Here is a 138,635-nt window from a genome sequence, read left to right as displayed (position 1 = left end):
TATATTTTTATTTGTTTTAATTTTAGTTAATTTTATTTATTTTGAGAGAGAGAGAAGGAGAGACAGAATCCCAAGCAGGCTCCACGCTGTCAGCACAGAGCCCGACGCGGGGCTCGAACCCACGAACCGTGAGATCGTGACCTGAGCCAAAGTCGGACGCTCAGCTGACTGAGCCACCCAGGCACCCCGGGTGAGGGTAAAATTTAAAGCGGGGTTCTGCAAGAATGTTCTTCACGGCTTTCCTTAGAAGACCCTCAGCCTAGAAATGCTCATCAACAGGGGAAGGGGAAACAAATGGGGCTGTATCACGACAGAATATTCCAGATCTCTGAGAACAGGCGAGGCACCCAGCCACACATACTTGGTGTCACGAGAAGGAAGCCAGACCTCGAGAGCCTACTATCCGCTCCCACACATGAATCTCGAAAGCAGGAAAGTCAATGTATGGGGTTGCAAATAAGGACAGTGGTTACCTTTGGGTGGGGCGTGGGGCCGGAGGGGCCCAGGGGAGCACCCGGGGTCACCTGCTGTCTCTAGATCTGGCCGCTGGTGACCCCGTGTGTGTACTTCATGAAGTCTCATGCACCCGGTCAGTTAAGATTTGCGCCCTTTTCTGTATGTATATTTCGTGTCTCAATAACAAGTTTACACGAAATAATAAAGGAGGGAAGGGAGGAGAGGAGGGGAGGGTGGTTGGAAATTGCGAGACCAACTAGTGGGACTGTGCCCTGCCCCCTCCATCCCATCGCGTGGCCGAAGGATGGAGGTTTGCCAACAGCACGTCTAGTCCCCAGATGGGCCGCCTGGGGTGCTGCCCAAGCCGTGGACCGCAGAGCTTCGGGAACCCCCAGGGCAGCCGGGCTCTGCGCAGAGACCTGGAACTTGGGGGCAGGGAGTGGAAAACCCCAGCCCGCGGTCGCCCCAGGGGACCTGGCTGCCCCTCCCAAGTTAAACATAAGATGGGGATGACAGAACGATGTCCTTGGAGCCTGATGGATAACGTCCCCGTGTATGTCCTGAATGCTCCACAACAGTTAAGTGCCTCTGTTGTGATCAGCAGCATTTATTAGACGCCTACTGGGTGCCGGCACACGCCGATGTGATTCCAACGCTTACCCAGAGGAGATGCTTTGTAAAACGTCAGTCGACTGAATGGTCTGTTGATTTGTAACAGTAACCCTTGCGGGGACTGTCACAGCCTCCATCTACCACTCGGGGGCCGGCTTCGGAACCCTCCCCTCTTGAAGCCTCGGTTTCCTTCCCTGCGAGACAGATCATGAGCTCCTTGGGCGGGGCGATTCTCTGCTGTGGGGACCGTCCCGCCTCGGAGGGGGCATAACAGCCGCCCCGGCCTCCATTCCCACAAGGTGCCAGCAACACGCCCCTCCTGGCTGTGACAACCAAAATCTCTCCAGACATCGGCAAGTGTCCCGGGGGACGGAATGCTGGTTGAGGGCCTCTGGGTTGTGGAGGTGAACGCCATAGGAAGGTGGGGTGCAAAGGACACAGCAGAACCCCCAACAATTAGTAATCACCGTCAAAAGAGCAGGCAAAATGCCGGGGCGAGGATTTGAGCTCAGGGCCATCTGACCTCACACCAGGGCTTGCTTCTGACCTTCGCGTTGCGCTTGGACGCCCAAGGCCTTGTCGGGGTGCGGGTCCTGGTGTGGCGGGTCTGGGGCGGTGACCCTTGCGCCTGGCGGCCCCCTCCCCTGCCCGAGCCCTTGAAGCGTTGATGGCCCAGAGGGGGGGATCCAAAGGGGCATCTGCGGGGGCGCCTGGTGGCTCAGTCGGTGAAGCGTCTGACTCTTGATTTCTGCTCGGGTCGTGATCTCGGGGTTTGTGAGATCGAAACCTGCGCTGGGGGCGCTCTCTCTCTCTCTCTCTCTCTCTCTCTGTTTCTCTCTCTCAAAAACAAACAAACAAAAAAAAAAAAAAAAAGAGGCATGTGCCACAGGTCTCCACTGCACTGAATTCTTTTTTTTTTTTTTTTAGTTTGTTCATTTTAACGCGGGGGGTGGAGAGAGAATCTGAAGCCGACTCCACGCTGTCAGTGCAGAGCCCGACTTGGGGCTTGAACACACAAACCGCGAGATCGTGATCTGAGCCCACCCCCCCGCCTGAACCCCAAGAGCGCCTGGGGGAGGGGTGCGGCCGCAGGGAAGTCAGGCTGCCGGGGGTTCGTGTGGTGATGAGGTGTGATTTCAGCAAGGAAATTGGCCAAGTCAGTGCAGGATGTCAGAGAAGGTTCCTCAAACTGAGGCAGCAAGGGAGGTGGAGAGGAGGGTCTGACTCACCTCCCAGCGCTTTGGGTCGATACGGATATACCAACATCTCCACGCAGCGCTGCCGATTTTTCCAGAATCGCTTCAAAGTAAGAAACCGTGCCAGGCGGAGATCATGCTACCCCGGGAGGATGGGACAAGACCACGTGACCTCTACGGTCTTCTTGCGAACACCCAGAGCCCTGGCCCAACCACGAGAAGAACGGCAGGCCGGCCCCGCCTGGAGGACATCTCACCAAACCTCTGAGCCGAGCTCCCCAAAATGGCCAGATCGGTAAATCCAAGGAATGATGGAAAAAGCGTCACGACCCCGAGGAGTGAGGAAGCACGGCACGTGTCCCGGACAGGACCCTGGAGCAGGAAAGGGACGGAAAACCTGGTGAAGTCCACATAAAGTCTAGAATTTAGTGAATAATAAAGTGCCGGTGTCAGGTTCTTAGTTTGGACAAATGTAACCTGGTCGTGGAGAAGGGTAACGTTCCGGGAAATTCAGGAAATTCAAACTGAGGGAGGGATAATCCGGGAACTCTGTACGGTCCTTGCAACTTTTCTTCAGAGTTCAAGGGCACCCTTGAAGTGCACAGGGAGCCCAGGGAGCTTGTATGCACAGAAATGTGCAAAGCAAAAAATTCAAACCTGCTTTTCAGCCCTTCTCTCCCAAGTCCACAGCCCAGGAGCTAAAATGTGATGTGTGGCTTTTCCTTACCTTCGAGAGTCCTTCTCTTTTCTTCTCTTTTTTCCTTCCCTTTTCTTTTTTCTTTTCCTTTTCTTTTCTTTCCTTTTCCCTTTTTTCTTTTCTCTTTTTTTTCCTTTTCTTTCTTTTTCCTTTCCTTTTCTTATTTCTTTTCCTTCCCTTTCCCTTTCTTTTCTTTTCTTTTTTCTTTTCTTTCCTTTCCTTTGCTTTTTCCTTTGCTTTCCTTTTCCTTTGCCTTCTTTTTCTTTTCCTTTTCTTTTTCTTTTCTTTCCTTTTCCCTTTCTTTTCTTTTTTCTTTCCTTTTCCTTTGCTTTTCTTTTTTCTTTTTTTCTTTCCTTTTCCCTTTCTTTTCTTTTTTTTCATTTCTTTTCTTTCCTTTTCCTTTTCTCTTTTCTTTTCCTTTTCTTTCCTTTTCCCTTTCTTTTGTTTTTTCTTTCCTTTTCCTTTCCTTTTTTCTTTTTCTTTTCTTTCCTTTTCCCTTTCTTTTCTTTTTTTTCATTTCTTTTCTTTCCTTTTCCTTTTCCTTTTCTTTTTTCTTTTCCTTTCCTTTTCCCTTTCTTTTCTTTTTTTCATTTATTTTCTTTCATTTCTTTTCTTTCCTTTTCCTTTTCCTTTTCTTTTTTCTTTTCCTTTTCTTTTCCCTTTGTTTTCTTTTTTCTTTCCTTTTCTTTTTTCTTTTTCTTTTCTTTCCTTTTCCCTTTTTTCTTTTTTTTCATTTCTTTTCTTTCCTTTTCCTTTTCTCTTTTCTTTTCCTTTTCTTTCCTTTTCCCTTTCTTTTGTTTTTTCTTTCCTTTTCCTTTCCTTTTTTCTTTTTCTTTTCTTTCCTTTTCCCTTTCTTTTCTTTTTTTTCATTTTTCTTTCCTTTTCCTTTTCTTTTTTTTTTCCTTTTCTTTCCTTTTCCCTTTCTTTTCTCTCTCCTTTTCCTTTCCTTTTTTTTCCTTTTCTTCTCTTTTCTAAGTTCATTTATTAATGTCGAGAGAGAGAGAGAGAGCTCACATACGAGCGGGGGAGGGGCAGAAGGAAATGGAGAGAGAATCCCAAGCAGGCTCTGCGCTGTCAGTGTGGAGCCCGACGTGGGGCTCGATCTCACAACCGCGAGATCGGGACCTGGGGCAAAATCAAGAGGCAGATACTTAACCAAAGGAGCCACTCGGGTGCCCGAGACTTCTTTTGAAAGAATCTTCCAATGCCACGTGACCCGTCCTTGTGGAGGAGTCCTAAATCGGGGTGGGGAGGGTCTCTGGAAGAATCCACACTTGGTCACAGCTCGGAGACCCACACGGTCTGAGCTTCCTCCCTGCGCGAGGCCCTCTTCCTCCTCACGCCAGGAACTGTCACTGGTCCCATTTTCAGGAGGAGGAGACTAAGGCCCTGAGTCACAGCCAGCAGTGAGGAAGGGAGGATGTGGGCATAGGACCCCAATGGCAAAACCCACGCGGGTCACACGACGTAGCAGCGCCTCCCGGGGCTTCTTTCCCGCCAGGGGACGCACCCCCCCACCCCCCGCCCTCCCTCTCCCCACGGACCTGGGAGCTGCTAGAAATGCCCCGGGTGCTGCCCCTGCTGGCTGGGTCAGGATGGGCCTTGTAGGGAGCTTTTGGAGCCCACGGGCACAGACACTCTGAGAAGCCTGCTCGGACCCTCTCCCCTTGAAAGGGACTCCAGTGGGAGGCCCGGGCCCATCGTGACTCCAGAGGACACACTGAGAGCCGGGACAGCAGTGCCAGGAGGCCCCGGGCCTGGGCTCAAGGACGTTCGGGTCTCACGCTTCAGCCGGGCACTTAATTAGCATCTTCCTCTTTCCAGCCCAGGAAATGGCTTTAAAAAGCTCCCTTAGAACCCAGCCCTGGGAACCCCGGCACGCCAGTCCCTCGAGTCCCCGGGGAGGCCGCCGTGCCAGGCCGGACAAGGCCAGGAGAAGACGCATGTGTGCAGACGCCCGGGCTGGCTCCTGGTCCTGAGCACAGGTGGCTCCCGCTGCGGGTCCCGTGGGCGGCCGCCCCCCTGCCCCAGTGATGCAGGCACGGACCCCAGCACTACGGAGACTTATACCAACCCCAGCACAGAGGGGGCCGGGAGACGGCTGGGGAGGCCGGTGTGGACGCAGGACATGCTCTTCTCTCCTCCGACCTCTGATCTTTGTGGACAGGGAAGCTTCTGGTAAGGGTCTGGGCTCCGGGGCCTGGATGCAGGACTGCCTCGGCCACCCACAGCCCGTGTGGCCTTGGCAAGCTACCGCACACACATCCCAGCCTCGACTTCCCCGTCTGCAAAATGGAACTCACAGGGGTGCCCTGAGGACTAAGACACTCAGTGAGAGAGACCGACAAGCACCTGACTCACACCCGATGACTGCTAGAAAGGTCGACAACTGACGGAAAAGCGGGAGGAGCCAAATGGGGTGAGGCGGAACACCCGGACGGTTTGAAGGCAGCTCTCGGAGGACCCTGAACCAGAGTGGACGAGCCACGTCAAGGGGGCACCGCACAGGAGGACACAGTCATTCCTGAACGTGGAGGATAAGTGTTCTTCCCAGTTCAAAGTCCAAGGGCAGGGCCCGGTGAGAAATGAAAATTCAGGGCGCTTGTTTGAAAAGTATGGGGAATTTTTTTTTAAAATAATTTGTTTTTTAATGTTTATTTATTTTGGAGAGAGAAAGAGAGACAGAGCGTGAGCAAGGGAGGGGCAGAGAGAGAGGGAGACAGAATCCAAAGCAGGCTCCGGGCTCTGAGCTGTAGGCACAGAGCCTGACGCGGGGCTCGAACTCACAAACCGCGAGATCATGACCTGAGCCGAGGTCAGATGCTCAACCGACAGAGCCACCCAGGCGCCCCAAAGGAAGGGGGAATTTCAAGACAGTGACAGCAGAGCAGGAAACCGAGTGTGGGGGCCCTCGGAGTACGGGCCCCGGGCAGCTGACCGGGTCACATGCCCATGAAGCTGGCCTTGCCCAGGGGCCTGGCTGCCTTAAAAGTGAAATCTGGAGACCGCTGTTGGCAGATGCCTTTACCCCACCAGCCAGACCCTTCCAGCCCACCCCCCTCACCGCCCCTGCCAGCGGCTCCCCATTAGTCAAAATGCAAATCGGTCTGGCGGTCAGCATGGCCCGTATCATTATCAAGAGGGGCAGAGCGAGGAGGGGAGGGGGCTCTGGGAAAAGTCAAATCGTCAGCGGGCAGCTACGGGAGATAAGCCAGGCAGCGGCTGTCAGCCCCCAAGCTGCCAGACTTTTGCCATGATGCCAGAAAAGGCACTTCCCTGGTTCCCGTGGTCCTGGAAGAAAAGCAGCTCAGACACAGGGACATCCACTGTCCCAGGCAGTGGCAGCCCCTCTGGGTCTTCTACACGTCCCCTGGGCACCGTGCAGGTGGAGCCCGGCATTGGGTAGAACCCTGCAGCACGGGGGGGCCCTTCCCAGGACATCCCTGGAGTGCCTCTGGCCCATGGCAGCCAGGAGGACAGGCCTTGAGCCTGCAGACCGCGGGGTCCACACTGGGGAAGGCTCCTGCCTGAGGCCCCGGGAGCTTCTGGAAGCGTTCAGATGGGGGCACACAGGGGAAGGGAAGGAAACAAAGCAAAAGAATTCTGGGGGCGCCCGGCTGGCTCAGTCCGTGGCACGTGCGACTCTTGAACTTGGGGTTGTAGTTTCGAGCCCCGAACCTCTGGGTGTAGAGATTACTTTTAAAAAGATAAGATCTTAAAACAAAACAGAAAAAGGATTCTGGCAGGGGGGGGGTCACTGCCACAGCCATCAGGGGCCAGTTTGGGTGGGCGGGGGGGGGGGCGGGGAGGGGGGAGCCAGGTGACAGGAGGAACTTGGGAAGGCAGGGCAGGGGATTAACCCGTAACCTCACACCAAGAGAAACACCAAGAGAGGTGGCCGCAGAGCCCAGGCCCCATTCCCAGGGTGTCCACCCTCCGGGGCCGTTACAGACAGCACCCCCCGCCAAGCATGCTCCCCGCCACGCCAAAGCCCCCCCAACAGTCCTGGTGACCAACCACAGAGCCCAGGCATGCGGCCGCCCCGTGGGCTCCACTTATCCGGCAACAGTTCCGTGACGTGCCCCGGTCAAACTACGTCCTCTAGAAGAGGAGCCCGAGGGTCCGGGAGGAACCTTCTCTCTGGGCTCGCACAGCTGATCAGTGACAAAAGCAGCACAGATGCAAGTCACATTCAGGTCCTTTCGTCTCTCCCCTCCCGGCATCCGATGCTCTGTCTCTTCCTGCTGCAACGCAGAGAAGGCCAGGGTCCCCGGGGGGGAGTGCCGGGGGCGACAGGGACACAGCGGTGGGGGCAGGAGGCCTCACTTGGCTCAGTGCTTCTGAGTCACATGACATTCAACGTTTGGAGGGCAGTCTGGGGTCCATCCCGTGCTTCGAGGGTGGGCTGTCGGAGGTGGGGGGGGTCACACCCCCCCGGCGTGTGTGCTCAGAAGGGCCTGTGCTTGGTCTCATGCTCTGGGGTCAGCATCCTGAGATTTTTTTTTTTTTTTTAATTTTTTTTTTTTTTCAACGTTTTTTATTTATTTTTGGGACAGAGAGAGACAGAGCATGAACGGGGGAGGGGCAGAGAGAGAGAGGGAGACACAGAATCGGAAACAGGCTCCAGGCTCCGAGCCATCAGCCCAGAGCCTGACGCGGGGCTCGAACTCACGGACCGCGAGATCGTGACCTGGCTGAAGTCGGACGCTTAACCGACTGCGCCACCCAGGCGCCCCGAGATTTTTTTTTTTTTTTTAATGAAGTCTGTTTCATTTTCTTTTTCTTAATGTTTATTCGTTCTTGAAAGAGAACGAGCGTGAGTGGGGGAGGGGCAGAGAGCGAGGGAGACGGAGAATCCCAAGCAGGCTCCGCACTGACAGAGCTGAGCCCGATCCGAGGCTCGATCCCACGAACTGTGACACCATGACCTGAGCCCAAATCACGAGTGGGACGCTGAACCGACTGAGCCACCCGGGCGCCCCAGCATCTTGAAATTCTCAACAGTGTTTGAACGCGGGCCCGGATTTTCGTTTCGCACTGGGCGCCACAAATTCCCCTGCCCATCCTGCCCCACTGTCCCGGGGATCGGGCAAAGGCAGGGTCCCGCCCGAGGTGGAACATTCCAGGTGCTGGCTGCTCAGGCCACCCTCACCTTGATGTGCTCGTGTCCGGGGCAGGTCCGCAGCCTCTGGCTGGGCGGGAGCTGGGGAACTTGGCTGCAGCCGGACCCTCCCGAAGATGGGTCGGGCCTTACCTGGAGTCCCAGGAAGAGGGTCCCCCCGCCCCCCTGCCCAGGACCTGCTGTCTACTCCCAGCTCCCACATGGAGAAGTTTCCAGCCCCCTCTCCTTCCCAGTCTTGGGCAGTCTCGTGCTCCCAGGGACGGCTGCGCCTCCTTCACCCCGCCCGGCTTCTTCCCTCCCTCCACCCACCTCGGGGAGGGCCCGCTGCTCTCCCCCCGCACACGGCACACACATGCACAGGCTGTAGAAATTCCCTGCGTTGGCTTCTTGTCCCTGAGCGGGGTGGGATGCGGAGGCATTTATGCCACTCCTTTGTGTCTCACCAAATGCAGAGACAGCTGTCATTCTTGCCACCACTCTGCCCTGCCGCGTGCCCGCCAGTGTGCACGCCCACATCTGGAAAGAGCACTTAGAACGTTCTACGTTGCATCCCTGTGGTTTGGGCGGGGAAAGCCCCGCTCCCAGAATCCAAGGGTGCCTGTGCGGCGCTCGCCTGGCCAACCAGCTTATTGCATAGGCCTCAGCCTCTGGTTCAGGGAGAACATTACCCAAGTTGGCATGATCTGAGTTAACGCTGCGAAGAAAGAATCTGACTTTCTCCTGGGAGGCCAGGTGGGGAGATGTAAACCTTGAGCTATCGGGGGCCAATTGGAGAGGAAGACAGAGCCAGAGATGGAATAAAATCGAGTCCTGATGACAGCATTTGAGCTCCCGGATCCAGCCGTGCCTGAAGCCCATTTCAGTTTGCATAAACTTTGTTTTTCTTAAGTCGGTTCCGTCGAGTTTTGTGTCACTCGTGGCCGAAAGAGCCCTGAGCAACGTACTGTCTCCCTCTGCCGTGAAGGATACAGCTGCATATGAACAGAACTCACACTTGGCTCTCACAGTTGCTCAGGACTTGGAGAAATTCCTAAAGTTAGCCAAAGGAAGGCTTTGGAAAGCAGCCTGTGCCTCACATCGATTTTTTCTCTCTAAGGCAGTTTGGCCGGGAGTCCTTCCAAAGAGTGCTCTTGTGTTTTCTGGCAGCACGGAAGAGGCTGTCTGCCTGTGGCCGGGAGAATCCTGGCCCCGGGTACGGGCGCCCTGCAGAATTCCCTTCCCTTGAACGTGGGCCGGGCCGTGAATATGACGGGAGATCACTCCCATGATTCACCAACAGGGAGATGATCCTGGATGGGCCTGACCAAATCAGGTGAGCTCTTGAAAGGAACCAGGACCCTTCTGAGATCCGGGAGTGAAAGTGGGAGGGGGCCTAAGGAGGGCGGTCCCATGGTGAAGACTTATGGGTAGCTTCCAGAAGCTGAGAGCCGTCCCCGGCCAGCAGTGCGTGGGACAATGGGGTCTCGTTCCTGAGCTGGTCAACAACTCGAAGGAGCTTGGAGGTGGGTTTTTCTGCAGTTGAGGCCCCAGATGAGAACACGGGCCGGCCAACCTCTCGTGTGCAGCCTCACCAGACCCTTGACAGAGAACCCAGCTAAAATGTGCTGACTCCTGACCCACGGACACCCTGAGAGAATAAATGGGTGTCGTCTCAGCCACGGAGTTGGTGGTCATTTGTTATGCACTGAAAATTAACACACTTCTCTGCCTGGCTCTCTCTCTCTCTCTCTCTCTCATTTCACTCAGGCCTCTACCCCAATGTCACCTCCCCGGAGGCTTTCCCCGACCCGTGTCAGGTGGGCCCCTGTCTCATCACCCACCACCCCCTTACCCGCATCAGCGCTCTTCACAGCCCATCCGCCTGCCACGGTGTCTACACCGCACGCCTGCTGGCTTGTTCCTGGAAGTCCAGGAAAGAGGCCTTGTCCTGTCCGTGCCGCTGGGCCCAGACACTGGCACGTGAGGAGGCTTCCATAAGCCCGGACCGAACAAGTGAACGAGTGAGTGAATGAATGAATAAATGAACAAGGAAGTGAATGAAAACCACCAGCTTAATTGGCCACGGGTACTGCCACGCTGCAGCTCTTGTGGGGAGCTGATAAGACCGTGGTTTCCTGTTCCTCTCGAGCAGCTGAGGCAACTCCCCGTGACCCCTGTGGCCAGGGCCGTGACACCCCCTCTCACGGTGCGTGCAGACAGAAGGCTGGGGGACCTCGTCCCCAGCCGCCCCTGGGGACCCAGGCCTGCATTTCAGTGCCCGTGCTGCCCATCCCTCCCTCATCTGTGCCGTGTGGCCTCCACTTGTTTACTGACCTCCCCAGACCTTGGTCTTCTCATCTACAAAATGGGGACAGGAAGGGGCACCTGGGGGGCTCAGTCGGTGAAGCGTCTGACTTCGGCTCAGGTCATGATCTCACGGTCCGTGAGTTCGAGCCCCGCATCGGGCTCTGTGCTGACAGCTTGGAGCCTGCAGCCTGCTTTGGATTCTGTGCCTCCCTCTCTCTCTGACCCTCCCCCGCTCATGCTCTGTCTCTCTCTCTCTCTCTCTCTCTCTCTCTCTCTCCCTCTTACAAAATGAATAAAACATTAAAAAAAAAATAAAAACAAAATGGGTACAGCAAGAGTTTACCTGGCTTCCAAGGTGGCTTGAGGATTAAATGAACTCATACATGTCCAGGCTGAGAATGGCCCCAGCAGGTGCCCGGTAAGCGGGTGCCACCACAGAAACAAATCTGCAGTGCTATGGAGAAGGGTGGTGTTCCATCAACCCTGCCCCCACTCCTCCCTTCTTGGGGCGAGCCGAGGTCCGTGTTTGGTCTGGTCTGGGGCACGGCCAAGCCAGAGCCGGGAACAGGACAGACCGTGAGTACGACGGTGTCCCAAGGCCACGGGCAGAGGGGCGGGTAGTAAGAGAGGGATTTGGGTCACCATGCGACTGCCTCACCTTTGGGGGGAAGTTGCCCGGCAGAAGCCCCAGGATCCCCCTTTCCTGCCCCGAGCAGACCCCGAGTCCGTCCCCACCACCAGCCTCACTCAGGAAGACACAGGAAGAGACCGAATGCCCAGCCCCCGGCCAAGAGGCGAGGGAAACGCAGCTCTTCGGGGAGGGCAGATCGATATCTGCCAGCGGAAGGGGGCACAGGCCTGGGCCTGGGGCTGCGGTGGATGGGCCTCCGGGCACACTGGCTGGGCGACCCTGGTAAGTGCGAACGCCTGCCAGTCCCATCCCCGGGCTCGTGTCCCAGCGGGGACCACACCGTCCAGGGCTCGGGCTCGGGGAGGGCGGAGCTTGCGTATTTCTCACAGGTGGTGAAATACACCAGCCACGTTGCCATCTCTCGCTGGCTTCCGCCCCAGGCTCGTCCGTGCCACTCCTTCCTTCCTCCCTCGAGCTGGGTCCCCAAGTGCGGGGCACAGCAGAAGTGTCCTGGAAATGCGGTGTCGACAGCGTGTTGCCTCAGACGGCCTCCGTTGCCTTATCTCAGCCCGGCTCCCAGGCCCGGCTGCCACTGCATTTCATCACCTGCCCCCATAAGTGAGCCGCCGGGACCACGGAAACTGCGCTCGGCACTCTCAGAGGAAAAGAATGCCCAGTCGGTGTGCCAGCAAATCGGCCGCGGCCAAGTACAACTTGGGATCCGGCAGCCTGCAGGGGACTCCCGAGTATGGGCTCGTTCTCCCTCTGCCGGGCCCCCAAGCCGTCCCCTGCCTCTGTCGGCAGCCAGCGCGTCACCCAGGAGGGACACGCACATCCTCAGGGGAGCAGGGCCGATGGACAAGAGAGGCCCAGGTTCACGGACAGCCGATGTCGGCTGGTCATAAATCAGCCCTACGGCCTCCAGGGCAGCTGCCCGGTGCAGGCCAGCTTATCGGCCGCAGGAAACGTGAGCCCGGTCGCAGCCACACGGAGTGAGGAAACGGGGGCCCGTGGAAGGGGAAGGCACGTGTGTCACAGCCCCCGCTGGGCCTCGGTTACGCAGTTAGGCCTGGCGGGCTCCCCTCCCTCCGTGTTACATAACTCTCTCTCTGACCCTCCCAGAGGGAGCTCCCACCTCAGCCCAAACTTGGAGTCACCTGGCGAGCCTAAAAAACCGCAGGTGCCTGAGCCCGCTCCAGAGATTGTAAGGCAACGGGTCTGGGGTACGGCCTGGGCATCAGGATGTTAGAAGCCCTCCGGATGACTCCAAGGGCAGCCAAGGTTGAGAACACAAGCTCCAGGTTCAGGAGCATAGTCCACAGGCTTGACGGCTGGATCCCACCCCACGGCAAGGCTCACGCAATCTGAGGTGTGAGCAGAGTCCTGCGGTTGTGCAGTACCCAACACGTGCAACCGGACGCAGCAGTCCTGACGGGAGCGCGGGAGAAACTGAGCATCCGAAACCTTGGCTGAGAAATAACTGGGCAAAGGGGCGTGTTCCAATCCCGGTTCTGTTTGTTCGGAGAATCTGTGCTCCGTTCCTCCAACCACCAGCCATGGAGCTGATGGTCTTGGGAAGGAGACAGACAGAAAACAAAGAACGTCACAAATGAATATATAATAACAAATTTGGGACACGCACGTGGTAGGAAATGTCAATAAGGTAAGTGCGGAAGGCAGAATAATCGTCCCCCAAATTCGTCCACGGCCCAGTCCCCAGAACCCAGAACACTTGGTTCAGAACCCAGAACACTTGGTTCAGAACCCAGAACACTAGGTTCAATGGCATAAAGGAATTAGGGCTGCAGACACAAGGGAAGGAATTAAGGTCACCGAACAGCTGACTTTTTTTTTTTTTTTCACGTATCAACCAAATTCTTTTTTCTTAACTTTAACCGTAACGTACGTTTGATATACGTGACAATTTCATAGGCGTAGATTGGAAGGTCTTAAAGCTGTGGGGCCGCTGAGGCCGCAAACAGGAGAAAGAAAGGCACGGAGCGAGTAGGGGACATCTAGGCAAGTTAAAACAACCCACTGCCAAGGGAACAAGGTAAAAACTGTGTTTCTCTCTGTTTTTTGTTTTTTTTTTAATTCCTACTCCTTGTTTTATTTTCCATTTCAGTTTACGTTGAGGAAATCTTGGTTTATTGTTTTAAATTCATTCATTTACTCAGCTATTTACTGAAGTATAATTAACACGTAACGTGACGTTGGCTTGCGGCGTGCGACAATCACAAGAGTCTAGTTAATACCCATCGCTACACATCATTACAGAAACTTCTTTCTTTATTTTCTTGGGGTGGCGAGGGCTTTAAGGCTTTTAGCAACTTTGCACTATGCAATGTGGTGTTATTAACGATGGTCACCATGCTGGACGTGACATCCCGTGGCTTATTTATCTAAACAGCTGAGCTGCGGGCTCTGTGCTGACAGCTCGGCGCCTGGAGCCGGCCTCAGGTTCTGTGTCTCCCTCCCTCTCTCCGCCCCTCCCCTACTTGCACTCTATCTCCCTCTCAAAAATAAATAAACATTAAAAAAAAATCGTTTTAATAAAACAACATAAACAGCTGACCTTGAGGGGAAGGTATTTATCCTCGATGATCCAGGAGGGTCCGATGGAACCTTCAAAGTTGAAGATAACGCGTATCTAATGTTATATGTCAATTAGGCCTCGAGGAAGAAGAAATAGAAGGGAAAACCAAAAGAGAGACGCAGACAGACAGCAGAGGGAGGATGTCCCCGATGCTGCTGGCCCGAGGCTGGAGGAAGGGGCCGCGAGCCATGGCATCACATCCCGCCAACAACCCAAATGAGCAGGACACAGGTGCTCCCCAAAGCCTCCCGAGGCGAGTTCAGCCGGCCAGGACCTTGCATTTGGCCTTGTGAGACCCTGTGCAGAGCTGGGTGAACCCGCTGCACTTCGGACACAGGTAAACGATGGCAATGTGTTATGATGACAAGCAGAAAACGTGCATGGTGTAGTCTGGCTTCGGGGTCAGAGAAGGAGGCTTCCCAAAGAAGTGGAGTTTGAGCTGAGACCCACAGGACGCAAAGCATCAACTCGAAAAGGGAGGAGGCGGAGGTGCAAGGGCCCTGAGGTCAGGGGGACTGGTATGAGGAAAGGAGGGAGGGAACGAAGCCCGATGTGGCTACAGGGCAGAGCACTCGGGGTGTCACTGTGCTCTCGGAGCCTCGGTTTCCTCACCTGTGAAATGGGATTATAACAGCATTCCCTTACTGTGGGGATGGAGTGGGCCTGGGAGCCGTGTAGCAAGCAGCTGGAAGGACGGGCTCTGCAGCGAGACCAGACCTGGGTTCAAACCCCAAGTATTCTGGTTATAGCCTGGGTAACTTTGGCAGGCCGTTCGTCTCTCTGAGCCTCAGTTTCCCCATCTGTCAGGCCGCTGCGAGTTTTAGATAACAACGCGTCAGGCACGCTCCACAAATGCTGGCTGTCACTGTTAGCGACTGGGGGGCCAGAGATGGAAAGGAACGTGTTCAAGGTCACACAGCCTGGGGGCTGAGCAGGGTGGAAATGAGTCTCCTGACCCCGGCCTTGGCCCGGCACAGCTTCTCGGTCTACAGGACCACAGCCGACTGAGGCAGTGAGACTCAAATGAGGAGAGCTGTGTGTGAATGTGCACATGTGAGTGTGCACAGCATGTGTGTTGCAGGAGCACGTGGGTGTGCTACACAATGCATGCAGGCACACACGAGAGTGTGCATGTGGGTGTGAGTGTACAAGGGGTGTATATGTGCAAATGTGTGAAATGCCAGCTGTGTCTGCATGTAAACAGGCACGTGTGTCTGTGGATGTGTGTGGGTGCACATGCGGATGTTCGGGTATGTATGTGAATGCACATACATGAATGGGATCGTGCGTGCCTGCGTGAACGTGCTTGGTGCTGTTGAATGGAAGAATGAAGACACCTACGTGGCTTGGGGGACAGACAGTCTGAGTCCTTATGCCTGATACACTTCAGTCCAGATGAACTGGGAGCGTGGAAGAAATATTTTTAAAAAAGGCTCCTGGCCCCGGTGGGTTTCTTGCAACTATATATTCTTCCAGAACGTTCCTCCAGAAAGCAGCTGAGCCTCCAGACATGTTTCACAGACACTTGTCAGGGAGGGGCAGGGAGTCATCCTTCCCTTCAAGGGATCGTGACAGCTCCAGCTGTGGGCACACACTCTGTCGGGCACCACGCAATGACTTCACACGCATTGTCTAATTTAGTTCACACAACAGCCATGTTGTTCACTTTACAAACAACAAGACTGAGGCTCAAAGAGCCATGTGAGTACTCAGTGTGGTACACTGAGTTTTGAAAAGAAGACCTCAACCCGCCATCCCTCTCTCTATTCAAAACACTTTGCAAGCGACTTTGCAGCTGCAGCCGTCAAAAGGTGGTTTATTTCCTCACTCCTTGAATCTGGGTTGGTCTTGTGACTTGCTCTGGATACCAGAATTGCTGGAAGCGATGTTATCCACGCCTCAGCTTGGGCCTCAAACAGCCTCGCATGCTTCTGCTCTCTCTTTCTAGGACTCCTGTCTCCATCAGGCGAAGAAGCCCGCCAGAGAAGGAGACACACAGCACCCGGTTGTCGCCATCGCCCTAGATGATACTCAGCTGCCTCCCGCAAAGCGTCTAAAGCTGACCCAGCAGCTGACCACAGATGCATGAGGGATCCCAGCTCAGACCAGAAGAACCATCCAGGCGATGGTTCAAGCCGAATTGTTGACTGGCTGAATCGTGTTGTCTTAAGCAACTAAGTTTGGGGATCATTTGTCACGCAGCAACACTAACTGATACGCTCATGATCACGCAACTGTTAAAGGCAGAGTCAGGACTCAAAGTCAGGCTTTTTTTTAAAGTTTATTTATTTACTTTTGAGAAAGAAAGAGAGAGAGAGAGAGACAGCATGAGTGGGGGAGGGGCGGAGAGAGAGGGAGACCCAGAATCCCAAGCAGGCTCCGGGCTCTGAGCTGCAGAGCCCAGCTCGGGGCTTGAACTCACGAACTGTGAGATCACGACCTGAGCCGAAACCAGGCGTCGGTCACTTAACCACCTGAGCTACCCACGCACCCCTCAAAGCCAGGCTTTTTACTCCCAAATGCATACTCTCATCCCCTATATTCGGCCACCTCCCCACAGGGAAATAAGTAAGAAAGCCCAAAGCTGCTAAAAATCCCACGCCGGCTTCCCAAACGTCAGTCTACACCTTGTTTGGAACGTGCCTCATCCCTGCCGTCACCCGCCTTGAGACCTGCCGGCTGGACCTGGCTCTTTTGCCCCCTCTGTTCCCTGAGCCCAGGTGGGGACGGAGCACTCACTCCAGCCTTGGATCCCCCCCGCCCCTCCCCCCGAGGCCTTCATTCTGTGAGCACCATCCCTCCTCATCTGCAAAGTTTGTTCTGAGTGTCAGCAGAAAGAACCCGGCCTTTCCACACGTACATATCAGCAGCCACGATAAAAACCAGCTGTAAGGTTTAAAAATAACCTCCCCAGCCTTCCAGAGATGCCAGGCTCCTGGTTGGGGAGAAGAATCAGCCCCACGGGGGGAGCACCACCTTCTGGGGAGGCTCCCGGGCCAGGCCCCAAATCCTGCCCGCGGGCCTGGCTGAGCCCGAGTCCCTGGGAGCACAGCCCCTGCAGGAAGCGCGAATGGGGAGCCAGGCCCTCCCTTCGGGGAAGTCAAGGCAGGGCCCGGAGAGTCCTCCAGAGCAGAGACCTCATCTGGCCCCCTTGTCAGGGGTTTCTTTTCCCCTCTGCTTCTCTCTTCTCTTGTCATCCCCTCTATAAGTAAAAGATAGGGCGTCGGGGAGGCACCTGGGCGGCTCAGTCGGTTGGGCGTCGACTCTTGATTTCGGCTCAGGTCACGATCGAACGGTTCGTGAGTTCGAGCCCTGTGTCGGGGTCTGTGCTGACAGCGCAGGGCCTGCTTGGGATTCTCTCTCTCTCCATCTCTCTCTGCCCCTCCCCTGCTCTCTCTCTCTCAAAATAAATGTACAAACTTAAAAGAAAGTTCGAGCTGTGGAGGGGCGCAACCCAGGTTCCGTCCTCATGGATGACTTGTCCCCATGAGCCTCAGCTTCCTTGGTCACACGGGGCCCATGCCTCACTGGGTGGGCCTGAGGACCCACAGGACACCCCAGGGGCAGAGCCGAGCACGGCGGGCAGCCAGTGAGCCGGTGCCTGGCAAGTGTCGTTCCTCCTCCAGGGAAGGGGGGCGACCGTGGTGACCCCTCCTCTCTTCCTCTCCCTGATCCTTGCCCTCCTTCGGGCCCCCGGTCCTCCCCCTGCTCCCCTCGGGCCCCAGACCTGGCCCCCGGCAGGCTCAGAGCTGGAGCCCGTCTTGCCGAATTCCACCCGCAGCCCGGCCCCGTTGCTGAGACTGTCCCCATCTGGCTCTCAGAGGGCTCCTGGGCAGGCACGCTGCCGCCTTCCCACCCTCGTCACCTCTCACCACAACCCCTGGGGGCTGTACGGGTGACGGCTGTATCCCAGCATCCAGAGTGGTGCATGGCACACAGTAGGTGCTCAATAAGGAATAAGCAGTATTCCCATCGTTCCCATTTTACAGATGAGCAACTGAGGCTCCAAGAGGTCGGCTGGCATGTAGCAAAGTACAGCCCTCAGAGGTTGAGGCAACCCAGGCTTGGGCGGGTGGAAGACACCGCCCGAGGTCCCCGAGGCAGGATTTGAACCCAGGTTCACGGGCACCGAAGGCCTGAGTCTTAACCATCGACGACTCCCCATTCACCCACCTCTTCCAGCTGATTTCTCCGACATCCTCGCCATCCAGACACTGTCACGCACGTGCTGTGTGGCCTTAGGTAACTCACACAACCTCTCTGCGCCTTGGACTCTACATCCGCACCGCAGAAAACCGACCTAGCTGCACTGAGGTAGAATTTGCCTCAGCTCATTTTTCATCTGGTTTCTCAGTATCTAGTGCGGGCTGTGGCATGCAGTCGGTGCCAAATAAATGTTTGCTGATTAATTCATTGGAAAGACAAGTTTACTTTAAGAGCACAGAAGTCGGCCCAGAAGCTCTGGGTTGATGGTCTCCGGGAACATATTCCTTCTCTCTCCACTTTAATTTTTTTTTAATGTGTATTTTATTTTTGACAGAGAGAGAGAGAGAGAGAGAGACAGCGTGAGTGGGGGAGGGGCAGAGAGAGGGAGACACGGAATCCGAAGCAGGCTCCAGGCTCCGAGCTGCTGGCACCGAGCCCGACACGGGGCTCGAACCCACAAACCGAGAGATCCTGACCTGAGCCGAAGTCGGACGCTCGACCGACTGAGCCTCCCAGGTGCCCCTCTCTCCACTGTAAAGAAAGAGAAATTCCAAAAGGCAGGAGAGCCATCGGGTGTGCGGTTTACGTGAGAAAGACGGGGGGGGGAGCCCTTGTCAGCAGACCCCACCCCCCCACCCCAGGCCCTTGGGAAAAAAGCTCTTTCTCCTACATCAAAAAATAGGCGAGTGGATGAGCATCACCAGGCTTTCCGTTAAGATGAAGTGTGGACGGTCTGGATCCCACACCGGTTATGATCCCAGACTCAGGGGACGGTTCTGATGAACGACGAACACCAGCTCCCGGGTCTGTGCTGTTTTCTGGGGCAGGTCCTGGTTCCTCTACCCGCGCGGGAAGCTGGTCATTCTTCCCTTCTGTGCCAGTGCCGTGTCAGGCTCAGAGACCCCACCCCCACCCCCCACCGCAGCTGGGGGGCAACCCAGAAGGTTCTGAGCAGAATCCTGAGGCTCTAACAGAAGAGCCATGAGTTCCCAGTGAGCACGTTCAAGCGCCAGGGTGGGTGGTTTCCGGCGATCACAGAGAACTTTCCAGAGGGGGGGGGCGCCTCCAGCAGGCTGTATCCCCCAGAGCCAGCATCAAAGGTGGCGGTCACCAGGGGAGCCCCAAGCCCCTTGCAGGAGCCCCCAGGTGGCAGCCTCCTCTTTCTACGCCAAGGAGAAGCTCTGGGTTCTCAGGACATCTGGGCTCCGCCCGCCCTCCACCTCCAGGGCCCCCCAGCTCTGCCCAGCCTGCCCCACCCAGTGGAGCCAATCCTGGCCACCCGGGACGTGTCGGGCTCACGGGCAGCCTTGCCCACAGCGTCCTCGCCAGCACCTACCAGGCCGGCCAACGGCGGGAGCTGCACAGGCTTCTACAGACCCTTCCTGATGAACCTGCTGGCACTACGGGGCTGAAGGGTCCCTCGGGCCTGGCCCAGGTCACAGGCACAGGGGCCCCTGCCCAGAAGGGCACTCGGCGTCATGCTCAACTGCTGCCTTCTTGAAGGGCCTGCTACTCTTTTAACAGGGGCTGCACATTTTAATTCTGTGGCCGATCCCGGAAGAGGGGTTCTGGGGGCCCATCGGGTGAGCCCCATCCCCCTGAGGTTCCCAGAACTGGGGAAAAGTCTTTGGAAACAGGCAGTGGAGAAAAGGCGGTTCTCCCCGACCGGCTCGTGCCCGTACCGGGGCTCCAGGCACACCCCTCTGCGCGCACCCTTGATCGCAGAGCTGGGCTCAGGGGGGCTCCACATCCACCCACACTCAGCGTGCTCACACACACGTGCAACAGCCGGTCACTCCAAGCCACGGGCTTCCTGCTCAGGAGACCCCCAAGGGCCACTCCAGCCCGCCCAGGCTAACGAGAAAGCGGGGCAGGCAATGCAAAGCTGGGGAGGGGGGCGTCGGGGACAGAGGGAGAGCCCCTGCCTCCCCCAGTCTCCCAGGAAAGGAGGCGAGCCCTCCCTGGCCGAGGATCCCACTTGAGCCCTCCACGCCTCACCCCACTGAATCCCTGCAGCCGCTCCTGGGGTAGGGTTTATATTATACCCATTTTAAGGATGGAAAAACTGAGGCTCCAAGAAGAGAAGTTGCCTGCTGGCACCAAGGCGGACAGTCTCGGGAGTTCTACACTCCATAGCGGCTCCTGAAACATGACAAGCCCCCCCCCCAGCCCCCTCTGCGCCCCCAGCGGGCTTACCCCCTCTTTCGGGCCGCTGCCTGCAGGGTGCTTGTTCCCCAAGGGCTGCTCGAGCTGGTTCACAGGGGTGGAGTCCTCCCTCCAGGGTTCACGGCTCCACCTCAGTATGGGCACGGGGGGGGGGGGGGTGGGGGTCAGTTCCTTCCAGAGTCCCCAGGGCCTCTGCCCCAGGCCCTTGGCTAGCCTCGCCCTTTGACGTCACAGACCAGGGACCAAAAAGGGCTGAAGGGTGTGACCGGGGCCCCACAGAGGACGGGGAAACAGCGGAACATCCCCGGGGTGTGGGGGCAGGTGTGTGCGCACCGCGGGGAGGGGCTCCGGTGGCCGCGGCTGGGAGCCCAGGAATCTTTCTCTCAAGACTCGTTTTTTTAAAGAGTTTTTTAAATGTTTATTTATTTCTGAGAGAGACAGACAGACAGACAGAGACAGAGATGAGCAGGGCAAGGGGCAGAGAGAGAAGGAGACACAGGACCGGAAGCGGGCTCCAGGCTCCGAGCCGTCAGCACAGAGCCCGACGCGGGGCTCGAACCCACGGACCGCGAGGCCGTGACCTGAGCCGCGGTCCCACGCTCAGCCGACGGAGCCCCCCCAGGCGCCCGGTCAAGATTCTAAATGGAGCTTCTGAAGGTTCCAAATAGAACATCCCGAGGGTCCTACACGGAGGCTGCTCTCCCCGGGGCGGGGGGGGGGGGGGGGGGGGGTGTTGGGGCTGCACGGACCACGGGCTCTTCTTACGGGGTGGGGTCTGGGGGGAGCGTTTGCAGGCCGCGCTCGCGGTGGCCGGGACAGGGCGGGAGGGCGAGGGGATGAGCGGACGAGCCCCCTGCCACCCGCAGACCTGCCGCGTCTGAGCCTGTCCAGGCCCCGCCGCCCGGGCCTTATTTGGTAAGAGCCTGCGCTGCCCTCCGCCGGGGCGCGAGCTGCGGGGGCCCCCGGAGGCCCCGAGCCGCCGCCAGGCCCGCAGCTCGCCCCCCCCCCCCCCACCTGGCTCCTCCCCGGGCCCCTGGGCCAGAGGCTGGCACTTCTGGAGGCGCGAGATCCCGCGCGGGTCGGGCCAAGACCGGATCCCAGCCCGGGGACGGGAGAGGGATTCCCCAGCTTTTGCCCTTATATGGCCGAGGAGAGGCCGCGGTGCTCCCACAGGCCCCGCGGGCCCCCGAGGTATTGTCTTAAGAGGGTGTTTGGCACCGGGCAGCGAGGCCTTGGATTCTTGTAAAATCCTGGCAGGGAAATTGTTTGACAGCCTCGACGATGTTCTGGAGCCTCCGGGAGAAGCCCGCCCCCGGGGGCCGAGGGCACGTGGGGCGCCAGCCGCGGGCCGGGAGGGCGAGCTCTGGCAGCGGGCTCGGGGCCGCCCCGCTCGGGGTGACCGGGGCAGGGGCCTCTGTGCCCCGATCGGCGCGCAGGGTGCGCGGGGGGTACCGCCGAGGAAGCAAGGAGGAAAATGGGCGTGGAGGGGGGCACGCGAGGTCACCGCCAGGAGAGCCGCCTGGCTTCGGCCTCCGACCGCGTGTAGCTGCCGTGAAAGGACCCGGCCGTCGTTGCCACCCCATCCGCGCCTCTCAAGCACCAAGGAGGTGGACGCTCCTGTCATCCCCGCTGACGGACGAGGAAACCGAGGCTCGGAGGAGGAAAGGGGTGTAGGACTCGGGGCTCATTCTCCAGCCCTGTGGGGAGCTCTGCAGGCCAGCGTTCATTGTTCACAAACAGGTTCACAGACGTGTCCTGAGCTCAGCTCCGGGCCGGGCATCGTCCTAGGCTCGCGGCAACGATAGCGAACCAGGTAAGAAATGGCTTGTCCGCGAGGGAACAAACATCGTGTCAAGGAAGGGAGACAGAGAAGGTCTCTCTGTGCAGACGGTCTTTAAACTGAGGGTCCAAAGCTGAGAAGGAGCCAGTCCCGGGAAAGACACAGGTGGTGTTGCAGGCAGAGAAAATAGCAGGTGCAAAGGCCCTGAGGCAGGGAGAAGCGTGGTTGGGCCTAGGCCAGCCAGGAGGCCAGCGCGGCTGGGGCAGGACGAATAGAGGGGAGCAGAAGAAGCAGTCACAGGTGGTGATCACGGGAGCTTCAAAGGCTCCCATCAGGACGGGGGTGGGTTTTATTCCAGGAGCGGGGGGCCGGGGGGAGCTCCATTTTTAGTAGAGATCTAACAGAATCACATGTGCTGTCATGTACGAGACGTGTACACTTTCCTAAGTGCTGTATGTTCATCTTCTTACCTGATTCCTCAGCATCCCTGAGGGGAGTGGAATCCTTATCCCCATTTGACAGATGAGGAAACTGAGGCCCTGAGAGCTGAAATGACTTCCTGCGTCATTGATATGGGATCGGACAGGACTTCCTCCCTAAGCTCCGCCTTATGTCAAAACCAGTACCAGTCCAGGGGCGCCTGGGGGGCTCAGTCGGTTGAGCGACCGACTTCAGCTCAGGTCGTGATCTCACACTCTGTGAGTTCGAGCCCCGCGTCGGGCTCTGGGCTGACAGCTCGGAGCCTGGAGCTGCTTCCGATTCTGTGTCTCCCTGTCGCTCTGCCCCTCCCTGCTCATGCTCTGTCTGTCTCAAAAATAAATAAAAACCTGAAAAAAAAATTTTTGTGGCAGGGCCAGAGGGGAGCAAAGCAATGTCCTTGGGGGTGGCCGATCCTGTCCCCTTTCCGCCTGCCATCCCACCCACCGCCCCCAACCCACGGCCGCTTGCAGATGGTGGGACAAAAGTGCCCTCCTGTGCCTGGGACTTTCCCTGTTCGGCACCGCAAGTCCTGTTTCCTGGGAAACGCCTTGGTCCCGGGCGCCTGAGGTCACTTGCCCCGCAGGTGGCCCGCTCAGGGGCTCCGGGCACCCCTGGCAGCTTAGACTGGGGAGCAGACATCCAGGTCTGTGGCACCTGCACACCTGGCCCCACGCCCACCTCCGCCTGGACCAGGAAGGGGCCGTGGGGAGAGGAGCAAATAGCAACCTGTGTGTTGCCCGCCTCAGCCTCCCGCGGTGCCAGGACAATGCCACCTGCTCCCGGACAGCCGGCGACCGCAGAACAAAGGGAGGGTTAGGGCCGCCTGCCAGGGGAGCGGAGCGCGGGAGTCTGCCCGGGAACCGGCCAAGCAGGGACGGCTCGTCCCCCGGCTGCAGACTCAGGGTCAAGGAGGCCTGCCTTCGACTCTATGGGCTCCATGACCTTGGGCACCTCGTGGGCCTCGGCTGGCCCGCTTATTAGACGGGAAAGGGACGAGAGACATCGACAGCCAGAGGACTGCTGAATGCCAGGCTCGCGGCCAACCATCACCTCCTGGAATGTTCCTGGTACCCTTGGAAGAAAGGGCTGTTAGCTCTGCGCAAAGAGCAAAGCCCAGAGAAGCTGAGACAGCCACCCCAGGCCACACAGCTGGTAACTGTAGAGCAAGGATTTGAGCCCGGAATCATTCGCTTCAGCCCCACACACCTCTGCAGAGGTGAAGGGAAGGGTAGAAAAAGCCACTGGAAAGGAACGGCCTCCTCCCCGGGCCCCGGGCCCAGGTCCCGCATTTATAACATCCATCTGGGCGGGCCTGTACCTTAGAGATGGGGAGGCTGGGGCCCCGAGAACAGGAGCCCCAGTTCCCTGGGGGTTCGAGGCACGTCAACACTCACATCAGCCTCGAATGTGCCACCAGGATGTGTCCGCTCCTGTCCCCTGCTCAGGAGGCAGAGGATCCCCAGGCTGTGCCCTGTGCCAAGGACATCTCCAAAATTTCATGACCTGGAAGCCACTCGTGCCTCGACTGTCGCTCTCCTTCCAGCACCTCCAACCACGAGGCCGCTGGCATTTCTGCCCAGGGTTAACGCTGAGAGATTCTAGGCACCTGAGCAGCCGCTCAGCTCCCACGAAGGCAGCGCCGAGGGCACCGGGTCGGTTCCTTGGGCAAACACACAGTGGGCTTGCTGGCCGGGCCTGTGGGCTGGGACTGGCTGCCTCAACGCCAGCCACCAATGGCAGGCCTCCAGGGCGGTGGCTCGCCCACATTCCAGAACCGCAGGCTGGGGCATGCCTGCCAGGCGGCGGGCTCTTATTTACCGCCAGGCCGAAGCAGAAAGAAACGCTTTTCCCCTCAGATGGCATCCTGGTGACAGCACACCCCCAGGGAGCCGCGTGCCATCTTCTCTTCAGTGGACAGTTCTGCCCTCGTGTTACAGGACAGTAGTGACACACGCCCCCCCACCCCCCCCCCAGTTTCAGGCGGGGCGGCCTGAGCTCAAATCTCAGCTCTGCTGCTAAGCACGTGAGCGACCACGGAGACGGGGCCGGGCTCCGGGTCCCCCAGGTCCTCGTCTGTGCCTCAGGGGCTCGTAAAACACACAGCTCTCTGAGGATTAAAGGGTAACACACGCTCAGCATTTCAAATAGTGTGAATACTCCACAGACGTTATCCCGGGGCATCCAGGGTTTTCTGCCTTTGGTTTTCTCATCTCTCGCTTTGAAATAAGGCAACTATAAATGCTTGGGTCCTCAGGGACCAAAAGACAAAATGCTGGGCCACAGGGTATTTTCCACGGCCCTTGTTTCTTGCCCGGAGACTGATCTTGAAACCTGGAATGTGCTTACAGCAAGGCCGATGTGTCACTTTCTCCACATCCCTGCCAGCACTGGGTTTTATCATTTTAGCATTGTGCTTCTAATGTAATCAAAATGGTTTGGTCCGCATTTCTTCCTTTGCCTACAAGTCTGTGCATTCTTCCAGGTAATAGTCAACTGTTAACGGTTTCCGTGGGGATAAATGGCTCGTTGGCCTCCTTTGCATGGTCCTCAAGTGGCTTCTGCCCCTGTGGAGATGCCCCTGTGGAGGGGCATCGTGCCCCTGTGAGGTCCGTGCGGGAAGCAGCTTCTGAGCACGAGGGCGAGACGGGAGAGGTTGCGGCTCGGGAAGGCAGCGAAAGCCTCCGCCGCACCCACCCCTTCCCCCACCTTCCCTTCACCTGGGTGTCTTCAGAGCCTGGCCAGCTGAGGAAATCCTTTCCTGGGACTGGGGTTGCAGCCCCGGAGGCTGGGGGAGGAAGAAACCAGAGGAACTGATTGCATTTCTGGAGCAACGAGCCAGTCGGTGAGGCAGACGGAGATTCCATTCCTGTACCCGCGACCACCGCCCTCCTGCAGCCCCCTGCCCGCTCCCCCAGGGCCCCTGGGCACCAAGGAACGTTCCTTCCAGACTGTGGGATCAGAATAAACCCCTCCACCGAGCTGTGAGAAGGCGATGACTTTCTCTCCTTCTGCCTTAATCACTTAGGCTCGCGGTGCTACATTAGCCAAACACCCAGAACCCCTTCTTGGGTCCTCCCTCAGCTGGAATCATCCAAGAGCCCCCCAAATCTTCTTCAACAGGTGGGGGCGCAGCTGGTTCCCCACCAAACGTCGCTGCTGTTTACAGCGTCCTGCCACCACGCAGGGTCGCTGCTGGAAATGACGCCGGCACATTCCCGCAGATGCTGGTCTGCTCTGCGAGGATCCCTGGGCTGGTTAAGCCCTGGCCGGGGTTCTGGAGGCCACCCACACTTGGGGCCTGAGTTCAGCTCTCAGGGGGGCAGGCACTCCCAGACCCTCAGAGCGGAATGACAGGTCACATCCCCGTCCTACACGCTCCCCGGGGTCCCAACGCCCAGCACCCCGTTGACCCCACCCGGAAGGCCCCTGAGGGGACTAGACAGAGGCGTGGCCCCTACTTTGGCAGAAAGGAAACTGGGGCCCCCAAGGGGTAATGTTCCCAACGTCATCTGGCCGTTGGCCCCAATTCAAGCCGACACCCAGTGTCTGGACTCCCTGTTCAGTGCTCTCACCGCCTTCGCATTTAAGGTCGCCGGTGAAAGTCGTCTTCTGGGCCCAGGAAGCCAGGCAGGATGTGACCCCGCCTGCCTCCCCGGCTTCATCCGACTTCTTCACACAAATTCGAAATGCTTTCCCACCTGCCCGTGCACCTGCCTCCCTCTCCCCACAGGTCTCCAGGGAGGCCTCTGCTGTCACCTGCCACCAGAGGCCTGTCCCCACCTCTCTCCCCCTCCACCAGCCTCCTGCCACCGGCTACTCTGTTTCTGTTTTCCATTCGGTGATGTGTCTCTTTGTGTCTCAGCTCCACGGGGCCGGGGCCCGTGACTCCCGTTCGCCGAGCTCCCGGTGCCCAGAAGGCCCCTCGGGAAACCCCGAGTTCCAAGAACGAATGCACGAGACGGGTGGGCTTCTCTCGGCTCCTAGAAACGGACCTGGTCTGTCCCCGCGGCCGCGAAGGTAGGGGAGAGCCTGCCGGGCAAGCCAGACCGACCCCCCGCCCCTTCCAAAGCTCCGGGCCCTGAGCAAAACCCCCCCCACACACACACCCCTGCCCCCAGGCTTTTGGGGGTTCTTGGGGAACAGCGTGGAAACCCGTCCCCAGGGCCGGAAGCAGCCGGGGCCTGGCCCTACTCAGCCGGGGCCTGGCTCGGGCGCTGGGGCCCAGGGTCTAATTATAGAAGGCAGGTTCTGAGAGGAAGTAGCTACTCTGATTAACACCCTGGGGTTTGTTCACCCCTCACTGAAACAGTCCCCGCCGGGAGAGGAAATGTGCGAGGCGAACTCAGCTGCCAGGCCAGGGGGCCTCCGGCGCCAGGCGCGGGGACGGCCTGGAGGCTGGTCTCCCACGGGCCGTGTCCGGTTGAGCAGGCCTTACCCCCCCGCAGCACCCCGCTTTAAGACAGAGCGACCCGGACCGGATTTGAGTTTCAAAGGGGCTGTGAACCGTGGCGCTTCGAGCAGGGCCACCAGAGCCAGGAGCCCTCTGAACCTCAGTCTCCCCGTCTGCAGAATGGGTTGACGAGAACCGCGCCTTTCACAGAGCCTCTGGGAGGATTCAGTGGTGAGGTTCGTGCCGCCAGCTGGGCAGCGTCTGGCACAGGATGAGGGCCCGGGAGGTGTTCCCTGTGGTCAGACGGGCAGGGCCCAGTCAAAATGAGAACGTGGGGCCCCTTGTTCAGAAGACGCTCAACATTTCAAGATGGAGACAGCACAGCATTAAACGTGGGGCGGGCGCCCTTCTGAGCCCCGCGTGACTGTCCGGGCCGCCCGGCTGTGAAGTGGAGGGCAGGCCCCGGAGGTGGGAGAGGGTGGGGGTGGGGGGCTGCTCCTCACGAGGAGGGATCCCTCCGCACAGCCGTCCTCGGTGGGCCTCAATGCACCGTCGAGTGGAAAACACAAGAGCCCTGCGTGTGGCAGCTTCACACGCAGGTTGTTAGAGCGGCTCGCACGAAACAATGCCGTGAGTGGACAGTCACCCGTCAATATTGGGGAAACACCAGGACAGGAGGCTGAAGCCCCCGCCTTCTCTCCCCGCTGAGGCCGGCTCCGGGTGGGGGTGCGGGAGCCACGGCAGAATTCAGCTGTACCTGTAACACTTTCTTTCTTAAAGACAAAGAGAGGGGCGCCTGGGTGGCTCAGTCGGTTCAGCGCCCGACTTCGGCTCAGGTCATGATCTCACAGTTTGTGAGTTCGAGCCCCTTGTCAGGCTCTGTGCCGACAGCTCAGCGCCTGGAGCCTGCTTGGGATTCTGTGTCTCCCTCTCTCTCTGCCCCTCCCCTGCTCATGCTCAGTCAAAAATGAATAAACCTTAAAAAATGTTAAAAAGAAAAAAAGACAAAGAGATTAGCAACTTGTGACAAAATCATAAGAATGTTCAACTCGGGGGTGGGGGGGGGCCTTTGTTCTTTTCTCAAGTTCTCCTTATCTTTTCAATTGTAAAAGCAGATTTCACCCCTTTGAAAAGTTTGAAGGCCATCGGATTAGAGAATACCTATTCTTGGGGCGCCCGGGTGGCTCAGTCGGTTGAGCGTCCAACTTAATCATGATCTCTCGGTTCGTGGGTTCAAGCCCCGCATCAGGCTCTGTGCAGACAGCTCGGAGCCCGGAGCCTGCTTCCGATTCTGCGTCTCCCTCTCTCTCTGCCCCTCCCCTGCTCACGCTCTCTCTCTCTCTCAAAAATAAATAAACACTAAAAATAATTTTTTTTTAACAAGATATAATTCACATTCCATAAAAGGCACCCTTCTCCAACGTCCAATGCCGTGGCCCTTAGTAGGCACACGCTCGTGCACCTGTCCCCCCTCCGATTCTCCACCAGGGACCTTTCTCTTGTTCCCTCTCTCTCTGCGACTCCGCTCCTGCTCTTCTTTCGGTTTCTGTTCTCGTGTCTGCCTGTGAGTCACTCTGTTGCTTCTCACACACGTTCTGGGTTTCTCTGTTTTGCCATCTCTCTCCCTCTTTCATTCTGAGGGGGGCACAGGCAAACCCAAGAAAGCAAATAGAAAGCAACCCGACAAATAGAAAGGGCACACTGGGTGCTCTGGAGACAGACAGGGTGGGGAGAGAGAACGTCCAGCCAGATGGGGCAGCCAAGGGGACGCCTCTGAGGAGGGGACGGTGAAGCCAATGCTACAGGAAGAAAAGCAGCCACTGCTGAGACGCATCCAGGCAGAAGGGCAGCATGAGCAAAGGCCCCGGGGCAGGAAAGAACCTGGGGACGAGCCAGGCAGAGACGGGGGAGCTGGACAGGGGCCTCCCTAGGCACCAGACTCATAGGCTCCAACGCAGGAGCCCCGGCCACCCCACGGCGAATGAGTCACAGATGAATCTCAGAGAACCTTCCAGCACCCCCACGGGGGCGGCCAGACCACATGCTCAGCACGGGGGGCCCTGAGGTGGGCATGATCCACCTCTGCCTTGGAAAGAGCCTGCAGGGGAAAAGCACAAGCCGGGCTCCAAACAAAGTTCGTGGGTTGATGTCCTCGATTATCCAGTTCAGAAACACTGAGTGTTTGCTGCAGGCCGTAAGCGAGCACGCGCGGCACCCCGGCCTCACGGGGCTCGCGGTCTAGAAGCTCTACCCCTCCTCCTGACCATGCGGGAGAGAAAGGCCGGTGCGGAGACGGTCATTTAGTCACGCAGCATGCAGCTGCTGGGGCTCCCTGCTCGGGTTGCAGCCCCAGGTCTGTGGGGAGTTAGTGGAACAGCCTTGGGCACATCAGTCACCCTCTCTGAGCCTCGGTTTCCTCCTCGGTGTGAGAGCTGAGAGAAAGGGCATCAAGTGCTCAGGGGCCCCCACCCCCCGCCCCTGTGCCGTTCAGAGAGCCCTCCCTGGCTGGCTGGTGGGGGGAGCTGGCAGATGCGGGTGGGGGGGATCCCAGCGGACCGGAGACCCGGCATCCCCCCCGGAGGGTGGGGTTCAGGCAGCTGGGGGAGTCTGGCTCGTGTCCTTAAGTCACCGAGGGCAGCACCAGGCCGGCTGGCTGGAACCCAACAGCCTGAGTCTCATTTGTGATGCAAATAGCTGGCAGTGGCTTGGGGCCAGGGCACATGTCCCCAGCCAGGGCCCCAGCTTTTATTCCGGGCGGAGCAGGGGGGAAGGGAGGAGAGGGATCCCTCTCCAGGCGGCCTCGAGGGATCTTTCCAGGTGGGTTTGGGGTGAGCAGGGACCCCGGGGCCGGGAGACACATTCCCGGAGGCTGTGACGCCCTCTGCTTGGTCAACGGAACGAGTGGGAAAGCGGCGGCTGGCAGAGGCCTCTGTCGGACGCGACGGTCTCTCCGGCTTCTCCCCCGGGATCCCGCAGAAACCAGGGCACCCCCGCTTCCTGGCCAGTCCCCAGTGGCCGTCCAGCCTCTCCTGGATGCCCTGCGAAGCTCTGGCCACACGGCCCTTGTCTCCATCTTGCTCCGCTCTGTCACCCGGGGCCCTCCCACAAGCCGCTCCTTCTACCTGGGACCGACCCCAGTCCTGCTTTGGGTCTCTGGCCCTGCGTCTTGTAGGTACATTCTTCTTAAAGACGGTGCCCCAGATCGTATCGACTTCAGGCTCCACAAAACCTGCCTCTGTCCCCAGTGGTGGGAAAATGTCCCCCGAGCCTCTCTTCCGCAGTCCTGGGTGACCTGAGTAGGTCACATCCCCGGTTACGTCATCCATTCATTCAACAAATATTTACTGAGCAGCTATTATGTGTCAGGCGCTTTTCTGGGCACGGGAAGTAGACCAGGAAACAAGACAGACAAAAACGCCTGCCCTGTGGACGTACAGCCTACCAGGGGTCGTTGACAGACAAGTAAGGAATATTCAAGAAATAATAACTGGTAAATGTAGGCTTAAGGCGTGACAACAGCCACGGGGAAGGGAGAGGGAACGTGGGGTTGTAATTTGTTTTAAGGCTTATTTATTTACTTTGAGAAAGAGAGTGTGTGTGCGAGTGGGGGTGGGCAGGGGAGAGAATCCCAAGCAGGCTCAGTGCTGTCAGCACAGAGCCCAACGCGGGGCTCTATCCCGAGACCATGGGCTCGTGACCTGAGCCGAGATCGAGAGTCAGATGCGTAACTGGCTGAGCCCCCCACCCCCACCCCAGGCACCTGTATGGGCTGTCGCTTCTAATGGGGCAAGGTAAGAGGTGAGCCACGTAGATACCTAGGGATGAGCGGTCCAGGCACAGGGAACAGCGGATGCGAAGGCCCTGGGGCAGGGGCTCACCTGGGAGGACACAACAGTTCTCTGTGGTGTTTATCGGCCTGCAATTAATTATTCCAGTGATGGCTTACCCACTAAGACCTTGTGTGTGGTAGGCGTTCAATAAATAAACGGAGAAGGCATTTCTGTAGGTATTTATTTGAAGGGAGGGCTTGGGGCTGGTGAAGCTATAAGGGAGCCCCACCCGCACCCCGAGGCGGCCCGAAGGTCACAGGCTGGGGCTCAGCGGGAGCCTGCGGGCTGGGATCTGGGCTCTAGGGGACAGCAGACAGCTGTTTTCAGGAGCCTGGGGGCGGCCGGCATGAGCAGCTGAGACCAAAAGCACAAAAAGAACAGGGAAGACCCCACAACGTCCAAGCTTGGTCTGAGGCACCTGTGAGCCCCCTGCAGACACCCCAGAAGGACCCAGGAAACCGTTTCAGGGGGGCCAAGTTCCTGCCAGGTCGCCGAATTTGGGAAATGAATCTTAAAAGTGTGGCCCTCAGGCCCCAAATAGTTATTCCTACCTTGCGTCCCCCTGGCAACGGGGGGTCCCAGCGCGGCTCAGGTGCCCCCCTGGGAAGGCCCAGACGCTCAGCGATGACATCATTGCCTTCTCCCCTTGCCCGAGTTAGCAGAAGACGGGACCTGAGTCCCGAGTCCCGCCTGCACCCCAGGCGACGGGCAGCAGAGATGCCCCACCCACATGGCAGGGCACCTCTGCCTCCGGCTGACGGGGAGGCCAGAGCGGGCTCGGCGGGAACCGAGGGGGGGCCCTTGGAGACGGTGCAGGGCACCCACACCTCGCAGGGCGCATGCACGTGCTTGGTCTGGGCGAGAACAGACAGACGGGCTGCAGAAGGCAGAGGCACCGGATGCGTCCAGGGAGAAGAGTGGGGGTGGGGGGGAGGGGACGGGACGGGCAAGACTTGCCTTCGTGACGCCTGGTCGATGCAATTGGTAAACAGAAGCTGTGCAACTCGGCCCGGTCAGGATGCCACCGCTATTCACAGCTGGGGGCTGGCACACCGCTGCCAGTCTGGGGTGCCAAGGAGGCTCGCCCCTCAGTGGGACCTGTCTGTCCCCTCCCTTTGCACCGAGCCAACCATCCCGGCAAGCCATCCCCATGGGAGAACGGCAGGGCCTCCCCCGTCCTCTGCGGGGAGGCTGGGGGGGGGGGGGGTGGAGACAGCCAGGAGGGGCACGTGGAAGCCTCCGGGTTGTGTCAGACGCTATTCTGGGCGGCCAGGCGGGAGCAAGAGCGGAAGTCATGCTGGCGAAGGTCTCTCTGGCTGCGTCCTCGCAAATGCTGAGGTGCCGGCGGCGGGGGGGGGGGGGCGGGGACAGGGCGCAGGGAAGGGGACAGAACCAAGATGCCAGGGAGTGCTCTGGTCCGATCCCACACTTCCAACACCCAGGGAGCTGCTCCAAAGCCACGGCCAGGTGCCAGTTTTCATTTGGGTCGGGGGCGGGGGGTGTTAATCCTTCATCCCCACCCGGTTGCTCCCCACCGTGCCGACCTCAGCCTCTGCTCCCAGACCACCCTCTCACTTTGCAGGCCTCCCTGCCGTCCATCCTGGCTGGACACATCGAGCCTCAGGGCGTTTGCACATGCCGTGGCCTCCTCTGGCAAGTTCTTCTCACTGTTGCCTCCACATACGACTTCTGCCCAGTGAGCCTTGGGCTGGACCCACCTCTCCTTCTCCACCGACTCACCTGCCGCTTTCCTTCACAAACTTGTAACGCATTGATCTCTTCGCGTGTGCTCCTGATCGGGCGACTTCTCATCTTGGAAGATTATTTAATTTACATTCTTCAGAATCCATATGATCCGTGAGTATTCTGAGTCACCCTGCCGTGTGCGCGGCACGGGCACCGTGGCTGGCTCCGAGACGGGTCTGCCACGCTCCTGAGGCACCTCGGCCCCCAGCCCGAGATGGGGGACAGACATCAGATGAGCCAACAACTAAATGCACTGAGAGGCATAAATCCTGACGGTGCCTCGGAAGAGGCGGGTGAGCGGGGCGCAGAGCGGGGGGCAGGGGGCAGGGAGTCGGCTCGGGACGGGCACAGCACAGGAACTTCTGCGGGAAGGGCACCCCAGGGCAGAGAGAACTGCTCGTGCAAAGGCCCTGTGATCTCTGTCCCAGCTCCTCTCTGGTTCTGCAATTCTGTTGGCTACGTGTTTCCTTGTTGACTGCCCGTCTCGCCCAGCCAACTGGAAGCCCCATGAGGGCAGGAATTTATTTGTCTGCTTTGCTTTCCGCCATATCCGCAGAGCCTAGAACAAAGTCCGTACCCAGCAGGCGCTAACACATATCAGCAAGGTTCACTGAACGCAGAAGCGACAAGTGGGCTGGCTGTGCACCGTGGACGTAAGTGGAAAAGCAAGCTGAGAAGTAGCGAGGTCCCACAGACAAGGTATTTATGGCTGTGTCACCCTGTTCTAGCGGAGAAATCTGGAGGGACAAACACACAAATGTTATCGCCAGGGCGTGGGACCGGAGGGCATTTCTCCCAGTATTTCGCAGACTTCTGCGTCCTTCCAACATCTCGCTGTGAGATGACATTTATTTTTAATCTTTTGGTTTTTATCATTCTCATGCATTCGTGGTACCACATTCAAACAAAGCATAGAGGAAGAAGAAAAGCCCACACTCGCCAGACATCCGCCCCAAATTCCGGGAAGGCTCCGTTCATCAGAGTCCGTCCCCCTGCCCTGCCCCCCGGTTGCACCTGATGGTTGGGGGAGACTTTGTCCCAAGATCCATGCACGTGCCATAGAGCAGGAGGCTCCGGGCTGGGGTGAGTGAGTGTGGGTAGCGGCCTCAGAGAGGGCTGGGTTCCTCCCCAGCCTCGTGAAAATGACCGCCTCCCTCCCTGTGGACCTGGGGACGCAAGCCCCACACAGGAACTCACTCCCTGTTGAGGGCTGTTCCTGCCCTGCTCATGGCCTCCACCCTGTGAGGCCAGCCGGGAGACCTCGGGTACAAACAACGAGAAGGATGAGGTGACCGGCCAACACGTCACATGAAACGGAAATGACACTCCCCCACAAGTCGGTGCAGGGAGGGCCCCCCCAGAATTCTGGGTTCTCCGTGGCGAGCTCTGTTGCTCTCCCCTGGAATATTCTGTCGCGGCCGTTCCTCACTTTTCCAGCATCACTGCCTTGCTGGCTTCCTAAGACTTGCCTGGTGACGTGTGCCTGGTGAGCGGCAGGCGCCCCCAGCCCCCGGCAGCCGTCTGTGTGGACTCGCCTCTCCTGGACACTTCACGCGAACGGACGCGCACAAGACACAGCCCTGCGACGGGCTTCTTCCATTTAGCGCCAGGTTTTCAAGGTTCATCTGCGTGGTCGCATCTGTTAGGGTCTCATTCCTTTTTATGGCCAAATAATATATTTGTTGTGTGGACAGATGTTTGTTCACCAATTTTTCAACTGACGGACATTTAGGCTGTTCCACTTTTTGGCTGTTTGCATAGTGCTTCTGTGCATGAGACTTAGTGTGGACATTCGCTTTACCGTCCAGGTGTCTCAGATAGACACCCGGGAGCGGAATTTCTGGGTCATATGGCAACTCTATGTTTAATCATCTGAAGCCCCTCCAGGCTGTTTTCTGCCGGACATGCCCACCAGTGACTTCCATCTCCTCCACGTTCTCACCCACCAACACCCCCAACCTACCAACACCCCCCAACCTACCAACACCCCCCAACCTACCAACACCCCCAACCTACCAACACTCACCAACCTACCAACACTCACCAACCTACCAACACCCCCCAACCTACCAACACCCACCAACACCCCCCAACCTACCAACACCCCCCAACCTACCAACACCCACCAACACCCCTCAACCTACCAACACCCCCAACCTACCAACACCCCCCAACCTACCAACACTCACCAACCTACCAACACTCACCAACCTACCAACACCCCCCAACCTACCAACACCCACCAACACCCCCCAACCTACCAACACCCACCAACACCCCCCAACCTACTAACACCCCCCAACCTACCAACACCCACCAACCTACCAACACCCACCAACCTACCAACACTCACCAACCTACCAACACCCCCCAACCTACCAACACCCACCAACACCCCCCAACCTACCAACACCCCCCAACCTACCAACACCCACCAACACCCACCAACCTACCAACACCCCCAACCTACCAACACCCCCCAACCTACCAACACTCACCAACCTACCAACACTCACCAACACCCCTCAACCTACCAACACCCCCCAACCTACCAATACCCCCCAACCTACCAACACTCACCAACCTACCAACACTCACCAACCTACCAACACCCCCCAACCTACCAACACCCCCCAACCTACCAACACTCACCAACCTACCAACACCCACCAACCTACCAACACTCACCAACCTACCAACACTCACCCACATACCAACACCCCCCAACCTACCAACACTCACCAACCTACCAACACCCCCCAACCTACCAACACCCCCCAACCTACCAACACCCCCCAACCTACCAACACCCCCCAACCTACCAACACCTACCAACAGCCATCAACCCACCAACCTACCAACACCACCAATACCACCAACACCCACCAGCGTGGTTCTGAGAAGCTCCGTAGAGGCAGGTTGCGAGATGCAGCAGGACTAGAGCCCTGATAGCAGGGATTGCTCTGGGCGGGGGCTGCCTGGGCCCTTCCAGTTCTAGTCTGCTCGGTGCAGGCTGTGCGTCTGGGCGGCTCACGCCTGTCTGGCTGGAGCCAGAGCCAGCAAGCAAGGGTTGCCACCAGCGTTGGTCCAGGGAGACCCCGAGACGCTCAGAACTGGAGGGGTGAGGAGTGCTGAGTCTCCGCAGAGACTGACCTGTTCTCCCAGGACAGGGCAGGGCACGACACAGCAGCACGGGTAGCAACGAAGGACGGGCGCCCCTTGAGCCCCTCCCTCTGGCGTGGCCCTAAGTGCTCTTTCCATGCCGGTCCTGTGAGGCTCGAGGAGGTGTCAGTATCCATTTTGGATTGACGAGGAAGCTGAGGCTCAGAGAGGGTGAGTGGCTTGCCCACGGTCACACAGCTTGTAGGGGGAGGAATTCCAGTTCGAACCCCAGTCTGTCTGATCCCAAACCCTTGAATTACTAACCCTTGCACTAGACCATCTCCTGAGGCAAAGCCGATTTTGCAGGGGGGTGGGGGTGGGGGTTGGCCGTCTATCTGTCCTTCCATCCACCCCTCCATCCATCTGTCTCCATCTCTCCACGCTGCCCTCAATCTCTCCTTCCTTGTCTCTGTCCATGTCTGTCCTTTCTTCCATTCATCCCTCCCTCCCTCCCTCCATGAAGACATAACTACCTGAATGCCCTCCCGCTAGACATCAGGGCGAGACAACATATGTGGCCCCTGCCCTTCTCCCCCACTTGACTCTCTCCCATGGTCCCTCACTGGTGAGAGGCACGGTAAGGCCTGGTGGGGACTGTGGCAAACCGGGTCTAATCGTTGCTGTAGGGGAATGCGGGCCCAGCGTTCCCAGAGAAGCTTCTGTCGGTGGCTGCTCTTTCCTTCCCACGGGGCTCTGTGAAATACGCCCCCACCTCATGGCTCTTCGTGGCCGCACCACACTTCATGTCTCGTTCCCTCCAACGGAGAGCCCAGCAGCAGGTTACGGGACTGGCTTCGGGGTCTGCCAGCTGCTTGCTGTGTGGCCTGGGGCAAGCTCCCTAACTACTTCGAGCCTCAGTTTCTGCGCCTGCAGAATGAGGGTGCATGTTACACAGAGTGGTGCGGATTCCAGAGCCGACACCACTGAGTGGTAGGCCCGGGGCCCGGCCCAAGCGAGGGGCCCAGGAAGTGCAGGGTTCCCGGTCCTGCCCGCCCCAGAGGAGGAGCACGGCTGCCCCACACCCCTCGTGACTCTGGGGGCTCCTGTTAAACCCCGGCTTGAGACTCAGGACTGCGGCCTTTTGCACAAGCCTCAACCTGGGCCCGTGGGAGCCGAGCAGCCTGTGCCTTGGCCCAGGAGAGCTCATGATGCCGACTGGCCAGAGACCGGGTCCTGCCGCAGAGGGGCGGGCCTCTGGCGTGTGCTGACCGCTGGTGAGCAGGGGTAGTGGCAGGCCAAGGGAGGGGCAGGGGCGAGGCCCACCCTCCAGGAGTGGGGGCAACGGGGCACGCAGCCCAGGAGACCCGTTCAGCACCAAGCACAAGCAAGAGGCGTCCCAGACTCACCCTTAGGACGCTCAGAGGCCGGGCCCAGGCCCTTGTCCCTGGGCCATGGCAACAGATAAAGAGACAGTTGCTTTAAAAAAAAAAAAAAAGAAAAAAGGAAGAAAAATGACAGAAACAAGAATGGGGGTGGGGAAGCAGCTTACACAAGGAGACCCAGGAAGGCACCGGGGGGCTAGGAGGCGGGGCCGATGTCTGAGCTGACACCCAGTGGCTTTTGAGCTAGGGCTGTGGATGAAAAGGAGCCAGATCAGGATGTCTGACAGGAGGGAGGCACCTGAGAGCTGGCAGGGCCAGTTCGCACCAGTGGTGTAGGAACTGGGAACTGGGATTTTATTCCAGAGCAATGGGGAGCCACAGAGGCTTCTATGCCAGGAAGCAGCGTGTCCTGAGTTACCTTCTTAGAATATCGAGTGGGTTATGGATAAAGAAAATGTGGTGTGTACACACACACACACACACACACACACACACACACACACACTGGAATATTACTTGGCAATGAAAAAGAATGAAATCTTGCCATTTGCAACAATGCGGATGGAACTAGAGTGTATTACGTGAAGCGAAATCAGTCAGAAACAGATAAATATATGATTTCACTCTTACGTGGAATTTAAGAAACACAACAGGTGAACGCAGGGGAAGAGAAGGAAAGATAAGATAAAAACAGAGATGGAGAAAAACCACGAGAGACTCTTAAATACAGAGAACAAACTGAGGGGTGCCGGCGGGGAGGGGGGAGGGGGATGGACTAGATGGGGGATGGGCATTCAGGAGGGCACGTGTCGGGATGAGCACTGGGCGTCGTATGGAAGGGATGAACCACTAAATTCTACTCCTGAATCCGTTATTACACTATATGTTAGCTAACTTGGATTTAAATATAATTTAGAAAAGAAAAGAAAAGAAAGGAAAAGAAAAGAAAAGAAAAGAAAAAGAAAAGAAAGGAAAAGAAAAGAAAGGAAAAGAAAAGAAAGGAAAGGAAAGGAAAGGAAAGGAAAGGAAAGGAAAAGAAGGCAAAGGAAAAGAAAAGAAAGGAAAAGAAAAGAAAGGAAAGGAAAGGAAAGGAACAGAAAGGAAAAGAAAAGAAGGCAAAGGAAAAGAAAGGAAAAGAAAAGAAAGTAAAGGAAAGGAAAAGAAAAGAAAAGAAGGGAAAGGAAAAGAAAGGAAAGGAAAGGAAAAGAAAAGAAGGCAAAGGAAAAGAAAGAAAAAGAAAAGAAAGGAAAAGAAAAGAAAAGGGAAAAGAGAAAAGAAAAGAAAGGAAAGGAAAGGAAAAGAGAAAAGAAAAGAAAAGAAAGGAAAAGAAAGAAAAGGAAAGGAAAGGAAAAGAGAAAAGAAACGAAAAGAGAAAAGAAAGGAAAGGAAAGGAAAAGAGAAAAGAAACGAAAAGAAAAGAAAGCAAAGAAAAAGAAAGGAAAAGAAAAAGGAAAGGAAAAGAAAAGAAAAGAAAAGAAAAGAAAAGAAAGGAAAGGAAAGGAAAAGGAAAGAAAAGAAAGGAAAGGAAAAGGGAAGAAAAAACTGCGGGGGTTACCATAGACAAGGGGCAGGAGGGGTAAGAGCAGCTGGCTCGGGCTCATCAGGGGCGCCCGGATCGATACAAGCAAGGCGACAGACACCGGAAGAAGCCCTCCCCATTTGCATTTGCAGTGCGCACCCACAAACTTCTTTTCCTGCTTTTCCTTACTCAGCCATAAATGATACAGAACAGTCTTGCCACCGTGGACATCGGGCCCGCTTCCTTCCTCCCACTGTTATACACGTACGCAGATGATCTCACTCAATTTACGCTATTTTAGAATTCTCCCCCCGCCCCCCGACGGTGGTGGTTCTATAATTTAGGAAAAAACACCTCTGTTTTGAGCTTCTCTGAAAATGCCCCCCCGTCGCGGGACCAGGGGAGCCAGCGGGCGGCACCCAGAAGCCAGCAGGAGACGACACGGAGCTGTCTCCGATGCCCCACGCTCCGTGGTCTGGTGGGCCGGGCTTGGGGAGATTCACCCCATCATTCGTGGCCAGGCTGCCGTCACCCCGCTGTGCACACCAGGCTTCGGGGAGAGCGGGGCTGATAAGCAGAGCTGGGCACTTATCGGCCGCAGCAGGAGGCCCAGGAGGTATCTGGCGGGCCAGGTGCCCACTCCAGGCCGTGCCCTGCGCAGACACCCGGCCCCACGGCGCTCTGGGCAGCTGCCCCCGTCATTCTCGCCGTGTCTGGACGGTCCCCAACCCAGGGGCTCCCGGTTTGGTGTTTACGGCTCCGGGACAGGAACCCAAGTGTGACTCAGCAGCCGGGGCAGGGAACGCGGAGGGCCACACGCCCAAGCTGGCTTCCCGGTGAAAGCCAGGGAAGGACGGGGCCGCTCCTCGGGGCAGGACGGCGTGGGGCCCCCAGAGCTGGAAGTCTCGGGTCCAGATCCTGGCTCGGCCACGCACCAGCTCTCCGGCCCTGGGGCAAGGGGCTGAATCTACCCGGCCTTGGTTTTCCCATCTGCAAATGGGGCACGGTCGACCTCCCACGTTGCCGGGAGGGTTTGGGGGAAAGAACAGACACAAAACCATAGGAAGTAGTTCTAATAAATGTCAGTTTAAGTATAAAGTTCTGGGGCTCTGAGGACAACCTCAGTTCCAGGGGGACAGACCAAAACACGCTATTGGGGGGGGTGGCTGTCGCTGGGGGGGTGGCTGTCACTTGGGGGGGTGGCTGTCGCTGGGGGGGTGTGGCTGTCGCTGGGGGGGTGGCTGTCACTTGGGGGTGTGGCTGTCTTACTGGACTGGAAACATGGGGTCCTTCATCCCCAGGCAGGACCCTGAGAGGTGGAGGGTGGGTTTCACAGGAACCGGGGTGGTTTTCTCACCTCCAGCCTCAATTGCTCGCTCAGCTTCCCTGCCGGCCTGGGGGCGGGGGGCTCCACGTGCGACAGCCCGCGCGGCGAGCCTACGCCACCCACACCAGGCCGACAGCCGGCCGGGTCGCTTCCTCCTCGCGGGGAGGGCGGCCGTGCTGATGACCCCACAGGCAGGTGACACAACCACGACCCAGCTACCTGTCGCCCAAGGGCAGGCGGTGACAGGCCAGGGCACCTGGCCCTTTGCACGTCGCCGTGAGGGCCCGCTGGCACAGCCCACAGACCCCGGAACACCGACCCGAGCCTGGATCAGCCGTTGCCGCCCAGGCCACTCTGCCCCTCTGAGCGTCAGTCTCCCCCTCTGTAAAACGGGACCATTAACCCACTCCGCATGGGAGGGTCCTGGCAAGGAGGGAACCAGCCGGCACGAGGGAGGATACCAAACCGCACCCCCGGGCAGCCCTAAGCCCAGAGCCCCGCTCCAGGACCCCCAAGGTGGAAGCCGTGTGGGCCTCGAGTCCCGCCCAAGCGTGACGCGCCCTGCGCGACTCTTCACCAAACTCGAACACATCAATGAGGAACAAGTGCGGCTGTCATCCCAGAACGGCCCCTAAGGTGCCAGGCGACCTCGGGAGAGTTCCGTGAGCGCTCCGAGCCTCGACCGCCCCACGGGTGACGTGGGCACGGTGAGGGACCCAGCTCGGCGGGCTGGTGTGCAGGGGGAGCGAGAGCACAGGCGGGGTCAGGATCAGCCTTCGCGAAGCCCCACGGGACCGTCACTGCCCCGGACGCGCGACATCAGTTTGAGACACAAACTGCGAGTCGTCTATGCAGTGGACGTTCTGCCTCCTTCCGTAGTAACGAAAGGCTCCCTGTATTCCAGACAGCTGTGCACCCAGGGAAACACCTACGTTCCCCGCCCTCCCTCGCGTTTAGGTATGACCAAGTGACTAAGATCCGACCAATGAGACGGAAAAGCAACTTCTGGCAAGCCTCCCCGGGAAGTCGCAGCCCGAGGTTCTCCTTTCACCTTCCCCTCCTTCCTACTGCTGCTTGGAACTTGGACATGACGGCTGGAGCTACCGCAGCCATCTTGTGCCATGCGACGGTCTCGAGAAAGCAAGCTATGGACTAAAATAGCATAATGGGAAGTTACAAGGAGTGTGAATTCCCGATGGCTCTGGACTGCCTGCCTCAGCTATCTTTTACGTGGGGAAAAATTAACTTGTAACTAGCTAAGAACCACTATCATTTTGCGCTCGTCTATTGAATGCCACTCAATCTAATTTTTCTTCTTTTTTTTACGTTAATTTACTTATCTTGAGACAGGGAGGGGGAAGGGGTAGAAAGAGAGGGGGAGAGAGAGAATCCCAAGCAGACTCCACGCTATCAACGCAGAGATCTCATGAACCGTGAGATGGCGACCTGAGCCGAAACCAGGGGTCAGACGCTTAACTGACTGAGCCAACCAGGCACCCCTTGACCTAAGTGGACATTGCGTATGTGGAGGTTGCATACGTCCAGAGTCTTCGTTGCAAGGGACAGAAGAACAAAATTAACATGCAAAAGGGGGAATTTATTAGCTCTTGTAACAGAAAGGCCCAGGAATTAGCTTCAGGCATAGCTGGATCAAGGGGCCCCCAAAGGTGTCACCAACACCCTGTCTCTTCTTCAGTCCTCAGCTCTACTTGTCCTTGGGCTGCTTTCCTTCTCAGGCAGTGTCTCCATAAGGCACAGGTCGTCCCTCCCCATCCCCATCCCCAACAGCTCCAGGCTTATCTGCTCCCAGCCTGGCTTCCCAGCAGAAAGAGCTTCCTTCCCCAAGAGTTCAATCCAGGACTGACTCGCATTGACCCCAGCTGGCTCACATGCCTATCCCTGGGAACCGATCGCTGGGGCCGGGGGACTAGAATACGCCCACCCTGTCGGCACCGTGGAGCTGAGCTGGGGGGTGGCCCCAGGCTGAGGCCGTCCAGCTCCTCAAGGGACAAAAGCAGGTGCTACTCACCCAGGAAGGCAGTGGGTCCTGGTGCCACCCAGCGATCACCTCAGCTGTGCAAGAGACTGGGGGGCAAGCCCCACCTCCACCCCAGGTGTAGGGGGCAGAGTAGCACGGAGGTGACCTCGTCTGGCCCCAAACCCAGCCCGCCCCTTCGTGATTACACCCCCAGAGCGGGAGCAACAACCCAGTGGTCTCAGAGGAGCCCTCTTCTCCTCTTTGGCCCTCGGTTTTACTCATCTGGAAAGTGGGATAACGAGGCTCCCAAGCAGTAAAGGAAGTGCCTCCCTGAGGCCCGCGTGGCTCACACCGAGCCTCTCCCTCACTGGGCACCCTCCCCCGGCCCCGGCCCCACCCCCCCCCCCCAGCTCAGAGGGTAACAGCTGGGAGATCTGCAGGCGAACTGGCTGGGGGAGGCTGTCTGCCCCTGCCTCTGCCGGGTGCCGAGGGGAGAAACAGGTCCCGCCTGAAGGACCCCTGAGGAGCAAGGGGGCCACAGGATTCCCAGCACAGCCCAGTGTGTGCTGATCCCCATGGCGGGGCTTAGGCTCCCCCCCTCCCCCGGCTTGTCTAGGCAGGTGCCCCCCAAGCGGTGGCTTCCTGGGGAACGGGATCCCCGGAAGCGCAGCACAGAGGGGGCACGAGGTGGGAGGGAGGCGTGTGTTATGAGCCAATCATCACGTGGGCAACAGGAGTTCCATCCCACCGGGGAACATGTACCCCAAGTCGTCCCCAACTCCCAGGGGTGAGGGGGCGGGGGTGCTCGCCCAGCCCCACCCGGCCCTGCTCCCATGGGGCCGCTTCCGGGGGCTCATCCCCCCGAGGCTGGAGGAAGTGAGCCGGGCGGCGGGCGGTGGCCCTTGGCAGCCTTCCGGCGTGCCAGGAGAACGTGGGTGCCCGCGACGTCCCGTGTCTGCGGCCACAGCCCTGGGCACGTCCCGCCCTGCCCTTTCTGCCCCCTTCTTCTCTCTGCCCCGCTGGCCAGGGCCCAGCCCCGGGGGCCAGGCGTCCAGGGTCACAGCCCTGCCATCCCTGACCCCTGACCCCAGGCCCCCTGGGGCCTCCCCCTTCCCCAGCCCCCGCCCCGCGCCCTCCGAGCCACCAGGCCCGGCTCAGTGCCTACTTCCCTCTTCCCTGGTGGGTCACAAGCGTGAGCCCTTCAACACACTGGCTGCTGCTGACACGCTTCACATGGACCCCAGACCACGGTGGCGGCTCTGGGCTTGTCACCAGCACGTGTGCGAGTGAACACGTGTGTGCGTGCCTGGGAGTCAACATATTTGTGTGCCCACGTGTGCACCTGTGTGTCTCGTACACGTGTCCGTATGTGTGTGTGTGTGTGTGCATCCGTGAGTGTGTGTGTATGTCTGGGGGGTGGGGAGAAGAGGGGACAGGGTGCTGTGTGTGCATAAACGTACACGTGTGTGTGCCCGGCCCTCTGGGCTTGCGGGACCAGGGACGGCCTTACCGATGGGGACGAGGAAGGAGCCGGGGGGCCCCTGGGCCCCTCCCTGAGCCCGCGCCCCAGGCTGGCTGCGGGGGAGACAGCTAATAAGGGACAGGGAGCCGTGCCCTCGGAGGACGGTCAGAGCCCGTTTCTCAAAGCGTCAGGCCCGCGTCCCTCACCTCCCAGGCAGGTCACCTCCGGGGCCATGGGGACCCTCGGAACGTCCACGAGAAGCGCCTGGCGCTGTGCCCGAGCCGGGTCAGCCCCGCAGACGTCCGCAGCTGTGCCCACCATCACTACTGACGATGACGGTGGCCGAGACTGGCGGCCATGGCCCCGGCCCCCCCAGCGCCACCGCGGTTCGCCCTGCTTCCCGCTTGGGGCGGGAAGTCCACTGGGACTTTGGCAACTCTGCCTGCCCTCCGGTTGCCACCATCCAGAGCCTCAGTCCTGGGACCCAGGAGGGTGTTTTCGGGGCTCCGAGGCCGGTCCCCGAGGCTGCCACCGGCTGATTAGCGACAGGAAATGGGCTGGCAGCGGATGGCCCTCCAGATAAGCCTGGCAGCGCCCGCAACCCCCTCCCGGCCCCCAAGCCCTTATCAGCTGCAGCAAGTGTCTCTGAGCTGGGAGCCCCACGCTGACCTCCCCGACCCCTAGCCAGTGTTGGCAAAGCAAGACCCGGCAGGCCGGGGGAGGGGAAGGCCCGGGTCCCCTAAGAAAAGCCAACACGCCCGGCAGGATCGCACCTGACTCGACCGACCCTGGGAACCCCGACTCTTCCCTGGGCAGAGGCCGGGGTCCCGCACCACAGACAAAGGGAATTTGTAAATCTCCAAGTCAAAGTAGCTGGAAAAGGCCCCAGGAGGCCCCTGGGGGGACCACCAGGGATGGTGCAGAGGGGGTGGCCCTGGCCAAGCCCCCTCTTCCTGTCGGGGTGACCCCATGTCACTTCAAAGCCAAGGGCGACCAGGGGAGCAGTCGGTGGGTTCTGGGGCCAGATCCAGCCTCGAGCAACTTCTCAGCTCACCACGCTTCCTCCTGCCCCACTCCCTGTGAGCACTGCCGTGACTGGTCTCCGTCCCTCCCTCTGTTCCCCTCCTGGTCCGGCCTCTCCTGGCTCAGGACCACCCCAGACACTCCACCCCGAATGGACGGTCCCAAAACTCCTGCCAGAAATCTCTGATGCCCACTCATCACCAGCCGGATCAGGTGATGCTTGCAAGCTTCAGTTTCCCTGAACTTAAACTTTTGGGCTGAGAGCTGAAGGAGGGACTCGGCCGGTAGAAGCTGCAGGACTCAACAGCACGTGCAAAGGGCCCGTGGTACGCTGTGACTGGTGTGTCCGGCGAACAGCGAGGAGGCCAGTATGGGCCTCACAGCACCAGCTTTTACTCCCAGGACAAGGGGAGCCACACAGGGCTCTGAGCTGGGAGACGTGACCTCTCTTTTGGTGACCGGGACCCCTGCGGCTGCATGTGGAACACGGACCGCGGGAAGACGAGGACAGAAGCAGCCAAGGGCCCACGGCGAGGGTCCAGGACAAGAGGGGATGGTGCCTGGGTTGGGGGCAGATTCCTGATAGGCTTTGCTGGTGGAAACGTCGGACCCGGCAACGGGTTAGACGTGAAGGTGAGGGAGAGAGAGGAGTTGACAGCAGCTGGAATCTCTGGCCAGAGGGGGAGGTGACGTCTGGGCCAGATGACAGGATGGGGACGGATTGCACGTTATGGGGCCCGACTCTGCTCTGCGGGATCCGGGGAGGATAAGCCTGGTGCCTGGAGTGCATCCGGCCCAAAGGAGGCCCCACCCGAGACCTCCAAGCCTTAGCTCAAACCGGCCCCCTCACCAGGGTGCCCATTCCCTTCCCACTAGCTCCCCAGGAGCCCCTCCATCCCGCGCAGCCCAGCTGTGGTGTCCACCCCCTCCCAGGCTCAGGGGCCTCTCCGCTGACAGCATCGATCAGACCACACCGTGCTAAGCTTGTCGGGTCACGTGTGCACGCTGCTATTCCCTCCCCAGACGGCAGGCCAGAGCAGGACCGCCCCTGGGTTTCCCCAGTTTCCTCAGTTCCGGTTCCATCACTACCCTAAACTTCGTCTCGTCCAGCCACACTGGCCTTCTTTTCCATACATCCTACCCCAGGGCCTTTGCACTTGCTGCTGTCTGCCTAGAACCCAGCCATTCTCCAGCACCCTGTGACACCTGCTTCACAGGGCTCAGCGGTATCCAAAATTATCCCATTTGTAGGCTTGTTAGGTCACCCTCACTAGATTATAAACCCCAATGGGATAGCATCGTGTCTGCTTTAGGACTCTCTTCAGTGCTTTGCCTCTGACCGGCACAGGTTTCTTGGAGTAAATGACTTCATCCTCTTTCCAGGCGGAATGCTTCCTCCGTGAGTCCCCCGTGATTTCTCCAGCATGGAGCTGTGGCTCCAGCAGAGTTCTGGGAAATGCCAGAACTAGCCCTGGGCTGGGCCCCCTCAGCCCCAGACCAAGACTTCCCTTCCTTGACCTCGCACCCTGCCTGCCTCCCAGCATCCCCTAGGGCAGCTGGCCCACACACCTGCTGTTCTCTCCTCTCAGCAGTCCTCACTCAGGTTCATCTAGAAGCACTTCCCTTCTCCTGGGGACAGGTCCCCCCATCCCACGGGGTTCCGGGGAGCCACCACTCAAACCACCACGCTGGCCCCTGACCCCATTCCCAGGACGCTGCACACAGCTTGTCACCTATGCAGAGCCAGTCAGCCCTCCCCTGGGTTTTAAGCAGACTGCAGGGGAGCAGACACCCAGGGCATTCGGTGGGGGGCATCAGCTCCTTCCCTAGTTCGTGGAAAGGGGGGTGGTAACAGGACCCCGTCTGTCCGGTCACTCTGGATGCCCAGAGGCCAGTGCGAGCAGGTGCTCAGCAAATGCCCAGCTCCCAAGCTGTGACACCAAGTGATCACCGTGGCAGGGAGGGGGGGGGAGGGCGGTGGGGGGAGGGGGGGAGGGCGGTGGGGCAGCGATGCCGGAGGCTCCCGTGCAAGAGAAAAATTACAGACCAAGTTTTTCTTTAAAGAAAACAAGTTTTATTTTTATAATCAGAACGTTCTAATAAAAATATTATTATAATATTAGCTACCTTTATTTTCTGGGCTTTGACTCTGTACCAGGCGCGCCGCAAAGTGCTTGCCCACGTCGGTCAGCCCCCTGAGGCCACCACTTCCCTGAGGTAGGTCCGAAGGAATACCCCCAGCGCCCCCCAACTTGGCGGCCCGCCCTCCCCAAACCCTCCCACGGGTCTCCTCCACGAGGCTGCCCCTCGGCTCACTCCCCCCTTCCTCTGAGTGGGGGCCACCGCACGGCCCATGGTGCTCTGTCGGGGAGCCCCCCTCCCCCCCCCCTGCCTGGGGGCACCTCTCTCGCCCCACCCCCCCACCCCGCCCCCAGACCGAGGCCCCCGCCAGGAGGCGGGACGTGTCTCTGCTCAATCCCAGGGCCCCAGCTGGTACACAGCAGGTGACGCCACGAGGGAGGGGGGCGGGCAAGGCCGGGTGGTCCTGCACTCGGAGCCCCGCCCACTCGCGGGCCGGGAAGGTCGGTTAGCTCCGGCCCCTCGGCCAGCATCACCTCGGGCCACACTCCCTCCTGCCCTTGGTGGCTGCCCGTCGCCCAGAGAGACCTGCCTGGAGACGCCCACCCTCCGAGGGGCTCCCGGGGCCGGCAGATGCTTCGCCGCGCGGAAATACCGCCACCGTCGCCTTGGGCGGAGCCAAAAAGTGAGTCTCTCAAAGTCAAAAATAGGTTCTGGATTCTTGGTGGTGGGAGTTCCCGTTGAAAAAATAGACTACGCTTCTGAAATCATCTTAGTAGCAAAACAAGGACGATAAGAAAAACGTTGCAGCCCGACAGAAGGGGATGTCGGCCGGCTCCCCGTCGCCAGCGTGGGGCGGGCTGTGGTCTAGAAAGTGCGAGTCCGGGGGCCAGACGGGCCCCCCGCACCTTCCACCACGGCTCACCGCCCGCTTCGGCGGGCCTCTCGGGCTTCCCCGGAGTAAGGCATCTCCGAGCGGGGCGAAGGGCAGCCGGTCCGCGGGGAGGGGTGGGGGAGGGGGAGGGGGGGGGAGGGCCCCGGCCAGGTGCGGTGGGGACAGGGCCGTGGGCGCCTGGGGTGCAGGGAGGGGCAGGAGAAGGGGAAGGCGGAAGGCTGGCGGTGTGTGCGAGGTCTGGGTTGTGTCTTCGAAGAGCGCTCGGCCGTCCCTTTTCCCCGAAGTCCTCCCTCAAGACGCGGCTGGTCCTGGATTTCAAGAGAAGCGGTCTCCGGCCCATCGGGGGTCAGGCGGGGCTCCCGCGGGGCCTCCGGAGGTACGTGTGCGGGCGCGCACCCCGAAGCCCGGCCGGCCGCTTGCCCGGCGTGTGGCCGACGGGGCCGTGACGCCAGGGGCGGGAACGGCCCTCACTGCATCCTGTCGGGCTGCAGCTGCGGAGGCTGGTACTGCACGAACGTGGCGCCCGCGGGGGCCGCGGCCGAGAGGGCCTGAGGCACGGCGGCCGGGTAGCCGTAGCCCACGAAGCTGGCGGCCGTGGCGGGCGAGGCGGCGTAAGGGTACTGGTCAAAAGTGGCCGGCGGGTACTGGGCGTAGGCCGGGCTGGCTGGCGTGTATTCGATGTAGGGGGAGGACAGCGACGGGACCGGGGCGGCCGGGATCACCACGCTGGGCTGGACGATGGCTTGTGGATAGATGTAGTGGGGGGTCAGCCTGCGGGGCCAAACACAGAAGGTCTGGGTCAGGGGACGGGGCGGTGGAAAGCTGGCTCCGGAGTGGAGGGGCTGGGTGATGCTGTGTCCCCGCTCCCGAGGACCGCTCGTCGGTCAGATGGGTATGGCAACAACGCATCTTCCTGGAACACACCAGCCGTGCTCCTACCACAGGGCCTTTGCACTGACTGTTTGCCCTGACTGTTCCCACTGCCCGTAACACACGTTCCCCGGCTCTCCAGAGCCCCCCTTCCCAGTGAGCCCTTCCCAGGCACCCCCCCCCCAGCCCAACCCAACGCTCTGCACTCCAGCCATCCCCCCACAAGGCCCCCCACAGGGCCAGTGATTTGGGGGGCCCAGGTTTAAAAAGGATTTAGAAGTTTCAGACGGTGACAGCATAGCATCAAGTCTAGCGTGGGCCTTCTGAGCTCAGGTCCCCGTGTGACTGCCAGGTCACACCCCGGCCCTCTGCCTCCCTGTTCGTCTCCCCAGCAAGCCGCCACCACCGGGGGACACGCTGCGCTGTCCCGTCCTCCTCCCCAGCTCCGGAGCTTTGCCCTGGGCACCGACAGCCCAGAGCCCAGCCCACGGCAGCTCAGCGAGCCTCACCGAGTGAGGACTGCAGGAGTGAGGCACGAAGGACAGCAGTGAAGACAAAGAGGACGAGAAGCCCTGGGAGCAAGGCCACCGACCACACCCGGCACCCACGGAGCCGGTCCGAAACCGAAACACCTTCATGCGGTCTGGTCGGACGCGTGCTCAGGCTGCCCTTCACGTCACCATCTTGTTTCATGACAGAGAATGGAGCCCAGGGGGTCAGTGGCTCGGCCAAGGCCCCACGGCGATAAAGTGAGGGGACCCTCCTGACCCACGCGTCTGTCCCATGCCGCAGGCTAATGTGCAAAGCCGTCACCGCACGCCCGGGATGAGTCCCACGTGTCACGGGTGGGGAGACGGGGGCACAGAAAGGCGGTATCGGTGTGGGCCCGCTCGGCCAACCAGGCGCCGGGCGGCCCCGGGCAAGTGGCTGGGCCTCTCGGGGCCTCGCGGCCTGTCTGCTCCACGTCAGGTACCCGGCAGCCCCATCGGGGCAGGCGGCCCGGCCACGGGCATCAGTCTCTCCTCCGCCTCTTCTCGCACCAGCACGGGGCACGCGGGACCCAACTCCCTCCTGCACCTGTGGGGTGGGGCCCTGCTCCAAAGAGAAGCTGCTCGGAAAGAACAGGGCGCCCCGTTCTCCGACACTCAGCCGGGGTGGGCACCGCGGCAGCACCCACAGGATCGGCGACAAGCCCGAGAACGCCAGAGGGTCACCTGCAGGGGCCGCAGCGGCATGCGATGTCCCTCCAGACGCACCACACGCAGTGGCAGTGAGACCAGGCGAATTGTGCTCGACCCCACGCCACTGCCCTCCACGCTGCCGGGAGGAAACCGAGCAGCGGACCCGAGATGCTGTTTATGCTGGGATATCACTGACGCTAAAGCAGCCAGATGCGTATTTCCACGCGGGCCAAGGTGGCTGAGGATGGGCGAGGCGGGCCGTAGGAAGCTGCCGTTTTTTACGGGTCCGAGAACAGACGTCCTACGCACGACGCCCTGAGCGCACAGGCAGGGGCCGGGGGCCGGCGGAGGGCTCCGCGGGTCGTTACAGGGCAGATGGGTTCCCGCGCATAACCAGGAAGAAGGGGCGATATTCACGGGGGCCGAGCGCCCCCCACGGTGGGACAAACCAAGGAGGTCTCTCCACGCGGCGACGGGGACTGACGCGTGCCACGGCGTGGATGAGCCCCGAGGATGTGCTGGGCAAAGGACGCCAGACCCAGAAGGCCACTCCCCCGACAGGAAACGACGGGCAAGCCCGGAGGAAACCGGGGCGAAGCGCCAGGGGCTCCGGCAGGGGGCGGGGCCGGGCCGGGCGTGAGCGCTTGCGGGGCTCCTCTCGGGCTGATGGACAAGTTCTGGGTCAGGCAGAGCGCGCGTCTGCACACGGCTGTGAACACACTTAAGGTCTGAAAACAGCTGTTCGGTTTCAGATGTTCAGATGTTCGGTGACCCGTCCTTTGCGAGAGACAAATCCCGCTGCGGAGTGAGCCGCCCGCGAGGGCACGGCGCGCAGGGCTGCGACGATCTGGCAGCAAAGCGGGCGGGAGTCTGGGGCACACCTGCCGGGGGGGGGGCCCCCAGCGCCGACCGCGCCGCCCTCCCCGCCGCCCTCCCAGCGGCAGCGCCCCAGTGTTCCCACAGCAACACACGCAGGCCGGCGGCGGCCGTGCCTCCCCACCCCCACCCTCTGCCGCGTGTGCCCGGGCAGCTTCCGCCGGGATCCCCGTGCTCTGACTCCGGGCCACAGCGCCCATCGCCCTCCACCGCCCCCATTCCAGGAGCCTCCGCCGACCACCTCCTTCCTCCCCCCATGCAAACCAGAGCCTTGAACAGAGCCAGGCCTGGGTTCGAATCCTGCTCGGTCTCCTGAAAAGGGCAACAGCGATCTCCCGTCTGCCGGGGCCAGGATACGGCCCCCGCAGCTCAGATTCCAGCGGGGCGGACAGACACACAAACATACCAACCCATGACCCGGAGGCGGGACTGCGGGGAGTGATCAGGGTAGGCTTCTCGGAGGAGAGGGCAGCTGCCCTGAGCCCCGAGGGTAAGACAGAGCTGGCCGTGGGGGACCAGCAAGGCAAAGACTGAGGCTGGAGCCAGCGTGTGCGCGGGAGGAGCCGGGCAAGGGTGCCAGGCTGTTGCTTTGAGACCACATCCCTGGGGGCTGCTGTCCCACCTCAGCTGCTGTCCCGTCCCAGCCGTGCCCTGCAGCACCTCCGACGCTCAAGGCCATCCCCATCCGGGTCTGTACCTGCCAGCGACCCCCTGGAGCCCTCACCTCCCCTGCATCTCCTGTGAGCCATGGGGAGGGCTCTGCCCCGACCCCCAGGGCCTCCCCCGAGGCCTAGCTCTGGAACGAGCCGGGCACACAGCGTGTTGATGGAACAACAGCTCACGGGGAACAGGTTCTCCGCTGAGAAGGTCAAGGGGCTCCCGCAGTCAGGACGCTGCCCGGGAAAGGAGCAAAACGGGGGCACGATGAAGCGTGCCTTGGTGCAGCACCCACCGGGACGTCCCTGGCACCACGAGAGCCCCCACCCGGCTCCTGGAGCCTCGGGAACATCTCTCACTTTGAGGCTCTGGGAGCCTGCAGCCCAGAACTTCTCCAAACATGGGCAGGGACGCCCCTGCCTTAGACACCCCCAAAGCATTTGCCAAAAAGGCAGATCCCCTGCAGACAGAGGGGTCAGAAGGGGTGACAGGCCCCCAGGGATCCTGATACACACCCACACTCAGAGCCACTGCCTAGACCCGGGCCTCACCCTGTCCACACAGCAGAAGGATCCAGGGCCGCAAAAATGACAGGTTTCGGGCGCCTCAGTCGATTGAGCGTCTGACTCTTGACTTCGGCTCAGATCGTGATCTCACGGTTCGTGAGACTGAGACCCCGGGTCAGAGTGCGGAGCCTGCTTGGAATCCTCTCCCTCTCTCTGCCCCTCCCCGCTCTCGAGCGCGTGTCCTCTCTCTCAAAATAAACTTAATAAATACACACGTAAGTAGGTAAGACGGACAAACAGGGCTCTGGCCGTATTTCCCCGAGGTCCAGCCGGACGAGGCAGTGGTCACATCTACCAGGTTCTGCACTCTCCGCTGTCAGGACCAGACCTCTGTCCCAGCCTCCACGGGTGAGGGAGTAACTGTCTCAGGCTGGGGAGGAAGGGAGACACCCGGTCCCTGACACCCCCGGATACCGCCCACCTGCATCCACTCACCTGCTTCCCTTGAGCGCTCTGCCCCGCCCCCACTCTATGCAAAAAGTCCGAGATCACCCACAACGCATTTTAAAGCCACAAGAGGTACTGTGTCACCCACAGTGGCAGAGTCTTGCCTCCTTGTCCATACGCTGCCTGCTACCTGAGCCCACAAGGACTGGCTGCTGGCTGGAGCCTGTGACCGGGGGCCCCCGTTGGGGGCCAGCTTGGGTCTCAAGAGGCCATCCAGGTGGCAGGGCAGTCCCAGTCCAAGGCCCAGCATCCAAGCTGCTCAGTGGATCCACAGAGACTGGACCCCCAACAGGTGTGTGCACCCCAGACTGCGATCAAAAGGAAAAGAAGGAACGGGGGCGGGGGGGGGGGGGGGGGTCCTGCCGCACAGTGGGGCCAAGAGTCAGAGGGAGCCACAAAGCCCCAGGAGGCAGGGCACACGCCCCAGGCAGTTTCCCTCCAGCACGGCCGCCCCTCGGCTCTGCATGTGGATTTGCAGAGGCTGACCTCAGGGCCTGCGGGGAGGACCAGGACCCCCCGCCAGAACGGCGACCTCAGCCAGGGCGACTCTGCCCCTCCGAGGGACACCGGGCCACGCCTGGGACATTTCTGGGTGCCACCCTGGTGGGTGGAGTCCAGGGAGGCCGCCAATCCCCCACAAGGCACGGGACGGCCCACCGTGGAGACTCCTCCAGAGTCACACCCCTCACGTGCGGACCCTGCCGCGGGGCAGACTACAAAGAGAAGGGCACGCGCGCTTGGCTCTTGACCGCCCTCGGGGCCCGATGCCCCGGCCCGGCGGGCGCCGGGAAGGAGGCCGGGTGGGGAAGGAGGGGCAGAGCTGCAGGGGTGTGTGCACATGCGCCCACGGGGACCCCACTGAGCTGCCGGGGGAGAAAGCAAGCCCAGCCAAACCTGCCTGAGCGCAGCCCGGCGCCCCCCTCCCCAGGCCCGCACACACGGCAGGAACAGGAGGCCCTGGCCAGGGGGCAACGGGGGCAGGGCCCGCGTGCCCCGCACGTTCCTTGCCACCCCACCCCCTCCCCAGAAAGGCTGGGGCGCCACCAGCCTCCACGTGCTCGACCTTCAGACCTCTGAAAAGGCCACAGGCCGCACAACACTCTGCGGGCGAAGGCTGGTCTGCCACCAGGGCAGGAGCCCCCGGGAGGACGGTCCTGCCCACTCTCCCTCCGCTGCGGCCCAGGCCCCCCCCGCTCCCCCCCTCCCAGTCCCCCAACTGTGTCTGTTCTCCACACCCCGCCCACCTCCCCCGGTCAGTCAAGCCTCCATCTACCACACCCCATCGAAGCAGGTCCTCTGTGCCTGCTTCTGCCCCCATCCGGTGACCAGAGGGTCATCTTAAAAACATCCAACACGGGGCTCCTTGGCTAAGTGTCTGACTCTTGATCCTGGCTCAGGTCGTGATCTCCTGGTTTCAGAGGTCGAGCCCTGTGTCAGGCTCTGCGCTCTCTCGCTCTCTCTCTCCTTCCCCAAATACGTAAACTTTAAAAAAAAAAAAAAAAAAAGAATCCAAGAGACCAGCCCACCCCCAGGATCAGAACCCTCCAGCGGCCTCCACCCTCCCCAGAACCACACCGCTCCCCCTATGGCTTCCCACACAGCCAAGCCTCAACTCCCCCTGCAACTCCTCTCTACCCACTGTCCCTACTCTCACCACCCTGCTCCCCGGACGCAACGGGCACCTCCAGCAACGGGCCCTTACAGCGGCTATTCCCTCTGCGTGCAGGCTTCTTCCCCATCCTCCAGCCTCACCTCCTCAGAGGCCTTCCCCGACCAACCCCCAGGTCAACGCCACCACATCCCACCCACCCCCGGCTTTATTTCCTTCTTACGACCTGAGACCCGTCATTTACTTTCCGTTCTGTTTTCTCGATGAAAATGTAAGCCCCCCGAGGGCGGGCACTTGGTGCCGACCGCCGGGTCCCGAGCACCTGGCACACCATCTGTCGAGTGCGGAGGGCCTCGGGCAGGCCGCGGGATCGCCGGCACCCGGAGCGCAAAGGAGCCTCCCTTGGGCATGCTGCCTGGGTCCTGGGATAGAAGCTGCAGCCCTTTAGAAGGCAAAGGAAGCAGCCCAGCTGGAAACAGCTATTGCCGGACGGGGCCCTGCTCGCAAGTGGGGGGGGCGGAACCTGGCGGCTCGGTTCAAGGCTGGCTCTGGTCCTCGCCAGGTGCCGGGCTGTGTCAGCGCTGCCTCTGTCGGGTGAGTGAGGTCACCCTCACCGCTAGGGCTGCGTGAGGATTTAACGCTCTGCGCGCCCCAGAGAGCGTGGCAGCACCAATGACCTCCTCGGGCCTGAGGGACGACAAGGGAGAGCCCCCAAGCCGGCCGGGACGCACAGAAGGTCCTCCCGCTCACGGCCACCTGGCCCCAGCCCCAGGGAGAGCAGACCAGGAACCCTGGAGGGAAAACCGGACCAGCCAGCAGGACAGCTGGGCCCACGGTCAGAACCTAAAGGTCAGGTGGCCCGATGCTCACCAGGCTTGCTCCGACCAGGCGTGACCATGACCTGCAGGACCGGGGGCTCGTGGCTTCCTGACGGCACATGGGGGAGCCGCGAAGTCTGCCGGGACCCAAGGCACGGCCAAGGGCACCCCAGCGGACTTGGCCCAGCGGAGGTTCAGGGGCAAGAGCCCTGAGTCTGGACCCTGGCCATGCCTGTCCAAGTCCCTCAGCCCTCTCTGGCCTCAGTTTCCCCATCTGTAAACTAACGGTGCCAGCCACAGAGCCCAACAGGGCCTCTGCTGCGTTCCCAGAGGCCCCTTCAGGAGACAGAGGTCTCGGGAGCCTGAGCGGCCCAGTTGGAGAGGCGGCTGACTGCTGCACACGCTCAGAGCAAAACTCCGCTAAAAGGAATCACTACAGCCTCGGGGGACTCGTTTTCTGAAAGCAAAGCCACCCCCAAAAGTAAGAACAAAAAAGGCAAATGAGCCCGTTTCACTTTTTCTGCTCCCTGGAGGTTTTCGCCAGCCGTGCTGGGGACCCAGGCAGCCACCGGGGGCGCAACTGCAGGCTTCTGGAAGGAAGGGGCGCGGAGTGGGACGCCAGCGCAGGCAGAAAAGCAGGTCCGGGGCTGGGAATCCCCGGAGGGGGGACGTGAATGCTCCCTGGGGCCGCCAGACAGCAGGCAGGAGTGGGGCGGCGGCACAAAGCAGGTAAGACGTGCCTCGGTGGGACGCTGCCAGGCCTCCCCCGAACTTGTCCAAACCTCGACCCACACCTGCGCCCTCTCCTCCAGGCCTATCCGGCCTTCCACGTGCTCAGCCCAAACCTCTGGAATCTTCTCAGGCTCCTCCGTCACACATTCTTTAAAATGTATCGTATTCGGGATCCCACAGCTGCTCACCCTGGCCCGAGCCAGCGGCCACCCCAGCTGCGTGGGGACCACGGCCTCCACCGCATGGGCCACACAGCAGCCAAAAGGATGCTGCAAAGACACCAGTGACCCGGCCCTCAGCCACGCAGGGCCCACCTCAGTCCCGCGTCACTCGGAATACGATCTAAATGCGCCCCTGGGCCCCCCAACTCCCCCACTTCCTCCCCCGGCTCACGCTGGCGTCCCCGGCCCGGCCGCCCCTCCCCCCACAGCGCCTACCGCCACCGGGCCTGCCCATGCTGCCGCCAGGCTGCAGGCCACTCTGCAGCTACGATCCGGGACGGCGTGCGCGGCCTGCCACAGAGCTGGCAAACATCTGCTGAACAAACGGGCCGAACGAATGCCCAGCTTCCTGCTTCCACCCACGTGGGAAGGGTCTGGAGCACGAATGCTCTGCTGAGCCCTCGTCGCGTTCACATGGGAGGTGGGGAAACTGAGGCTCAAGGAGGAGAAGTCACGACAAGGGATCACACACACACAGGCCACGGAAAAGCGCCTCCGGGCTCTCGGCCCAGTGCTCTGGCCACAGCAACGTGAGGGGGCCGGCTGGGCCACCCGGGAGCCCTCCCGCCCCGTTCCCCCTGCTCCTCCCGCCCCAGGGCACACCCTTGGGGGTGGCTCAGACACCCGCAGGCCCGTCTGTGGCCAGGCCTCTGTCCCTCGGCTCCGGGCTTCTGGACGAGGCTCTCCGGCCCTCAGGCTGCCAGGGCAGCGGGCCGGAGCGAGGAGCTCATCCTTGAGAGGAACCCAAGAGCCACCCCGGAGGCTGGTTTCTGTTACGGCAGACGGGGACAAACAACAGGTGTGCACGGGCGGCCCACCGGGAGGGCCACGCGCCGGCCCACGCCTCGCTCCAGTGCCAAACAGGAAGCTACGGTGTGGGGAGCAGGGCCACCCCAGGCACCCTGAAAGTAAAAACAAGCCACGTGACGCCACAGCGGGGAGCAGGCACCAGCTTCCTCCCAGCCCCCACGGCCTCCCGCTCTGACCTCACTTCCTGCTGTGCCCCCCCCAAAGGTGCTGATCCCACGCCCGCCCCCCCCCCCCAGCCCCCGAAGCCAAGCTCTGCGACTCACCACCCCTGCCCCGCCCAGCCTTTAATCTACTTCGTATCAGGAAACAGCGGGAGAATCCCGAGGAGTTGCAAAAACAGCACAGGGAGGGTGACGTCTTACACAACCCAGCGTGCGACCAAAACCAGGCACCTGATGCTGGCACGGTGCTATTAACCAGGCTGGAGGTCCTGGTCAGGTTTCGGCGTTTTTTGGGGGTGTGTCCCAGTGTGTCGTCTGATGGCCTTCCCACGGCTGCGGTCCCCATGGAAACCGCCCCCCCCCCACCCCCACCCCCGACCCTGGTGACCCAGGTACTGGGCTCGGGCCCCTCGGCGTGCACACACCTGGGGCCTGGTGATGGCGGGGACAGCGGGGGCCTGCCCAGAGAGCGTAGGCGTCCCTGGACCCACAAGGCACGTACCGCCCCAAGAGGGTCCCATAGTGGGTGTCAGTCCTGGGGTGTCTGGCTCGGATTTGTTCAAGAGCTGGCCAGAGAGAGGTGTTGGGGCCTCGCGGAAGGAAGGAGAGTACTGGAGCCACCAAATCGGGCCCCCGGCCCCACACTGCGTGAGCTCAGACAAGTTTCTCCTCACCCGGTGCCTGCACGGGCAGCTCGGGCAACAGGCCTTGTCGGAGGGCTGCTAGGAGCTGGGTCCCTGACAAATACAAGTCTCTCTGTGGGCCGGGCCCCCGACCCACCGGCTCTGCACAAAGGCACCCACTCAGTGCTCAAGTCAGCCCCGCATCCTGGTCTCCATCCTGGTCATCTCCGGGGAGATGAGCCCAGGCAGACCCTGGGATCCTGGCTCCAACACAGGATGAAGGATGACCCTGCTGTGTGGGACCTGGGGCCCGGTCTCACCCTGGCCACAGAACAGGACTTGCGGTGAATGGATGTGAAGGCCCCAGCAAGGCCCCCTTAAGAAAAGGGACGGGGGCTGTGCCCAGAGAAGCAGCTGGCCCTTCAAAAATAACCCAAGGAGAGGTTCCAAGTACAGCCAGGCCCAGGACAAACCTCAGACCCTGGCAGGTCTTAGGTCTAGCCCTGGACATATACCCTCTGACACCAGGAGGTCCCTTCCAGACAAGGCTCAAAGCTCTGCCCGGACATGTGCCCTCTCCAGACCACTTGGAACTTTCCTGCCTGCAGGCTGCTGACTGTCCCACCCGGGGGGGTCGGCCAAGAGATGCTCAACTGGATGGTCTATGGCCTTGGTCATGTCCTCTCATGGTTAAGTCACTGGTCACCTGCCAAGGAAGGATTCTCCAAACCTCAGGCCTTGGCCCCACACATAGTTACATGACAGGAATGCACAGCCCAAGTTAGGTCCTGAAAGACCCCATCCCCCTTAAAAAAAAAAAAAAAAACAAACCAAAAAACCCGAGAGCCAGGGAATCCAAGCAAAAAGTGTAACTTGTTAAGAAATTCTTTGGCGAATCTCCCACGCCGATGCCTATGGCCCCACAGGCGAGGATTCCACAGTGGCCTTGCCCAAAGGTGGGGCCGTGCAACCTTTAGACCTGTGCAAGGCATAGGATCGGAGCCAGGAAGTCCAGGGGAAGTTCGGCCAGGCAGGAGAGGGGTTAACTGGTTGAAAAGGCCAAGCTGCCCAGCCCTGGCTCCCACCGTGTGCCCTCGGCCGGCGCAGGCCCAGCCTCACTGCCAGCCCGCAGCACACAACACTGACTGCTGAGTCAGGCCAGCCGCGCTCCCGCCCGATTGTTCTCGTTTGCAGAGACAAAAGACAAAAGGGACGCTGACGGCCCAACTCTCCCAACCGAGGGGCACTGGGGGAAGGCAGCTGACCCGGGGCCAGCCCGGCCCTGCCTCGCTGGGAGAGCACCCCCAGGGGCCCCTCCCGCCACCCCGGACCTCAGCGAGGCCTGGTGGGAGGCGGCGGGACCCTGAGAAGCTTTGGGCCACCGGCCGCTGGCAACGAAGACCTGGACGCTCCCTCTGACCCCTTGTCCCCGCCTGGGTCTCCGCCCCCTGGCAACCAACAAGAAGAGCCCGAGGCCTCTTCGTCGTCACAGGTATTAGATGCCAGCCAGAGATTTAGTTACAAGACACGGTCACCTGAAGTCGGGAACGCACGGCGGTAAGATCTGCGCCGACCCCCAACCACCCTCACGTGGGTGGCGCTCAAGGGACCGTGAGGGGAAAGGCTGGGGCACCCTTCCTACCCGCCCACCCCAGAGAGCGGCGGCTGAGTGTGGGCTCGGAGCCAGTGGCCCGGTTTAAGTCACGTCACTTAGGTCACCCCGACGGACTGTTAACCGCTCTTCGCCTCAGTTTCTTCATCTAGGAAGCGAAGGTAACATCAGCCCCAACCTCTGAAGGCTGCTGCGAGGACAGGAGAGGATGGGGGGCAGGGGCACAGAGCACCCGGTCCCGCGTGCCGGCACCGTATGCGAAGAGGTCACTATTTCCGTCAAGGAAGTCACAGACGAGGAAACCGAACGCTCAGGAAGAAGACGCCACCTGCCATCTGCCAAGCGGACCCGGCTGGAATGTGGCAGAACCAGGGTTTGAACCCAGGTGTGCAGGCTCCAGGGGCCAAGTCCTGACAGTGACTGGAGTCCTGGAGGCAGCTGCGGCGGATCCGAAAAGGGCTCAAACGTGCTCGGGGTAGGAGCTGCTACATGGTAAGCAGGACAGAGCCGCTGATGCCCGCCCCCCTCCACCCCCGGTTCTGTGCAGCTGGCCCCTGCTCCAGGCCCTGCCCCTGGCCGCCTGGGACACACCTGGGGAACAGCGCCAAGGCTACGGAAGATGAGGAATGCCCTCCTCACGTGACCTGGACCCCAAGCAGGAAGGACTTCGGATGACGGCAGATGTCCCCAAATACCTCCCCAGACGGCTCCACACATTTATGAAGCAGATGCCAGGGCGAGAAGGAAACCCAGAAGCACCAGCTCCCGGCCGCCCCCGGGCTCCCTCCCAGGAGAACAGACTGAGAGCTGGGCTCCCACGCATGCCAATCCACGCCAAGGCCACCAAGCAGACACAGACGCCGCGTGTCCGGGCGAACACCCCCAGATCGTGGGCACGCAACAACTCCTCAGCCATCTGTGTGACCTGCCCGGTCCACCCGAGCCCAGCTCCCAGCCCTGCCAGGGAAGCCAGGTGGTTCCTCGAACTGTGCCTCTTTCTAGGGCAGACACATGCACGTGAGACACACACACACACGCACACACGCACACACGCAGCCTGAAGCACAAAATCCAGAGCCTGGGATTTGGTTCTGACAGCTTGAGAAGCACCAACGTTCTAAAAGGGGCTGTCTGTGTTCTCACCGCCCTCGCCACCCCCAGGAGCACACCCCACCCCCGTCGACACGCTGCCGGCACTGGGACGCACAGCCAGCATCGATCACGGGGCTGGGAAGTCACACTGCATGGCAGGCTCCTTTGTGCCCCTGAAGTGTGTGTGTCCTTCCACAAGCAGCTGCCGGGACTTATTAGAACTTTAAAAAAAAAAAAAAAAAAGCCAGGCAAGGGTGGGATGCGCTGAACCACAGCACGTCGGACAAAAGGCCCACAGGCCGGGCCCACTGGGGCTGGACAGCTGGCCCCGGTCCCGTCTCACCTGCTGCAGCTTTCCTAAATACCAGACCCCGGATGGCAGTGGCCTGCTGGCACCATCTGTCAGGCACCAGAGCGGGTCACCCGGCACCCTGAGAAGAACGCAGCCGCCGGGCCCACAGAGCACGGGCAGCACTTCCGGAGCGTTCCCTGCCCTCCCTCCCCACAGGCCCCTCCCGAGGTCTCCGCTCGCAGAGCTCAGAGAGGCCGCTACCATCCCCATTCCACAGAGGGAGCTGGGGAAACTGAGGGACAGACGGCTGTGTAGGCTGCCAGAGGTCACGCAACTGGTCACAGGGAAGCCAAGACTTGAAACCAGGCTCCGGCAGCCTCCGTGGTCTCTGGCAGGACCGGAGGAACGCTCTCTGCCTTCTCTCCGTCCTCCCGGCTGGCCCTGCCTCCCTGCCCTCCGAAGGCAATCAGGTTTATGGAAGATCGGAGAAGGCGACGGTTCGCAGACACAGAAAGGTAGATGCAAAGGGCATCCCGTGGGGCTGGCGGTCCTCGGATGAAAGACTCCCTCGGGCCAAGGGGCGCCCGGGGCCTGCTTGGCCAGGTCTGCTCACCCCCCCGGCCCCCCCAGCCAACAGTGTCCACTCACCCGTAAGTCCGTTGGATCAAAGTGGGGTGCAGCTGCTGTACTCCAATGGCAAAGCCTGAAACGAGAGGCCACGTAGGGGCTCAGCCTCACCCAAGGGAGCAGAAGCACACAGCCGTGCCCTCCCCCATCGGAAGGGATAGATAACTGGCTTCCTCTACACTCCCAGGCCACCTTCCCACAAATCCCGAAGCTCCCTGCCTAAGAAAGCCAACGGAGAAGGGTAACAGCGGCCTCTGGGTGTCTGTCCCCCTGATCGCCAGCCCCGGGGAACAACTTCCTCCTTCCCTGGCGGACGGCTGACAACTGGCTGATGCGCCCTCCTCGCCCTGTCCCGCTGGCACATGCACCTGGACGACGGGGTCCAGCTCCCAGGCTAGGGGATGACTGCCCAGGGACAGCTCTGCAAGCACATGATAGCTGACGGCCACTCCTGGGGCAGGGCTGGGGAAGGGGGGGGCCCTTTCCACCCCACAGATACCAACACTGAATATAGCAATCAAGACGAGCCAGGAAAGGAAAACACAGGCTCTCACCCGTCTGGAGGCTCCTCGGCTTGGCACCCAGATACGCCAGGTTCACGTTGGCCTTGCGGCCATCGATGTTGGGGTTCGGGTCTTTGCAAGCTCTCTCTGCCGCCGCCCGGTCGGCCATGGTCACCTAGAGGAACACAGATGCATCAGGGGTTTCCCTTACCGGTGGGAGGAGCAGAGCCCTCTGCTCCGGCAAGAGGCACTCATTTCCCCCTCCCTGGGGGGCCAGTTATTCAGAACCTCTGACCCAGTCCCCACCCCCCACCCCCACCATGGGGCCCTCCTGCAAAGGTGCCCCTGGATTCCAGTTCCTCCATCCAAGTTCATGTGCTGGGAAACCTAGCTTTACCGACAGAAATGATCCCCAGGGGAGACAAGGAACTTCCCCCTTTCCTCCCCAAGGAAGGCAGGGGCCCCGAGCTTGTCCTGCCTGCCTGCGGGGGTGCGAATTTCCTCGTGGGAGGGGTTGGGGGACACCGGTTAGAAGGAAAGTAGGAGACGTGCCTTCAAACCGTTTTTTTTTCTTTTTTTACTTAAGCCGTTTGTTCTGGGCGTTTAAAGGAACTCTTGTAAAATCCTGGAGAGGAGGGGGTGCTAAAGGCCTCCAAAGCGCCCTGAGGTGAAGCCCCTTCTGCTCGCTTGTTGCTCCAGGAAGTCCTGGGAGTAAGCCGACTGTCCCCAGAATCTCGCCACAAACTCCGAAGCGCTAATTGAACACAGCGGCTCTCCCTTTTAACCAAGGAGTGGGGTGGGGGCAGGGAGCCGCGGCCGAGTAGCGGCGGCGGCGGCGGGACGGGCTGGAGCGTGAACCTCCGCCCCCGAGCCCAGGAGGGGGCAGCAGGTGCCGGGGCAGCTGGGCGTGCGCCCGCCGGTGGAGTCGGCGCCCCCGGCGCGGTAAGTGCGGGGCGGGGTGCGCGCCCGGCCGCGGGGCCACTTACGAAGCCGTAGCCGCGAGACTTGCCCGTCTGGCGGTCGGTGATGACCACGGCCTCCTCGATGTCCCCGAAGCCCTCGAAATACTTCCTGAGCGAGGCGTCGGTGGTGTGGTAGGGCAGGCCGCCCACGAAGATCTTGGTGAACGTGGTGTCCTTCTGCGAGCCGTGCATGGCGCCGGAGGCGGCCGGGGGCCGCGGGAAGCCCGCGCTCGGGGCGCACGGCGCGGGCTGCAGCAGCATGGGGGGGGGCGCCCCGCCGCCTACGGACCCGGGCCGCGCGGCGCCGCGCTCATGGGCGGCGGCGGAGAGCGAGCAGGACAGCAGCGGCACCGGTCCAGCCGCCGGGCCCGTCCACTGGCGGGCCGCTCCCACCGAGTGCGCCTCGCCGCGCTGCGCTGCGCCGCGCTCCGCTCCTGCCGGCGCTGCGGGCACTCTGCGCCCCGGCGCCCGCCCCCGGGCTTTGTAAGCGGCTCCGCCCCTAGTCCGCCGCAGCCACGCCCCAGCCGCGGCCCCGCCCCGCCCCGGGCGCGCGGGGCCTGCCGGGAAGCGTAGTCCCGGCCGCGCCCCGCGGCGCCGGGCGGGCGGGGAAGACTTGGGGCGGGGCGCGCACGCGAGCCTGAGTGAGCAGGGTCGTGTCCCCGCCGGCCCTGCCGGCCCGGGGGGTGGGGGGGAGGCCCTCTGCGTGCCCGCAGGGGTCTAGTGAGTTAGAGTCAGCGACGATCAGCATGTTTATTGAGCCAGGGTGAGATGGGATACAGCAACATGTATTAAAAGCTGAAATGATTCTTGTTTTACATGCACATATGATTCACTCGATGAATATTTTTCAGGGCGTTTCATGCGACACTCCAGGATGGGGGCTGCAGGGACGCACAGAACTTACGCCCTAGCTCCGTGGAGCCTCTACGAATAAGACAAGTCAGCGCTAAAAATACAGTGGACAACCCGGAGGGACATGAGCCAGGGATCTGCAATCCGGGAGGGTCCAGAGTGGTCCCAGAGACCCCCCTGGAGGAGGTGACTGGGCAGAGGAAGTTGTTCTGGCCTCTTCCAGCTGATAGCAGGGATTCCTCCCTGTAGGTGGGCGACCCTGGGGGAAATGCAAGCTGAGGGCAGTCCTGTCTCTCTGTCCTTGTCCCCAGCCATAGAAACAGGCCATCCCGGAGCCTCTGTGTGCTCCACACCAGGCAGGACGGGCTACAAGAACTTGTTCAGAGTTGTGAGGAATTTCAACGAACAGGAGAGCAGTAAACCAAGCGTGGGGCCTTTCTGAGCTTGGGGCCCTGGAAGCTGGCCCTGGCACCAACATCCCCCACTGGTGGGTCACACCTTGGTGCAGAGGCCGACTCTGGGCACCTCAGATCCTCTGCTGTCCCAGCACAGCTGTGGTGACAGCTCCAAGTGAGGTCACTCCTGGCCCTGACCCTATGGCCTCCTCTGGGACAGTGGGATACAGGTGGGGCCTGGGGGGCTGGGAGTGGCACCTGGTGGGCTGGGGGGCGGGGCGAGTCGTGTTCCCTAATTTCACCGGGCGCCTAGGGTGCTTGACTCCAGGCCCAGACAGACTGTCTCAAGTCCCTGGACCCTGACCTCGCCTTCTTCCCTCAAGCCTCTCTGCTCCAGGCCCCTTAAGCTGGGAGGGGAGCCCTCAATTTTCAGCAGGTCTCCCCGAAACACACACTTCTCCGTCCCAACTAATTCCTCCCTTGTCCTTTCGCACACGTTCCTGCAGCACCTGAGACACACTCCTGCCTCCTTTGGGGCCTTTGCCTCATCACTTGCCCTTTATCTTGCCCGTGTGTGTGTGTGTGTGTGTGTGTGTGTGTGTGTGTGTGTGTGTGTGTTGTGTGTGTGTTTTAACGTTTTATTTTCTGAGAGACAGAGCATAAGCAGGGGAGGGGCAGAGAAAGAGGGAGACACAGACTCAAAAGCAGGCTCCAGGCTCTGAGCTGTCAGCACAGAGACCAGCGCGGGTCTGGAACCCACACTTGAGATCATGACCTGAGCCGAAATGGGACCCTCACCCGACTAACTCACGCAAGCACCCCTGTCCTGTTTTTTTTTTTTTAATTCGTTCAATGTACTCCTGTTTCCCGAACCCCTGCCCACCTGCTCATTTACAGCCTCTTTCTCCTGCTAGGTGGGCGGGCCCCTGGATGTTTTGCTCCAGCTGTAAGGCCTGGCAAGCAGAGGGCCCTCGGGAAATGTTTGTTGACTGAATGCACGACGGAATGGAGGTGAGGAGAATTCTCCACCAGACAAGGGGCACTTTTAAGAGAGCCCTTTGGAAACTTTGATTCAAGGGTGGCCTAGATTTTTTCCTGGAGGCCAGGGAAGGCGGCCACTGCCCGGCCACGTGGTCTCGGGCAAGCTGAGTCCCTTCCCCGGGTCTCAGTTTCCCCTTCCGTGACGGACAAGGCCTCTCTGAGGCCGCCCTGGCAGTGGCCACGAGGGGCTCCGGCGGGGTGGGCGGTGCCTTTCCCAGTGGCGCAAGCCGCCCGGGCGTCCCGCCTACAAGTCCCAGAGCCGCCCGCGCGCGGCCCCGCCCCCCCCCCCCCCCCCCCCCGCGCTCGCGGAGCCCCGCCGGACAAAACCGGGAGGACGCAGGACGGGAGCGCAGTTGCACGCGGGGTGGCTGGCGTCTGTCTAGCACGTGCTGGCTCTGCGGGGGCCTGGGGTCCCGAGCCCAGGGCGGGGACACAGGCTCCGAAAAGGGGAAAGCGCGGGGCTCCGGCGGGGCGTTTGTGCACCCCGGGCCAGGCGGGCTGGCTGCGTGCACCTCGCGCTCCTGCCCGGCCCCAGAAGGGGCCGGGGGGCCGGGGGCCATGTGTGTCTTACCGGGCGCTTGCCCGGGTGGGGTTTCGTTCACTCGTTCATCCTGTGCCCCCTTATGCTTCCGCATCCCCGACCTCTCTGCAATGGGGTGGCCGCACTTTCCCACTGCAAATAGGAGACCAACCTAACGACCCACCACCGCCCTAAGAGCTTACATTTCAGGCGGAGTAGAGAGAGGGCGAATGAATGAATGGTGAATATTAGGTTTTATATTCAGGTAAATTTTTCTGGTTAGGCTGTGAGAAGGGAGCAAAGAGCAGGCGAGAGATGGCCAAGAGATAACCGTTCTTTAGAGTCAGGGAAGGCCTGTGGGAATTGGTAAAAGCCAGAGCCACTGGAGGACAGGGAACAGAGAGAACAGAATGAAAAGGCTCAGAGCGACTAACGTTTATCCAATATGTATTTTTTTGTTTAGTTTTTATTTATTTTTGAGGCAGCAAGAGAGAGAGACAGAGGGTGAGCAGGGGAGGGGCCGAGAGAGAGGGAGACACAGAATCCAAAGCAGGCTCCAGGCTCCGAGCTGTCAGCACAGGACAGGACAAGGGGCTTGAACTCACGAATGGTGAGATCATGACCTGAGCTGAAATCGGCCGCTTAACCAACTGAGCCACCAAGGCACCCCCCCCCCCCCATATGTTTTCTAAAAAATGTTTAATGTTTATTTTTGAGACAGAGAGCACAGTGGGGGAGGGGCAAAGAGAGAAGGGACAGAGGATCCAAAGTGGGCTCTGTGCTGACAACCCGATGCAGGGCTTGAACTCATGAACTGTGAGATTCCGATCTGAGCCAAAGTCAGACTCAACCAACTGAGCCACCCAGGTGCCCCATACCTAATGAGTACTGGGCACTTTTATGTGGTCGATCCTCACACACCACGAATGATAAAGATCATTTGTCCTGGCATACCTGTTTGGGGTCAGGTCCTTGGCTAGGTGACTTCCTATTAGATGATTTAACCTTGGGGTGCCTGGGTGGCTCAGTCAGTGAGACGTCTGACTTCGGCTCAGGTCACAATCTCATGGTTCGTGGGTTCAAGCCCCATGTCGGGCTCTGCACTGACAGCTCAGAGCCTAGGGCCTGCTTTGGATTCTGTCTCTCTCTCTCTCTCTCTCTCTCTCTGCCCCTCCCTTGCTCTCACTCTCTCTCTCTCTCTCTCTCTCTCTCTGCCCCTCCCTTGCTCTCACTCTCTCTCTCTCTCTCTCTCTCAAAAATAAATTTTAAAAAATGTAGATGATTTAACCTCAAAACAGCCTTTGTCATATGTAGGTACACCCAGTTTCAAGGCAGTGGGCACTGAGGCTCAGAGTGGCTTCCCCAGGGCCACCAAGTGAACGATGGCCAATCCATGATGCCCTTTTATTCCCCCCACAGCATTTAAGGAAGATTTGTCCCCCCACTTTGAGGGCTGGGCAGGTGAGACCTCAGAGAGGTTAAGGGAAGTGATTATGTGGAAGTCTTAGGGGGAAGGCCCAGACTTTCAGGTCTGGAAACACTGGCCCTTGTCTGAGACCGTGCCTGGGTGTGTGTGCTTGTCACGGGTTGAATTGTGTCTCCCCCAAAATATGTCCAAGTCCTAACCCCTCTTGCCCACGAGTGTGACCTGATTTGGAGGGAAGGTTTTCGCAATCTAATCGATGTAAGAGACAGTCACATCGGATTCGTATGGGGCCTAATACCGTGACTACTGTCCTTACAGGAAGCCCATGTGAAGGCGCAGGGAGAAGGCCGTGTGACAACAGTGGCGGAGAATGAAGAGATACACGCACAGGCTAAGGAGCGCCATGATCCCTGGAAGCACCAGAAGTGACGAGAAAGGCACGTGTGGAACCGATTCTCCCTTCTTCGTGCACTCGGAGGGAGTACAAGTCCTGCCGCCACCTTGAGTCTGGACCTCTGGCTCCAGAACCACGAGAGAATAACCTTCTATTGTCCTCAGCCACCCAGCGTGTGCTCCTTTGCTGCGGCAGCCCTGGGACACTAACGCGATTGGAGAGAGGAGGAGGACAGAGCCCTGAGCAGGTGGAATCACACAGTTTGTCACGCTCGGGTCTCAGAACCGTCTTCAGAGCCACGCGGGGGTCCTGGGACTCCTGGGTGTCATTCCAGGCCCCAGGCCTGAGAAGCCGCCCTGTGCCTCCCTGGGCTTCAGCTGCTCAGCCGGGAAAGGTGGGGATCCAAGAAAGGATTCTTCTGCTTAAAACACCACCGGTTTATGTCCATTCCCGTCCTCACTGCCCAACCCCTACTGGGAACAGAACCGGCAGCCGCCTTCCCTGCGCCCCTCCCAGGTGTCGCCGGAGCCTGGGCTCTTTTCCACAGCGACAGCCAGGCTAGACCTCACCATCCCCACCTGCGTCTCGGAGGCACCATCTGGATGCAGCCCGGGGATCGACTCAGATCTATCTTTAGTTTTCTGTCCATCCCGGAACGCGGTCAGCCCGGCGTTTGGATCAGTGGCCGCTGAGCTGGATGCTCCCAGAGCCTGGGACTCAGGCTGCATCCAGGCCTCTCTTCTAGAATCCCTCAGAAGCCCGTGTCCCTGCCCCACGCCGTCCTACACCTGCATTTGCCTCTCTATGGACTGGCGGTCTCCCCACTAGAGGTCACCTCCAAGAGGCTGCTGGCTGCTTTGTTCACTGCCACGTGCCCAGGGCCCGGCACATGGAAAGCACATGATAAATGTGTGCTGAGGGGGGCGCCTGGCTGGCTCAGTCAGTTGAGCGTCTGACTCCTGATTTCAGATCAGGTCATGATCTCAGGGTTCATGAGTTCGAGCCCCGCGTCAGGCTCCACCCTGAGTGCCCGGAGCCTGCTCATTCGTTCTCTCTCTCTCTCTCTCTCTCTCTCAAAATAAGTTTATTTACTTAAAAAAAAAAATCCTTTAATAAATGTATGCCGACTGAGTGAGCAAACACACGAATGAGTGAGCAAACACACGAATGAATGAACAGAAGACTGGGATTGGAGGTGTTGGGGGGGGAACCCCGAAGCCTGTCTATTCTAATGGAGACCCAAGCAACTCAGGCTTTCTGCGGATCCAAGCCAAGGTTGCCCCTCGTCTCAATGCCAGGCTGCAAGGTAGAAGCGTGCGGGCCACCTGCACCCACCCCACCCCCAACCAGAGGCCTGAGGAACCCTGAAAGAAAACATCAACACAGCAAATCGAAAAGGAAGCGCGGGCGACTTGAGGCCCGCAGACTTTGACGCGTTAGCGGAGCCCCATCTACCTGCCGTTTTCAGGTTTGCAAGGCTCCTTTCTGCTTCTCCTCGTCAGGTGGTAAAAAGCCACCCCGTGTTCTTCGCAAAGGCAGTGGCAGGGCTGTGAGGAGAGAGCAGAGGGCAGGCCAGGAGGAGCCGGCCCTACGTTCGTGAGCGGTGCCCATCGCACCCATCGCAAGCCTGCCGGCAGCCACCTCCCCGGGCCTCAGTTTCCTCGGCTATGAAATGGACGTGATGGTAGCAGCTTCCTCGTGGGGCTCCTGCGGGGCCGGGACACACAGAAAGTGCTGAGGTCAAACTCATACCGAGTAGGCGCTCAGTAAACGCAAACTCCTGCAGTTTTCGGTTTTTTACCAGCACCCCTCAGTTTCCAGCCGACACAGCAGCAGTCTGGGCCAGGTGGGGAGGTGGGGACCTTGTCAGCCCTCCCACACGTGCTCCTTCGGTGACTCCCGTTGCCTGTGGGACAGAGTCCCAAATCCCTTTGTTTGAGATGCCCTCCCGCCCCCCCCCCCCAGTACAGAAAGGCCCCCCTCCCCGCTTCCCCCAGCCGTGTCCCCTCTCAGGGGCCCTCCCTTCTGTGTGGGCCTGGGCCTCCCCCCTCCCCCTGCAGTCTGCCAGGACCTGAGGCCTCTCCTCCGATAGATGGTTCCAAACAACAAAATGGCTAGAAATGTCACGGAAAACAAGCACATTCAAAAAACGCTATTAACGTGTTTACAAATGAGCAGTGATACACGAACGTGTGTGCCCTTCCGTTGATGCGCAAAGTACCAAGAACGAGCGGTGGCTTGGACGATGCCAACGTTGTGGACGACCCGGCAAAATGGCCGGGACACCCGTGCTGTGCGTGTGGCTCAGAGCCGCTCAGGTTCGGGGTCACGGCGGCTGCTGAGGCTGCACGGCCTGTGGCCTGCGTCCACGGCTCGTCCGCGTCGGTCGGACTCTGCCGAGGAGACTTCTTCCCTCGCCAAGTTCACGGGCCCTGAATTCTGTCCACGGGCCGGGTGGGTGTGGGGGCCCCAGGGAAGAGCTGCTCTGCGTCAGTTCCTTCGGTCGTGGGAACGAGTTCCGCACACTTCGTGGCTTCGGGTGACACAGATTTATTCTCGCATTCTGCTTACTCTGGAGGTCGGAGCCCAAGAGGGGTCTCATGGGCCAGAGTCGAGGTGTCGGCAGGTCTGGCTCCTTCCGGAGGCTGTAGGGGATACATCCGTCTCCTTGCCCCTTTTCGGCTTCTGGAGGCTGCCGCCTTCCTTGACCGGTGACCCCTTCCCTCATCTTCCAAGCCGGCTGCCGGGTGGGCTCTCCCTCTGCCCCCGTCTTCCAGCTGCTGAGTGGAAGATGGTCCCCCCCATCACCGGCATAATCGCCCCATCTCAAGGCCCAGAGCCCTGGTCACAGCGGCAAAGCCCCTTTTGCCACGCGCGGTAGCTCGGAAAGCAGCGGCCGTCTGTGGGGCTAGTGAGGGTGTTTCATCAGTAGACAACCTGGGGCACTGCCTCCGTCCACCTTGGAAAAGTGGCCACTGCTGATCTGGAAACGTGGATTATAAGCAGGGCAATTCCCCCGCTGGAGGCTGCACGCTTTTTACTTTTTGGCACTCTGCAGGCGAGCAGGTGTGTGTGCCGGGAATTTGCAGGAAGTCGCGTCCTGTAAATGGAAGCCTCTTTCCCCACCCCCCCACCCCCCACCCTGTGCGGCTAATCCCGGAGCTGCGAGAAACCCGTGAGAGCCAGTGCTCGGGAGAGGGCTGAGCCTCTCTGCAGTGGGAGTGAGGTGCCTGCCCGGGGGCCGGGTTTTCCCGGTGAGCACTGGTCCCGGGACCCTGCCCCAGCAGGTGCAGCCTGGCAGGTGCATCAGAGGCTGGCTCTAGGAGCTGGGGGGTGGGGGGTGGCGGTGAAGGTACAGCACGGACGTGGAGTCTATTCCGGGGCGGTGGTGGGGGCAGGGGGCGCCGTGTCACACAGCTGGAAGGCAAACGGCTCCCTGGGAACACTGTCCTAGTCAGCTCGGGCTGCTGTGACTAAGGACCACAGACTGGGGGGCATGGATGACAGACATATATTTCCTCACAGTTCTGGAGGCCAGAAGTCCAAGATGGAGGTGCTGGGGGGCTGGCAGGGTGATTTTTCGGGGGAGGCCCCTGTCCTTGGCTTGCAGATGACTGTCTCCTCCCTGTGTCCTCACATAGTCTCTCCCGGGTGTCTGTGTCCTAATTTCTTCTTAGAAGGACAGCAGCCATATTGGATTAGGGTCCACCCCGGTGACCTTATTTATTTACTTTTAATTTTTAATGTTTATTTATTGAGAGAGAGGGAGACAGTGCGTGAGCAGGGGAGGGGCAGAGAGAGAGGGAGACACAGAACCCGAAGCAGGCTCCGGGCTCCGAGCTGTCGGCACAGAGCCCGACGCGGGGCTCGAACTCACGGACCACAAGATCATGACCTGAGCCGAAGTTGGACGTTCAACCGACTGAGCCACCCAGGCGGCCCCGTGGTGACCCCATTTAACTTCATCACCTCTGTAAAGACCCGGTCTTCCCGTACAGTCGCCTTTGATGCTCTGGGGGTTGGGACTAAACATAGGAATTTGGTGGTGGTAGGAGGAGGGGACACAGCTCAGGCCATAAGAGGCACCTACTCTGCTTTTGCAGGCAACTCTCAATCGAACAGAATCATGCTTGGGGCCTCCCACGCTGGTCAAGGGGCCCCTGCTAAGTCCCACTGAGGCGGCCAAGAACTGGGGTCCTTGTCACACGAAGTCCCAGGAGATAAAGCGACCCCTGGCACCGCGAAACATGTGACGAATCCGAAGACAAGGGGAAAGCCATGCAAGTTGTTCTCTCAGAAAAGTCCACTTCCATGGCACTTTGGCTCTAAAGGTCACCCCAGAATCAGAGGCGATGGCGGACGGGGGCGCTGGAGGAAGGGGTGGGGCGCAGCCCTGCAGAGACGTGCAGGCGGCAGGGGCAGGCAGGAGCCCTCGGGCACAGTGTCACGGCCAGCCCCTCCGGGCCCCAGAGCAACGGTGACACCAGGGGGCATCTGTGCTGAGACTCCAAAGCCGGGGAGTGTGGCCTCTTGCTTCTGACCCGCGGTGGAGAAGAACCGGGGACGGGACGCAGGAAGCGATGCCCAGATGACCCAGAGGGCAGTGTGGGCTGGGCCCTGGGGCAGTGCAGGTGGATGAGTGTCTTCTAAGCACGTTTGTTCTCTCCCCTCCGCTACCTTCCCCCATCCCTCCCCCCGGGGAGAAACTCAAACTGGTAAAATAGCTACTTTTCTTGAGGGGCTGACTCATGTGTTAAGGAAGTATGCAACCAGTGTTTTATTTGCTTTGGAAACAGCCCTTCCCTTCGAGAGTCTTTGTCCGTATTAGTGACACAAAATTCACGACGACTTACACACGCCAGGCTGTAGAATGGTTCACTCTGCTCATGTGAGCCTCGTGGTGATGAAAAACTCTCAAAAAAACCCAAAAAAACAAAAAAAAAACAAAAAACCCCCCAAAACCCAAAACTCTCAAAACTACAGCTGCCCGGCTCTCCTGCCTCCTCCCACCTTCTGCTGCTTGAGCTGCATGAAATCGGGGTACCCTCGCTTTGCAGGCGATCCCGCTGGCCGGTCTCGGGGGGGGGGGGGGGGGGGGTCAACCCAGCCCCTCTCTAGGGAACAGGGTGCTCTTACTGAAACTGCTCCCGATAGCCTGCCGCCAGGAGGCATTTCCCACCCACTAGCCCAGGTAGGTGGAGAGGGTTCAAAGGCACGAAAGTTCGTCTCCAAATGGCCCTTTTGGCCACCAGGGTCCACCTGGGAAGGAGATTTGCATTTCCTACTCTTTCCTTCCCAAACCAGGGCAGAGGGATGCCAAAGGGTGAGTGGGTTCTCAGGATCGCCCACACCGACAGGCAACAAAACTCCAATGTCCCGTAAGGGAACCACGGCGCGGGGGGTGGGGGTGGGGGAGGCATTGAATTTTAAAGTAGAGGAGTCAGGAATCGGACCTCTGAAAAAACATTGACTCCAGGATTTCCTACGGAGGCCATCACTCTCGGTAAAGATAAAGCGTATAGTTTTAAAGAACATTTTTCTAACGGGGCACATACTCCTTCAACCCCACTGACAAGCTTCACGACACCACCCAGCGGAGAGCCAACCCTCCCTTCCCGGAACAAGTGCGAGGAGAACACAGAACCGCCCCGCCCCCAACACAGGCGCCGGAGTCGCTGGCGCCATCTGCCGGCCGCTTTGAAACCCGCACCGGAGAGCCCAAGACCGCCCGGCGTGTGACTTCCGTCCCTGTAGGGCCCCAGGGGGAAAGGGAAGCGTCCCACGGATGCCATCCCACCTGGAAGTTCCAGCGGGGGCAGCAAGAGTCTGAGCACGTGCCGTGGGCCGGCCGGCCCCGGAAACACTTCGCGGGCCTTCACTCCGAATCCTCAGCGCCGGTCTTTCGCGAGCGCTGCTTTTTTTTTTTTAACGTTTATTTACTTTTGCGACAGAGAGAGACAGAGCATGAACGGGGGAGGGTCAGAGAGAGCGAGACACAGAATCCGAAACAGGCTCCAGGCTCCGAGCTGTCAGCACAGAGCCCGACGCGGGGCTCGAACCCACGGACCGTGAGATCATGACCTGAGCCGAAGTCGGACACTTAACCTACTGAGCCACCCAGGCGCCCCGAGCGCTGCTTTTAACGTGTCCCGTTCCGCAGATGCGGTCGCCGGGGCTCAGGGAAGTAGAGATGACACGCTCGGGGCGCCAGCGCTGGGATTCGTCGCTGGGCAGCCCACGTTCCTCACGACGTACAACGCTGTGCGGACACTTCAAAAGTCCCGTTTTAGTCGCTAGTCCCTCTCCCGTTTCGGGGGCAAAATGCAAGGAAACCATTACGGCTGGTGCTCATGGCGGGTGGTGCTTGGAGTTACTGAGCCCCAAGGACTCGTCCTAAACCGTGTAAGACGCAGCAGGGAGAACAACCCCAGTCCGGGACGCGATGACCGTGCAGAACGTGCCTGTGCGTAGACACGCGCGCACACGTGTGACGGTGGCACAAGTTACGCCGAACGATACTGACCGTCACTGCGAACGACGCAGCGGAAAATAGAAAATAAATATATTTTAATACGGCTCCGCTACACAAACGCCAGTAGCAACGACTCCAGTCACTTCACAACCTGCGCATGGATGTTTCATTTGGAAAATGCTGGCTCACACGTTCCCTAATGTGTTTGGCTCGTTTCTCACAGAACCCCCTCCTTTCAAAGGAAAACCAAACTCCGGGGGCCGCTGGGTGGCTCAGTCGGTTCAGCGTCCGACTTCGGCTCGGGTCACGATCTCCCGGTCCGTGGGTTCGAGCCCCGCGTCGGGCTCCGTGCCGACGGCTCGGAGCCTGGAGCCTGCTTCCGGTTCTGGGTCTCCCTCTGCCTCTTGCTCTCTCTGCCCCGCCCCTGCTTGTGCGCCGTCCCTGAAAAATAAATAAATGTTGGGGCGCCTGGGTGGCTCAGTCGGTTAAGCGTCCGACTTCAGCCAGGTCACGATCTCGCGGTCCGTGAGTTCGAGCCCCGCGTTGGGCTCTGGGCTGATGGCTCGGAGCCTGGAGCCTGTTTCCGATTCTGTGTCTCCCTCTCTCTCTGCCCCTCCCCCGTCCATGCTCTGTCTCTCTCTGTCTCAAAAATAAATAAACGTTAAAAAAAAATTAAAAAAAAATAAAATAAATGTTTAAACAAAATCAAATTTGGGTTGAATGAAAAAAAAAAAAAAAATGGTTTCCCAGGTGACTCCAAAAATGGCAGAGTTCCTACCAAACAGCCTAGAACATACGGAATAACGTCCCCTTGAGAGAATTTTCCAGAGCTGTACCTGGTCCCTTGAAGATGGCTTTGCGCGGTACGTCTTCCCTTCTGTCGTATTAGTTCATGGCTCGTTTTTACTGCTTTGTTTTCGCTGTGTTAATTTTTATGGTTACCTCGGGCAAAAGAGAATCGCTTTCCATGGACTTCCTTTCTTTCTTGCAATTGATGGCGGTGGCTAATTTTTTTGCAAGGCAACCATGTTTTTCAAAAGCGGATCCACTGAAAGAAGCAACAGTGCAAGCGGTGACCAGAGCGGTGTGCGCCTGGGACACCGCGTGACGACCGACCCCTTCCCACACGACCAGGCACTCGAGCAGCTTCTCGCTTGGCAGAACCCCCCTGCTCCAGAAGAGCAGCCGCGACGCGACGTCGTAAGCAGGGGGTTCACCTCGACCTACTGGATCCCACCCACGGCATCCGTTCGTCCAGGCGCATGGCGGACGAAGCCACCCCGAACACGGGCTGGGCAGGCAGGGGTCAGGAGACCCCCCTTGGCCGCAGAGGGCTCTGAGGAGGCTCCCGGACGCGGGACACAAAGCAGGCCACGTTTTGCAGGCCCCTCCCGGCGTCTGTGCCCCCGCAGGACGCGGCGTCAGACCAACCGCCGCAGGAGCAGGGAGGGGTGTGGCCACCCTGTGCCTGCAGGACCCCACCTCGGACCCCCGGCCCCTCTCGTGCAAGGTCTCGCCGCCAGGCCGCGTCCGCGGCTCCCGCCAAGCGCGGGGTCACGCGCAGAGAGGAGAAAAGGCCCAGCGAGAGCAGAGGGGAACATTCGTGAAAGCAACGTGCCACCTTCGGAATCTACGTGGCAGGCCCGCGCTCCCGGGGAAGCTCTCACCTCCGTTTGGGACTTTGTGACGATCCAATGCCGGAAAACGTTAGGTGAGCGAGACGACGGGTCCCCTCCACGAGGCCTACTCTCTCCTCGCTCAACGAAGCCGGGACCTCTGGCTCGAGCCGCGTGCGCGCAGCGGCCTGACACTGGTTACAAGAGTCACGATCACACGCGTGGCCTTCTGGACTAGAAGACGCCAGCAAATCTCTTCCGCGTACCTACCGCATGCAACGCGCAGCTCGGGCGCCTGCAGCGATGACGTCTAAGGTGCGGACTTTCTCAAATACTCCGTGTGCCTTTTAGGAACCGTGAAAGCAAGCATCTTAAGTCCAGTGATTCAACAACTATTTCCTGGTGCATCGGCGAACCCCAGGCAGGCTTTAAGGCTCTAGGTTCTGGGCCCCGCCCCGGCTGCCAGGGGTCACATCTCTGTGGGCCCCAGGGAGCCCCCCTCACTCCTGGTTCCGCCACCCCACAGTAATTTCGGTAAATGGACCTTGGTAACAATGTCTTAAGTTGGCCAGTGACTAAAACTACCTAGCCCCTTGGTCACGTGACAAGGCCCAGTCTTGGAAAAGAACGCTCTACGAAGCTCACCACTCGGGCCGTTTCGAGGTCCTTTTCAAGCATCGCCAGTCACGGACATACAGAGAATGAAGAAACTCCGGGTAAACGAACACTGATAAATCTTGCCCACCTGCCGTGAGGGTCAGCCACCGAGATAACCAAGCTGGACTCGGCAGAGCGGGCTACTTGCTGTCTCCCCCCGCAGGCACAGATCATAAAGCCCCACGGCTGATTCGTGCAGCAGGGAGAGAAGGGAGGTGGAAACGATTAACTTGAAGATTCAGACTTTTTCCCCCGTGCACCTGCCTTTCTCCCTCAAAAAACGCATCTTTCAATGCAGAGAGAGCTGAAGAGTTAACGGGCCTGAATTTGCTTGGGATCTGACTACCAAAGAATTCAAACCATTGAGTGCAGGCGATCTCTTTCAGTAGAAAACTTTATTTTCATTGCTTTTTACGAGTAGGCAAACAAGTCTTACAATATTATGAAAGCCAGATTTCCGAACTCAGCAAGCCAGTTTACATCCCAGTCCCAGACAGTAAAGCATAAGATGCATTTGGGATCGCAGGGTAGGAACACAACAATGGACTCAAAGGTCAAGTGTCGAAGTTCAATTTCATTTCAGATACTTACCAACCAAGAATTTTCAAATACGAGAAATAAATAAAATAAAATAAAAATAAAAAAGCCACGCCTGAAAAGAAAACAGTTACCGGGCGTGAGTTCAGAGCATGTCTCATGCAGGGGGCTCGCTCCTAACTTGAGGGCCACACAAACATCACCCGCTTGGGTCTGCACACGGAACAGGCCCCGTCCCAGCCACCAGGACGTCCGCCCGCAGAGCCAAACGACACCGGGGACGTGGAAGACGGGACGAAAGAAGCCGGTGCTTGGAGAAGCAGCGGCCGGCCCCCCGCGCACGGCTCAGGATTCCCGCCCTCCTCAGCAAGACTGCTGCTCCCCCAACGGCGTCTCACATCACAAATCAAAACCCATGATCATGCTGGGCAGGACAACCATGTGAGAGCTTAGGGGGCAGGCCAGGGGAGAGAGAGACAAAGGGAGCTTAGGAGGCAATCTTCAAAATATTTTATTACAAAATACAGTACAGCGTCCGTAGAATGTTCCCCAATGTTCTCTAATACAGACGTGGCTGAACGAAGCGGTGAAAGATGCCTGGCAGTCGCCCACAGGAATCTGACTTCTCTAATGACTTCAGTCCCCTCAGGGCCACAGCACAGACCTGTGACAGGCGGTCGCCGTGGCCGGCTGGGCTCCCGACTGCCGAACAATGATCGTTTTCTCCAGGGGTTGAAATCCACATCCATGGCTGACAACCTACCAAAAACTGGGACCCAAATTCGTACAAAGACGAGGCAGAGTGAGAGAGAACGACTCCCGACGGCCCAGAGGTCCCTGGCCGCTACTTCTTATTCCTGGGTTTTAGTTCTTCGGCTGCGTTGCGCAGGAAGATGTAATTTTTCTTTTGGGGATTATAAAATTCATGTCCCTAAAGGGAAAAAAACACAACGAGCTTATTATGAGAAAGCAAAAGTTAGCATTTTGTGGGCACTCGGCACACACCAAGTCCTGTGCTTCGTGCATCAAACAGAATCTCTCTGGGGGAACAAAACAGGTTTCTGGCGAGAAAGAAAAGGCAAACAAACGTTAAGCAGAAACCGGTTTCGGAGGAAAGGTTAAGGGCGTGGAGGAAGTCCGTCTTTGGTGTCCCCCTAGGACGGACCATCTTTTATGTATTTTTGGCACGGAGACTCTTCAGCCCACCCCCACTTCAAGGCCCGGAGGGCCGCCCACGGGAGGAGCTGAGCCTCCCAGGAGGACGGGGGAGGACTGGCCTGGACTTGAGGCCTTGAAGCAGAGCGGACGTCTGCTCTGAGGCTTCCCAGGCACGAGGGCAGGGTCCGGGACAAGCCTCCCCACGCGGACCCATAGAGAAGCGGAGGCACGCACGGCCGTCAGTGCGTCTGCTCGTGCCCGTGCTGAGGTGGAAGGAGATCGGTATGACTCTGGGGGAGCCAGAAAAATCTGGACCAGGCTGGACTCTGAAGGGCTGGGAAGGGCAGACAGGGGGGCTTTAAACATTATCCCACAGGGAAAAGGAACAGCAGCCACCAAAGTCATAAGTGGCATTAAGAGTGATACGGGGGGGGCTCCCGGGTGGCTGGGTCGGTTAAGCGTCGGACTCTTGGTTTTGGCTCAGGTCGTGATCTCACGGTTCGTGAGTTCAAGCCCCACATCGGGCTCTGTACTGACAGCGCGGAACCTGCCTGGGATTCTGTCTCCCTCTCTCTCTGCCCCTCCCCTGCTTGCTTGCTTTCTCAAAAATAAACCAAAAACAAAAAGAAAGAGAGAGAGACACATGACAGACCTGTTTCAGGGAGATGATGGGGGCGGGGCAAGGCAGAAAGGCAGCACTCCAGGGACCAGAAGCGTGGGAACAGGGAGGGGGGAAGGGACACTGACTGCCCTCTGCCTCCCCCGTGACGACAGGTTTTTGCTCATCCCTGGGCAGATGTGCCGAGGTGGCTCTAGAAGATTTGCTCAGTGGTGACCATACGTTCTCATCGTAACACGCAAGGTGCAGCTCTTCTGGAAAGGTACACTCGGGCAGCAAACTGAGAGTACTAATCATAAGTGATCACGGTCGCATCCCGGAGACAACGATCCTTAGACCAGAACAGGGTGAAATTCCCAAAGCAACTCCTTCCAAACGAGAACGAGGATTTAAGCAGCGGGCGCTACGAGCTGGCGCAACCTGTCCGGACAAACTCATCCTGAGCGGCTTTCACGGCGATGAACTTTCTCACTTCCTTCCACTACCAATGTTTCCAAGCCTGCGACACACGGAGCCCCGTGGAGAAATCGAGGCCTCAGGCCACCACCTGGCTCCAACACCAAATCAGCCAGAACCAGAAGTGCACACTTTGCAAAACTGAGCATGTGGCTCCACGGGTGGAGGGACAGACACGCGGGGCACAGTCGTGCCACGGGCTGCTACACAGTGAAAAGGATGGACCAGGGATACGCTCCACGCTGTGCGTGAATTCCACAATCATCACACTGAGTGAAAGATGCCGGGCAAAAAAAAAGCGTGTGGTGTAGGACTCCTTTTTTTTTTTTAACTGTTTATTTACTTTCGAGATGGAGACTGTGTGAGTGGGGGAGGGGCAGACAGGAAGACAGGAGGGGCAACAGGCTCCCAGCTGTCAGCACAGAGCCCGACGTGGGACTCGAACCCACAGACCATGAGATCCTGACCTGAGCTGAAGTCGGAGGCTTAACCGACTGAGCCACACAGGGGCCCCTGTAGGACTCCTTTTACATAAAGCTCTAGAAACTGCAAACTCATCTATAAAGACAGAAAGCAGATCACCGGTTGTGTGTGGGGAGAACGATTCCAGCAATGCACACGGAAACTTCTGGGGGTGATAAATGCACTCTCTCGACTGGGGTGAAGTCTTCACGGGCACATATATGGATGCTGAAACTGATCACTCCGCACAACGACGACTGCATTGCAGGGACACGTCAGTACAGCTGCTTGACGAAAACCAAAGCGGCTGCACGGCCCGCATCAGCAAACGCTCAGCCATGGGGGAACATCTGTAGAGGCCGGGGCAGGCATCGAAAATAACGTGCTGAAGGGTGCCTGGGTGACTCAGTCGGTTAAGTGTCCGACTCTTGATTTCAGCTCAGGTCACGATCTCATGGTTTGTGGGATCCAGCCCTGCGTCGGGCTCCGTGCTGACAGTGCAGTGCCTGCTCGGGATTCTCTCTCCCCCTCTTTCTCTGCCCCTACCCTGCTCGTACTCTCCCCCTCTCAAAATAAATTAAGCTTAAAAAAAAAAAATTAAAAATTATAAGAAAAAATAACAACGTGCTGAACAGGCAGGGCGGCCACAGGCAGAGCGGTCAGAGACAGTGACTTCCGGCTCTTCTGAGAAAAAGAGACAATCAAAGCTGAGACCAAGACCTATGCCCCAAGAGAGCGGATGGTGACTGACACAGAGGTTGGACACGGGAGAGGCAGCAAGCCTGGAAGATAAAGGATGTGTGGGTGGGAGTCAGCAGGACTCTTCTCCCAAAGTGAAGGTACCCTAGGGCACCAGGTACACACATCCTGTCGGGACCATGATACCGGAAGAGCTCAGGAATCAAGTCAGAAACCGAAGGGTCACTGGTTTACGGTGGAGAACCCCGAGCAGAACCAGTCAGGCTGAGAGCTGACCAGGAGGGGCAGCATCCCGGAGGCGGCCAAAACAACAGAAGCTAGCAGGCGTTAACCTCTTCCGACAGGTCTATCGGTCAAGGGAAACGCGGCTCCTCCTCGAACTCTGGCACGGCCCCAGGCTGGAGGACAAAGGAGCTGGCGGGGAGGGAGAGAAGGCGCTGGGAGGAGAAGAGAATGGAGTGGCTTGAGGGAGTCCTGCGCCTGTCTGCGGTGGCAGGAGGGCAGAAGGAGACGGGCCAGAAGACAGACACGTGTGCCGATGGGAGGGAAGACACGGTGGAAAGGCTGCTGGGGGAGGGGACGAGAGAGACAAGGGTCGAACAATCCAGGAGAACCAGCCGCTGAGAAGCAAGCACGTGGGCTGGCCGAGAGACAGCAGACGTCAGCCAGTGGCCCGGAACTCAAGCACCCGAGTCAGGTCCCTCCGCCGCTACGCCGGGACGCCTCAAAAATGCAGCCACGATCCGGTCAGCCCCTCAACCCTCTCCCCAGATAATACACAAAAAAGCCACGCCTCCAGCCAAAGCTCGGTGACCTGGCCCTGCGGCCCCTGCCCCCTGCATGACCGCTTCCTCTCTGGCCACCGCCCCAGCCATCGCTGAAGGACGTGCGGCTTCCAGCTCCCCCTGCTTCTGGGCTCACGATGACCAGACCCTGCCCAGGGGCAGGGTCCCAGGGAAAGGCTCTACAGGTATGACTTCACGGGGTCTGCACACCTGGCGAGGAAGGCCTGCCGTTTCCCTTGGAGGTGACATGACGGTGACCTGCCAAGGTCACCAGCGAGTCCAGAGAAGAGTCACAGCTCGAGCCCGGGCCTTCCGCCTCCAGCCTGGCGTTGTCACCCGAGAGAGCCCAGGGCAGGACTGGGAATCCTCACCTTTGACCAGTCGTAGCTGGAAGCGTAGGCAAATATGTTCCCATTGTGATTGAAGCAGCAGGCCGATATGGGCTGATCTAACTGTTCCGAAGTTTTTAGTTTCGTTCTGGCATCTTTGTCCCAAAAGCTGAACCTGCCATCGGATCCCACAGTGGCAAGGGTGCCGTGAACAGGATGGAATGCGATCCCGTTTACCTGAAGGGATTGACACGCACAGTGAGAAGCGGACGACAGAGGAGAAAGCACGTCTCTACCAGGACGTGCTTCCTGCTGCACGTACGAAACAAAACATACAGACTGTCACTTTGTGAGAGCCGGCTGCCCGCTGATCACAGAAGAAACTAGCCATGCTTCCAGAATCAACTGCCAGCCCAGAATTGAGTCACGCCTCTTGTTGGGAACACAAGTCAGCAAAAATCAACAAGTATGTGGCTACTGACACTGCGGAGAGGACCCCACAGGAATGCCTTTTTCTTTCTCAGCAAACAGCAATTTCTGAGTTTTAGCTAAGCGAATCAACTGCCTACCAGCACCCGAAAGGAGGTGGATGGCTCCAAGAGCCCGAAGCGAGAGCCCGAAGCAGCAGGCGGAGAGCAAAGACAGTGTGTCATAAAAACAGAAACCCGGGCCCTACAGCGTAAGTCATCTATCTCTGCCTGTGACCCCTAATGACTCAGCCACCCACCTCCAAGTCTAGTTTCTAGACAGGTTCTCAAGGTTAAAGTTTCTAAAAACATACCGCGTAGATGTCCTGAGGAGCTGAGGTATTGGTTCCGTTCGAGCGGTGACATTTGAAGGTGAAGTTGTCTTTGGCACTGAAAAGCAAAGGCCCAACTGAGTTTTCCTTTCTGAAAGAGTCTCCAGTGAAAATCCACAAGCGAATTGAGCCCACTTACGGATTTGGGGGGTTGATGTAGTGAATAGCAACCCTCCCCTCGATACTTCCCAGAGCGAAACCAGTCGGCTTGTTCTGTTTATCTTTGAAAATAGCCACGCATCGATGCTACCGTTTGGAGACAGAAAAAGAGAACGTTATCACAATGTAAAAGACAAGATTTTGTAACTAAGTGAAAATAAATAATCTTCACCCCGTTTTTGGGTTTCAGAACAACCAGAACATATTATGTAACCAACTGAAGACAAATAATTTTCACCCTGTTTTGGGGTTTCAGAAGAACCAGAAACATATTATACAAATATGACACAGAGGTGACTGCTCGTCCTCCAGTAAACATCACTGTCCACCTTCGGGGAAACCACTTGTACTCGGCCACGTGACTTTGCGGATAAACCGCAGACGGCGTGCTTCCGTCCGGTGCCGCTCGGCCTCTGGCGCCACAAAGGCCTGTCACTCCCGCAGTTCGTGTGACCCTCGGAGCCCCACCACATCCTACCCCGGTGCCGCCCCATCGTGGGGCGGGGGGCGCACTCGCGTCTCTGACCCACGGCTCACCACCAGGTGGGCTCCCTGCCGCAACTCACCCAATGCTTCTGAATCCGCTTCCCCAGGCAGAAGAGGGAAACGGCGTCTGCCCGGCAACCACAGGGGAAACCAGGGCCGAGCGGGACAGTGGATGTGACCAGCACTTTCTAACTGTGACCACACTATGCAGAAGCAACACACCGCACCCCATCTAACGCTGGGTCTGGGGACCCAAAGGAGGGTCTCCGGGACTCTACAGAAGACCCCACAGAAGAGCCTGGGACCAGCCCCTGTGGCAGAGGACCAGGGCCTGGGTCTTCAGTGCCTCCTTCTATCCTTTCACCTACCTTGACAGAAGAGCATGCCGGCGAGTGGGGGTGGCGGGGAGGAGGAGGGGAGACAGAGAGAGAGAGAGAGAGAGAGAGAAAGAGGGAGAGAGAATCCCACGCAGGCTCCGTGCTGTCAGCACAGAGTCTGACGCGGGGTTCTATCTCACCAACTGTGAGATCATGACCTGCACCGAAATCAAGAGTCGGACGCTTAACCGCCTGAGCCGATCAGGCATCCCGTCACTTCCTCCTTCTAGATGTGACAACCTGGCCTACCCCCGAGAACCACCCACCCTCCCCAAACTGGACATTTCATCTTCCTAGAGGGGCTCGGGAGGCATGAGGGCAGCATCAGAGCCTGGGACGAAGCCATAGAAGAATGATGGTAAAGAGCAGTCTCTGTTATTGTAACATTTATTAGAGCGCACAAATTTCCTAAGTAAACAGAAAAGCACAGGCTAGTTCTATTTCTGTACCATTTGCCTTTTTTTGAACAGAAAGTCCATTACTTCTTCGAGTAGAAAAAAAACTAATGTAAAGAGACAAAATCTGTAAGTTCTTAGAGGTCAGCAGGAACCATGGCTCGTCAAGCTGTGCCTCCCATGCTCAGCACAGAGCCCAGGAACTGCACACCTCTAGGGGGCACCATCTACAAGAACACAACCATACAGCAGCCCTATGCAAAGGCTGATGGCATGCCTCAACAAATGAAAGGCCAGGGTGCCTAGAAGCAGGAAGTGAAGTCAGATCAGACTAGGTTTTGTCAGGGAATCTGGGATTTATCCAAAGGGAAATGAGAAGTCACTGCTGGCTTTTTGGCAGAGGTGTGGCAAAGTCAGACGTGCCACTAGAAGAAAGAGCCCCCCCCAACCCACGCGTGGAGAACAGATCAAAGGAGGGCACAGACAGAACCTCTTACAGTCATTCGAGGAGATTTGGATTAGATGTGGTGGGAGGGAAGGAACAAAATGAACAGATTCTAAAACACCTGCAGAAGTGAACCTGGGGATCAGGGGGACAGGCGGAAAGGAGGGGGAGCAGATCAAGGATGCCTTTCCGATTCGCAGCATTGACAACAGCAGGTGGGTCTCATGAGAGGCAGAGCACCTGGGGAGGAACATGCTGGGGGTGGGGGGTGGGGGGTGGGGGGCGGGAGCAGGTTAAGATCGTTGTTTTGCTCAGCAAACATCTACAGAAGCCTTCTATCCACCAGACCGGGCTGCAGCTGGGAACGAAGCAGCAACAAAGAGAAATGTCTGCTCTTACTGAGTTTACTTTCTAGTGGGCAGCACAAAACGAAACACACGAAACACATCACGTGTTTATCTCTAAGGTATATACACACACGCACACATGCAGTTTGGGGGAAAAGGGCCAGGGAGAAGCCTGAGGAGGGGCAACACCCAAATGAAGATCTGCAGAAAGTCGTCCCGGGTTTGGTGACGGATACTGTTGGGCGGAGACGTCGGGAGACACGTCAAGGAGCTGTCAGACTGGGGGTGTCCTGCAGGCATCCCGGAGGCGAGGTCTGTGGGGGATCTGAGTCCCCAGCCCACAAGGTTTACCAACATGACAGCAGGGACGGGAGAGGAGGTCCTGCTTCAGGAGAGGAGGCAGCGCGGCCAAGGGCAGACACCCGGGGAACCCGACACGCAGCAAGCAGCAGTGAGGAAGATGAAGCAGCAACCGCGAGGCAGGTGGTAAGAGGCGGGCGTCGCGGAGAACAGGGACGGGGCGTTTGAGAACATGTAGGGACAGTGGCGAATGCTGCTGGGCTGACAGAAGAGGACGGCTGGTCAGCGTCCACCGGAATCGCTGACGAGGAAGCCCTCGGTGGCCAGCCAAAAGCTGTTTCAGAGGAGTCACGGAGGCAGAAGTCTCAAGGGAGTCGGGTGAGAAGTGAGTGGGAGGTAAGGAAACCAAGAAAGCGCAGGTGAGATGCTTAACTGCGGAGGAAAAAGGGGTCTGGGCGGGACCAAAGGATGTGGGCCAAGAGTGTTTTCTCGGGTGAGGAAGACTAGGGCGCATGTCAGGGCCGGTTGTGACATCAGGAGGGGGTGGGAGTCCAGACAACCCCCGCCCCCGGAGGCGATGGGGACCAGCAGCACGAGGCTCCACAGACCCCCCCCCCCCACACGATGGGCCTTCCCCAGGGGCACACGTCCCCTGACTGGCGGGAGAAAGCGGGGGCAAGGTGCAGGCGCAGGCAGACTTCTAGGTTCAGCGAGAGAAAGAGAAGCTCCCCACCGCCGGTCCGTATGCTCTCTGAGCAGGAGCCGGATGGATGTGCGGAGACAAAGGAGGGAGAGCCTAGCAGTTTCAAGTGAAGAAAATCTAAGAGTCTGTGGCAGGTGAGCGGACGAGAAAAACCCGGTGACTGGGCGGGATGAAGGCACAGCGGAGGCTGGGAGCTATGCCCACGACGGAACCAGCCCGCGGGGGTATCGATCTGATTCCGCAGCATCCAGCTGTCCGGGGCACGTCTGGAGAGGACAGAGAAGTCTGGCTTGTCCAGGGACGGACAGTAGTTACTCACTAAGTGCTTGCTTATACCCTTAACTTCACCCCCTTTGAAACTACTTGCCGGGGCGCCCGCGTGGCCCAGTTGCTTAGGCATCCGACTCTTCATCTCGGCTCAGGTCACGAGCTCATGATCTGGGAGTCCAAGCCCTGCATCGGGGTCTGTGTTGACAGCTCCTGCTTGGGATTCTCTCTCTCCCTCTCTCTGCCCCTCCCCTGCTCACGCTCACTTTCTGCCCAAAGAAATAAACTTTAAGACCTTTAAACAAACAAACTTTAAAAAAAAAGAAAATGCTTACACATGTCTGGAAGCACAACCGTATCCCAATCGTGCGCAGTGAAGTGCGTGTGACACAGGCTCTAAGTATGTGCGTCCTGGTCACGCGACTCACCTGATGTTTCAGCGGGGATTCTATCCTCCTGAATTCGGAGGGCTGATTCTCTAGCTGGTAGACGATCAGTCCCCTCTCTGCAGTCGCCACCACGGCCATAGGGTAGATCTAGGGAATGGAGGGAGGCAGGGGCGTGCTTCAAATGAAGGACTGTGGTTTTTTTACACAAAACTATTAGATCGAAATTCTTTTAGAGTCACAAAAATAAGCCTGAATTTTTTTTAATCTAAAACAGACCACCGGTATCAACATGTTTCATGAAAACCTGCAGAAACCGTATCTGCAAGGAGAACGTCCGTTTTTAAAAGGCTCGTTTTTTAAAACCATGAAATACGACCACTTGAAAAGTACCCTGAGGAAGAGAGAAGAAATCAGTCACCTACACCATCCCTCCAGATGACAGCTGTTGTCACTATCACAGCGTGTTACTGTGGCGTTTCTCGGAGCATTACGCGCACACAGGCACGTCCGTATGTTCCTACGTGACGTGGATCCTTCACTGGAGGTGTGTGTTCCGAGAACGCTACCGGCGACTGTGCAATTTTCCCTCAAACAAACACAGCACCGGGTCCGTTTAAGCTCCCTGGTCCTGTTGGCCCGTTAGGTCACATCCAAGGTTTCGGTACGTTACACAAAACAAAACGCATCTGCGTCATTTTTCTCACAATAAATTCCTAAAGGTGCGATTACTGGTAGTTCGCACAAAACTTTAAGACTTATTACCAGATGGACGGAGAGAGTTCTTCGGTTTCTCTCCCGCTCACAGTCCCCAAAGGTCCGTGCGACGCCACAAAGCTGTTGCCACTTTTTCTACAGCAACCAAAAAGCGTTACAGCCCTGATGGCACGTGGCTTCCTGCGTACGTTCAAAACACAAGTGGCAAAAAAAACCCCGGCAGCAGGATTCAGTAATTTTGGAACAAATCCAGCACAAAAATCTCCTGATTCAAGACGACAGGAGATCTGAACTACATCCTCTGGGAACTTATTATTAAAATTCGAGAGATTTTTACATTATCCTCTAATTGCAAGACGTCATCGAGTTTTGTATTTCTCTTAAAAGGATACATATTGAGTCAGAAATTCCTCACCACATCGGCGCAGTAACATCTTTCAGGGAGTTGCAAAACCATCATGGGATTTGATGATCGTGTGTCCCAAAACTAGAAGGAAAAAAAAAAAACCAAAAAGCCAGTAACTGACCATTCAGAGCTTTAGTCCAAACAGCATGAGAAGGAAATGTCCATCCCGGTCAGGCCATGCAGTCCCCTCAATGGCATGATCATACCTTCAAAGTCTTATCCCAGCTGCCAGTCATCACACAGCTGTAGTTTGGAGCTTTGATCCAATGGATGGTCTTAACAGGAGCGTCGTGCTTTCGAAACAAAATCAGAACAGATCAAGATAAATGTAACCACGTGCCGAACGGCCCCAGTTCTGGAAACTCAGAGAAGGAATGAACTTAAATATCAAGGTCGTAGCAAACAAACACCAAAGGATATCCAAGCCTTTCTCCATGACCATGACATCCAATTTACCCCAAGAACATGTATCTACTTACCATTCTGACAAACGTCAGTTTTATTTCCCCCTAATTAGCAAGCACGTGAGGGTAAAAGTAAACCCTTCCTAGGGAGGCATTTTCAGAAGTGACGAGTAGGGACTCCACCACTGTTGTTTATACTAAGGTGGCACGAATCAAGAAATCAAGGAGACGCTTCTGACACAGTCACACAGCCCCGTGATCTCGGAGTATGTGATGCCTTTCTGAAAATGTTTCCATGTCAAGGGGCCCTTCTCCAACAGGTCAGACCCTCTGGTTCTTGGCTCTCTTGCCTCCGTTACTCCTGCCTCAGCAGTCCTTCCACAAGGGCGTGCCTGCTGTCCCCGAGCAGGCTAACAGCTCCACGGGCGTGTGGCAAGTGTCTTTCTTACTCTGCCGCGTCTCTACCCCTACAGAAAGTGCCTGGGATACGGCAGGCATTCAATAAATACTTGTCGAACGAACGAGTATCCAAATACAGTTGGGAAAAGGCAAGCCGCACACGGGTGTTGGAATGTCAGATACGTGAATGTTGAGGCCCACGGGCACCAGCCTTTTGCAGACGCTGTTTATTACCTGTGCAATCTGTATTGCTTGATTACTGTTGAGGTCCCACATTTTGGCAGTTTTATCACATGATGCTGTAAATACTTTGCTCCCATCCTAAAAGAAAGTGGAGAAAATTTGTCATTGAAAAAAAATAAAATTTCTATCTGTATATTAAGTTGATCATATCGAGGCAGGTTTCGTTTTGCAATTTTTAAAAAAATTTTTAAATGTTTATTTTTGAGACAGAGAGGGAAAGAGAAAGAGCACAAGTGGGGAGGGGCAGAGAGAGAGGGAGACACAGAATCCAAAGCAGGCTCCAGGTGCTAAGCGATCAGCACAGAGCCCGACGTGGGGCTCGAACTCAAGGACCATGAGATCATGACCTGAGTCGAAGTCGGAGGCTTAACCGACTGAACCACCCGGTGCCCCTGCAATTTTTATTTTTCTAATTATCTGGGGGCTGGTATATTATAAACTACACTGTCATACCCAAAACGTGTTTTAGCTTCATTTCTTTATTACTGATTTATTTTTCTAAGAAATACCACATAAACAGGATGAAAACAATTCAAATAGCACTTGAAGTTCTACAGGGAAAATGAGGTCTCCCACCCCTGACCCGGCTCCTTCCTTATGGGCCACTCACTACCCTCTGGGAGTAGTTTTTGCATATCCTCCGTCTGTGTGTATTACCAAGGGATGTTTATACATTTTTTCTTGCTTTGATTAATTTTAAGCTGTTTTTTTTTTTTTTTTAATGAATTTCAAGCCCTCACAAAAGTTGCAGGAATAAAACCATGAACATCCGTAAACCCTTCACCTAGAATCACCAAGGGTAAACATTTACGGTATCTATGTAGACACACGTATATATCCGTAATCGTTACACATTTGTTCGCCTATGTATCCAATAACATTCTGAAGTGCACACCATAAGACTACACTAATTCTTATTCTTTAAATTTCTTTAATGTTTATTTATTTATGAGAGAGCAAGAGTGAGCACATGTGGGGGGGCACAGACAGAGGAGGAGACACAGAATCCAAAGTGGGTTCCAAGCTCTGAGTTGTCAGCACAGAGCCCGACACGGGGTTCGAAGTCACGAACCGTGAGATCCTGACCTGAGCCGAAGTTGGTACGTTTAACTGACTGAGCCACCCAGGTGACCTTACGCTAATTTGCAAACATCACTGGTCCTATGTAAACTATAGAACAGCTTAAAAAATTAGCAATCATGGTGTGGTGATTTTAAACATATTCAAATACAGGGATGCCTGGGTGGCTTAGTCGGTTAAGTGTCTGACTTCGGCTCAGGTCAGGATCTCACGGTTCGTGACTTCGAACCCGGTGTTGGGCTCTGTGCTGACAGCTCAGAGCCTGGAACCCACTTCAGATTCTGTGTCTCCCTCTCTCTCTACCTTTCCCCAACTCACGCTCTGTGCCTCTCTCTCTCAAAAATAAACAAATGTTTAAAAAAATTCAAATACAGAACTCATAAATTAGGTCAGATACGAAGAAGCACAAGATAAGTTTTAAAAAGAAAGGTACTAAATGGAAAGTTCTAGACCAGCGGTTGGCAAATTTTTTTCTTTAAAAAACAATTTTTTTTATGTTTTTATTTTACTTTTGAGAGAGAGAGAGAGAGAGAGAGACACACAGTGAGAGCGGGAGAGGGGCGGAGAGCGAGGGAAACACAGAATCTGAACGGGCTCCGGGTTCTGTCAGCACAGAGCCCGATGTGGGGCTTGAACTCACAGACTGCAAGATCATGACCTGAGCTGAAGTCGGACGCCCAACTGACTGAGCCACCCAGGCGCCCCACAAATTTCTCTCTTAAAGGGCCATTTATTTAGTGAATTTTCGTCTTTATAGGTCTCCGTTGCAACTCCTGAAGTGTTACACTTGAAGGCAGCCATACACACTATGTACATGAGGGAGTGTGGCTGTGTTCCAATAAACTTTATTCCCAAAAATAGGCAACGGGCCACAGTCTGCTGACCAGTGACCCAGATTATGTCATTTCTGGTTCCAAAGCTCAAAGATTTACTGCCATTCTTCCCCAGCAAAAGTTTCTTCCCATAGAAAGTCACCAGTTCTGCAACTGAAAGACAAGATACAACCTGCCTGTGTGTCAGTGACGTCGGAAGGCTCACTCTGTAAACCCTCAGAAAGATACCGACGCGTGCGATGGCCACCCCCAGACCGAGGGACGCGCCGGCCTCTCCATCGCACCGGCAACGCCCATCCTACCAGCCGTGACCAGCACCACGCGGCAGCGGGCACACGAGAGCCCAGTGGGCGCCGACCTCGAGGCTAATCGACCCGAAGGCGGGGCAGACGACAGCACTCGTGTTCCCCGGCCCTGTGTTCTCCACCCAGCTGCTCTCCACGCTGCTACGGCCACGGAGCGAAAATGTCCTCAGAGGGCAAAGAATCATCTTCGCCAAGTTTGGTTTTTATGCCTCCACGGTCATTCTGGCTCTTTCGTGCTTCCGTGCCATTACGTACGCGGCTTCCTCTCCCGGACGCTCTTCCCACGCTGGCCCATTTCCCTTCCTGTAGGCCTATGAGGGAGGCGGTCAAGCACATGGGCTCTGGAGCCAGGAAGGTCTGGGTCTGGGCCTAGACTCGGCCACTCACTACGTTCCCTCAGGCAAGCCCGTCGTCTAACACCGTGCCCGTCGCTTTACGTACATGTAGTCTAGCTGTCACAAGTTCTGCCACCTGGAATTCTTACTTGTTTCTACAGGTCTGTCCTAAGAGACCAGAAATTCCATGAATACGGTATTTGCCTACCTGGCCTACTTTGTTTTCCACTCTATCCCCAGGGCTTTAGCTGACTAGAGGAGCCTGATAGTTATCTGCTGAATTAAATATGACCCGTCGTAATTATTATCACCTTCATTTTACAAACGAGGAAACAGATGGAGAGATCAGGTAACCTGCCAAACTGAAAACACGGAAGAGTAGAGCCCAAATTTGAACCTAGGCCTGGACTGGGTGACACAATGCTCAAAAAACTAGAGGCCTGCGTGCAGTTCGTTTCTCTAACTCTTGTCTCTTCAGTGGAGCCTTCACGGCACCCTCCCCAAAATTTACAGTTGCTTTCTGTGTTCCCCACTACCCAGCACCAGCACACCTTCTCAGAACTCAGAACCCTTCGCTACGGTGCTCAATCCCTCCAGCAGATGACGCACGACTCGGGAGAAAGGAAATAAGCTGTTCTCGTTTTTATATATCCCGAAGCCACTCAGTACATCCTCTACCAGTTCATTTTACTTCTTACCTAGTTTGTAAGAAACTTTACATTCTGATCCATCACCAAATCAGAAAAAAAGACAGGCAAAATAAATCAAGTATTTTAAATTTACTCAAGTTATTACTTTTCCACGTGCAAATTAAAAATAAGTTGTGGGGCCCCTGGGTGGCTCAGTGGGTTTAGTGTCAGACTCTTGATTTCAGTTCAGGTCACGATCTCACAGTTCATGAGTTCGAGCCCCACGTCAGGCTCTGTGCAGACACCGCACAGCCTGCCTGAGTTTTCGGGTTTTTTTTTTTTGGAGAGAAAGAGAGAGCATGCGCGTGAGCAGGGGAGGGGCAGAGAGGGGACAGAGGATCCCAAGGGGGCTCTGAGCTGACAGGCCAACAGCAGAGAGACCAATGCGGGGCGTGAACTCATGGGGCTCAAACTCATGAAACCGTTAGATCATGACCTGAGCCGGACACTCAACCGACTGAGCCACTCAGGCGCCACGCCCCCCTTCCCTGGGATTCTGTTTTTCTCTGCCCCTCCCCTGCACGTGTGCTCACTCTCTCTCTTTCTCTCTCTCAAAACAAACTTAAAAAACAGTAAGTTGTATCTGTAAAAAATGCATCTTTTCAAATTGTTTTCACAGATCTATTATCAGTCTCATACTAACCCAATCAGAGATGTCAAGAAAACACCTTCAGATGACCAAAATGCTCAGAGAAGACCATCACAGTTAATGATGAGAACAGGAGCAAGTCTGGCTCCTGAACCATCCCGAAATATTGATGAGTAGCAGACTCCTTTCTTAGAAACTAAGTAAGATCACGTCACTTAAAAATGACCACATAAAACAGGAGTAACTGGTAATTTCTCATAAAACATATACTCACCATACGACCCAGTAATCCATTATCTACCCAGGAGAAATGAAAACTTTTATTCGTGGCAATTCCAGGACCCAAGTGTTTACAGCAGCCTGATTCCTGACCAAAATGGGCAACAACCCAAACATCCTTCTCCTGGTGGCTGGGTGAGCAAACGATGACCCGGCCACGCAGTGGGCCAAACCACTGGCACGACCACCTGCACGGGGCTCAAAGGCACCACGCGGAGTGAAGGGGCACCGCGGGGCGGGGCTGTCTGCGCGACCCGGCACGGGGAGAGCCACGGGCACCAAAACCACACCAGTGGTTTCCAGGGGCTGGGATCGGAGGAGGACGTGCCCACATAGGGGCGGGGGGGGGGGATTCTGGGGGCTGATGTTCTGTTTTTCGACCACAAGTCTCTGCAGCCCCAAAAACTGACAGAATTACACGCTAAAAAGGTTCCGTTTCATCGTCTGCAAATCATACCTAATGAATCTGACCGAACAAATGACACAGAAGGCCTGGGAGGGGCCGGAAGGCCTAGCCTCCCCAGCATGGGGGTACATCTGTCTGCCCGTCAGTCAGGCCCCTGTTTTCTTGCCTCCGCTGAGCTCAGCCAACCGGGCCACAGCGGTGGCGGGAGAGAAAGGCTGAGCTGTCAGTGCCCCAGCCCCTCCTCTACCCAGGGGACCGGCCTCTCCGCAGCTGCGGCCCGCCACACCCACCTTCCCTTCTCTACTGGGCCTTGTGAAAGATGTCTCCATTTAGACTCTCCCCAATCCACAGCAGAAGCTCAGAGCCACATTAACTTGGACATATTTGTTTATATGACTGATGTTCAAGATTTGGAAGGAAAAACAGAATTCTAAAACCCTAAAAAAGACTTCAAATGTCTGTTAATAGAAAGATATTATTTTTTTCTCTAGCATTTATTTTCTGAGATACTAAATTTCCCATTTTAAAACAACATAAATTTATGGCATAAGGGTAAAAAAAGATTTCCAGAAATTATTTAACCCTTTGCCCAAGGTACCGTGTCAATAAAATGATGAAGTTGTGCTTTTTTGTTTTTTTAATTTTTTAAAATGTTTACTTACCTCTGAAAGAGATAGACACAGTGCGAACAGGGGAGGGGCAGAGAGAAAGGGAGACACAGACTCGGAAGCAGGCTCCGGGCTCCGAGCTGTCAGCACAGAGCCCAAAGCGGGGCTCGAACTCACAGACTGCGAGATCATGAACCGAGCTGAAGTCAGACACTCAACCGACTGAGCCACCCAGGCACCCCTAAAATAATGAAGTTTTTATGCAAGAAAAGCTTTCAGATTAACTAAAGCTAACATTAACGGACCACTTTAGGAACATCAACACATTCAGAAACTCAGAATTTCCAACAATGTGTACAGATACACGCTATGTGTGGTTTGGGTTATATAAAAGTTGAAACACAAACTCTGGATTACACACGATTTTACGCTGCAGAAAACACGAAAACTTGAATGAGACTCACATCACTCCAGCAGACATCTAGCACCGGCCCCGTATGCATCTGCTGGGCTTTTGGGATCGTCTGTCCGCTATCTTGAACTTCCCAGCAGCGAACCTGAAGCGATACGACAAATGAGCACAAACAGCAAGCCATGGCACGCTGCACGCAGCTAACACCTGATAAGGAACGGGGGCAACTTACACATACGGAAACGTCTCCTGTCAACCTCATTGACTTTAACAACAAAGCAATTGAGGGGCGCCTGGGTAGCTTCCTCGGTTAAGCATCTGACTGTCTATTTTGGCTCAGGTCACGATTTCATGGTTCGCAGGATCAAGCCCGGAGTCGGGCTCTGTGCTGACAGTGCAGAGCCTGCTTGGGATTCTCTCGCTCTGCCCCGCCCCAGCTTGTGCTCTGTCTCTCAAAATAAACATTAAAAAAAAAAAAAAAAAAGTTTGTTGTGCTTTCTCTTTCTACGCACACATTGTCTTCAAGAAACTAGATTACAGGGGCGCCTGGGTGGCTCAGTCGGTTAAGCGTCCAGCTTCAGCTCAGGTCACTATCTTGCGGTCCGTGAGTTTGAGCCCCGCGTCGGGCTCTGGGCTGACCGCTCAGAGCCTGGAGCCTGTTTCGGATTCTTGTCTCCCTCTCTCTCTCTGCCCCTCCCCCGTTCATGCTCTGTCTCTGTCTCAAAAATAAAAATAAAACGTTAAAAAAATATACATTAAAAAAAAAAACAAAAAAAAAACTAGATTACAGAGTACCTTCACTCTCGTCAGCACTTTTCTCCCTTGCATCATTAGTTGCCATTACACGTTCTTCTGACGTTTTTTAGTGACTCATTTGAAGTCTTTCCAGAAACTACATGTAGAAACCAAACCTGCTCAGCCATGGCTACCTTCCTCCCCTTGCTGTTCTCCTCTCTTCATCCCCCTGCCGCCCCACTGCCTCCCTGCTGCCGAAGAATCTTTTCCAAAACTTTTAAAATGGCAACCCAGCATACAAACATACCACAGAATACCATTATGAGTGGACTAGCACGGAGACTTCTTAAAATGAGGCGGTATCGGGTAGCGGCCAGGAGTCTAGACCCTGGGCCACATTGCGCGGGTCGGCAGCCCCGCCTCGCCCCTCCCTTACATGTGGGCCCTGGGCCAGTTGTTCTACTCCTGAGCTCACGAGCTGCTTCATAAGACGGGGAGGACAGTGAAGAGACCGCTGGAGAGTCTGCAAGAGACAGCCTGGGGACGTTCCTCATGCCCCACAGGGGAAGCACTAAGATGCAACGTACAAACTTAAGGACTTCTCACAGGTATGGCCGATTACCTTTCAGGAGCCCCGTAGCAATCTACATACTCAGCAGAGGTACATGTACGGTTTTGGCTTATCTTTGCCGGGACCAAGCGTTACGCTTTTCTGCTTTTAATTTTCGGTAACGTGACGCAGTCTATCGCCTAAGTCTGAACTCGTCTGCTCAGGAGTGTGGCTGGATGGCTCCAGTCCACACCAAGGGGCCACCTGCACTCCTTCTGTGAAGTGCCTCTTCACATCCTTTGCTTATGTTTCTACCAGAGTTTTTCTCTTTCTGTGTACTGCGATTTTTTTGCCTTTCTTCTTGTACACCACAGGCTAAGTGTAACACCTACGCACGATCTGTGCTTTACCCGAAGTTAAACAAGCTTAACGTACGCCTTAAGAACATTTCAGGATAAGAAAAGAAATTTATGTATACTACCACGGGTAACAGTCATTCTCAACGACACTACATTTGATCTGGGAATCCACGTCAAGTTACTGAACTAAGGTAGGAAATTTTTTTAAGGTCGTATGTATGTACGTACGTATGTATATGTACGTACGTAATCTCCACACCCAACGCAGGGCTGGAGCTCACAACCCTGAGATCAGGAGACATGTGCTCCACTGACTGAGTCGGCCAGGCCCCCCCAGAGGAGGAAGTTTTGAGTGATGCCTATGATCGTGCTTTCTTAACAAAAATCAGGGTAACAGATGATGTCAGTGCACTCAGAAGGGTCACACCCTCTAACCGATTTCTTTCTTCATTCACTTCATTCACTTAGGAAAGAATGGAGCCAAAAGGAAAGCTAACCCTGTCCATACAAAGAGAGAGGACTTCTAGAACATGCACGTAAGGAGCACTTACATCATTAGCCCACGATCCTGCAATAAGAAAGTTCCCGGGCAAGGTTGGTGGGCTAAAAGATAGACAACCAATGCTATCATCAGGAGAGGATGTTACTTCAATATCCTGGGGGGAAAAAGCCAGTGTTACAAAGTATGCATCATTAATTCCATTCAAAATTGTTTTCTTTCTCACTAAGCACTCAGGGTAGACTTTCCTTGTGTTCAAGAACTAAATGAACTGGACCTCTCTTACTTGGATCCCAAAGGGGAAGCCAGGGGAAGGACCAGCAAAGATGGGAGGGACCAGACCCAGCACTCTCTATGGAACGCCCATCATGATATCTTCCAAGCGATGGCCCACTGGTTCACTGTGGCCTCAAAGAGCTAGATCAAAGTCATCGCCTGTCCCCACCCCAAAGGAAATTCTAACTCAACAGTCGTGGGCTGGGCCCTGGGAACCCACAGTTTTAACAAGCACCGCGGTGACTTAAGAGATGGGGGAAGTTAGGGTGCCCGGGACACTCGTGCAGTGGACACAGCTGCCGTGCTCCCAAGTTGGAGAAAGTGGGCTAGACAGAGTTCCAGAGCTTTCGCCCCAAAGGAGGCTCCCACACCACTTCAGTGTCTCTCACTCGGGGAGGCCCTGGCGCGTGATTTCCTCCAAGTGGCGTGAAGCTTTCCGAGGTACCTTCATGGGGTTGTGGTTATCTGTGCTTGTGCTGCCAAACATGCTGGTCCCACTGGTTCCGAAACCCGAGGTTGTTCCGAACAGACTCATTTTGGCCCTGAAAAGTAACGGAAAACGTTAAGGACGGGTCCTTCCTTCAGGAATCAAGATCACTGAGAGCTAACTTAAAGCTAATTCAGCCACAGAAGAAAAAGAAGACTCTAAATGAGTTGCTCTCTTCTCAAGACATCTAAACGTGATAAGCAGGTACTTTTTAAAGATGAACTTTCTACTTTAGGACTGTTTTTGACTTACAGGGAATTGTCAAGACAGAGTTCCCACACACCGCACAGCCAGCTTCCCCGTTTCCCTCGCACGTTTGCCACCGTTAGTAAACCAATAAACTACGGCCGAGTGCTTTTCAGTCACCAGCCAGAAAATAAGTTCACCCATGTCTCACGTAGTTTGAGACGCTGCCCTTGGCACCAGGAACACAACAGTAAACCAGCGAAAGGCCCCATTCTTCAGGTCACCACTCAGTGGGAGTTTCGTCTCTTCTTACTAACTTCTACGCTGCTTTAGGTCAGCATCTCCGAACGAAGTCACTAAGACAAGCAACCAGTCCCGGCAAAGTTCAGCAACTTCTCCGTACAAGAAGTTTTAAACAGTACTCCATCGGGTCCGCTCGAGTACCCAAAGGCCTGGTATTACATCCCGGACAACACAGAATGGGGAGGCCGCCAGGGATTCTGGAAAGGCATGTGGGCTTCCCGACTTCATGAAGAAAGTGGGCGCCCAGCAACCTGGTCAAAGCAACAGCTATGATCCCGTCGGCATCTGAGAACAACTCTGAGAGAGGACGTTAAATGTGAGCAGTGCCCGGGCAACACCAGCTCAGTGCATGAGAACAAAGGAATCACAAGGCTTCTGCAGTCGGAGTCCAGGAACCAGTGGCTACACGGCTTGGGGCAGGTGGCTTAGCCTCGATTTCCTCAGCCCCGAAAACAGAGCCGCGAATACCCACTTCACAGAACCGCGAAAAACAAGGGAGGTCGCGCGCACACACGCACGGCGCCTGAAAATTCTCTGTTCCTTCCCTCTCTGCAGCTCTCAAGTTGGGAGAGAACGCTTCTGCCACGTGGAACCCAGGGAAGGAGCAGGGGTCATGCAAGTATATGCACCAGGCCACGGGGACCGCGTGTCATACAGGACGCTGGGACCCCTCCAGTTCGGAGGACACGCGTCCAACGCAACCGCATCTCCCCGCCTGCACCACCCGCTGCGCTCCAGCCGGGCTGGCTCTGCTGACGCCCTTCCTGCGCGTGGACACAGCAAGGTCCACCCGGCCTTGGAACATTGCTGCCACCTGTTCCTTCCGCCTGGGGTGACTCGCCCTCCCCCATCCCCCCGACGTCTCAGGCTGAACCTTCAGACCCCCGATTCAAAAGCTGTCTCCCGAGCACTTTTGGGGGGCGATGGAAACGTTCTAAAACTGGACTGTGGTGATGTTGACACAACCGTGGCCAACTTCCCAAACTCATCGGAAAGGTCCGCTTTAAAAGGGTTACAGTAAAGGCTGCTAGACCCGTCTGTTGCCAAAAGGTCACCTCCTCACAGGCGTCCCCGTTTTCCTCATCTGACATCTCCAACCTCGGACGACATCACCCTGTTTTCTGGACGGCACCTGTCAGGGTCTGATACTGTTTGCAACCAGGCTCTTCCCCGAGAGAAGGTCAGCTCCGGGAGGACAGAGGGCTGTCCGGATTCTTCCCTGGCACACGCCTGACCCTCAGCACAGTGCCTTGGCCCCGGCGGCTGGGACTGAACAGATACTGGCCTGGGGGACGCGTGTCTCCGCGTGTACAGCAAACACTTGGCACAGAAGGCCGGAAACAAAGAGACAGATCAGTTTCAGACAGTGGTCGGTGCAACGAAGAGACGTTAAGGCGGGAGAAGACTAAAGGGGATGGATGCCCTTCTACACTGGTCGGGGAAGGCTCCTCCGAGGAGGTAGCATGCATCTGATAAGCCAGACCTGTAACCGGGGCGGGCAGAGGCGACAGACGCTGCCATCAACTCCGCGACCCTTCCCAGTGCCTCAGTTTCCCCACGAGAGGGACGAGGGGGTTAGACCCGAGATGACTCCGAGGCCCCTTCCAGCTCTGGCGTCCCTCCCAGGGGCCGGTAACGAAGCCAGCTAACCGGCCGGCTCGCGCCCCGGCACCTCGCTGCGGGGCTCACTCCGCCGGGGGACCCGGCCTCGGAGGCGCCATGGCCGCGGGGAGCGAGGGAGGCGGCACGGGGCCTACCTGAGTCGCGCCGCGGCGGGGGGGCAGGTGGCGGGGAGCGGGAGGAACTCGGGGGCCTGCGAGCCCACCCGGGCGAGGAGGAGGCGAAGGCGAGGTGGCGCGAACAGAAAACCCCAAGGCCGAAGCACCCTCACGCTGGTGGAGGAAACTGCCCCAATTACCGCGGAGCCACTGCGCCTGCGCCCCGGGGCCACTTCCTGTGTCGCCCGGAAGGCAGCGAAGAAAGAGAAAGCCTTCCCCCTCTCGCGAGACGATGACACATGCGCAGAAGCGTTATTGACGCCGAGAAGCAGTCCCCGTGCCAGCAATTTGCGGATTGGTCGTAAGTTGGTGTGGCCCGCCTGCAAGTTGCCAAGCAACCGTTTTAATAAATTCGCCGCTGCCGCTCCCGCCCGCGGAGGATAGTTAGTATTTTCTCTCGAGAATTAAATGTCTAGCAGAATTCTGATTGCCGCCAATTCAAGTCCAAGGCCATCCTCGGAGAAGCTGATGGAATGCTGCCTCGGGCTGCGGTGAAGTCCGCCAGCCGGGGGCCCTGCCCTGGTCTCCTGTCTGCCGTCCGGGGCTCTTTGGGCCTCAGTTTCCTTTTGTAAAATTGGCATAACGATGCCTGACTTCAGGAAAGTTCTTAATTGGGGTCGAATGAAGTAACACACATGAAAGACTTTTGCCAAGTGTAAGATTCCATAAGAATGCTAAGGGGTTGTTAGGACACACACATGGACGCGTGCCAACTCCAAAGATTTCAGCTGGTGGCTGAATTTCTGAAGGAAAAGAAGAGAGAGGGATCTCCTGACTCTGTGGGACATACACCGAACCTTCTCCTTTGCTATTCAGTGTGGTCTGCGAACCAGGAGCCTTAATCTCTGCAGGGGACTTTCGGACCCGCAAGACCTTTTTATAAAATGCAGATCGAGAAGGTCCAGGGGGTGCTGAGCAAATTCCCAGCTGAGCTGGCCGCACCGAGTCTAGATGAGGTATTCGGAGTCATTTGGGGTACCTTTTGTAAAGCTGTGCTGCCTGGGCCTCCCTCTCAGAGATTTCTGATTTAGTTGATCTGTGGTGGCACAGGGGGTTAATCGTTTTTATAAGCTCCCCAAGTGATCCTAAGGAGCAGGCAAGATTGAGAACCTCTAGTCTAGATCGTGATAATAATAAGAGCTCTTTATCTCCTATAATTTCCAGAGCAGCCCTATAAAGTAAGTACTGTAATCCCATTTTATAGAAAGGAAAGCGAGGCTGAGCGAAGCAACCTCCTTGTCAAGACGTCATACAGCCGTTAAGCAGCAGAGCCAGTGAAGCCTGTCCGGTACAGAAGTCCCCCAGCATAATCTTGGAATCATCTCTGACAAGTACTCCCTCGTCAAGGACACCTTTCCTCATTCTTTCCCAAATGGCTCATCTCATACCATCGCTTCTTGAAGACTGCTTCTCATATTCTGCCTCATAAGACGGCAGGCATTTGCCTCGTCTTGCTTGCTAGACTTTAAACTGTGTCTTACTCCCGTGCGTATCCTTTGCAGCACCAACCTCTCAGTGTCTTACACACAGCTGGCGTGAAATCAGCGTTTGTTGAATTATATTTCCCACACCTGAGGAATACTCCAGAAACCTCTATCATGATACAGAGTCTTGCACAATCCTGGTGCTTCATCATATTTTTAAAACGATCTTTCTGCTGTTTCGGGGGAACTAATTGACAAGCTGCTTTTGCATCGACCCCCCGGGGAAGAATAAAAGCACGTGCACGCGAATGTAGCAACAGCGAACGTTCCTTGACTTTTCTAAAGTGTCATTCCAACAGTTTACGGGAGTTCTCTCATTTAGTCCTCACAATGAGACTACGGGGATATTATTCTTGTTATCTCCAATTCGCCGTTGACAAAACCAAGGCCAGCCACACAAGAAGCGAGTAGAAGGGGGAGTGAGATGCAAGCCGCGTGCCCCCCAAATCCGACTCGGCAGATGGCAGATGGCAGCAAATCACTGCCACTAGCAGTGGCATCTTTTCCACTGGCAACAGGAAGGGGGATCAAAACAACCTAAAAGCAGGGATAGAATTATCGAGCCATAAAGTGTAGGCAAAACATCATTAAAAATAAAACAATTAAAATTAAATTTCAGCTACGGCTATCATTCACATTGGTAAACACTTGCGCGGTTATTATGCAAGACAGGCTTTATGAAGGACCGCACAGTTTAGATTACATTTCTAGGTGAATACAGACTAAACAGGCTTATAATTTTAGTATCACTTCCTTTTCATTTAAGGTGACCTTTAACGTTGAAATTTAATTACGAATTTTTTTTCACGTTTGTTTATTTTTGAGAGAGCGCGCGCACGCGCAGGCAGGAGACGGGCAGAGAGAGAGGGAGACCCAGAATCCGAAGCAGGCTCCAGGCTCCGAACTGTCCGCACAGAGCCCGACGGGGGGGGCCAGAACTCGAGAACCGCAAGATCCTGACCAGAGTCGAAGTTGGACGCTTGACCGGCTGAGCCACCCAGGCGCCCCTGATTACAAAGTTCTAATGTGTTGTTTAAGGTTTTGTAAACAGCTCGGTTGCCAAGAAGCACAAAGTGCAGCTTCACAAGGAATCGGAAGCATCCAGAGCTGATGACACAGAATGAATTTTTGTCAAGTAGTACTCAGTCTCACACAGGAATCTTCGTGGTTTCCCCAACTTCTTTTGTCGCGTCTCAGACTCTTCTGCTCCATTCCTTCAAACGCTGACTTGAAGATATTTTAAAGAAACATCCATCCAAAAGAGTGGAAGGATCTGAGAGAACAGTAGAGTTTCTGCCAGCAGAGGACGCCCTTGGCTCGTGTTTACAGGATTGTTCCCCAGGGTAACAGATTTTACCGGTGCACAAAAGTCCAAACAGACAGTAATGTTTCTCGATACTTTACTACAAAAACATTCTGCTGCAAATATCTCTTAGTGCACATGTACATGTGGTTTAGCTTTGAGAGCAACCGTTCTTTTCGGCACCAATAAACAGGTGTCTACATCCAACAGTTCAACCGAGACGCTCTCATGAAAGGAAGGAAGTCATAGATGGAAATCCCAGAATGATTTTGCTTATTCTGCAGAAACTGCAATATTCTCTCCTCCCATTTTCTTTTCCCAAATAACTGAAAAGTATTTTAAGTAAATTTCCAATCATAAACTTGAAATGACTGTAATTGTCTAAACTGAATGTATCTGCAAGCCCCTTTCAAATTTATTTTCCAACTTTTTTAAAGTTTACTTATTTTGAGAGAGAGAGAGCACGCATGTGCATGTGCAGGGAAAGGGCAGAGGGAAAGGCAGAGAGAGAAAGAAAGAATCCCAAGCAGGCTCCTTACTGTCGGCGTGGAGCCCGACATGGGGCTCCACCTCACAAACCGCAAGATCAAGGCCTGCGCCGACATCAGGAGTTGTCCACTTAATCGACTGAGCCACCCAGGCGCCCCTATTTTCAAGCTTTAATTAGACTACTGTAGATGTTTCATTCCTTTCCATTTGATAGTCTATCCGAACGAATCCAGACATCGTGCAGCTTGACCATGTATTTCTAGGTTAGTAATGTTCTCCTTTACACGACATGTCAAAGTTCAGCGATAGGAGATGTAAAGGAAGGAAGTAGGGTGTAAATTCAAAGAAAAATTTGTGAGTTATAAAAATGTCTTTACAATTTGCGATAGTCTCACAAGGCAATTTGGTAGCCTCACAGAATATTCTCAAAATGACATACCTGGTTCTGAGGCGACCACGGAAAATCACATAATTTTTGACACTACAGGCTTGGCATCAGGAGGACCTGACTCGGCCCCCAGCCAACGAGAACTGTGGACCTTCTCCGAGCAGTGTGCACACTCGTGCTCCACACGCGGAGCCCTTCACGTGTACCGGTGTCGTGATGAGAGCAGGAGCCTCGAGTCCCAGCTCCGCTGCTTAGTAGCCGTGTGACTTTGGGAAAGGCTATTAGCATCTCTGTACCTTTGTTCTCTTATCTGTAAGGGGGGCTGATGAAAGTCCCTAGCTCATAGAGTTTCTGTGAAGATGACGTTAATGTTCAAAAGCACCTAGGAAAACACCTGGTGCGTAAGTGCTATACAAGTACTTAATTTTCTTATTATATTACCTCATTTAATATGTACCAGAACCTCTTGAGTAGGGCCAGCTTCGTGGGTGTGCAGTCACGCGGGCCCCAAGGGCCCTTTAATTCCCGGCTGCTAACTTTTGAACGAGGACCCTACAATTACATTTTGCCCTGGGCCCCACACATTCGGTAGCTGGTCCTACTCTTGAGGTAAGCAGTGTCACTGTCCCCTCTCTGCCATGTCCTGGCTACGTGTCCCGGGAGAAGCAACATCCCCCGTGTTCTCACCTGTAAGCTGCAGATGTAATTAACTACAGACGTGACGGGGCTCTTGGAAGCCTTAAGTAAGATCACGTGTAAGCAGTGATCAGCACATGTACGTTCTCAGAAATGGTATCCACTACTATCATCGATGAAACGTCATCACTTGATAAAATCACCAACATTTCTGTTCTCCTATGAATCTATATTCTTGCTTATAATTACAAGCAGTTCTTCAATACAGGGAAAAGCTTGCCGAAAGTAGAGAATAAAGCCATAAAACCCAACTCTGGAAAAATTAAGATAGGGTTAGGAGGGGAGAAGATCAAATCTTTACTGTCACAGAAAGACCTTATTAAAATTCGAGGCTTCTGCAAATCTCGAACATGTTCTATGTTTCATAAACACGGACTAGAGGAGAAGCCAGGGGACTTGATTTGGGGTGAGAACGGATAAAGCCCTGGAGAAATCTTCAAACAAATTATTACTAATAAGAGGCATACTCAGAAACGAGATTAAGTGCTTTGGTCTGCATCAACCCAAATATTTATTCATAATAAATTTTACCACTTTCACAAGTGAATGAATGGGCTACAGCCCCTACACCAGGAAGGAAAAAGAAAAAACAAAACAAAACAAAACAAAAAGCAGCTAAAAAGGAAATGCCGGACACTGTGATTCATCTGCAACCTCTCAAATCTAGGTTATTATTTGTTTTGATACTGAAAAGATACTTCGTGCCTTAACATTAGTCGTACTGTAGAAAGTAAATAAGGTATTTCTGTAGACCTTGATGACATGTACACATTTTTTTTCAAGTAAAATTTAAAAGTCAAAATAACTTCTACTATTTCTTTTATAATTTACTTTAGAACATAAGATAGAACTCAATCTCTACAGAGAAGGCCAAAACAAAGACTTCTAGAGAAAACTGTTTTGACAAAAAATATAACTAACGTAAAATTCTTTTACCTCCACAGAGTTAAGAATATACATTCTTTCCACAACAGTATCTACTACTGAAAACTAATGAAAAGCCTCTTGGAATCACAAGGTATATTGTGATACGTTTTATATCCATCCTCCAAATTTTAATTTGTTAGGTAAGTACACTCTGGAAAGGTAATCTGATGAAAGGAAGGTCAAAGCTTGAATTTCTGCCTTCATTTTAGAGTCCGCCATTATTTCCATCTGCCAATAAAAGTAAAGTACAGCCGTAACAGGGTCCCGTGTGACACTTCTGTTGACTCAAACTAGTAAGTCTAGATTTGTTTTATTCTCCAAAACCGTGAGCAATAGCTTTCGAATCAGCCAGAATATTCCAGAGCTGTCACAGCAAAAAATGTCAGAATACCCAGTATGGCTGTGTGTGATAACTAGGAATGGTCTGGGGTCTTTCTGATTTCTTTCTCTTCTTCCCCCACATCCCCATAAGCTATGGTAAAGCCATAGACAATGGGTATACAACTATGATGAGGATAAATAGATCAGCTCCATCCAGCTGATCTTCTCTATTGGCATTCCTAATTCAGTGTTTCAACAACCATCTACCGCCACACAACACCTATGCTAGTTGTTGGTAATATAAAATTTCAAGGAGGATATTTTCAAAATACTATGTGAATAGCCACTATGGAAGTTAAAGGCAATAAAACATACAACACTTGAATTTTAGAAAAAAAAAAACCTACTTCTTTTCTCCAAAATGGTTGGCAAGTAACATAAGGTCTTTTCAGGACACTGTCCAGTTTCATCTGGTCCCGTTTTGTCAGTGGAATTAAAGTATCTCTAGGTATATTTAATCTGGAAAAATATATGAAAAAAATCAGCAAAAACAAAGTGTTCCTATAACTTGAAGAACACATATTTGTTTGTATTTATTATACTATTTCAAGAAACTCTAAAATAACAGATAAGCAAGTTATTTTAAATTCAGAATTTGGGGGGATCTGGCACGTCCCAGACCAGCAAGTATTCGGGTTCACAGTGGAAGTCTGCTCTAAATTGTTTTTCTTCACATCACACTCACACGACAGTGAGAAGAAGAACACAGACATTGGTTACAGACACTAATGCCAACAGTGCTCTCACATCAAGCGTGTGGACACCAGTGTGGCTCCCAGAGCACTACGGCCTTGAAGCGGTGAGCTATTTAATAATGTGTGTGGCCAGCGGCAAGATTCACTGTGGGATCTTAGGCTCCACTGAGCGCTTCATTCTTTGCCATTCATCGAGAATTTTCTGGGCCAAGGAAGTTAGTCTATCACTCACTTCTTTTCACATGTGGGCACACACACACGCGCGCGCGCATACCTAGTTTTAAATTTTCGAGAAGCAGGTTGTAATTTTTTTGCTCGGTGTGTGTTTTAAAAACAGAACATGAGGAGTCCAGGATTTATGGTATAGACTAACTTTTGAAGTGACAAATCCTGGATTTCCCAGAAGAGCTCCAGTTTCAAACAGTCGTTCTCAATGTCCCCACAATTATGATCAGTTGCCAGTGGCAGCTCCCGGATAGGGTGACAATTTGATTAGAAAGGGGGGCCTGGAGGATTTCCCATGAAGCTGTTTACATAGCTATCACATCTTTCCCCTTACTTCGTTGTACATTTATTTGGAGTGGCTTTGAGGGCACTGATGGAATTTAGGAGCCGCAGCTACAGTTTCTGCAAGGCCCTTCACCTTAGTAATTATCAGATCGTTTGTCCCGAATTCGTTAGGAAAGCTTTTCATACAGGCAGATCACCCCGAAGGGATTTTGACCATACACGTACACCAAACTGAACAAAACTCTGAGTCACTGGAACGTAACTATTCAAAAATCAAAAACTGAATGTTTTATGCCCTCATTTTTGAAGAAGTGGCAATCACCCAAAACCTGTTCGTGTTCCAAACTTAGGAAATAAGGAGCAGTGACCAAGGTTTGCTCACTGCTTAAAGAAATCCGATAAACATGCTCTCAAGTTCATTCATGCCGGCCAATTAAAACAACAAAATATTTTTAAATATCACATTAAGCAGAGATGAATAACAGTGATGATGTCCTATGCTGAGGGACAGGCGGGCTCTTACTCTCCAGGGAAAACAATTAACCTATCCAGAGGGCAGTCAACGTCTTAAAAATGTGCATACCCTTTGACCCAGCAATTCTGGGAATTCAGCCTTTGGGAGTAAGGGACTAATTAAAGATGTGGGCAGAGATTCAGTTACAGCAGGGCCCATCAAAGCACTATTTATCAGATTATTTGGAAACCACCCAAACGTCTGACTATGAGGCACTGGCTGAATAAACACTGGTCCATCCAGAATTGGAACTCAGTAACGGAGGACGTTAAAATGAGGTCACGGAACTGTATTTCTTGATACGGAAAAGTGATTTCATTGTGTTGTTGTGTGAGGAGAGCAGATTACAAAATAACAGGGTATGATCCCATTTTTGTGAAAAAGTGAGGGCTATGTACAGAGAGCAATAATAACGTACAAGGGTGAATAATAACGTACAGATGAACGAACACCGTTCATCTGTAGGTGATTTTTATCTTGTTACATAATGACATTTTTCCTATAGTGAACGTGTTATGTTCAACTCGCCAAAATTGAGGCTCCCAAACTTTAAGTAATCTTAAAATGAGATTTTCTTATGAAATTAAAAAATTTACATCTATGGTAAAATGGATTCAGGTGCAACCAATGATGTTGTCAATTATTACCATTTAACTACATGCGATGTCTTCTACTTTGAGTATAAAAATGCCACAAAATCTCTTAACCATAAAGGTAAAACAAAAAATACGTTCCAGCTGAGAGTTCAATTAACCAAATTCATTGAAGTTTTAGAAATTGAAACAGACATGGTGACTTTAACTCCTGATTCTCTAACCCTGAGTCACAGTGAACAACATAAAGACGACACACGAAGAGCTTTCCCTCGTAGTGGCTTTTTAGGCTCGTTGTTACATATTATGATGAGTCATCATTTCAAACACCCTGATTTTACTAAAACCATCTAACCGTTTAATATCAGAAGGGAGGAGACCAAGCCATCTAATAGCTGGAACTGTGAGATTATGGGCTTCAAAAGACATCGCCTAAAATAAAGAACAAAAGTACATTGGGTGAGGCTAAAATGCAGAAAGCTAGCATACTTGTTCGTGCAGCCTAATTTTTTACACATTAAGAAAGACGAGTACTAAAGACTTCACATGCCCTGAGCCTATGGAACTAAGGAAATCACCAAGAGTTTTGCTAAACTGGGCTTTCAGTGAAGGTTTTAAAACTGCTCTAGTATTTCCACATTGGTTTTATATAAAGTGAAACCATAAATAACCTCTCTGACCTGCATTTATTGTTGTTTGTGGTTCTATATTTTAACATCTTGCTTCACTATCCCTTTTATGTCAATATGTAGGTCATATACGTCAGGGATACTCCACGTGCATACCAGTGGTTCCCAAAATTTATCATGCAACAGAATCACTTGGGGCCCAACCCTAGACATTCCAATTCAGGAGGCCTGGATGGGGACCGAGATACGCATTTCTAGCAAGTTCCCCGGTAATGCTAACACTGCTTGTCTGGGACCGTACATTGAGAACCACTGATATATGGTAGCTGGGGACTCCGGGGGTGGAATTTGGAAATGTTTTCATTTTACCATCTGGTGGGAGTGAAGGGAACGGGCAACGTCAGCATTCAAGGCTGTATATAACTTCCAGAGTTTATCTGGCAATGAGACGTTGTTGTTACGGTGAGGCCCCGCAGTCACTAGAACAGGCTGGGAGAGCGGAAGATAATAATGCCTCTTGCCCACAGCTAATCCCATTCTGTCATCTGTGGTCACGTTTGGCATGCCAGAAGCTGGAATCACGGCCACTGAAACAGAATGGCCTCAGACTAGGAGAGTAGCTCCCCTGTACATTTTGGGGGTCCTCAGCTAACAAGGGGCCAATACGTGGATACAACAATCACTCTGATGACTATGAACTACCTCAACAGTAGGAGAGGAAAAATACTCCTCTCTACTCACCATAGATCCATACTTATAGATGCACATTATTTCTATGCCTGTTAAAAGAAAGTTACCTTTACAATTAGTTTCTTTGTATATTGCAGGTTAGATCATCATCAACGCTATATGTAACATCTATAATTCTTATTTTCACAGACACTACCAATAAAAAACTTATGGTTTGGCTTCCTATGGCAAAAATAGCAAGAAATTGCCTCACGTGATTAGAGTCATTAATTTTAATCTAATAACCCTATTCTTTTAATCTACAGAAGTGTTCTAAGAGCAGAAGAGCACAACTATGAATACTGTAAACAGGATTTAGTTAAGACAACTGCTTCCAATCATCCCCAACGATAAGTCACCGTGTGGGTCGGCATCCACAAGAGTGAAGACAGGAATGTGAAACATATCCCACAGCTTCTTGACTAAAAGTCTCGTGTTCAGATCAGGTACCCCCTTTCCCTAAAAGCAAGATTGAAATGACGCAACTTTAGTTCCAGCAGAAGAAAATGGCAAAATCTTTTCCTTATTTTATTAATAATTTAAAAGTTAAAAAGTTAGAGTACTTTAAATTTCAGGTGGAAGACTGGTGTAGACTGTGACAAAAATGCAGTCTACACAACAGAGGGAAAAAGGCCCACGTACGTTCATAACTATGACTCTACTATCCCAGTCCTGGGAAATAATCCTAAGGCAACATTTCGGCAGAAACGGGAATAACAACAAGTCGGACGCCTATAAAGATGTTCGCTGCGGTCTCATTCGAGATGGCAAAAACTATTCGAGATGGCAAGTAGCCGAAACAGGTAACAACAGGGACACGGGGAGGCAGCGCTGCACACGCCTCACGCTGCCTCGGTCCAGCAGGTGTCTCGGATTACGCCAGTTTTGGTTTTTTTTTAAGTTGACTCATTTTTGAGAGAGAGAGAGAAAGTGGGCAGGGGAGAGTCAGAGAGACAGAGAGAGACACAGAGAGAGAGAATCCTAAGCAGGCTCTGCACTGTCAGCACAGAGCCCTACACAGGGCTCGAACCCAGAACCCCGAGATCATGGCCTGAGCTGAACTCAAGAGTTGAACACTCAACTGGCTGAGCCACCCGGGGGGCCCTGATTATCCCAGTTTCATCAACTTCTGCCACACTACCCTGTAGCAGGAAGCTTACCCCCCTCTGCTGACTGATGCCTGTGGCCGCCTGTGTGTCATCTCAACGTATACTTCTGCGTTCTTGGCCGTTTTGGGCGCGTATATATATGTATACAGAATCAGGCTACCTTTGATGGAATTAATGCAATTACATGATATACAAACCCACAGGAGGCAGAACAGAGCAGCTCCTGTGCGTTCAGTCCTCTCCTCCCCACAGCCCCAGTGTTACCATATCACAGCTGACACCACGGTGGTAGGGGAATGGCGAGTGGGTGACTGAGAGCCTGTGTAAACTCACTGCGATATTGGAAAATCACTGGTATTTAAGAATTGGGAGCACCACCTTGATTTTAGTCAGATTTGAGGATGCTTAAATAAACACACTGGGGTGCACCTGGGTGGCTCAGGTCACGATCTCACGGTTGGTGCGTTCCAGCCCCACGTGGGGCTCCGGGCTGACGGCTCGGAGCCTGGAGCCTGCTTCGGAGTCTGTGTCTCCCTCTCTCTCTGTCCCTCCCCCACTCACGCTCTGTCTCTCTCAGAAATAAACATTTAAAAAATCTTTTAAAAAATGAAAAACAAATAAACACCTTGGAAATTTTTACTCTACAACCATAAAAGATACACCATATTGCTGACAGAACGTTGAGCAAGCTGCACAGATGTTATAAACCCCTCCGGCCAATCCCCAAAGTAGCGTGCTAGCCTTGGAATCGAGGTCAAGGTAGGTAACATACCGTAACCATAATGCACGGAGACATCCTGTTGCAAAAGTTGTCATCCAGGAGTCGCTGAAAGGTCGCATCTTTTTCCACAATTAACAGAAATTTTGCATCTGTCATTATATCTGTGACGTTAAGGCTGATAATTTGAAGGCAGGAGTATTGCAATTTAATCACCAACTAAATAATGATGCCACATAAATCCATTCAAAAGCAGCTATAGATACAGTATTTTCCTTTTTACCCTCAACTATATAGGCCTATTCACGTATCTAGATATCTGTCTCTCCTACTAGTTGGGGAGCTCCTACAAGAATCGTAAAGCAGAAACCATGTGTGTTCATCTTGACCACGATAGGGTCTAGCTTGATGGTTACACATTATGAAGGCTTGGTCTATCGAATGAATGAATGAATGCCCTATGAGTTTAACTAGTTTCCCCACTCAAAGGATACTTCGAATACCTTGAATATTAGATGGCACGGCAACAGCCTAAATAACAAAACAAGATAGCTTTTATTTTAAATAAAAAGCAAGTATAACCACATTCAAAAAATTTATCACAGAAGCCCTACATTTTCATTTTCCTCTGGATATACCAGGCATCAGAGGTTTACTCCTCAGAAAAGAAACAGTAGGAAACAGATATACTCCTCAGTAAGAAAACAGACATGCCACTCAAACTACTTCCTTGCAGGTGAGAATCTCTTGGAAGCTTTGTGGAGATCCGGCTTAGGCAGCAGAAAGGGATGAAATTTAAGGCCTCCTTCTCTTAGAGGGCATGAGTGTCGTCTTGTGTGTTTCTAGACTGCTGTGCATGCTAGTGCTGTGGGCTTTCTAGGTGCCCAAGCCTAACAAACAGTTTAGCATTAAAGGTATCAATTTCAGAACCAGAAAACTGTGTAAAGATTACATAAAGAATCATGCTAAGATAGCCAAGCTATGTTCTACCTGAAAACAAAGGTACGTTTTTTTTTTTTTTTTGAAGGAAAGCATATCTTTGTTTATTTCACTATGACATTGGACAATTGGCGTATTCTGAAACTATGTAATGTGCAGGCCCAGAAAGCATATGCCTACTCACCATTCAGTTTTATTTGAAAATCTTAAACTCCAAACTACATAAGAAAGCAGGAAATAAAGCACATTTCAAAAACAAAGGATCTGCAAGGGAGTTAAAGCATGTGAAAACATCAATATGCTTACTGTTGTACCACAGGTACAGTGCACTTTGGTTCCGTCTTCCTCGATATACCTTAAGTTGCCAGCAATTAAACCTTTTGATGTGGATGACTGAAAAAATAATAGCCATACTTGAACACTTTCTCACTAACATACTTTATACTGCTAAGTCAATCCTCATGCTCACCCACCTGACTACATGTGTTTTAGCTCCGATTGGAATTTAGGACGTGAAGGAGAAAATACATAAGGTGTTTAGGAATAAAAAATATTTAGTAATTCACCTGTTTTGGTCCATTCATCCAAGGAAATATATTGAGAGTCGATCATTTAAATTCATAGTGAGAAAAATGTAGTACCAAATAATATCAGAAAAAGGCACAGATTACATTTATTTTTCTATTATAATTTTACACAAACTTATATTTTTTTAAGTTTATTTACTTATTTTGAGAGGGGGAGGGACAGCGAGAGAGGGAGAGAGAGAATCCCAAACAGGTTCCATGCTGTCAGCACAGAGCCTGACATGGGGCTCGATCCCACAAACAGTGAGATCATGACCTGAGCTGATACCAAGAGCTGGACGCTTAACCAACTGAGCCACCCAGTGCCCCGCAAATCTTCTATTTAAAAAAAACAGTTTTGTATTTAATGGTACTTACTATATGTAGACTCATCCTCGGCACTTTTAACATACAAGAAATGTCATTGATAATATTGTCCACAACCGTCTGGTTACCAAAAAGTTGGCTGTCGGTATAATATATGTCTCTATGAAAATTAAATATATATTTTTAATTAGCCATGTTCTCTTTGGAGTATTGGAGTATTATTTGTAGGAAGCTTTAATTGGATGAAACACAACATATAAAGAAAGTAATTTTTTACCCACAGTAGACTGTGGCTTTTATGTACCATTTCAAAACATAATAGGAGTTAATCTAAACTAACTCTCACATTGTGTCTTAGCAATTTACCAAAACAAGTATTTACCTTTTGGTTGCGTAAGTGTTGCTCTGTACCAATTTATAAATTATGGACAATATTTTAAGAATGAGAGCTGCAAGATAAGATGCAACAAACAAGTTACTCATCATTTCTCTTATTTTTTTTTTATTTTTTATTTTTTTTAAATTTTTTTTTTTCAACATTTATTTATTTTTGGGACAGAGAGAGACAGAGCATGAACAGGGGAGGGGCAGAGAGAGAGGGAGACACAGAATCGGAAACAGGCTCCAGGCTCTGAGCCATCAGCCCAGAGCCTGACGCGGGGCTCGAACTCACGGACTGCGAGATCGTGACCTGGCTGAAGTCGGACGCCCAACCGACTGCGCCACCCAGGCGCCCCTCATTTCTCTTATTAATTCAAAACATACTGCTATCAAAGATTTCAACTGCCCCCGTTACTATCCATGACATTAAAAAAACTGTCATTCCAAAATAGAAGTATTGAATACAGAATAATAATTTCCTGAAGGATCAGATAAAATGAATTGCTCTCTGAACAGCAAAACCAAGAGAACACTTTTTCACTGATTCATGTACCTTGCAAATCTATTTGGAAATTATAATCTATTTCCATGGTTATTGACAATGCAAGCTTCGGTAACTATACTTCAGGTGTAAGGTGGTCTATGAAAGAACAACTAAAATTATTCAACTAGGAACAACTGAAACCCGGAAAACAACCAAACTTATTTATTCCTAAAAGCTAAGAAAGATTAATTTACCAAAATTTTTAACTGATTTTGGTGAATCACTTTTGATTTTTCTCCTAGTACAATGAGGGACCATCTGAAGACCCACAGAATCTTCAAACCTGTCATTTTGTTGAAAGGTAATAAAACAAAAAAAAAAAATAATTAACTTCTAATCACCAAACAACATACACTTAGTGTCCTCTTCCGCACATAATCTAAATCTTTATTTCTTCTCAGCAGAAGCTTTAAGACAACTTCATTTATAACCTTAGATAATTCCAGGTGTTAATTAGGTAATTAGCTTTGCGACACACAGAGGTACGAAAATAAAGTGTTTAAAATACGTGAATTAAGTACCTTTAAGTATAATGTGTGTTATTTCTTTCCTGGGAAGACATCAACCGTATGTAAACCATTATCAAATATTTCACAATTTTATTAGCATTTTTGCTTATTTTGCCCATTTAATAATTTTGCTCAATTTAACAAGTTTTGAAATATTGTATTCCTGATTTATCTCCAAAGTTACACTAAATGAAATGACAATTTGTGTTAGGTGGTTACACTGAACTCCCAGGCCTGTCCTAAAGGTGGCAGAAGGGCACCAGGCAAATAGGCCAGGTCTCCGCTGCTTCTGGACTCGATGAAGCCTATCTTGCAAAATGATGTAGAATGCGATTCAGAAGTTTACAGTTTGTATTAATTACTGACTGTAAAAGAGCATTTAGTGAGTAAGGGGACCCCAAATTACTTTTATTCTGTTTCTGTAACCCTTATGAGAGCTACCACAGTGCTTTTTGCTATTTAGATTCTACAGGCTGAGCCCCTGGGAAAAAAACAAGCTATGTGAGTAGGTCAGAAGGCTTTGACAAAGTTGTTTGCTCATTTTAACCTCTCGGACACATGACTTAGCAGGGGGGAGATGAACCAGGAGGAAGAGCCTCAGAAGTGTGCTCTATGTTCCAGATACATTTATTTTCATTTCAGTATCAGGATTGGTTGTAGCTCCCCTGAGCAAGCAGTTCACTTTTACAGTATTTTTGCAGAATCCCCCCGGTGGTGTTTCCCCGCTTTGAGTGCTAGAAAAGCTTAGATCCAAGTTTGGAGCCTATTTTTAGCAGGACCGTAAGACTTCATCATATGCGTTTCGACTTCTAGCCTCTTTTGGTGCTTCCTTCACGGTTCCTAGCATTGCTTCCCTTTGCCTTACCTTCCACATCCACTTCTGGTTTAAATGACCTGCCTACGACGTACGTGTTTTTGTAAGCACCCTTAAATCCTTCCAGAAAGGGTAAACGCGGTAAGAAGAATGAAATCGGACTAGGACTCTAACTCGAGTAAATTAAAATAATGACATAGATAACTGTATTTAAAAATTAAAAAGGCAACATGCCCACTTTATATTTTCCCAGCTTGATCTGTTGTCTATTGTGAACACGGGAGCTTTATTTCTTGCCAGGCTGGTGATGACGTCTTGAATAACACTTTCTATAGATGCAAGAACCTCAGAACTGAAACAAGAAACACATTATGATTCAATCTTAATTCTAAATTAGGCCTTTTACAACATGTACCATTCCCCCAGATCAACACTAAAGTAAGTTCTTGTCTCCTTGATTGTTTTTTAAGACTAGGTAATTTCCCCTCTATACCACTCTCTCTCGCTTTTGACATCAGCATTGCATTAAAACAACTGGATGGATAGCGGTTACTTACAGAGAAATTTCATTTGCTTGTAATTTTACTTCCCAAATAGTTACAATTGAACTAAAATCTCCCTTTTAGACAGTGTTAATGACTAGACAATAGAATTTATAAATATATTTTACATCTCGTCATATTAACCTACTTAAATCCAAACTTGTTGGCTTGAAATACTGCTGATAACTGTTTTAATTAAAAATGATGGAATATTGGCTTTGAGTTGAATCTCTTCCCCAAAAAATGCAATGCAAAAACATTCCAAAAGCAGTATTTGTTGTAGCACATCGCCCTGATTGATCTCATGCCTTAAATCTGCCCTTTTGAATTTTAGTGATAGAATGAGAAAAAAGTTTAATCACTACCATGAAAAGACTTGGCAAAACCATTACACCACTTTACAGCAAAATATTAAGACTTAGCCCAGTTTTCTGTGAGCTGACTTTTAATTTCACAAGCCATCAGCTTCAAAAAATGTCGTTCGGTTATAAATACCATTAGCGTGCTGCCTAAGAAGGGAGATCAAATTAAATGTAGAAAATGGGCAAAATGTAGAATGTTCTAGTTTCCACAGAAACGTCAGAGCTTGCTTTGAAAATGCACAAATCAGAAAGTAAGTTTCAAAAGAATCAGTATTTTCTAATGGGGAGAGAAAAACGGACTCACATATCTCATTCATTTTTCCAGTTTGGGGGAAAAAAAAAAAGTTGCAAGATTAACGCTGTGACAAACCTGAAAATACAATTAGATTACTTTACATCGGAACCGTAAATACGGGACTTCTGTGCCCTCCTTCCCCTCACCCTCATCACTTCTCTCCCAAACTAGTTTCATAAAAATTGGTTTGCTTGTAGGTATTCCACTTCTGTTGTTGTTCGTTTCGTTTTGTTCTGTTTTGCTTCTGGTAGTCGGCTTAGACTTAAAAAGACGCCGGTAATTTGTTTAGGCTGAAAAACTTCGCGGAGGGGGGCCTGGACGGCTCAGTGGGTTAAGACTCTGACTCTTGATTTCGGCTGGGGCGGTAACCTCATGCTTCATGGGATCTACCCGGGCGGTGGGATCTGCGTTGCCAGCGTCGAGCCTGCTCGGGACTCTCTCTCCCTCTCTCTCTGCCCCTCCCCCTCCTCTCAAAACAAGCAAACATCGAAAAACAAAAACAAAACAAACTTTGCCGATAAACCACAAAAGCCGACCTAGGAAAAGAACAACAGGGCACTTTAGGCAAAAACGATCCAGAACATAGTCTCTATAGTTCATTCCAAGTTGAGTAGCTGGAGACGCTCCGTAATGATTTCATCAACACCTCACCCTAACCAACTAAGCCAAGCCGCCAACTGCTTTGGTTTTCATTGAGGCGCGAACATCCCCTCCGCTTCCAAGTTAAGTAAATCCTTGTCGTAGCGTAAACACCTTCTCCTTCACTTTGCTAAAACCCCCTAAGTGAGCGGCAACTCCCAACATGCATGCTCCCTTTCTCTTCCCCACCCCCACCTCCACCCCCACAATCCTGAAAGCTTTTTAGGTTAAAATGCTCTCCAATAAAAAAAAAAATTTTTTTTTTTTTCTAACAAAGACAAAGCCAAAGTTTAGGTCAGCCTAAACTCCCCGACTGCGGAGAATCTTAGGAAACCTGCGAGCCTCGCTGTGGGGATGCTCCTGGAACATTCTAGATGGCGAACATTCTAGAAAACAAGGGGGGGGAGGGGCTCTGTCACGAGGCTTTTTGAGTTCAAAATGAGAGCCGAGAGCGGAGGAGATGGAGCGCTTCAGGGTTCATGGGTGGCCTGTGAAGGACGTCGTCCTGTGGCCTCAACACCTCAGCATCTCAAGGGAGAAGGGAAGGGGCCCCAGCCACGTCCCCCCGGAGCGCCTCACGCCCCCACCCCGGGGCGACTGGGGACCCCCGGGGACCCCGCTGCTAACCGCCCGGCCTGCGCGCCCCGCAAGGAGCCCTTCTACCTCGAGGCCAGGCGCGTCCCCCCGTCCGCGGGCTCCCCACCGCCTCTCCTCAGGGCGGCCAGCAGCGAAGCCCTGTGTTGGTCCAAAACCTCGAAGAACGAGGCCTCAGGCCCCACCGGCGCAAAGGCCATGGGGGCCGACAGCGACACGAAGCGCCAAGCGCAGGAACCCCACCAGCGCCCGCCACGGCCCTCCCTGCTGCTTGCTGCGCATGCTCCCTGGCGGCGCGAGCCCTTCGTCGGCTTTCTGGCTGCGACTGCGCATGCGCACTGCCCAGGCCGGCGTGTAACGACTCTCGCCTGCGCATAACGACTCTCACCGACTTGAATTCGCAGCTGAGCAGGGCTCCATCGGGTGCGGTCCCACCTCGGGAGGCAAAGTGATGGGCCCGGTAGGGACCCATGTTTGGACTGTGGGACCCGGTTTTCCTTGAAATGGATTTATGGGTTATTTGGGGGGAGGGTGGTATCTAGGGAAAATCGTACCAGCAGTTTTTCATTAAAAGACATAGTTCTGGTGATCCACCTGTACACCAGATGCGGTGCTAGGCACTGGGTTCAGCTGTGATCAGGGCAAACAAATCTCCTGGCCTTACCAACATTCATAGAGCGGCCTCTTTCTTAATTCTCCTAACCGTCCCAGGAGGTTCCTGATGTGGTCATGGCGCTTTAGCAGGGGAGGAGGAAGTGAGGTTCACAGCTCAGTCGGGCTATGGTAACATCCCAGCTTGATCACTTGCAAGGATCGCCAGGTTTAGCAAATTGAAATACAGGCCGCTCCGTTAAATTTGAATTGCAGATGAACAACAAATACTTTTTTTTTTTTTTTAAAGGATAACTAGGTCCCATGCCATCTTTGGGACATACTCTTACTAAAAGTTTTCCGACATCCAGTATTTCATCTAGCAATCCTCACATTGGACCACACCCTTGCCTGGCAGATTGGAGATTGGTGAGTTGTGTCCCCCCCCCCCCCCCCCCCGCCCCCAGCCCCCCACCCTCTCTTGAAACCTTTGAGCAGAAGATAGGAATTCCAAAGCCCCAGAGAAGGACTCTTGCTTCAGGGGGAATGGTGCCCTTGAGAGAGAGGACAGTGGGGAGAGACCCTAAAGCAAGGTAGGTCCCAGGCCTCTGGGGGCCTGTACCTACATGGATGGGAGCCTGAGGGCTTTGCCACGGAAGAGCCACCTGACAGCAGGCCCGCTCCAGAAAACGACTTTATTCCCTCACTTGCTGGGTATTTGATAGTTTTGAAACTAAAAACTGCTTTGCTGTCAGAAATGACAATGAACCCCCTCTGTTCATAATGGGCACTGAACTGAGGGCCTTTGTTATTATTATTATCACAAATACTTCCTTACTGCCTGCCCTGAGCTAGGAATTGTCGGGAACCGAGGACACTGCTGTGAACAAGGCAGGCAGAGTCCTTGCCCTTTGGGAGCTCACCATCTAAGGAAAGGATAGATAAGTGAAGGCTTGAGTAATCAAGTTGGCAGGGTGCGTTGAAATCAACAACGCTAAGAGGTAAAAATCATTACCCCCATTTCACCGAGGAAGAAACCGAGGCTTGGGGAGCCATCAGTTGGTGCAAGATTGCACTCTGGTATGTAACAAGGGTGAGAGCGAAATCGTGACCCCGGATTCAAGCTTTGTATCATGGGGACAGGAGGCACCACTACAGGTCTGGCTGGGGAATGTGTAGTGTAATTTGTAGAGGCTTCTCTGGTGATAGAATTACCCCTCTGGCCTCAGTTCTCTCCACTTTGGGATGAGGGCGGTGCCACTCTAATTTATCATCCCCAACGAGGAAGAAACAAAAGGCCTTTGAAGGGAGAGGGCAAGTCAGTGACACCAGCTAGGCTTGTCTGCTGGGAAGTGCCTCTCTCCCGGGACTAGAACCATCTGTCCAGCTGTCTCTGGCTCTCGCGAGGACAGGCCGTTCTGTATCACAGAGCGCTAGGCTCAGCCAGGAGCCGGCGGCCTCACCAGATCTATGAAAAGTCCTGAGCTGGGCAGGGGCACGGGGAGGGGAGGGGATCGACACCGAGAAGGGAACAACCCGTAATAAACTTGGCATTCCTGCAGGGAGAAACCACAAGGGGCAGACTTGAAAGGCCTCGCTGTGTTCCCACCGCGGCAGACCAAAGCGGGAGGCGTTAGCTGTCTTTGCAGGAGGCTTTCAGGTATCCAGCCTGCACTCAGGCGACTTGCCCTGTGCCCACCACCTTCACATCAAAGTCAACTAGCCCAGCCCCGGGGCCCTGCGAGGAAACCAGAGAAACAGATTCCGCCCCTAGCAACGAATCGCAAATGAAACTTGGCAAATGCCCTTTGCGCTTTGCGCTTTGCGGGGCAGTCTTGGTATGGGGTTCTGCCTACCTGCTGGCCAGCTGTGCTTGGCACAGGGACAGAGAAGGGTCACAAAGTCGCACTCAAGCTGCTCTTGGGAAAATGAAAAGCTTTCCCCCTACACCCTACTAGTGGGCCTTTCCTCCGAACCCAACCTGACATCCGGAAGCTTGTCTGAGGGCCAGAACCTCCGAGTGGGCTGGAAAGGAGCATTATTTAAGTTAGGCACAATGATTGTAGGAAGGATGGGGAGGCCTTTCTAGCAAACTGTACAGGAGACGATGCCCCACTTGTTACATTTAAGCAAGGTGGCTTCTTCAGCAGCTGTAAGTGGATTTTAACATCATATAGAATGTTGAGGAAAAAAAAAAGGTAAATTCCACAATAATGTCTTTATTTGGGGAGCTTTATCAGGTGTTTTGATTTTGTATGTATGGGTTTTTTTTTTCGCTTTTAAAAAATTATAAGAAAGATATATGCTTTTCGTAAAATATTTACATAATTCAGAAATTACAAAATGAGAAGCGTTTTCAATTAGCAATAATTGCGCCTCGGATAAACCTCGTTGGCTACAATACTGCCCCCGCGCAGAGCCTGAAGGTATGAGATGAAAGTGAAAGGCAGCCCCTCTCCCAGCATCTACTCACTGCCTTACCTTCATTTGTCCTACTCCGCACTCTGCCATCCTCCGGACCCTGGAAGGATTCCTTCTCGCCCCGGGGCCTTTGCACGTGCTCTCTAGCAGTTTGGAATGTTTTGTCTTCTTTCTCTCCTACTCTCCGCCCTCCCTCCCCTAAAGCCAGCTTTGCTAATTCTCCTGTATCCTTCAGATGTCCGTCTGGATCTCCCTGGACCACCCCCAAGTCTTGACCCTTGGTGCCCCCTGTCTCCACATGCCTGCATTCCTCTACCCTGTCAACCCCAGGGGCTGAGCCCATCCGGTACCCCACAGTTCCACTGTGCCCAGCACACAGAAGGCACTCAGCAGTATTTGTGGAGCGAATGAATGAATGACGCCTTGCGGGATTCTGTCTGTTATCTACTTGTAGTATTTCTGTACATCTTTCTGCACATGCCCACATAAGCATCCTTTTTTATACGAATAAGACCCTACATTCTCCTGGGATTCTGCCACCGGCCATAATAATAACTGCGGTTTGCTGATGCTCAGACCCTGAGCCGAACTCCATGCACGAAATCTCATTTCCTGCCTTTCATTGTATGGGGAGAAAGTCGAGGCTCAAAGAAGTACAATCCGAACTCCTGGCTTCACAGAGAGGCATCTGACAAAGCTCTGATCTGACAAGAACAGTGTCTGTGCTGTGAGCTGCTATATCCTATTGCCTCAAAGTCGAGGTCATTTGGTGCTGATGAACGGATTCATTCATTTTTCGTAGGCAGGGTGATTATAGAACAGGATATATGATGTAAAGCCGATCAACACAAGGAAGATGATGCAAATAAGATCAGCAAAATATTCGTGAGCCTGTGGGTTATCTTACTGATGAAGGCCTGGAAGTTGTTTGTTTGAGAAAGAGAGTGTGCTGTAATATGTACCCCCAGGGACCCAGCATGAGCTTCTGTGACTCTGGCCAAACCTTTCCATCTACGTCCACCCCCTTCCCAACCCTCCCTCCAGATTATTTGGAAGCAAATCCTAGGCATCGTATTATTTCATCTTAAGTATTTGAACGCGCATCTCTAAAAAATAAGGACTCTTTTAAAAATAACTATAATCCTGGGGTGACTGGGTGGCTCAGTTGGTTAAGCATCTGACTTCTGCTCAGGTCACGGTCTCATGGTTCGTGGGTTCGAGCCCTGCGTCGGGCTCCGTGCTGACAGCTCAGAGCCTGCAGCCTGCTTCGGATTCTGTGTCTCCTTCTCTCTCTGGCCCTCCCCCGCTCAAGTGCACTGGCTCTCTCCCTCTCTCTCTCTTTCTCTCTCTGTCTCAAAAATAATAAACATTTAAAAACTAAAAAAAAATAACCATAATCCCATTTTCATACCAAAAAGAGCATATTTTACAATCATCCTTTAATACTTCCTAATATTCTGTCACTGCTAAAATGTCCCCAGTTATTCCACGAATTGTTTTTATAGTTTCTTCTCATCAAGGTGCAGATAAGGCCCATCCCTTCATGGCTGTTGGGTGATACAGCTCTTAAATTTCCTTAATTCTACACCTTCCCCCCCCCCCCCCCGCTTTCCTTCCTTGCCATTTATTTGTTGAAGATACCGAGTCATTTGTCCCAGAGAGTTTCACGCAATTAATAGTTTGTGGATCGCACCCCTGTGGTGTCATTTAACATGTTTTTCTGTCCCTGGTATTTCCTGTAAGTTGGAAATTAGATTTAGGGGCTTGACTGGTCTTGCTTGGACCTTCCTTTCCTTCCTTCCTTCCTTCCTTCCTTCCTTCCTTCCTTCTTCCCTCCCTTCCCTCCCTCCCTCCCTCCCTCCCTCCCTCCCTCCCTCCTTCCTTCCTTCCTTCCTTCCTTCCTTCCTTCCTTCCTTCCTTCTTCCTTCCTTCCCTGTATATATCGTAGGTAGTTTGAAATGTGTATATTTCACTATATTTCACTCCACTATAACCTCCTAGGCCCTCTATGGCTGGAGCTTCCAGGTTGAGAAGCTCAGAGCTGGCCTGAGCCTCTCATTAACAGAAGGAGAAGCCCAGCCCAGGAGGCAGAGTCACGCTCAGCAAAAACCCTGCAGGGTTCAGAATCCCTCCACAGAAGACCAACCCAGAGGAGGAAACCCAGGGAGCGATTTTGCAGCCACAGTTTCCCTCCACTTCATGGAAGCATCCTATGGATTTGCAGGGAAGGCTCTGCAACCTGGCTCCCTCCCGGCTTGCCAGCTCGCAGAGTGGCTTCTGGCCAGGGCCCAGCCTGACTCATCCTCTCTGCTTTTTATTTCTTTCTGCCTCACACCCCAACTGGGCTGCTAATCACTCCCCTCCACCCACTAGTGTGTGTGTGTGTGTGTGTGTGTGTGTGTGTGTGTGTGTGTGAGAATTGCTGTAGCCATGGCCTAGAGGCACCCCACCACAACCGTTTCCCAGCCCTCCTCCACCATCTAGTCTCGGCTTCATTGGAAAAATCAGTTGACACTAAACAGCGCCTTGCTTTGATTTAAGGGGACTTAAAAAAAATTTTAAAGTAGTTCTCATCATCCCTCTCTGCCACTCCTTTTTCTTCTTTTATTGTTTGTGTTTCATTCTAAAGCCCTCTTGGCAACTGGTTTTGACAGAAAGAGACCTTTTACCAAAGACCAGAAGGCACATTCAGTGCCCAAAACCAAGGTGATAAAACTCCTAAGGTGTTTTCTCCTCCAGCCCCCTCTTTACTACGCCCGAGTCCATACCAGAGGGCTTCCGGATTTACGTACTGACCTGGATCATCACACACACGCAGACAAGCGCCTCCCTGGTGCCCAGGGCCCTTCTTGACACCAAGAGGACAAAGAGGAAGATCACTGGGGCACCTGGGTGGCTCAGCCGGTTGGGCGTCCAAGTCCGACTTCAGCTCAGGTCACGATCTCACGGTTTGTGAGTTCGAGCCCCGCGTCAGGCCCTGTGCTGACAGCTCAGAGCCTGGAGCCTGCTTCGGATTCTGTGTCTCCCTCTCTCTCTGCCCCTCCCCTGCTCACGCTCGGTCTCCCTCTCTCAAAAATAAACATTTAAAAAAGTTAAAAAAAGAAAAACACGATCACCAAGTGCCACGCACATGTTGCTGGTATTTTGGTGGGGAAGACAGATCATAAAGAGAAAAACGAATACACGACATAGAGTCAATAATGCTGTGTTGCCTGGAAAAGAAATGCCAGTGTTTGGACAGGAAAGAGTGAAGACGTGAACACAGAGAAGCTGAATACTAAGGAAGGGCCAGCCGCAGGCTGGGGGGAGCAGCACACGCCAAGCCCCTCGGGACAGATGGGATCAGAGAGCAAGGCAATGTTGGTGGAGGGTGAGAAGGACAGGAAGGTGGTGGAGAGGAGGGGCCGAGGGCCAGACCATCAGAGGCCTGTCCGCCAGCAGGAGGAGTTGGGACTTTGCTATAAGGCAATGATTCCAACTGGGGCAATTTGCTTCCACGGGACATTTGGCAATGTTGGGAGGTGTCTTTGGCTGTCACAACCGGGGGGGGGGGGTGGGGGGGCTGCTACTGGCGTATGGTGGGAAGAGGGTGGCGTTAAACATCCTGCAGGGCACAGGGCAGCCCCCACAGCAGAGAATGAACCTGTCCCTGATGTTAATAGTGCCCAGGCTGAGAAAGCCTGCTGGAAAGGCAGGCGGAGGTCATCAGAGGGTTTAGAGCAAGGGAATGACATAAACTGAATCAAGAAGGGAGAATGGATCCCAGGGAGTGAGGGTGGAGGCAGCCAGACCGGGGATAGGAATTGCATCTGTGCAGGCGGGAGGTTCTCCTGGACCAGGACGCTGTCCTCCAAGATGGAGAGAAGGCACGGGCTTGGGGATGCTTTTCAATCAAAGAAAGCCATGGTCACACATGTTTTGGAAACGCTGCATGCTCCACCAAGATAGCAGTCTGGCGTGAATCCCACAGCGAGATTGGTTGGGTTCAAACCTTGGCCTTGCCACCTGCTCAGGCTGTGTGATCTTGAGTAAGTGTCTCAACCTCTCTGTGCTTCAGTTTTTTTTCACTTCTAAAATAAGACTAAGAATAGTACCTACCTCCCAGGGTCCGTGTGGGTTGATTTGTTAATATGTGTAAATGAGTTCGTATATGCCTGGCACATCGTGGACACTCAACAAACATTACCTGTTATTCGAGCGCGTCCCCATTAAGGGTGCCACCATGTGTGTCCACAAATGCAAGGCTGTGCATAAAAATCTTACTGAACCCGTGTAACCCGCATTTGCCAAACTTCCGTTTTTCGTGCCTCTTCCTCAGCGACACGCAGAAAACCAGAAATCCATAGAACGTTTTAAAATCTGTAGAAATTTTAAAAAACGGCTATCCTGAGACGTAAGTCAGCCGGCATGAAATCCACCCTCCCGAAGTTCACAGGGTACGTTCACAGAGCTGTGCAGCCATCGTCCCGATCTACTTGGAGAACATTTTTGTGTCCCTCCACCCGCCCCCCAAGAAACCCCCCGTCAGTCACTTCTCTCTCGTTGCCCCCAGCAACCTTCCGTGTTTACGGAGCTGCGTGTTCTGGACAATTCACGTAAATGCAATCCTACAACAAGGGGCCTTGTGTGACTGGCTTCCTTCACTCAGCGTGTTTTCAAGGTTCGTCTATGTGTGTCTGTGCTTTTTCTTCTTCCTGGCCAAGTAAATGTCCCACTGTATGGAAAGTACCATTTTGGTTTGCCCGTTCCTTACTTGGTGGGCGTTCAGGTGGCTTCCACCTTTAGGAATGACGTCGCCACGAACATTCCCGTACAAGTTTCCACGTGGATGTATGTTTGCATCGCTCTTGGGTCCAGACCTCGGACTGAAGTGGCCGGTGCGTGTGCGGCATTTTGCAGAAGAGGGCACTCTCGGAGATGGGTAGGTGCCGTCATTTTTGCCTGCCCTGCCAATTTCCTTCCTCCTCTTCCCTTCCTGCGCCCCCTCGCCCCACTCCCCTCACCCCCTCCACTCTCTTCACCATCCAGGGTGCAGGTCGGAACTTTGCCACTTCGCAGATGTGTGGTCTTGAGCAAGCGATGTGCACTTCGCTAAGCCTCTGTTTTCTCCTCTGTAAAGTGGGAATCGGACGAAAGGAGGCGGTTTGTGGAAAGCGCTCACTCTCGTGTCTGAAGCCGGTATTGTGAGACCTTACTGAGAGAAGTTTCCTACCTTGGTAGACGTGGTTGCAAACGTGTAAAGGGCTCCTGGGCTTGTCTCTGAACAGGACGCGGGACGTGCACGTCCTCACCTCTGCCGGCTTTTGCCAAACGAATCTCTGAAGTGACCACCCCGATGTCACTCCCCTCCTTGTCCGTGTCCTTGTCTTTTTTCCTTTTTGCCTTTCGGAGGGTGTGAAAAGGTGTGACTTTACGATTTTGATTTGGGTGCCTGCCACTTCCCTGGGACTGTTTAGCACCTGCAGACACCCTGTGAGGCAGACGCTGATCTCCTCCCCATCCTGCAGATGAAGAAACCAGCTTTGAGAGGTGAAGGGCTGGCCCGCCAGTTTGGAGCTCGGGCGGGCTGGCTCCGATGCCTGGGCTCCCTGCCTCCGCTTCACTGGGCCTCCTGTGGAGCCCGGCGCTGGCAGATAAACACGAGCGAGACCTCGCGGTGACTAAGACCATTAAGAAATCTAAGAAACATGTGCATCCTTTCATTCGACAAATATTTATTGAGCATTTACTCGGTGCCAGGCTCTGCAAACAAAATAAAGTCCCTGTCGCCAGGGCTGGCAGTCCAGCAGGGGAGAGAGAGAGAATAAATCTGTACCGTCACGTAAGCTCTGCGAAGAAAAACAAAGCAGCGTTAAGGAGCTGGAGAGGGAGAGGGGCGCTGTTTCTGTCGGGAGGTCGAGGAAGTCTCGTCAAGGAGGTAGCATTCGTACAGAAACATGATGAAGTGGGTCGCGAGCCACACGGGCACCGGCCAGGAGAGCTGTTTGGGGGGAGGGGATAGCACATTCGGGCTTCGAAGGAGAACGCGGTTGGGATGTTTAAGGAGCTCGAGAACCCTCCAGCTGGCCTCCCAAGATCCCCGCCCTCTGCTTATTCATCCAAACCTGAATCTAGGTGCTGCCGTGCGCGGACTTTGTGTTTGTAATTAAAGCCCCAAGTCAGTTGCCCTTGGGATACAGAGGGAAGATGGGCACATCTGACCTCGTCAGGGGAGCCCCTGGGAGGCAGAAAGGCTGGAGGCCGGAGGAAATGTCAGAGGGCCTGGAAGCCGAGAGGATTTGATGTGCTGTGGCTGGCTGAGGTACACGGGACCGTGACATGGTGGCCTCTGGGAGCTGGGAGCTTCCCCGGGGGCTGAGAGCCGCCAAGGAGATGGGGGCTGCAGTCCTGCAACCACGAGGAACAGATTCTGCCAATGACAGGAATGAGCTTGGCGGGGCGCCCGGGGGGCTCAGTCGGTTAAGCGTCCGACTTTTGATTTTGACTCGGGCCATGATCTCACCGTTCACGAGTTTGAGCCCCGTGTCGGGCTCTGTGCTGACAGCTCGGAGCTTCCTTGGGACTCTGACTCCCACTTTACCCCTTCCCTGCTCAAGCTTACACACTCTCTCTCAAAGTAACTAAATAAACTTTTTTTTTTTTTTTTTTTTTTTTTTTTTTTTTTTTTTTTTTAAGGAATGAACTTATAAGAGAACCCTCAGCTCCAAGAGAGTGCAGCTGGCCAACACCTTCCCTGCAGCCTGAGCGAAGGACCAGCCATGCTGTGCCGCACTTCCAAGCCACGCAACCGTGAGCTCGTAAAAAGGTGTTGTTTTAAGCTCCTGAATTTGAGTCGTTCGTCACGTGGCACAGAAAACGGATGTAGAGGTCGCGTAACTACCACCGGGTGAAGCCCAGGAGGTGACAGGCCAGACCCTGCAGGGCCATCGGCCGCAGGGAGGACTTTGCATTTGTGCTGAGGGACCCAGAAGACCACGCCAAGTGCGTAACTCTCAGACGTCCTCGCCCTCTGTTCCCCCTCGCCCTTCTCTCATTTTCCATCCTGCCCGGTTTTCATTCCATCGCCACCCCCTACCTCCTTATATCTGTCTACCGAGGTGTGTTCGCGGATCGCCCCGGGGCACTGTTGATTGTGAGTGACGGGAAATCTCACAAATTACTTAACCCCCAAATCCGGGGACTTCAGGAACGGCTGGATCCAGGAGCTCAAGGATTACTTTCAGAAGTGTGCGTCTTTCCCTCCCTCCCTCTACCTTGCTGTCTTCTGCCTTGTCTTCTGCCTCACCTTCATTCTCTGGCAGGCCCTCCCCACGTGGTGGCTGAGAGGACCACCAGCAGTTGGGAGTCGCAGCCTGTCACCTTAACAACCCAGTCAGAGACCCCACCTTTCCCCATGGCTCCCCTAAGAGTCCTGGGATGACCTGGAAAGGCGCAGCTTGGGTCACATGACCGATGCAGAACCAATCACAAAGGGCGGGGGAAGGGGAACTGCAGAGAGGAGGCCTCAGCCCCGTACCTGTTCCTGGATGTGGGGCTGGGTGGGGGGGGGGGGGGGGGGGGCGGGGTGCGGGGTGGGGAGCAAGGGGCCTGCAGGGCTACCTTGAAAGCCCCCGGACTGAGAAAGGGGAGGGGTGGTCCTTTGGGGCCTTTCGGGGGGTCACTGGGGTGCTGTGGATAGCGAAAGGCGGGGAGGCGCCGCGGGGGCCCGGGTGCCGTGGGCGATACGGCTTCTGCAGGGAGACTCCAGCCCACCCTGTGTTCGCTCCCGCTCCGGTCGTGGGGCCCTCGCTTCCCCCCTCGTTATCTCTGCATCCTATTAGATCCTGGCACAGGCAGCGGGCGGAGGTGGAAACGCCACACCAGCCTGCCTTTGCCCCGGTTGTTTACTGGGGAAATAAATAGAGAAAGAGACTCGGCAGAACAGATGCTTGGACCGACGCAGAGGCCCTGGGAGGCTCGTGCGGCGGAGTCGTCTTCGTAAACAGACGCCGAGAGGAGCAGCCCGGAAAGTCTGTCCAAGCTCCAAACAAACGAGGACCCGGAGCCAAGCGTGAGGCCAGCTGGAAGGTCCCAGCCAGGGAGGGAGAGCCCTGGGGTGGGGGCGGTCCAACAGGACGCCCAGCCCTTTGCTCTCGCGTGGGGGCGGGGGGGTTGGGGGGGTGGGGGCGGGGCGCCAACGCCGGTATCTTCCTCTTGCTGCTTTTTAAACGCAGTGTTGGAAACAGGGCTGGGAGGACATGTGTGCTGGTTGGCTCGGAGACCCTCCCCTCCCCAGACACCAGCATGCACTGTGCTTGGCCTGACGGTGGCCTGTGAGGACGTGATGGGTGCCCCTCCCCCTGCCCCCCAACCCCATTCCGCTGCTGCAGCTACACCAGCCTCCAGGGCCTCCTGGGCTGTTCCGGAAATACACCAGTTGGCTCCTGCCTCAGGGCCCTTGCACCTGCTGCTCCCACCCCCCCCCCAGCAACACTCTTCCCACACACTGTCCTGCGCCTTGCTCCCTCACTTCCTTTAAGCTTCTGCCCCCTTAAGTCATAGGACTTTGGATGAGGCTTAGTTATGTGGCAGTTAGCAACCCCAGACTCCGAGTCTGTGCGCGGTGCAGGTTCACCTCTCACACACACTACCCATCCCGTGTCACGGCCTGGGGGGCGCTGTTGGTCACTCAGAGCCCCAGGCTGACCCAGGCGCCTCTGTTTGTATTTTCATGGTCACCAGAGCTGTGGGAAGTCACGCAGCGGCTCTGCAGTTCCTCCCAGAACTGGCACCTGTCACGTGTCTTTGGCCAAAGCAAGTCACGAGGGTCCGGAAGACTTTTGGGGAACAGCTCCGTGTTACCCTGTTCCTGAGACACCCTGTGTCTGTGCCCCCCCCCCCACCGTGCCCTAGTTCTCTGCTGCGCCCCTCCCCACGTGCCGTTGGCTACAGCTAGTTGCTTATTATTTCCTTCTCCCCCTAAAATCTAGGCCCCCGGAGGGCGGGCTCTGTCTGCTTCTGTTCGCTACTATACTGTAGCACTTAGAACACTGCCTGGTATACAGTAGGCACTCAATTAACATTTAGTCGAGTCGATCATAGTACGATGGAGAGTTAATGTCTAAGGATGCTTACTGGGGGTGGGCACCGTGCTGAGTGCTGTTCGTGGGTCGACTCCTCATCCCTATCTCGGGCCTAGGGGGAGGCGGGGCTGCCGTGACCCCCGTTTTCCACGCATGGACACCGAGGCTCAGAGGGGTCAAGACACTTGCCCGAGGCCACACAGCAAGTTAGTGGGCAGAGCCAGCCTCCTGACCTCTGAGAGGTCCCGCTGGGCCCAACTCTGTGTGATCGGGGTGGAGAGTCACCGCACCAGCTGGATGTCCTGTGTGTGCGGGGACGGGGCCGCGGGAGCACGTGCAGAAAGAAGGCAGGGTCACAGTGGCAGTGGCTTCGTCTTTATCGCTCGCCGGGTACTGCGCTTAGTGGGGCGCATCCCATTTCATGCTTGCGAACCCCCCCCTCCGCTCCTTCCTGGCCCCGCTCACCTGCGTGAGACTGTGACTAGGAGCCTCCGTTTGCCCATCTGTAGAGTGGGGGTGACCGTCGTAGCTGCCTGACGGGGTTGTGAGGCTAAAATGCACCGACAGCGTGAAGTGTTCGATACACGGGAGGAATCCCGGTTTCTGAGACCTCGTAGTGGCACCGAGCGTCTGTCCTAAAACATTCGGCGTCTGCAGCAGTCGGCACGTTCATTGCCTCGCTGTTTGCAAAAGCAAGAACGTTGCAAACACTCAAATATTCTCCGGTACTTGGTGGACTCGGCCAGCGTTTTCCAGACACACAGCGGAAACCCGGGAGGCCGATGGTGGGCACGGGTACCAGCCGGGTACGCTTCGGGGGGAAAGCCGCGTGTGTCCTCAGCAGATTATACTTTTGCCTTCTGTATTACGCATTTCTGAAATGTTTAAACAGTTTATTTTATTTCTTTTTTTCACAGAGAGAAAGAGAGAGAGAGTGAGCTGGGGGGTGGGGGAACAGAGGGAAGGAGAGGAAGAGAATCCCAAGCAGGCTCCCCACTCAGCACGGAGCGCGACGCGGGGCTCAGTCTCGCGACCCCGGGAATCACGACCTGAGCCGAGATCAAGAGTCGGGCGCTCAACAGACTGAACCTCCCAGCCGCCCCTGTTTGGGTTTTTTTTGTTTTTTTTTTTAAGGTAGGGATTATTTTGTAGTGAGGGCAAATGGGAAAGTGTTGTGAGCCTCACATCATGCAAGTCAGTGAGGACCTGGGTATTGAAACTACCTTGAAAACTACCTCTCTTTATTAGGGCGGGAAGCCTTTCCCGCAAGCTGACGGTACGCAGGCCCCCGAGTCTCATCTGCCAGGATGGGGCATCAGCCAGACCAGAGTCTGAGTTTGTGCTCATATTGACCTACATTCTCATCACAACTCAAAGATGATGATGTTAATATTCACAGCGAAAGCAGTAGTAATCATAACGACGGTTAACGTTTGCCGAGTGCTCACCCTGTGCCAGGACCTGTTCTCAACCCTTTGGATGCATCATCTCATTTAATCCTTCAATGAATGAATCTGTTCAACCAGATGCCCCATCCACCCCTTATCCGACGCAGCAGCAACGGAAGCCGTTGGTCACCGGAAGGCTCGTGGTTGTGGGGCCATCACCTGCGAGGTTGTCCACCCAGATGTGGTGACTGCTCTCCTCGGCCTGCCGCCCTGCTGCTCTCTTTCCAGAATCTACCTTGTCTGGACCACATGCTAATGAGCTAACTGAGAAGGTCTGACTTCCTGGCAGCGTTTCGTAATGAAACCCACTTGCTCCATAGAAGAGCTGGCACGGGCAAAGAGACCTGAGTGACAGGACCGTGTGTGGACGCCAAGCGGCGTTGGGACCGTTTAGTTCAAGGGGTTGTCCGGGTGCCGGCACCACCTGCACACGCGCGGCTAACGACCACGCCAAAGCGTGTGGGTGTGGTTTTCGAGGTAGTCGGGAGACGCGGCGTGGGAGGCAGGGACGAGGGGCCGACTCCCCTCGGGCCACGGGGGACGGCCGCACCCCACGCGGACGAAGCGCCAGTGGGCTCAGCACCGGCCCACGAGCGAGGGGAGCCTGGCGATGCCCTTCCGAGGGGACCACGGTCAGACCTCCAAGCCCCGCTTGCGCTGCTTGTATTCGGCAGCGAATCAAGAGTTGCCCGAAACAGCAGCAATGAAGACTTTAAGAACCCCCCCTCCCCCCCCCCCCAGCTCCCTGAAGGAACTTGTCACATCTGTGTGTGACGCCTAGAGCTGCAGCAGCATCTTGTGACCGCGAGGGGACAGCCCCACCTGCGGTCGATGGGGGAGAGCAAAAAGAGCCTGGACCCTGGAAGAGTTCCCAGGGACGCTGGTGCCGGGTGGGACCGCCTACCAGCGGCCGTCACATTCGGCGAGAAAAAGCCACTTCCTCATCGTTTGATCCACTTCTACGTAGGTAGTCTTTTAATGTTTGTTTTTGAGAGAGAGAGAGAGAGCAAGAGAGAGCGTGTGATTGCGGAAGAGGCAGAGAGAGAGGGAGACAGGGCATCCCAAGCAGGCTTCTCGCTGTCAGCACAGGGCCCGACACGGGGCTCAGTCCCACGAACAGTGAGATCGTGGGCTGAGCCGAAATCAAGAGTCAGATGCTCAACCGACTGAGCCACCCAGGCCCCCTGTTTGATCCACCTTCAATCGACTGCCCCAGGCCCTCTTGTCGACGTACTCTCGCCTACGGAACAGTCCCCGTGTCGCAGACCCACTGCGAGAATTAAGTGAGGCGAGGAGGCTTGTGAAGCTCCGAGCCAGTCCCCCGTCCTGTGGTGTCGGATACGCGTCAGCCCCACGTGGCTGGAACTCGAAGCCCTTCCACATCGCCACCGCGATGACACGAGGGTAAGTCAGAGGCCCTCACGGAGCACGGGCCACGTTCAAGGCTCCAGTTCGCACGCGAGGTTGGCGCTCCGCTCCGTCCCCGTCCCCCTACGGGGACATCGGAGGTGCTGGCTGATAATCTTCATCTTACACACCAGGAAGCTGAGGCACAGAGAGGGTGAGGAACTTGCCCCAGGCCCCCAGCAAGAACGCACTGGAGCTGGGGCTCGAACCAGGCCTGCGTCCCGAGCTCCAGCGCGAGACCGCCCTGCCCGGTCCCGTCCCCGGTGGAGGCACTCCTGTAGGACCCGCGAGCCCTGCACAGGGACCTCGCCCTCCGCTCCTGGACGTCCCCAGCTCAGAGCTTCCACTCGTGTCTCGCCTCCTCCCTGTGTCTGCTTGGTCCCGAGGCGCTCCCCGGGGAGGCGGGCAGAGCCAAAAAACCCTGGCTCGCCTGCCTTGCTAATAGAACTAGAATGTTCTTGTCGAGATGGGTTTCTTTTGGGGATGGCCAAGCAAGCCACGTACTCAGCTGCTAGAGGCAGAGGACAAACACGATGTGTCATCGGGGACTCGGCCACGGCAGCTGACACTTGTCCCTCGCTCTTCGGGGCCGGCTGTGCGAGGAGGTGACTGTTCTTAGGCCAAATCCAGCATCGCCGGGGGAGTTTTCATAATTGCTGATCACTCCGGGCTTCCCTCCCACGTTCCTGTCACTTCCCTTCTTCTCCCGAGGGGACTCGCAGGGTCAGCTTGGGGACCTCAGTCGCTGGGACGTCGCAGCCCCTCCCCCTGTGGGGAGGGGGCCCTGGCGGTCTTCTCTGCTCCCTTGACATCTCCTGCTTCAGGGAATCCCACAGACTGGGCGGAATCTGTGTCAGAAAGCGTTTCTGTTTGCTCTTGAACATGATCCCCGGCTCTCTGTGGGTTTCCTCGGCCAGCGTCAACCTGGAGGGCCGGTTCCCTCTGGAGCGCTAGACCCGGACGCTAGTAACATCGCCTCCGAGCTCCCTCGGGGCTGCAGCGAAGGGAGAGAAGCCGGGAGGCGGCCGCTGGGTCCCATCAGCCACGGCGCCGCGGCCCGCGGGCGCGGGTGCGGGTGACAGCATCCTGCAGGACGCGGCTCGTGTGCCTTATGACTCAGTGTGGGAGATAATTGCACACAGATCTGTTTTCTTTTTCTCCTTATCTGGTTATCTGCAGCTCCAAGATACCCACCCTTCCCTGCACGATTTGCCATCAGGCAAATGTCTGTTTTGTTGTGTGCTTGTAAATCCCTGTGTTGACTTTCTCGCTGCGTCCAGCCGCTGTGGCTTGTGGCGGGGAGGGGCACGTCTGCATTTTGGCCCCCTGGGACATCCCGTCTTGGGGGTCTAGCTTCTTCTGTGCTAGTCACAGATGGATGACATCATATTTTGGGTTGTGCCGATATTTGACGGCTCAAGAATAGGCGGAATACAGGATTCCAGGTGGGCGGCTGGGGGCTGGGGGCCCCGTCCTCACGTGGTGACTTAGGCCGTGAAAGCCAGAGCGAGCAGGTGTGGTCTAAGGATTCTGCCTCCTGGGTCAACCCCATCAACCGTCTCTCTCTCTCTCTCTCTATCGCCATTTCAAGCCCCCTCGTGTAACTTTCCCTGCTACGAGATGGCACTGAATTTGACCAAGAGTGTGACCAAGTCACAAATACATTCCCTTTGGAAATGTCCTCGCTGTGCCTCTCCTTCTAGAGAGTCCACTTTTTCAAGCAAACCAGAAGTCATTCCCTTTTCAGCTCCTGTCTTTCTCCCGTCCTTCGGGCTGTTGGTTCGTTTTTTTCTTCCGACCGCCAGTTGGCATTAGGTCCCATCTGATCGTGCCTCTGACTTCCGGTTTGCTGCGGTTTCCTCCCACCGCGATGGCAGCATGGGGACAGATGCAAACCTGATGGGTGCTCCGCCCTCCGTGTCGAGAACCGTACCCCAGGGCAGTGCAGGAACTCAACCGGTACTTGGGGATCAATAGCATGGAGCCACTCACTAAATGCGAATCGGTGACAGTCCCGTGGTGCACGTGGGGCACCGAGGTCAACTGTGACGAGTTGGGGACGGCTGGGTGAGGCGCTGTGCTGTATACGTGTTGCACGCCCGTGACCGTGTTGAACGGGGGGGCGGGGGGGGGGGGCGGCGCCGGGGCAGTCAGCGAGCGGGGCTCTGCGGTCCTTCCGTCTGGGTTCAATTGTGGCCCCAGTTCCCGGTACATCCCTGCCCTTGGGCAGGTTGCTCAGGCCCCTCTGGGTCAATTTCCTCATCTGTAAATCCCCCCCGTCTGGGGATGATGTTAGTACCTATCTCACCGGGACGTTGTCCAGATTAAATAAGGTAATGCGTGCAGCTCACTTAAAAGGTGCTCCGTGCGGGGTGTGGGCTCAGCAAAGACAGCCGTTACTAATCCTTACAGCAGCCCTACTAAGCGGGAACCACTATGATCCCGACTTAGCAGACTGGGAAACTAAGCAAGCTCATAAGCTGACAGAGCGAAACAACACCCACCCTGTGCTCAGCGAGTCTGCATTTAATATGGGACAAACGCACAAAAAACTCGGCTCTGCACTGCATTGTGCTTAAAAAAAAAAAAAAAGAAAAGAAAAGAAAAAGCCAGATGCAGGCAAGGTGCTTCAGATCCCATTCCTTATGGAAGGACAGGTTCCAGAGCCCACGCTCGGGTCACAGCGCTATATTCCGTGGCTTCTGGGACGCCTTGGCATGAGTTCCGTGTCGTTCGAAGAAAATCCCCGGTTACGCAAGCACATGGGCCGGGGTGCGGCCTCAGGAACAAGCAGCGTTAAGCACGTGACACAAATGGGCAGCTTGAAGACGGCTCTGTGAGTGGAAGAGGCTCGTCACAACCCAGCGGCATCTGCAGGGACGGTTTGGGCTGAGCCTGCTGTTGCAGTTGCTTCACGGGTTGGCTTGGTGATGGGGCTGCCTCGTGGTCTCCGGCCCACGTCTCTTGACTGACGGTGTCCCGTTTCTGCTTTAAGGGCGCTGAACCTGGGCGCCGAGAAGACACCTAGCGGAGTCCCCAGGTGCTGCTTATGCCTGGAGCTCAGCTGAAATGCTCCCTGCGAGACCAAAGAGCAGCTCCACGCCCTGAGTAGCAAGCTGAGACTTGTCTTACACCGAGGGCCTGTGAGGGGTAGTCATTACCTGGCCTGGCCTTTGAATCTTGCTGATGGTGGTATTTATATTCTTAAAACGTGGCTGAGCAGACAGCCATTTCCTTGGGGAGTTAAGTCATCAGCTAACAGCGTCTGCAAATGGCCCCACGGAGACTGCCAGGGAGAAGGTTGAAGGTCACCGATGGCTCTGGGCGTCACTGGGCCACACGCGGGGAACGGGAAGAAAAGGTTAGCCGTAGTAGTCACGTGCCGTGCGTCGTGCACGACTTGTGTGTAAGACGACTCATGAATAGGAAGTATTATCCCCATTTTGCAGAAAAGCAAACCGAGTCTCAGAGAGGTGAAGTCGTCTGCCTAGGTCACACAGCTGGGATGCTGGATGTCTGAAGTCTGGGATATCTGATTCCAGATTCTATACTCTCACCCTCGGTTGACTCACGATTCTTCTGTTTCGGGGAAACAGGGAAGAAGACGGCCTCAGGAGAAGAGGGAGGAGACTGTGAGGGAACGGGAGAACCGGAGGAAGAAAGGGGCGCCGGTGTTAGGGAGTGAGGTCGGGTGGCCTTGATGATTTGCACAGGCCTCCCAGAGGAGCCCCAGCCTGTCCGGCAGGAGCGGCAGCTTGCAGCCAGCCACAGAGCTCCGGGAAGAAATCAAGGGGGCGTGGCCACAGGAGCCACTTCCAAAGCAACCCCGCGCGCGCGTTCTGCCCCTGGTGTCAGCAGGACACTCAGGTTGCAAGTGACAGAAAAGCTAACCAAGCCGGCTTAACAGAAAAACAGAAAAGCAAACATGGGCTCCCTCAACTTAAAAGTGCAGAGTAGATGACTTCAGGAACGGCTGTGTCTAGGTGCTCCAACAAAGCTGCTCTCCGTGTTGTCTGCTTTTTCAGGCAGGCATTCTCCAAGGAGGATGGAAGTCAGCAGCCCCAGGCTTGTGTCCAACGCTTTTGCAGGCGGGAGGAAGTGGCTCCCTCACAGGAGTTCCAACGGAAAGTCTGGGACGGAGCGGCCCTGAGAAGGACTAACGTTGCCGGGGTCACGTGCCCGTTCCTGAACCAAGCACTTTGGCCACAAGGGGATGAGATGCTCTGATTGGCTCATCCGTACGCAGAACCAGAGCCAGCCCCGCCAGAGCTGCCTGGACCGGGGAGGGTGCGTCTCCAAGAGAAATTTCCAGAGAAAAGTGTTAAGCATACTGAGGAGCGAAGACGGAAACCTCAGATGTCCTCTACCAAGCTTTCTTTTCATTTTTCTTTTCAATTTTATTATTTTTTAATTTTTCAAAATGTTTTTATTTATTTTTGAGAGAGAGAGAGACAGAGAGACAGAGTGTGAGCAGGGGAGGGGCAGAGAGAGAGGGAGACCCAGAATCCGAAGCGGGCTCCAGCTCCGAGCTGTCAGCACAGAGCCCGACGCGGGGCTCGAACCCACGAGCCGGGAGATCACGACCTGAGCCACAATTGGACACTTAACCGGCTGAACCACCCAGGCGCCCCTTGATTTTATTTGTAAGTAATCTCTATACCCGACATGGGGCTCGAAGTCGCAACCCCGAGATCCAAGTCGCACGCTCCACGGACTGAGCCAGCCAGGCTCCCCAAGCTTTTTCTTAGTATAGTGACAGCACTCGTTCATCACCACCCTGCGACACTTGTCACTGTTATCACCACCCTGGCTACAGTAACTACCCAGACCCCCGCCTGCTTGCGTGCTTGAGTCTCTTATAAACCACACGGCAGGACGCCCTTCCGCGGGGCGGCTCCGGTGTTATCCACCCCACCCCCCTGCACGTACCTTCGACAATGTTTTCTCTTCCGTTTCCGTTTTGTTCTTTTCTCTCTTTTTTAAATTTTACCTTTAAAGAGAGAGCGAGAGAGAGTGCAGGGCAGGGGGGAGGGACAGAGGCAGAAAGAGAGAGAGAGAGAGAGAGAGAGAGAGAGAGAGAGAGAGAGAATATCCCAAGCAGGCTCCACGATCCGCGCAGAGCCTGACCTGAGGCTCGATCCCACGACCCCAGGATCATGACCTGGGCTGAAATCAAGAGTCGGACGCTCAACCGAGTGAGCCACCCAGGCGCCCCCTCCTCTGTTTATAAAGTAATAGGTGACCGTGTTGGAAAATACAAAGAATCTCACGCTCAGAGGAAGCCATTCATAGTCCATTCCAGAGTTTTTTCCATGTACTATAGGTACTTTTTCTGTAATTATAAGGTCATTTGATGTGTTAAGTTGTGTGCGCTGCTCCTTCCCGTTAGTTAGTAGCTTAGCCATTTCTCTGCCTCCTTAAAAGTCCTTTGTAAAGACCATGGTGGCCGAGGCCCTGAGCCTTGTGCCCCACGCCGCGGCCAGCAGGTCTGGGGACGGGGATTAGCGGCCGCACCAGGACCGCGTCGGGCGAGCTGCGGAAAAGCGGTTCCCGGATAGGAGGAGTGCTTCTGCTTCGAGCAGATGGGAGGGTAGCTGTTCGACCGTCGGGAAGCTGGCGCTGGGGCACTGGATTCAGACGGGGCGGATCCTGACCTGTGGGATGACGTGGCACAAGCCACCCCTGTGGGGTCAGCGGGGAGCCTCCTGGGCGTCTGAGCTCCTGCTTCGGGGCGGTGAAAACCACAGGATTGTCCTGATCGAAGGTGCGGTCTCAGTGCAGCCACGCAAAGCGAGCAGAGTCACAAGATTCATTATTTACAGGTGCCAGGACCGGGGGGAGCGCAGTCACAAGCCAGCAGGGTCGCGAGCACTTAGTACTTCTAAGGTGGTTGGGGCGGAGGTCGCGAGCTTCTCGTGAGCCCGACTCCAGGAGGTTGTATTAAAAGGGGACTCGGGAAAAGCAAAGCAGAGACCGATGGCGGAACCCTAAACTCAGACGCATCTAAATGTCCAGACTCGGCGTGAGCAGGGTTGGCGTTCTATAAGTGACCAGGGCGGCGTCTCAGAAAAATAAAAGTTGTTTTCCTCATCACGATCGGGCTCCTTCCCTGGTGCCTACCTCCAGCCTTCCTCCCGGCTAGAAGATGCACCGTCAACTTTTCTGGCCGCCTGACTCCCGTACTCCCGTGAGGCTGTGTCCTTGTGCTGTCCCCCATCACATGTCCTCTTGTGTTTCCTGGCCGGGGCAATTTTATCTCGCTCTCCCGTCTGACTGCAACATCACGTGTGGCTTTGGCCTGCCTTGTCTTAGGCTTGTCTGGACACATGTCCACCTACCCCGGAGGCTGGACCTTATTTCAGTGGCTGCTTGATGAGCGTCTACCTGGGGGGGGGGGTGAGGGGGCACTGAGCTCCATGCTGAAGATACTGTGAAGAATAAGCAGACCTGGTCCTGCCCTTGGGAAGTTTACAGTGTAGACTGGTGGACAGACGTCATCACGTGAAAAGTGTTCTAGACCTTGAGGGCATGTTTAATGGGGGAGGGGGGGCCGGCGGCAGGGGGAGTGTTTGAATCAGGGAAGATTTCATGGAGGAGGTGATACCTGAGCTGAGTTCTGAGGGGGTGTTATCTGGTCCAAGAGACAGAGAAGAGAGACGGAGGCAAAAGGAGCATGTGCAAATGCCCTGGGGGAAGCATGGTGACCTCAGAAGGGGGGTGGGGCTGGAGAGCTGGGGTGGGGGACGGGGGAAGGCGGACAGTAGGGGAAGGGAGCCGGAGAGGACCATGGGCAAAGGCATGCCGCGCCTTGGGGGCCCGGTGAGAATTTTGATCCCCGTTCTAAGAGCAATAGTGAGGTAGGGATTGGAATGATCAGAATGACATAGTATCAGTGAAGCATTACAGTGTGTCAGTGGAGTATCAGCAGACAATGAGGGTGGGCCGTTCCATTATGGTCACTGTCTTCTGGGGCAAACCTGTCTCTTTCGCCACTGACCCAAGTAGCACACGTACCAGCTTTTTGATCCAGGCATCTGAGCGGCTTTTCAATGTCAAGAGTGTATCCACTCATTCGCTCGCTCATTCCTTCATTCAAAATACCGGCCGAAGGGTGCCTGCAGGGCTCAGTTGGCTAAGGGTCCGGCTCAGGTCATGATCTCGTGGTTCATGGGTTCGACTGCGCTGACAGTGTGGAGCCTGCTTGGGATTCTCTCTGTGCCCCTCTCCACCCTGTTCGTGCTCTCTCTTCCTCAAAATAAATAAATGAACATTAAAAAAACAAAAATACCGGTTGAGGTCCCTTCACGCGTCCAGCACTGGTGAAGTCCAAGCAGGCGTCTCAGGATATAGAAGAGGCTCGAGAAACATTTGTTGGACAACAGAGTGAATCTCTCAAGAGCTTGCCAGCAGTGACGTTCTTGGATGTCGGCGGCTTCGTGTTGTGATGGCTTCAACCCATCACGCGTCGAAATTCCAGCTTTTACATTTTGTAAAAACAGTAACTTGTATAAAAAGATGTACACGTTAATTACAAAGGTGTAAATCCCACCATCTGTGATTTGTGTGATTTGAGATAAATTATTTCAAAGCTCTGGGCTTCAGCTTCTTGACTATATGGAGGGGAATAACAGAGGTGCCGGAGGGCGGGGGGGGGGGGGTGTGGGGCTCAGTCAGTTGAGCGTCCGATTCTTGGTTTCAGCTCAGGTCATGATCTCACGGTTCATGGGTGCGAGCCCCGCGTTGGGCTCCACGCTGACGGTGTGGAGCCTGCCTGGGATTCTCTCTCTCAGCCCCTCTCCCCCCCTCAAAATAAATGTGAAGAAGAAGGGGGCTATAACTAACCGCAGCGCGTGCGGAAATGAGCTCAAGTGAGGCTAACGTCTCACACAGCGCCTGATAGCAGAAAGCCCTCAGTGACACTCGCTCAGGTTATGCTCGCGAGCGAGTCGGCTGTGCACCCTCTCGGCACTCGGATCCGGAATGGCTGAGAGAGGTGTGTCCGAGGGAGAGGGGGAGGAAAGGAAGATTTGACCACCTTGGTCTTCTGTACCCCCGTGGGCTCTTTCCTCTCCCACCTTCCAAGGCAGGGGGGCCCTCGGTGCCAGCTCCGAGCACAGAAGCCAGCAGATCTCTCTGGGTGGCCAGCGGGGACTGACCCGGGGCACAGCGGGTCCCATCTCTTGCTCGCCCGAGCCGACCTGCGAATAGCGAGACCTCTCCTAGCCCCGCTCCCCATCACCTACGTCAGAGTCACCCTCGGTGCACTGAGGTTCCTTTCGCAAAGTACAGGAGGGCCCTTTCCAGGTCAGTGCGGTGGAATTTGAGCCCCGGAGCGGGGCTCTCCCCTTTCCAGAGTCAGCCCCCTCCCTGGTTTGTTTCCATCCGTCTCTCGGGAGCTCAGTCTCTGCCCTCCTCTGAGGGGCGCGATTACGGCCATCTTCATTTCAGT

General features: G+C 55.4%; 3 protein-coding genes, 4 long non-coding RNA genes and 1 pseudogene across 13 annotated transcripts; 3 read left to right on the top strand and 5 right to left on the bottom strand.

Moving 5' to 3' along the window:
* The first annotated feature begins 12,793 nt into the window (after window positions 1–12,793).
* Window positions 12,794–16,971, top strand: LOC132670474 (uncharacterized). Its single transcript, XR_009606717.3, has 3 exons — window positions 12,794–13,053; window positions 13,672–13,933; window positions 15,545–16,971. It is a non-coding gene; the product is annotated as an uncharacterized LOC132670474 (long non-coding RNA).
* Window positions 16,972–46,053: 29,082 nt separating this feature from the next.
* Window positions 46,054–62,066, bottom strand: RBM38 (RNA binding motif protein 38). The gene is made up of 4 exons (XM_060621029.3): window positions 61,645–62,066; window positions 60,710–60,833; window positions 60,177–60,231; window positions 46,054–47,732 (listed from the first exon to the last, which is right to left on the bottom strand). Exons 1-4 carry the CDS (start codon window positions 61,879–61,881, stop codon window positions 47,429–47,431), a joined length of 720 nt encoding a protein of 239 aa, XP_060477012.1. The 5' UTR covers window positions 61,882–62,066; the 3' UTR covers window positions 46,054–47,428.
* Window positions 62,067–72,793: 10,727 nt separating this feature from the next.
* Window positions 72,794–74,143, bottom strand: LOC132670485 (uncharacterized). The gene is made up of 2 exons (XR_009606728.2): window positions 73,557–74,143; window positions 72,794–73,161 (listed from the first exon to the last, which is right to left on the bottom strand). It is a non-coding gene; the product is annotated as an uncharacterized LOC132670485 (long non-coding RNA).
* Window positions 74,144–76,025: 1,882 nt separating this feature from the next.
* Window positions 76,026–97,717, bottom strand: RAE1 (ribonucleic acid export 1). Of its 3 annotated transcripts, XM_078443923.2 has the most exons (13): window positions 97,560–97,717; window positions 97,088–97,122; window positions 95,272–95,368; window positions 94,603–94,707; window positions 92,460–92,552; window positions 86,863–86,949; window positions 86,032–86,118; window positions 85,835–85,906; window positions 84,745–84,852; window positions 80,977–81,083; window positions 80,820–80,895; window positions 80,081–80,275; window positions 76,026–76,461 (listed from the first exon to the last, which is right to left on the bottom strand). In XM_078443923.2, exons 3-13 carry the CDS (start codon window positions 95,359–95,361, stop codon window positions 76,375–76,377), a joined length of 1,107 nt encoding a protein of 368 aa, XP_078300049.1. In that variant the 5' UTR covers window positions 95,362–95,368; window positions 97,088–97,122; window positions 97,560–97,717; the 3' UTR covers window positions 76,026–76,374. The 3 variants fall into 3 exon arrangements, with proteins under 3 accessions (XP_078300049.1, XP_078300048.1, XP_078300047.1); XM_078443922.2 differs by lacking the exon at window positions 97,088–97,122 and having other exon boundaries at window positions 97,560–97,716; XM_078443921.2 differs by lacking the exons at window positions 97,088–97,122; window positions 97,560–97,717 and adding an exon at window positions 97,286–97,499.
* Window positions 97,718–97,757: 40 nt separating this feature from the next.
* On the top strand, window positions 97,758–99,677 carry LOC144615860 (uncharacterized). Its single transcript, XR_013554481.2, has 2 exons — window positions 97,758–98,536; window positions 98,785–99,677. It is a non-coding gene; the product is annotated as an uncharacterized LOC144615860 (long non-coding RNA).
* A 2,744-nt stretch (window positions 99,678–102,421) lies between these two features.
* On the bottom strand, window positions 102,422–115,556 carry SPO11 (SPO11 initiator of meiotic double strand breaks). 3 transcript variants are annotated; one of them, XM_060620998.3, is made up of 13 exons: window positions 115,327–115,556; window positions 113,064–113,177; window positions 111,697–111,785; window positions 110,960–111,026; window positions 110,629–110,737; window positions 109,991–110,077; window positions 109,240–109,276; window positions 108,800–108,909; window positions 107,278–107,377; window positions 106,931–106,968; window positions 105,916–105,992; window positions 103,596–103,707; window positions 102,423–103,095 (listed from the first exon to the last, which is right to left on the bottom strand). In XM_060620998.3, the coding sequence occupies exons 1-13, from the start codon at window positions 115,455–115,457 to the stop codon at window positions 102,976–102,978; spliced, it is 1,191 nt and encodes a 396-aa protein (XP_060476981.1). In that variant the 5' UTR covers window positions 115,458–115,556; the 3' UTR covers window positions 102,423–102,975. The 3 variants fall into 3 exon arrangements, with proteins under 3 accessions (XP_060476991.1, XP_060476981.1, XP_060477002.1); XM_060621019.3 differs by lacking the exon at window positions 115,327–115,556 and adding an exon at window positions 114,998–115,271; XM_060621008.3 differs by lacking the exon at window positions 109,991–110,077 and having other exon boundaries at window positions 102,422–103,095.
* Window positions 115,557–115,589: 33 nt separating this feature from the next.
* Window positions 115,590–125,789, top strand: LOC144615859 (uncharacterized). Of its 3 annotated transcripts, none has more exons than XR_014137492.1 (3): window positions 115,590–115,717; window positions 116,159–116,277; window positions 122,822–124,859. It is a non-coding gene; the product is annotated as an uncharacterized LOC144615859 (long non-coding RNA). The 3 variants fall into 3 exon arrangements; XR_013554480.2 differs by lacking the exon at window positions 122,822–124,859 and adding an exon at window positions 117,411–120,023 and having other exon boundaries at window positions 115,604–115,717; XR_013554479.2 differs by lacking the exon at window positions 122,822–124,859 and adding an exon at window positions 124,945–125,789 and having other exon boundaries at window positions 115,607–115,717.
* LOC132674698 (U4 spliceosomal RNA) lies at window positions 118,165–118,269 on the bottom strand (annotated as a pseudogene).
* Window positions 125,790–138,635: the final 12,846 nt, after the last annotated feature.

The sequence above is a fragment of the Panthera onca genome, chromosome A3, assembly GCF_046562875.1.
Source record: "Panthera onca isolate mPanOnc1 chromosome A3, mPanOnc1 haplotype 2, whole genome shotgun sequence".
Classification (NCBI taxonomy): domain Eukaryota; kingdom Metazoa; phylum Chordata; class Mammalia; order Carnivora; family Felidae; genus Panthera; species Panthera onca.
This window is presented reverse-complemented; position numbering and strand designations above follow the sequence as displayed.

Bases quoted from the DNA above. Each gene is read 5' to 3' on its own strand.
- SPO11 (XM_060620998.3), bottom strand. From the start codon at position 115,457: ATGGCCTTTGCGCCGGTGGGGCCTGAGGCCTCGTTCTTCGAGGTTTTG. The intron at 111,786-113,063 runs GTGGGCATGTTG...ACAAAATGACAG, and splicing joins TCAAGCTGGGAAAATATAAA to GTTTGAAGATTCTGTGGGTC. The intron at 108,910-109,239 runs GTATCCTTTGAG...TTAACGTCACAG, and splicing joins TAATATTCAAGGTATTCGAA to ATATAATGACAGATGCAAAA.
- RBM38 (XM_060621029.3), bottom strand. From the start codon at position 61,881: ATGCTGCTGCAGCCCGCGCCGTGCGCCCCGAGCGCGGGCTTCCCGCGG. The intron at 60,834-61,644 runs GTAAGTGGCCCC...GTGTTCCTCTAG, and splicing joins AGTCTCGCGGCTACGGCTTC to GTGACCATGGCCGACCGGGC. The intron at 60,232-60,709 runs GTGAGAGCCTGT...CTCTCGTTTCAG, and splicing joins GCCGAGGAGCCTCCAGACGG to GCTTTGCCATTGGAGTACAG.
- RAE1 (XM_078443921.2), bottom strand. From the start codon at position 97,323: ATGGCAGCGTCTGTCGCCTCTGCCCGCCCCGGTTACAG. The intron at 92,553-94,602 runs GTAAGTGCTCCT...GTATCGCTTCAG, and splicing joins CAGGATCGTGGGCTAATGAT to GTTCGCTGCTGGGAAGTTCA. The intron at 76,462-80,080 runs GTGAGGATTCCC...TTTTCCCTTTAG, and splicing joins CCAGCTACGACTGGTCAAAG to GGACATGAATTTTATAATCC.